This window comes from Diospyros lotus, chromosome 1 (genome assembly GCF_014633365.1).
Source record: "Diospyros lotus cultivar Yz01 chromosome 1, ASM1463336v1, whole genome shotgun sequence".
In the NCBI taxonomy this organism is placed as follows: Eukaryota; Viridiplantae; Streptophyta; class Magnoliopsida; order Ericales; family Ebenaceae; genus Diospyros; species Diospyros lotus.
In genome coordinates this window covers 54,317,386-54,445,294 of record NC_068338.1, presented here as the reverse complement: position 1 = coordinate 54,445,294, position 127,909 = coordinate 54,317,386, and the positions used below count along the sequence as shown (strand labels likewise).

Sequence of the window (127,909 nt, the reverse complement as noted above, 5' to 3'; positions counted from 1 at the left end):
TCGGGCTTTGTGGGCCACGAAACCCGGCCATCGGGTTTTGTGGGCCACAAAATCCGGCCATCGGGCTTTGTAGCCCACGAAACCCGGGCATCGAGCTTTGTGGCCCACCAAGCTCGAAAATAAAATTTTTTAATTTTTCTTGATTTTTTTCGAATTAGTATGTTCCATTAGCACTAAAATGATGTCTTTTAATGTTGTTTGGGTAAGCCCGAATGTATATATCACAACAACGTCATTATTTTTCACTTTGTGTGAGGAACAACTTCAAAATTTCTTTTATCATTTTCAAGTTTTTTTTTTTTTTCCTCTCAATCTATGGTTTCCACTAACACTAAAATGATATCTTGTTACGTTGTTTGGGTTAGTTGAAGATAGAATGCACAACAAATACACGATGAATTGTTCTAAGTACTAACATTTGACCAATATGATGTAATGATCTTCAAATTACCCCACAAGTGTGATTTAAAAATTTCGACAGAGTCTCCCCTGTTTCTTGGTCATCCTACCTGCATTAGAGACTCAATCTCTATGTCCAACAACGGAATAACATGATAACATCACAACATTAGAGACTCGGTCTCTCTTCCCAACAACATACTGCCACCACAACCACTTATCCCTTACCCTCAACAACACCACAAACCACATTTCATCAAGTGAACAATACATAATTTACTATTTGCTATACCTATACAAAAATATATACAACATTTAAACTAGATGAAAATAAAAACACACAAAATGAAGAATCTTCTAATCTATTAATCTACAAGTATACTACCGTACTATCGTACTATATCTATACAAAAATATTCCAATCTGTCTCCGGAGGGTACGGACATCCACAGTCGGGTGCATCTGCCAGTGATTCTCATTATGCCTCAATATGTCCTCGACGTATTTGATAACATAGCACCCGCAGCTGACCCTGTATTAGACATAACACACATTGGTAGCATAACCATATTTTCATGAAAATTGACTATGTAATATAATTTAAATTAATTTACCCATCCGGTTGTTGAGGCAACTTCTGAGGATCAGTATTCTCCACTTCCCAATCTCTGTCTAGCGTCGCAGTTGTGGTTACATGTTCATAATATGCAGCTTTCTTTAGTAGAATGGGTAAGAGGCTCACAAGTTGTTGTATAGCTTCGACCCTGCTCCTACGACTGTCTTCATTCATGGCATTGGAGTCATATATGACAATTCTCCTATCTTTCAAGTAAATCTTTAAGAGAAACCAGTGAGAATTCGCTACATTACAAGGGAGCAACACCTGTATTTTATTTTAATACGTCAGTAGTACGGAAATAAATAAATAAATCATTATATGGAATGAATTAAGATTTACATAATCGACCGTCCACCAAGGGAGACTCCTGTCAGTGCGCCCGTCGACGAAACCGGTCCACTCTTCCGGGACAGATGCGATAAAAGGCGCAAAAAACCTCTTGTTGCCCCCGTACTCCTGTTCACAAAATCTTACTATGGATGCCTGAAAAATAAAATAAAAATATTGGTCATAGACTAAATTAAATGCAAAATAAATAAATAAATAAATAAGTAGTGCAAACTCACAAAAAGCGAGGTTGACATGATAGCGTAGTTTGTGTCATATTGAAGCCGAGACTGTATACGTCTCAAGCAACACATATAACTATCAATATGGTAACCCTCCAACTAGTTGGCCTCATTCTCTATGTTTCGGAGGTCATCCGGTGTTAGGTTGAGAATGAAACCAGTGTGAAGACTACAACAACCAAGAAAAATAAAAGTAAGAATATATTGTTGATGCAAATAGAAAAAATATAAATATTGTTACTTATCTAATATTTTCATTGGAACCTATGAACTCAATATAGCCCTCAGGGGGCACTGTCTCTATGTCCGGCGGGATTAGGTCTAGTACCTGTGGCGTCGAGTCCACGTCCGACCCCTCCAAAGCGGCATCCTTCTTTCTCCTTTTATATTTTGTTGGATCAGTGAAGGGTGGCCGACGAAATTGCGATGGCAATCTATCTCGCATAGGTCGTCTGTCGACCCTAACCACTTCCTCCTCCTGTAGCTGAACAAAACCTAACTGTTACAAAATAGTATTTTAGAATGAAGTAAAACATATAAAAGTAAATTTGGAACTTACTCTAGATGTAGATGCCTGCTCCTCATCGTGATGATCAAGATCTACCTGATCACCACCCTGGGACTGCTCATGAGCATGATCGCTGCGATCTAGGGAAATATGTGGGATGCGTAGATGAGCACATAGTGCTGCCTGCCCCCTTTCTAGTGATTCCTGCGCCCTCTCTAGTCTCAACAATTGTGTCCTCACCTGACCCATTTCCCCATCTATTCTCCGCAACATATCTAGAGTCTGTTTCAGCATCTCGGTGATCTACAAAAGGCAAACAAAAAATATATAAACAATTACAAAAATATAAAACCATTATTATAATAAAAATCATACCCCTGCCTCGTATTGTCTGTGATGTGAACTGTCAGGGAACCTTGCCTCCTCATTATCCTTCTTCTCCTTTCCCTCCTATAAAAAATATATAAACAATTACAAAAAATATAAATTAAAACCATTATTATAATAAAAATCATACACCTGTCTCGTATTGTCCGTGGTGCAAACTATCAGGGAATCATGTCTCCTCGTTATCCTTCTCCTCCCCATTCTTTTCCTTTCCCTCCTCATCTAAATGTATCATACCCGCCTCGTCCTCATCCCCGTCCTCGTCCTCGTCCTCATCCCTGTCATTCTCTTCCTCCTTTTCACCCCCTCCGCCCCCAAATTTATAGACGTCGACCTCAACCGAGTGTTGAGGGTTAAAAGATCTCCAAAAATTCGTTTCCCTCTCATCATCAGTGGGTTCAAGAGTCAGACTCGATCCTCGTGCTTGCAAAATTGTATTATATAGATAGATATGATTTAAAAATAAACTAAATTTAGAGGTAAGTTGCACACTTACTTCTTTCCTAAGACAGTCGTCGTAATTTTTTATCTGTGGCCTTTTTTTGGATAGCCATTTTCTGCATCTTGGAATGTCTGCGTCGGACAGTCTGACGGCCCATTTATTCTGAATCCATGGGAATGTTTCGATCAACCACCACTGTAGAAAGCAAAAAAAAAAAAAAAAGAAATAAAAATAAAAATTAAAAAACAAAACAAACATTTAGTTACTATAGACAAATCATATACAATAAGGAGTGAGTACGACAAATCATCTACAATAAGGAGAGAGTACCTGAAACGCCCATACAAAACTATAAAGGTTGATTTTCTTCCCACCTTCACCAGTTAATTTTCTTTCTTTCGTGGCCAACCGGATGTAATGTTGACTCTTACTGTAGACATATGTCCCCTAAGGGAACATCTCAAATGCTTGTAAATCCTCGGCCATAGTCCACAAGAAATCATCCACATGCCTATGCTCATCCTGGCCCAACAAAAATATGTCGACCACAGCAATGTAAATCAGTTTCAGGGCATCCTCTGAAACCATGTCCTTTTTGGTACTAATAAGTAATTCAAGGTCATCTCCAGTCACCCCCTTCTTATGTTGTGGAAATAGTCGACCACGTAAACTCTCCGGCTCAATAGGTTTCGATTCAAGGCTTTCCCTATCAATAGCCCCAAATCGGAGTCCACTAATAAGTATGAACTCCCGCCTCCCGTACCTGTATGGTGTGCCGCCAATCTTGAACCACATCTCATTGTGGCGGGCACTCGAAAATGTCACCTCCCTAAGTAGAACATGATATATCAACTGTGGTGCAGTCAAATGGAGGGACAAAGGCATCTTCAAGAAATGTCCTAATGGACCCTGTAGGAATCTATCCAATAACTTGTATCGGTCTAGAGCACGACGCATCGCCTCAAGGTGTTTGATCCCACAATGAGTAGTAACTCGCATTACGGGGGGTAATATTCGGTGAGCATGAACATAAATAAATTTTGTAGTTTGTTGTTCAGCCATCTGTAAGAAAAAAAATACAAAAACAACAATTGTCTTAGCACATGTAAAAGCACAATTAAAAGAAGAAGAAACCCAATTGTCCCAACCCTATCATCGCAACCCAAACTTGATTGGGCTTTGTTGGGCAGCGATAATCGGGCTGTGTCATAGCCCAACAGTCGGGGGAGCCCAATTGGGTGTGGGGCTTAGTCACGCCCGATCGGGCTTCGATTGAAGACCCAAGGAAGCTCGATCGGAAGGGAGGGGGCTTCGTTGCAGACGAAGCTCGATCGGGCTTCGTCTGCAACGAAGCCATTGACGAAGCCCGTCGGGCTTCTACCCAGCGGGTTTCGTAGCGAACGAAGCCCGACCATGGGGCTTCGTTTGTGACGAAGCCCGGTCGATCTCCATGGTCGCCGACGACGAAGCTTCGTCGGCGACCATTTCCAGCATCTAACTATTAAAATGAACATTTTCTTACCTTTTTAGCCAAGATGAGATCGATATCGGTGGGTCAAGTGGCTGTTACAGCGGCGGCGGCGAGTGGCATCACGGCGGCGGCGGCGGCAAGTGGCTGTCACTGCGGCGGCAGGCGGTTGCTTTGTGAGGGAGATGAAGTGGGTGGGTGAAACGGGTAACAAGGGGGGTTGAGGGGTATTTTAGTATTTTACTTTTATTGTGTTTTTTTTTTTAAATAAATAATGGTCAACTCTGACAAAATGGCTATTTCATGTAATTAGTTTGTTTGAAAGTACATAAACGTTTTTTTTTTTTAAAAAGGGGATAAAAACGAATTTTACATTTAAATAGTGGTTATTTTTTGCCATTTCCACTAAAATAAAACTGCTTCCATACAGAGAGAGAGAGAGAGGATACTGCTTATCGGGACAGTCGAGACTCGAGACAACGGTTTGAAAATTTTTTGATATTTAATTTAACATTTATATCGATTACGTAAACAATATAATTTATTTATATAAGAGTGTTATATTAAATATTTTTTTTAGTGTTTACGTAATTTTACTTTATTTTAAAGTTTTTAATTTTATAATAATAATTAAAATATAATAAATGTATTTTAATAAAGTGCACTTATTATATTTTATTTTCAACTCAAAAATATTTTTATTGATTAATAATAAATTTATAATATTATAATATTTTACTAATTAATAAAATTATTTCAAAATTGAAAAACATATATCAAATACATTTTATTTAAAAATATATTATTATTATTATTAAAATTTATAAAATTAACTCAAATAACTTTTATTATTTTTTCTTGTTATTTTCTATCTTCTCTCTTGTCTAATCCATATTCTACAAACCCTAGACTCATGAAAGCAACTCTAATAGATTCATTATAATTTTCTCTCTTATTTCATCTTTAACAATCTATTTTCTCTCCAATTCATCATAGGTATTGTGTTTGTCTTTGCCGTAATAGTTTAATCACATTTGAAACAAACAATTTACGTATCACCTGAGATGAATATTAAAAAAAAATTGACTTCTATTTGCAAATTCCTTCATTTTTAACTTTCCCGTGGTATCATTAATGCGGTTAAATCTCTATATGATATAGTCGCAAATCTAAATTTTTCAAATTCAAAACCCTAGATTTTCCATTCCCAGGAGTCGTTGATATATTTTTTGTATTTCCTTATTTTATGGCCTACTGTTATCTTCACAGTAGGGTACACGAAAAGCAAGATCAAAATCCAACATAGTTTATTATTGTTTGTGTTTTTCTTCTTGATTTGAAGTGGTTTTTGACTGTTGCTTTTCTGTTATAAGCAGGTTGTTGATTTTTGAACCTTGTACTTTCTAGAGGGAATAGAAACCCGATTCATTTAGTATTTTAAAGAAGAAGTCCCGCTATTCGTACAGAAGAAGAGTTACAGATTGTTTTACAGGGATAAGATATCGCGATATATCGGGTGTAAAGCAAATCAATTTATCGCGATATCTTGTCATCTAAATGAAAGAGAGAGGGAGAGAGACGGGATAAAACCCTTTCCCAAAACCCTTTCTCTCAATCGACGAAGACCATCGGTGACCAATCGACCACCAGCGAAGCCACCATTCTCCACCAGCGATTGAGAAAGCGGGAAAAGAAACAACACATCGACTTATTGAGTTATTCGGTCCCTCCAAACGAAGAAGAGATTTGGAGAGAAAGAAACAGTGAGAGAAGATGAATCTGCTAAGGCTTGTGTCACCCATGGATTTGGTAGCATGGAGGGGACTCGTCTTCACAGCGTTCATCCTCAACTTTGTCTTTGCCTGCTAGTTCCCCCTCCTCCAACCACTCATCTCTGCCCTAAGTAACACTTCGACGTTTTGTTTTTCTTCAACATCCAATCTATTCTTCTTGAATTTCACATTGATTTCGCGCCTCTACATGTGTTCATAATGTGGGTGCATGTTGTGTGTTGAAAGAATAAAAATTCTTTCATGTTCAAGAGAGTTCTGTAAATGTCGCACCAAACTTAGTTTAATAATTTAATGTTCTGGAAAAATCTATGAATAAAAATTGGAGTATTCCAAATGCAATTGTGTATATGTATATGCGTGTGTTGAAAGAATAAAAATTCTTTCATGTTCAGGAGAGTTTTGTAAATGCCGCACCAAACTTATTTTAATTTAATGTTTTGGGAAAATCTATGAATGGGCAGTTTACTATGTTAAAATTCTTTCATGTTCAGGGTGAATTGGTGCTTTCTATGTTAAAAGAATGGGCAGTTTACAGATGGGAAGTCTATGGGTCATTTGCTTTTGTATTGTAATGTAACTTGTGACATTTGGATCCTTATTTACTCTCCTTTGAATGTGTGATGGTGTATAGTGGGTGATGTTACAAATTTGCAAGTTTAATTGATAATATCATGAAGTGAACTTTCTAGATCTGTGTGTACTTGTTTCTTCTTTAGCCACTATATGTGTAATTGGTTTACAGGTGTGCATTGAAACTTGATTTTGGTTTTGCACTTGATTTTGTATTTCGCTAATTTCGGAATAGACCCATCACTCGCAACTAGAGCGACCAACAACATCCGGCATTTAAGATGGTCGACAAAGGTTAGAAATGTCATCTTAATGAACATGTAATTATCTTGTATGTGTAATTGATGTTATTTCTTTCAAAATTGATTTGTTTATGAAGGAAATGAAAATGTTGAAATTGAGGATGATGAACTTTTGGGAGAAGCTGATAATGTGATAATAAGAGAGGATGTGAACACATTGGATGATGAATTGTTAGGAGAAGATGGTCCGTTTGTGCCTAAGGTTGGGATGAAGTTCAATAATGAAAATGCAATATTCGATTTTTACAAATCATATGCTTATGAGATAGGCTTCCCAGTTAGGAAAAGGAACTCGAAGAAGGGTGACGATGGGGTTGTAAAGTATGTGACATTCATGTGTAGTCGAGAAGGTTGAAGAAGTAGCACTGCAAGCACTTCTTTGAAGCCTCAACCAACAACTCAAATAAGGTGTAAAGCTAGGGTGTCAGCATGTTTAATGACTTGCGGGGTGTGGCGAATTAACTCTGTCATTCTTGAACATAATCATCTAATAAGTCCTTCAAAGTCTAGGTTGTATCGATGCAATCGAGAACTTAGTGCACATGTGAGACGTAGGCTTGAAGTAAATGATGTTGCTGGGATTCCATTGTACAAAAGTTTTAAGTCAACAGTTGTTGAGGCAGGGGGATATGACCAAATGACTTGTGTCAAAAAAGATTGTAGAAATTACATTCAAAAAGTCAGGCGGTTAAGACTCGGGGAAGGAGATGCTATTGCAATACAAGCACACTTCTCGAGAATGCAAATTCAATGCCCTGGTTTTTATTTCAGTATTGATTTAGATGACGAGGGTTGATTAAAGAACGTGTTCTGGGCAGATAATAGGTGTAGGGAAGCCTATAAGGAGTTCGGCGATGTAGTCACCTTTGATACCACATATTTTACAAATAAGTATGACATGTCGTTCGCCCCTTTTGTTGGTGTGAATCATCATGGCCAATCGACACTGCTTGGATGTGGTTTAGTGTCAAACGAGGACACTGAGACTTTTGTTTGGCTTTTTAGGACATGGCTCCAGTGCATGTATGGTCAAGCTCCCACTGGCATAATAACGGACCAAGATAGGGCAATGCAAAATGCAATTCAGATAGTTTTTCCAAACACTAAGCATAGATGGTGTTTGTGGAATATTCTTAAAAAGTTACCAAAAAAATTTGGGAACCATGTTCATAAGAGTTCTATACATTCAACAATCTATGATGTAGTATATGAATCCCAAACTCCTGAAGAATTTGAACAGGGCTGAACTTTAATGATTAATATGTACACATTGCATGAGAACGAATGGTTGGCAGGACTTTATACAAAAAGAAATCACTGGGTGCCATGTTTTTTGAAGACAAGTCTCTGGGCAGGGATGTCGACAACTCAAAGGAGCGAGAGTATGAATGCGTTCTTCAACGGGTATGTTAACTCAAGGACTTCGTTGAAACAATTTGTTGAACAGTATGAACGGGCATTGAAGAACCAAGTGAAAAAGGAGTTTCAAGCAGATTTTAGGTCATTTTCTCAAATGGTCCCATGTGCATCTAGGTACTAAATGGAGAAACAACTTCAGTCAGTCTACACAATATCAAAATTCAGGGAATGTCAAGAAGGGTTCATCGAAATGATGTATTGTCAGGTTATATCCACTGATAAGGATTTTATGATGACGAGATATGACGTCCAAGAGGTTGTCATGTTTGACGGATGGAGGAGGAAGAAAGTATTTACAGTTTCATTTCAGAGAGAGGACTGTCATATTGTTTGCAGTTGTCATTTGTTTGAGTTCAGGGGAATACTATGCAGACATGCTATCTCAATTTTGGTACGCAATGATGTCACTACGCTTCCTAAGATGTACATATTAAGGAGATGGCGAAAAGATGTGAGAAGAGCCCATTCAAAGGTCGCAGTCAACTACGATGGTTGGGTTAGTACTCCCGAATAAAGAAGATATGATGAAATGCGTAAAACATTTGACAAGGTCGCAGACTTGGCAGCAAATAGTGAATCACGAACTCGGATGGTTATGGAGTGGATTGAATTTCAAATAAATGACTTATTAAAAATAGGAACAAGTTGTGGGAGTAATGTCCCGTCCCAACAAAGTGTTCAAGTTGCATCTGGAAGTGGGGAACAAGAAAATACTAGCAGTGAGAACATTCAAGATCCAAACTGTGCGCGTCGCAATAGAGCACTGAGGAAAAATCGCATAAAAGGCGCATTAGAATGAACTTCTAAGAAATCTAAGGTCTGTTTCGAAAATTTTTGTTTAAAATGTGGACTCATTTAACTTTTATAAATTGTTTAAAAGAATGGCCATTTTTACAATTGGATGTGTTTTTTTTAACTATTTTGATATTCATCTAACTCATTATTTGTTATTTTGTACAGGTAGGTTCAAAACCAACGAAATGCAAAAACTTGAGCCAAACTGCATCACAGGAGGGACCGGTCATCATTTAGCCATCACAACAGTCACATTACTTGAGCCAAACTGCATCCATGCTTACTCCGCTCTTTTTTTCACAACAGCTAAAGCTAATGGTAAAACTATACGGAACTTTTTCTCATACTCGGTTAAAATCACATTTGAAACCAATCACAATATGCCACATGTTGCACACAGTCAAAAAAATGGGTTCCATGAGTATTGGCACATACAACACATAAATATTTCATTAGAGTCAAACATAGCATTCTCTCATAATCGATTATGTCTTTCATCACACAAAAGATACAAATATTAGCATATACAACACATAAATATAAATTTTGTGGTTTATGTTACTTATTTATGTGCAGGGTGTTCAATCAACAAATGTGTAGGGTGTTCAATCAACAAATTGGAGTCATGCTTACGAAATGAGTTTGACACCTACATCAAGGATTAGTCAATCTTTGGTTCCAAATTTTTTGCTACTTTAACGTCCCATGACGAGAGAAGCTGGCGGATTAGTAGACGAGTCTAATAGTAACGAAGTGTTACATAGGAGCTAATGACTATGTATATAGCATATTCTTATGTATGAACCTATTGATTTATCTTTGGTGTGAGGGTATCCAAAATTAACATTCCACAGGACAAGTGTTTCTCTATTATTTGTAGTTCTTTTGGACCCAAGAAACTCAGTTCAAGCATATGGTGATGTATTTCCCATATAAATTGTTTTGAACCTGGCTGTGCATTATTAGGTTATACCAGCCCGATAATATATATATATATACATATATATATATATATGTTGATGTGCTACTCTTGTTTCACATTTCTTAACATTATCTATTTGTTATTGTTGCAATATTTTGACAAGCATGATTTCTTGGAGCTATTGTGAACCTGATTTCTTACCTCTTGCCATGACTTCTTGTTGGAAGTTTGGGACTCACATCTTTAACCTTGTTGTACTGTTATTACATTTGCAGAGACATGGCCAGGTAAGGCTATAATGGTAAGGCTATATTACAAATTCTGGGGGTGTCTCCCCAGGTCTATAAAAGGTTGTGGTCCTACCTGCATGATGACTGAACCTCATGAGGTTTAACTGTAGTTAATCCAATTTAAAAAAGTAATAATTTTGATGTTGTTCTAAAAAGATATGCTATTAGGTTGAATATACTTTATATGCAATATTACCTAGGAAAGGTTGTTTGTTCCAGTTTCATCATCAATAAATAGTTATCAGATTCCATCAAGCTAATCCCTTTGAAGCAGGTATGTTACATCTTGATATTTGAAATATCTCTATTTCTTGTTTCTTAGCATTGCAATAGATGTGCCCATGTAGATTTCTTAACTTTATTTTCATCACAGATTTTTGCTAGAACTATGATATTATCCTAATCCATGTCGATTGTCTACTAGCAGCCACACCTAGTAGGATTAATTCTACGACCATATATATAGGTTATGTTGTTAGATGCAAGAACTAAACTCTAACCCTAATTCCCATGGATGCACAGATTGTCAGAGAAAGCATTACCATGGACATACGGATCGTCGGAGAAAGCAAGGAGCCAGAGCTACTTAGAAAGCATCCGAAATGGTTCTCGAACACTAAACAGGTGAAAGATTTGCTCACTCCCCATAATCCTTTACCCCTACTGGTTCCGGTGCAGCCTCTCAATATTATTTGGCATCCCAAGCAATATGAAGCACAATTCTGGTCTACTTGTGTAATGTATCCAGAGAATTTGATTTGTTGTTAAGGCAAAAGCTTGTACATAAGAGAAACCAACTACATTGCTACCAGTAGAATGCAGAGTATACAAGTGTGATCTAGATGAATAATTAAACTGCAAGCAAGCTCTTCTATTACATTGTCATTTATATAGCTTCTTTGATATCCAGCATCAAAACGTCTTATTCTTTCTACTTTTAAGCCCGAAGTGTACATGTTTCACGGGAATTCTCCACACAATTTTGTAATATTCTCATGGGATGGTTTAAGTGAAGCCCGCTTAAGTTTCCTTCTTGTTCTTGTACCTAACATAATAATGCTAATAGGCCATCTCAAAGTTCGAACAGACAACTGAAATAACGCAGAAGCAAGTTCCATTTGCCCATTAGATATATTCCAACCCAGAAAAATTTTCAACCGCACTGAATTGAGGAGACTGATAAGACAAACATGGCTTAGGGACTGATTCCAACCGCATTGATTCCAACTGCACTAATTCCAAGATACTAATCAACTTTCCAAATAAAACCATATTTTGTAAAAGTGCTTAACACCTAGTTAATAGTGACATTTAACATATTGCTTTTGACTTGCCTAAGAATGTAAGCCAACATTAAGTGATGGCTTTAAGAAGATTGAATGCAGAGGCGTTCTCTGGATTGTTCAAGTTGAACAAAATTAAACAATACATAGTTCAAGCTAAACAAAATTATACAATACATAGTTCAAGCTGAAAAACAGTAAAAGAAACTATTCACTTGAAAATGTTCACAAAATATAGATTTGCTCAAGCTTAAAAAATAGCTAAAAGAAACTGTTCTCAAATACAACTAAAAGAAGTTACTACTACATACGCATATATAAATACAATTCTCAAATGTCAACCACAATATTCATGCCGACCCCTTTCCTTTACCATGTTCATTTGCACTTCCTTTTCCCTTGCGCACTGTTACATTCACTGGAATCTCCACGTCATTTGCTTCATATATTTGAGCTAGTGTCTGGAACATGCGAGAGAACTCTTCCACGGGAAAATTGATCGTAGCCTTTCCCGAAGCACTGCCACTCGATTCACCTTCTTCGACCAACTTCCAAAATCCACATTTAATACTATAAATATTAAACAACCTTCCTTTATTTATGGACTTTTTTTCCACCTCAAAACATTTTACAATGCCTTGTCTACACGATGGGCATAGCCGCTTTGTTGGACATGCCATAAAGTATTGCCCCCATCGTCTACAATTATGACATACTCTTGCATTTCGTCTCGTCATTGTAACACTGTGAATTAAAAATTGCACTTCAATTAATAACAACAAAAGGAAAAGAAGATTCATAATAACAAGACTTCTATAGAGAGAGTGTTACACATTTCCTCTCGATCGCAAATATAAGCTATTACTATATCAAACATGTATTCACAAAATATACCAACAGTTGAAGACTTGAACTAATCATGTTTGTGTTCATGTCATCTCCAATTGTCCATATCATGTCCTTGTCCCAAATCCATTTCCATACTTCTTCGCCTCATCTAATTAGGATATTCGAATTTGGTTCTCTATAAGAATCTTTGCTCTATCCACTTTTTAGGGCATTCAAAAATATAGGATTCACTACCAACAGAGAAGTACCAAAAGAAATCAATCAATAAATAAACAATAACTCGGTTCATGTTAAACCACAGATGAGCAAAAAATATGTTAAACCCTCTTCATAACATGCAAGTAGAAACTTCAATATTAGTTGGGTGGGACATGCACATATATACACACACATATATTAAGCATCAAACTGTTCCAAATATCACCAACCATACGAAATGAGGGTATGCCAGTATGGAACCCTAACCATACCAAATGATGGCAGTCTATCCATACTAAGATGAACAACGACCTTGATGATCACAGTCGCTGGATGATCACGAGAGAATAGGAAGACCATGCTAATATAAAATTTCTAATTTTCAATTAACAAGTGACAAAACACCATGCGTTGAACATTCGCCTTTCAAGAATGCGCCTACAACATACCGGGAGCGTTGGTCGGAGGATGGGCAGGACTTGGGCGCGACTGTCGGCGGTAGGGGTTGTGGGTTTCGTTTTGGAGATTTGTGGGTTTCTAGGCGGCGGGTGGGGGACGAGCGGCCAGACCCCTTCCCCAACGGTTGTCAAAACGATCGAGAGAGAAAGAGCGAGACGATTGTGAAGCCGACAGTGTCGGGAGACGGAGAGGTGTCATGAAATGGAAAGGCGAATGGGGCTAACAGTGTTTGCGAAAGGGAGAGAGAGAGAGAGAGAGTCGCGCGTCCGAGGGTTGGTTGGACGGTGGGGCGACAGTCGTGAGCGCGCAAGCCAAAAGGTTGGGGTCGTTGGGTGTCTGCGAGAGGGAGAGCCAGAGAGAGACAAAGGGAGGGAGAGAGAGGGGCTCGGTCTTTTGGGATTGGGGCATTTGGGTAATTTTTTAGAAAGACTAAATGGTCATTTTAACGCCCCTGTAAAACAATATGGAAGAGCCTTCTGTACAAAGTAGGCTGTCAACTTTTCATTCTCGTGTAATTTTTTTTGCTCCTTGGCGTGATAAAAATGCTGGGTACGCTACCGATATTACCTCTTCCAGTACCACCCTCTGATGGGGATCTTGACCCTCTTCCTTAATCTCAAGTTCCAGAGCAATCTGATGATAAGAAGAAATTAGAGGCCGAGGATCAGAACAAAGACAACAAAGCCAATTCTGTTCCTACATCAATTGCAACCCATACGAGAACCATTGGAATTATACATCCGCCTCCAGATATAAGGAATATTATGGATAAAACAACACAGTTTGTGGCAAATAATGGACCTGAGTTTGAGAAAAGAATTATTGCAAATAATGCTGGCAATGTTAAGTTCAATTTCTTGAATGCGTCTGATTCATACCATGCTTACTACCAGCACCGACTCTCTGAGTTTCGTGCTCAAAATCAAGCTTCGACACAGCAGCAGCCGTCTTCTGAACCAGTGGATTCATCTGCTCCAGACACGCCCCCTTCGGTTCCAGTTTCTGATGAGAATGAGGTAGTTGCAAAACCTGATCCCTCAGCTCTGTTTAAGCCTATCCGCAAAGTTCTTGAGCCCCCTGAGTCTGAGCAGTATACTGTTAGGCTTCCAGAGGGGATTACAGGAGAAGAATTAGATATTATTAAACTCGCAGCCCAGTTTGTTGCTAGAAACGAGAAGTCTTTCTTGATAGGACTTACCAGCAGAGAGATTAACAATCCCCAATTCTATTTTTTGAAGCCAACCCACAGTATGTTTATGTTTTTTACATCACTTGCTGATGCGTATTCAAAAGTTTTGATGTCTAGCTCCAAAGGGATTGACAGACAAGTTGAAGAAGAGTGTTACTGATATGACTACCGTGCTTGAACGGTGCTTGCATCGGTTGGAGTGGGAGCGCTCGCTCACAAGAGCAGGCAAGACAGAAAGCTGAAGATGAGATTGAGCAGGAACGCTTGCAAATGGCTATGATAGATTGGCATGACTTTGTTGTGGTTGAGACTATAGACTTTGCAGATGATGAGGACGAGGATTTACCTGCTCCAATGACCCTTGAGGAGAATAAGATATTGTTGAGCCTGGAAAGGAGGTGGAAATGGAGATGGATGACGAAGAGGTGCAACTTTTTGAAGAAGGTATGAGAGTGGCCAATCTTGAAGAGAATGGAGAAGTGAGGAAGAATGAGATGAGAGCGACTCCAGAGGAACAGGAACCACCAATGAGAATTGTGAAGAACTGGAAGAGGCCTGAGGAAAGGATCCCTGCAGAAATAGACCCTACAAAATATGCTGTTTCACCAATCACCGGTGAGCTAATCCCCATTAATGAGATGTCTGAACATATGAGGATTTCTCTCATTGATCCAAAGTACAAGGAGCAGAAAGAGAGAATGTTTTCAAAGATTTGAGAGACTACTCTTGCTCAGGATGAAGAAATTTCCAGAAACATAGTGGCCGGGACTAGCACGAACCCGACCTGATATTTTTTGGTACCACTGAGGAGGAAGTTTCTAATGCAGTCAAGGCTGAGATCGAGAAGAAAAAGGATGAGCAACCAAAGCAGGTTATATGGGATGGTCACACTGGGAGCATTGGTCGGACTGCAACACAGGCCATGTCCATGAATACCAGCGGAGAGGACCAAAATGATGTTGCAAGCAATGATTCAAGGAATCTTCCTGGTCCTGCAGCTCCTCCCCCGCCTAAATCTGGTGTCCCATCAATTCGACCACTTCCTCGGCCCCCAGGACTAGCTCTAAATCTTCCATGTGTACCTCCAAATGCAGTCCAGTATTCAGCTCCAACAAGTAGTGGGATGCTTGTTCCACCTCCACCCAGGCCACCAGTTGTTAACATGATTCCATCTATTCGGCCACCGCCTCCCCTAATCTCCTTAATCCCTGGACATCAACATATTTCGGTAAATCATCCGCCCCCAATGCCTCCAAATTCTGTGAATCCACCTAATATTCCTATACCACCTCCACCTGGATCTCAATTTACACCTTTGTCAACACCTCCGCCTTTTGTTCCTCTTCCCGTACCGCCTGGCGTGCATATGGTTCCACCACCACCTTTACCTCAAGGAATGCCTCCGCTCTACCACCACCACCTGAGGAAGCTCCTACACCGCTTCCAAATGAATCTGAACCGAAGAGACAGAGGCTCGATAATTCGACACTTATTCCCGAAGATCAATTCCTGGCACAGCATCTTGTATGAAGCATCCCTGCTTTTTATCTTTGTTCATCATTTGAGTTATTATTGCCTCTGGAGTGATTTTCACTTCCTGCTTGAGGTAATAATTCATTTCTACTTTTGCTGCAGGGACCTGTTCGCATTGGTGTGTTTAGTGGGGAGTACTTATTACTTATGAAATCCGTTTGATGCTTTGTGTATTTGGTTCTATGCATTGGTTATTTGTCTGATGCAGCAATTTCCTCACAACAAAATTCCTTGTTTGGGCTTTGTGGAAAGATCCTATGCTGTTTCTAGACTGCAGTGGCAGGTAGTATTCTTCTTCGTTCTTTCTGCTGTCTGCCTGATCGTTCATCATGATAACTTATGGGGATCTATGAGTTGGCATTCTTTCTGCAGTATGGCTTGGATGGTTGCACCTTTTGGATGGTGGATGTGACATAATTTACCATTATCTCCTTTTTGTTCTTTAGCGTTTTAATCATAGATGGTCTGCCAGCATTCTTAAGCAGCATGATATCGCGATGTTTCCAATTCTTCTTTCCTTTCATATTTCTTCTTGTTCGTTTGATTACCTGTTAACCACTAGATTGACAATCTATGATTGTTATTTCAATTTATATGTACTTAGATCGTAGAAGTGCAGTAAGATGAAATATGTGACTTGGGTGGCTGGTAGTTGTGGTGCCATGTCTTGAAAATTAGGAGGATGGTTGTTGTGGTGGTGCTGTTGAATGGTGGTGATGAAATGTGTCTGCTTGGCAGTCTATGATTGGTTGGAATGGGGAGGCTGGTAGGTTGTAAAAAAAAAGTCGGTGCAATACGAATGGGTCTAACAATGGTATTTAAAAAAATCTTTTTTTTTTGCAGATGAGTGTTCTATTGAGGCTAAAATATTGATTGTGGGGATGATGGTGTAAGCTCTAATTGTTATTTGGTAATAGGTATTGCATGAATGACCGAGGAATCCATCTGGTGCCTATGAAAGTTAAGAGATTATGCTTCTACTCACGGTAATTGTTCAGTACTTGCTCTGGGTTTCTCATTCTACTCATGGTAAGGTGACTAAGGTCACTAAACACAAATAAGTAACTTCTTCCCCAATGCGTTGACAATGATACGAACCAAGGAACTTCAAAGGATGGCGTAACATCTGAAGCAGGAAAGAAAAAAGATAAAACTTTGGTTCCTAGCATTTCATAGTAACTTAAAAAAAATGAAGAAAGAAAGATAAGAAGAAATAAATAAGTTATTTTCCTTGACAACTTATATAAGGTAACGGAGAAGTCAGTCACCAGAAAATTTAAAATAGGAAAATCTGAATGAACAAGGACTTTGTACTGTCATGGCTGCCTCTTGGGTGAACTGGTACACCACATGCTTTGAACTTCGCGGATGTACTTACTCGAAGGAAAAAGGACAAGGATGCTATAGTTTCAGTGCCTCTCTAAACCCAATGCTGAAACTGTTCTCTAGGCCCTTCTTTCCAACCCCAACCACATTTCCTTTTTGCATCATGGCTACAAATTCGTTGTAATCTATGAGCCCGTCCTGAGAAAGAAGAAAAAAATTTAGAATACGAACAAGCCGAGTGTACAAGATCCAGCCATGACAGTATCACAAATACACAATCACTGACTATTGGAGTAAAGATTGATTTACAGTATCAACGGTCTTCAGGACAGCATTCAATGCTCTAGTTTCACTTCCGTGATTGGATTCGTATCTCACAAGTTCCAAATATAGTCTCGGAACCCAAACTCTAGATTGAGCTAAAATGTCTAATTGAGAACCTGGCTATGGATGTTTGCATAAACGTTATAAAAAAGGGAGTGGCATACTTCCACTCAAACTTCGTTGAAAAACAAGACCAGCCATATTCGAATGGATCTTTTTTTTTTTTTTCTTTTTGGCTGAGGCATATTAGACTGGATCTTGAGTTATTTTCTGAATAACCCGGTAACTTGGCCAAGTTGCTCAAATAATTTTTCACCATATGAGCTCAGACCTTGACAAAATTCAAAAGCTTGGCCATGTTTTCAGGTAACTTGGTGTTGGCCAGAATGTTGGTTCCAAGCGCCCTACATTTTATGCAAGTCCAAGAACAGGAAGGACAAAAATGACTTCTACTTGACCTCATTATTAGTTGTTGATATGGTCACAAGGGTATATCATAATAGAAACAGACAACTTACATTGTCCTGGTCAACTTCTCTTATCATTTCTTCCAAGCGGACATCCCCTATGCCAAACTCCTCACAGGCTTGCTGGAGCTCCTCTGGGGTGATATAACCACTTCCATCCTTATCAAAGTAGGAAAATGCTGCAAACAGATGATCTTCCCTCTGAACTTTGTTCAGATGCAATGTAGCAGCAATGAACTCTCCGTAATCAATTGTACCACTGTTATCCACATCTGCCTTCAATTTTCAAAAAAAAAAAAAAATCATTGCAAATTAAGTCAATATCATTACCTTTTAATTCGGCATGATAAAAGTGTGCATACAGTAGCACTAATTGCTTGGAAAAGAGGATCTCCAAACTTTCAGCATAAAGGATACAATTTAAGGATATAACAATTGTTTAAGAAATGTTGGTAATTATATAAATCATAAAATCCCTTTAAAGCTAAATGTCAAGTTTTATTGGACAGCTATAAGACCATATTTTTTTGAATATTTCGATAATTATATAAATTATATAATCCATTCAAAGCTAAAAGAGAAGTTTTATTGGATGTCTATAAGAAATGAGTGTTATTGAGATGAGAATGTTCACATTATATACAACCATACAAGAAAAGACAATTAGAAATGTGATTATATGCAATATAGTTGGAGTCATGTCTATTGAAATATAAAATGTGTGTGCGATGCAGTTAAGATGGTTTGGATATGTGATAAGAAGACTAATAGATGCTCTAATGAAGTGATTGAATGGAATGAAAGAAGTTTGTAACAAAAAAGGTAGAGAACAACTAAAGAAAATTTCATGGCAAGCCCGACATACCATGGGTTATAATGGCCTTAAAAAAGATATGACCAAGGATAGAGATTGTCGGGGAACTAGAATCTATGTAGCGGGTCCCACTTAGTGGGATTAATGCTTGTTATTGTATATAAATATTGAAATCATCACCACAGAAAGTGCTTTTTCTTTCTCACCTCAATGAAGATAAAGAGATCATTTTATTACAGGGAATAATGTTTTCAAAAGAACTATCTCCTTTTCACCCTAGTCTCCTACTTCTATTCCAAGAGAAGATATGCTAGTCATCTAATATACCCTATTATTTAACATGTACTAACAAACACGGGCGGAGGGTGACATGTATTGTGGCAGCAGCCAAAGAGTTGATATATAAATATAATTATATGCATTCATATATGTATTGGCATAGGTTCAATCAAAATATATGCTTAAAAAATAGGAAGTATATGTACCTCTTTATTATTACAAAACTATTACACTTATTTTTTTTGGTGGTATAAGAAAACTATAAATAAATTCTAAATGTCACATGAAAAACCATAGTGTATATAAAAAAAATCTTGAAAGGTATAAGAGGGTAAATGAAAAAATCTTGAAAGATATAGCAGAAAAATGAAAAAATTCTTGAAAGTTAAGGGGGCAAATGAAAATAACTGAAAGTGAGGGGGGGCCATGCCACCCCCCCCCCCCCCCCCAACACGAGGCTTTGCCTCTGCTAACAAAGCTTGTTTTTTTTTTGTTTAGTTTTTTAAAGGGAACAAAAGTTCAAACAGAACATGATCTTCAGTTTTTCTTAAAAGAAATCTATAAATTAACCAAATGAAGGAAAAAGCGACCAGAATGGAGCTGATCATTTTTTTACGACACAGTTCAATATTGAAAATAAAATTTTTGTAGTATGATATTATGATATCTGCGGGAAAAGACACAAGGCAACACATCCAAATTGCAAAACCATAAGCTCTCATGTCACAACAATTGAAATAAGAAACCAAAGAAAACAAGGCAAAAGTGTGTTAGAAAGAGCCAATTGTTTAGATTATCTTCTACTTTTCCTTTCTGAAATCCAAACAACACAAAGAAACCGTAGAAAATCAACAATTTTGGCTTCTTCTCCCCCCCCCCCCCCCCCCCCCCCCCCCCCCTCTTTCCTGGCGTTCTGAAAAGGAGAACTGGTCAGCTAGGCATATGATTTGATATCAATATAGTTCTACTATTTAAGAAAGTCAGATCTACTTAAATTTTTCTTGTAACTGAGACATTGAGCATCTATCTTCCTTGATGTTTCACCTCTAAATTTCTGAAATAAGTATCTGATTGAATTGTTATGGTAAAAATATCAGATTGGATTGTTATATGACACATGATACATCTGCTAAGACACCAGATATATAGGATTAAATCACCTCAACCCAACCCCAGTTAACTTGTGCTTGCTGCTATCCAAGAGAACTGCACCAGGTATCAAAGCATGGGTTATTTCTTTATCCAATGAACAAAGGTGTATCGTTCATTTTGTACCAAAAGCTAGGGGCCCATTCAGTTGTGGAAAACATTTTCTAATTTAAAACTCCAATTTTATAACTAAAAATGCTCTAATACTTTATTTTTAAAAGTGCAATAGCATTCATTTTTAGAAAATTTCAAAAGTATCTTCTTTTATGTTTTCAATTCATGGCATAAAGTTGAAAAATTAGAAAATTGAGTTTCCTACTTGTTGGAGATTCAACCATTCAACAGAAAGTTGGAGTTCAAAAATTAGAAAATGTTTTCAGAAACTGAACAGGCCCTAGAATTTGCAATACTCATAGGGCTAAACCATTGAAATGCCATCCAATAAACCAGAAGAATTATTAAGTCTGGCTTTTATGTAAGCTTTAACAAAAATTAGCAAGTTGTTTAATCTAATCTTAGAAATATCCTAGAAAACCCTTGCTGTGCAAATAGGAAACACACAGCTCCTAGGTCTAGTGGATATGTACAACAACAGTCACCAGCCTTAATCCCACTATTCAGTGGATATATACTTGGACAATATAGTTAGATAAAAATTTCTATCTGGAACAATTAATAAAGAGTACAAGACATTAAGGATTACTCTTAAGCCCTGTTACTCAAACACTAGTTCTGCATGAAAATTTGCTTTAAGACACACAAAACTTAGTTCTACTATCTGCAATATTCATTTCAATTAGTTAAAAGTAAAATCTATTTCATTACTTCTTAGTCACCAGAATATGGAAATGTCTAAAAGAGAAATAATACAATTTGATGACTCTTGACTTGACTGTAACACTTCATTCAACAAAATTATGCAACACAAGTAACTTCTTAGTGAAGAAACTTTCAAGTGTAAAGGAATGAAAAAAAGAAAAGGATAGAATAGAAACATTGAGTTCTTGTTGAAATAGACTTCTCTCTTGGTTTGTATTATATTTAATCCGTGCACTTCAGATAGCTAGTTGCTTATTCTGTGACCTTGAAAGGCGGGAATAAGGTACTGAATCCCACACTCATCAAGGCGGAATTAGTAACTTATTTTTAAACCATATCAAAACCTTGGTATATCTATGGGGCAATTGGTACAACCTCAGCAACCACCCCTAGTGTCAAAGCCTATTTGAATTTGCTGAATTTATGGCCATGAAAATTGGTCACCTCATTTAGTACTTGTCAGAACTCCGCTCGGGGATGTTATCCACTGTCGATCCCAGGCCCGGATAAAGGAAAAGGGTTGTGTTAGGTAGCCGACAACCAACGTAAAACCTAGTCGAATCCAAAACATGAACTCTAGACAAACTATGAAAAACCATTGGAACGTAACCCTTCATAGCGACGCGCTACACTGCCCGCGTGTAGTGTCAAGTGAACTAGGGCCGTTGCATCGGCGCCCGGATGTAGTGACAAATGAGCAAAGATTCCTACATTTGCTTGGACAGATGTAGGTAAAGAAGCTAGTCCAAAATCAAATTCAAAGTCAAGGGCAAAACCAAAATCATAGATTAAGGATTGGGTCATGGAACATAGGAACATTAATAGGCAAAGCTATGGAAGTGGTAGATATGATGATTAGGAGAAAGATTAATATTATGTGCCTTCAAGAGACGAGATGGGTAGGGAAAAAAGTAAAAATTTTATCAGAAACTGAATATAAAATATGGTACACAGGAAATGATCGAGTGAAAAAAGGAGTGGAGATTATTATAGATAAAAACTTAGTAGATGAGGTAGTGGATGTAAAGAGAATAGGGGATAAGATTATTATGGTGAATGTTGGTTTAAGAAGAATGACTATGAATATCTTTAGTACATATGCACCACAAGCGGGGTTAAGTGAGCAAATAAAAGCAAAATTCTAAGAGAACCTAGAGGGACTCGTACAAATGATACCAAGAGGAGAGAAAGTGATTATGCGATGTGACTTAAATGGTTGCGTGGCTAGAGACGAAAATGGCTATAGAGAGGTATATGGAGGATATGGATTTGGGGAAATTAATAATAAGGGAAAATCTATTCTAGATTTTGCTATGGCATATGGGCTCATCATAACCAATACTAGATTAAAAAAATGGGACGAACACTTAATCACATATAAAAATGTCACATCAAGTACCCAAATAGATTACTTCCTCATGAGACAAGAGGATTGGTTATGTTGTAGGGATTGTAAGGTGATACCGGGGGAATGTTTGACTAATCAACATAGACTTTTGGTACTTGACGTCCAAGTAAGAAATTGGAATAGAAAAAATCACATAAAACAAAATTCAAGAATTAGGTAGCGGGATTTAAAAGGGGAGAAACAACTAATCTTCAAAGAAAAATTAAGGGGTAAAAGGGAATGGAATGGAGAAGGACAGGCAAACCAAATTTAGAGGAAAATGGCTACTGTCCTAAGAAGCACGGCAAAGGTAGTCCTTGGAGAGACAAATGGTAGAGCCCCAACCCTTAAGGAGTCTTGGTGGTGGAATAAAGAGGTACAATTGAAAATTAGAAATAAGAAAACTTACTATAAGGCTATATATCAGTGCAACAATAAAGAAAACCTATAAAATTATAAAGAAGCAAAAAAAACAGCAAAAATAGCTATTAGTGATGCAAGGTCAAAAGCATATGAGAATCTATATAAACGACTTGATGCAAAAGATAGAGAAAGGGATATATATAAATTAGCTAAAGTAAGAGAAAGAAAAACAAGGGATCTAAACCAAGTGAAATGCATAAAAGATGAAAACCAAAATGTATTAGTGAATGAGGGAGCGATTAAGGAGAGATGGAAGGAATATTTCACAAAATTATTCAATGATGGTGGGGACATAAGAGTTAGGTTGGGACATCTTAGTAACTCCGAAGGGAACGTGAGCTATACAATTTATCGACGCATAAGTTCAAATGAAATAAGACAAGTATTAAAAAATATGAAAAATCATAAGACAGTGGGACCGGATAATATACCAATAGAAGCATGGAAATGCATAGGAGAATAGAGCATCTCCTGATTAATGAAATTATTTAGAGCGATCCTTAAATAAAAAAAGATGCCAGATGAGTGGAGGAAGAGTACTTTGGTTCCTATATACAAGAATAAAGGAGATGTTCAAAACTGTGAAAATTACAAAGGAATTAAGTTAATGAACCATACCATGAAATTCTAGGAGTGAGTAATAAAATAGAGGCTTAGAAAAGAAACAGATGTCTCAGAAAATCAGTTTGGTTTCATGCTTAGGAGGTTAACAATGGAAGCTATATACCTATTAAGGCGCCTAATGGGAAGGTATCGGGATTATCAGAAAGACCTGCATATGGTGTTTATAGATCTAGAAAAGGCCTATGATAGGGTCCCTAGATAAGTATTATGGAGGGTTTTAGAGAAGAAAATAGTCTGAATAGCCTGTATATAAGCCCTTAAGGACATGTATCACGGTGCAAGACAAAGGTCAGAACATGCGGAGGGGATACTGAACCGTTTAAAATTACAATGGGACTGCATCAAGGACCTATACTAAGTCCATACTTATTTACTTTAGTAATGGATGAACTCACTAAACACAGTCAGACAGAGGTGCCATGGTGTATGCTATTTGCAGATGACATAGTGTTGATGGATGAAACAAAAAGAGGAGTGAACACTAAGCTTGAGTTGTGGAGAAACAATTTAGAATCTAAGGAATTTAAATTAAATAGAAGGAAAACAAAATATATAGAATGTAAATTTAGTAAGAATGCAAAAGTGGAGGATGTTATAATAAAATTGAAAGACCAAATCTTACAAAGAAAATACCATTTTCGATATTTGGGATCAGTGATTCAAAAAGATGGAGAAATTCACGAGAATGTCACGCATAGAATTAAGGCAGGTTGGCTAAAATGGAGAAATGCATCGGAGGTGTTATGTGATGGTAAAATGCCATTAAAACTGAAAGGAAAATTCTATAAGACCAGTCTTGTTGTATGGCTCAGAATGTTGGGCAGTCAAATACCAGCATGAGCAAAAGACGAGCGTAGCGGAGATAAGGATGCTAAGATGGATGTGCGGCCATACAAGAAAAGATAAAATTAGAAATGAGGTTATTCGTTAAAATTGCGAGTCAACTCATACTTTACGAGTTTACGAATTAAGATGCATAAAACGAGTCAAGTCGCTTGTAAGATCGGGTTTTATAGAATCGGACTCGAGTCTATGAGTTTATCGATCCGAGTTTACGAGTTTACTGGGTTCGAGTTTACCAAGTTTAGTCTTGCCCACAATTTTGAGGTTAAACAAAAATATTTTCGTCCCGAACCAACATATATATATATATATATACAATCATTGTCAATTTCATATTTGATTCTTCTACAAACCCTAAACGATGTTGTGTCTGTGTGTTTGTTGTATTCGATTGTTGTGTCTTTCTGCAAACCCTAATCGTTGTCGATCTTGTTTTGGCCTTTCTTCTTCGTTCGTTCACATTGAAAGTTCGAAGAATCAAACCCAACCCAGGTATGTGAGTGAGTTGTGAGTGAGAGTGACTATGTTTTGCTAAGTCTGGTAATCAAATGTGGTGTGTGCGCTATGCTAAGCTCTGTGTTGCGTCCAATTGATGTGCTGAGTGAGTGTACTGTGCAGCTATGCTTGTGTGTGTACATTCTCATTTGTGATGTTGTTATCTACACTATAAGTAAGTGCAGATTCAAAGAATTAATCTTAAATATGTCACAATCAGATCATGGGTGGATCTAATTTTATATTAAGATTGATGATTAGCAAGAAACAAATATACTTCTTTAGTATTGGTAACTTAATTAGTGTAATGACATAATGTAGAAGTTTAATAATATTTGTTGTTTTTATGACTTAGTATTTTTAGTTATTTTTAATAATGTTTGTTGATGATGTTGGTAATGTTTGTTGTTTAAAATTTTGATTATGGATGGATGAATGATGAATTTAATATTTAGAAATTTTATATTATTTAATATTTTTGAAATTGATCGATGAAGTAATTTTGAAATAGGTACATCTATTTCATTTATAATAAGAAATATGTCATTATAAACATATATTTACATAAATTAAATGATATTTTTTATTTTTCGTAAAATCTTGCGATTTTACGATCCGATTTTATGAACCATCTTATAATCCCACTTAAAATCTCGATTTTAACAACCTTGGTTATTCGTAATAAGGTAGGAGTAGTGCCAATCAAGGAGAAGATGAGAGAGACTAGATTAAGATGGTTTGGTCATGTGAGAAGGAGACTAAAAGACGCTCATGTGAGGAGAGTTGATGAAATGGAACAATTAGTCAAAAAAAAAAGATAGAGGTAGACCCAAAAAAACTTAGGGAGATACATTAAAGTTTGATATGAAATGTATGGGTCTAAATGAAGATATGACAAAAGACAGAAATACACGGAAGTCTAGAATTCATGTAGCCGACCCCACATAGTGGAATAAAAGCTAGATATGTTGTATTTAGTACTTGTCAGGTGATCCAAAATCAAGCAATAAAGAGTATTAACAAAAAAATGAAATTGTCAAACGCATGCTAAGAAACTAAGAATAGCAAAACTAGCTATTGGCGTGCTTATGGAAGAAACAGTTACAAATGTTGTCATATTTCTTTATAGCGACTTAAAGCAATATCCATATTATACATATTCATATTGTGTGCTTTGAAAATTTTATTACATCTGTACACATAATGCATCACTTCTTTTTCCTGTCCTGTATTGTACTATGATTTAGACTAATTTCAAAACACCACTGTTTTTTAACACTGTTCTTTTGCTTTTCAACTTTTGAATACTCACCTCAAACAAATAGTGTTTTGTCTTACATACCAACTTTTAAAAACCAAGGAAAGGTTATTTGATGCTTACTGCTTGCATTAGATCATAAATTTCAGAGTCCTTAAGAGTAGCACCAACTCTTTTCAGGCCAGCCTTGAGTTCATCGAAAGTGATTTGACCACTGTTGTCTGAGTCTATCATCTTGAACATTTCTTTCAGGCCAGCAATTTCTTCTTCAGATAAGTTTTCTGCAATAACCTGTGAGAGAAAATGTATTCCTTTATCAAATCTGAAACGACAAACCCAAATAATAAATTTTCAACCCAAATTCTCAGTGAATCCCTAAAAATATTTTAGTAAAATCAATCACAAAAAGGTTTTCCAGAGACACGTCTTGCCTATGTGGAGACTTACCCTGAGAGCCATTCTCTTGAGCTTGTTCATGGCAGAAAACTGTTTCATGCGACTTAGAACTGCAGAATCAAGAGGCTTGTCAGGAGCCACACCATCAACTTGAACCCAAGGGTGGCCTGCAAGGAAATAAAAGTCACATATCAGCAAAAGGGTTGTCCAAGTAAAGAGTTAGAAAGCTGAAAGAAGCTTCAGATTGAATAAAGAAATCAAAAGCAGAACACTAAAAGCCTATGCCAGGATACAAAAAGAGAGAGTGGATAATTTATAACATCCACACATTTGGACAGAAAATACTATCAGTAAGACAAAGGAAAAACAATCAAGAGTATGCACTGGAAATGGATGGTTCAGTAAAAAATAAACAGAATAAAGTCCTGGAGTTAAGCAATCTAGATGTCAAACAGAAGTCATAAAAGTGACGTGAATTGCATTCAAAGAAGGAAAGAAATTAAATGTTAATGTCATTTGTGGCAAAAAAAGGTAAGTAAGAAGAGGATAAGTAAAGGATAAAAAACTTGGAACTACCACAGGACATTTATTTCATTACAAATAGCTGTCAGATGTTTTCTTTATTCTTTCTTTCTTTCTTTCTTTTGTTTTTTGTAGATTTGCTCCTAATCATGGGCAAAAACTAGCATGAACACAAAGTAAGAAAATCATTATGTTCTGCAAACAAGCAAATATTCTATACTTCATTTCTGTTTAAGCTAAACTAACTATGATATTTCCAATTAGAATGATCTCCCAAATGAAAATTCTTACTAATATTAATAAGAGTTGTGTTGCCAGCCATAATTAGTCATGAAAAGAACTGTATTACCTGAAACTCTTAGGACCTAGGTAAACTATTAATCTACAATTTTGTGAAACTTATAGCTGAGAAAAATGTAAAAGAAAGCTTATAATGAATAATTCAAGAAAGATAAATTTTCAATGAACAGTGTGGATAACTCAAAAAATAATTGGATTTGCCAACTTCAATTACATTCAGTCTGAGATTCTGGATTGGTCAATATTCAAAGTCCAATTGATCAAGAGTTGTTACAACAACAATCACAAGACTTAATCCCACTGGGTGGGGCAGCTAAATTGATCAAGAGTTGTCAAAAGGAAAAAAAAAAAAGATACTAAACATGTGCAGACAGACAGTGATCCAGTTGGGTCGAATGTAATAGTTTTTATTACCAGGAAGATGAACATGAAAAATCAAAAATGTATGTCCAGTTTAAGATGCCATGTGCCATTGTGATTGCTATAGTCAACACTTACTTTTCTTTTTTTGGTTAGGCACCCGAATCTTAATGTTAGAGGAAGACCGCCACTACTTAAAACAACTTCCATTTACTATAACACTAACACTACAGGTCCTCACCCAAAAATGCTGGCTGAAGGTAACTCTTGAGTTCATGGGACAAAGTAATATACCTCAGACCTCCCTAGTATACTACAGATGTTGGAATTGGGTCATACAATTTATTTGTCAGTTTTTTCTCTTCTTTTATGAATAGAAAATGAAAGCATTCCACTTGTGAATGAAGCGATCCTAATATCATAATTGTGAACCAGTTAAAAGCAAACAAGCAAAAAGACTTGCGTAAAACTTCGTGCGCAGTCAACCGCCTTCTCGGGTCTCGAATAAGCATTCTCCTCACTAAATCTTTTGCACCTTCGGAAATACTGGGCCAAGGATCAGTTGTGAAGTCAAGATCACCATGCAGGACCTGTTCAAATATTCCTTGCTCGGTCTCTGTAGTCATGACAGAAAAAATAGAAAAAAAGGTAAACTGGGTCTAGTCAGCATCATCTAGGGATCAGATAAAAACACAGGCATACAAAAAATGTAATTTTCAGCATGCCATAAACTTTAAGGTTCTCACCAGCCCAGAAAGGAGGAACTCCACTAAGGAGAATGTATACAATTACCCCAGCACTCCAGACATCTGCTTCAGGACCATACCGCTTTCGCAATACTTCTGGAGCCACATAGTATGGGCTACCAACCACATCATTAAATTTTTCACCTGAAACAGATTGACCAATGCAGGATTAGATACCAAAAAGTGGAAGCACCTTATTGAGTAGTTGAAGCTGAATGACAAAAGGGAAAATGCAGAAACCACAGAAGAGGCAATGAACTGCAGACAAAGAAAGCTATGATATAATGATAAAAGATCATCACACAAGCCAGTGAACTAAAATTATATTGTCAGATCAGATATAGCATAACATTTAAAACTGGAGACTTGAGATTTTTTATCCAAAGCTTGAGTAGAATCAATTGTGGGATGATAAATGGTATGGTAGCACACTAGTTTTGGAACCAAACATACTTGCACAGTTTTGGTTTTACCCTCACAAGAATTCCATAAAAGAAGATTTCAGCAAATTGACTGACTGTATTAGAATTCTATATAAGAAGGTTTCAATCTTTCAAGAAGTGCAATGCCACGTTCGTGGATGTCTATGACGATGACTGCTATTTCAGTCTAAATTGAGAAGTAACTGTATCTATCTTGAATTTCAAGCAGAGAGCCTTCAGATTCTTTAACTCTCAGCTGAAATGCCAAAAATGTAATACCCATAGCTTTACCACACTGTTTCAATTTAATGGTTATTCTGAAGTGAGCAACAATCTACTGATGACCTGAAACATAAAAATTCTAACGCCAACACTTAAGGAAAAATTTTACAGCTAAGTTGTTCTTCATGAACACCTTACTTTTTGATACCTATTTGAATATATCAATTATTAGCAAAAAAGTAAAATGACAAAAAAGGCAATGTATCTGGACATAATATTGCTATGAGGATTTCTATTGTGACAAACTCAACTTCAGTCATAAAATTAATCTGGCTACCTAAAAATATGAGAGAAATTTCGTTGTAAGTAGAGCGTACACCATAAGGCTGATTTCTCACAGAAGAAAAGCAAGTTTTGAGAATGCTATTGTACTGCCAGAACAAGTGGTTAGTTTCAATACTAAATGAATTATTACAGATTCAACAACCTGTGCATGATGCACTATATTGAACATTGGGAGTAGTAATGTCATTTTCCATATGGCCAATAAACTCTCAGATCTCAGGTGGATATCTTAGGAACTGACAACAGCTTAAGAAAAGTTGAAGGCAGCTTATTTATTTATTTATTTGGTTTGGGGGGGGGGGGGAGGAAGATGATTAAAGATTTAAGGAAGCAGGGAAACAGTTTCAGCAACAGTTAGAGGAATATATACCTGGCTTGAAAAATATTGATAATCCAAAGTCAATCGTTTTGAGAAGTGAATCCTCTTTCTGATCAACAAAGAGGAAATTCTCTGGCTTTAGGTCACGATGCATAACCCCTAGAGAATGACAGGCTTCCACTACCCCAACTATTGTCCTAGTAAGCTCAGCTGCCTTTCTTTCTGTATAGTGCCCACGCTGAATAATCCTGTCAAAAAGCTCACCCCCTTCACATAACTCCATAACAACATGAACCGCCATGGCATCCTCATAAGCACCGTAGATTGATATGACATTTTGATGCCCTGCCAAATGATGCATTATCTGAATTTCCCTTCTCACATCCTCCACATCCTCTTCGGTCAACAACTTCCTCTTAGCCATGGATTTGCAGGCATACTCTTTTCCGGTGGCTTTCTCCACACAGAGGAAAGTTGTCCCAAATTGACCCTGCCCTAGTTTCTTCCCCAACGTATAGAACTCCTTCAAATTGCCAGTTTTTGTGTGCAAAACTGAATCCGTGCGAAGCCCTGCACTGGACACCCTCTTCATGTGAGGGGTCTTCTTGGGTTTTGCCGGGGACTCCTGATTCGGTTCCTCTTTCGGCATTGTCATTTGTTCAGGTGGCTTACTCTGCACCGGAAAGGTCAATTCTGGCTCTTTGGCTGCAGATGGTGTCTCGTGGACACTTTCTCCATTAGTGGTAGAAGCATTGTCACCGGACAATCGAGACCGCCACACTGCAGCAGAAACAGATTGAAAGAAACTATTTTTTGAAATGCTTGGCCCAACGCAAGTATTGCCCATCAGGATTCAGTATTTCTACCAGTGTTATACTCTTCAGTATCTACTTGACACACCCTCTAACTCCAGCATCAAGATCTAATTTTCTTGGTTATCCCGAAAAAAAAAAAGGAGATCTGAGGTTTTGATCAAGAACCCGATGCCATGCTCCAGTTAAATCGACTATATAACCAACATAAGCTTGCCCCCAAGACTGCATAAAAAGCCTGAATTAGCTCAGACAAATAAAATCAATTGTAACTCCAAATTCAGTAGCAGTCACAATGACCGATGATCTGATCCCTTGATCAAAAAATCGAATAATATATTCTGTCAATACCGAATATAACTAACATAACCCAGGTTCCCAAAATGAACGAACTGCAAAGAAACCAAAATCCAATAGCAGCTATAAGAGAAAAAATAAATAAATAACCCAAAGATCTTGGCCTACAAACATTGAAACAAGAAACACAAGAGAAGTTCAGAGTCAAACATCCAATCTAATGATCAAAGAAAGAAAGAAACAAAGAAAGATCAAATCAAACCCGCAAAAAAGAAGCACGGAGACAGTCTCTGGGCTGCTTTTTGAACAATTCAACATGGAAAGTCAAACTAGTTTCTTTCAAGTGGAGCGAAGGAGGGAGGAAGCTGGCTGCTCGAGATATTGTTGGCGGATAACAGAGGAAAGTACACACAGAGGTTAGGCAGGGAAGGAGTTTGAGATTGGGAGGTGAGAAATAGTCGACCTCTTTCTCTCTCTGTTCTGTTCTGGGCGGACTAAGTCACTAGCGTTGTTGTGTAGGTGAGAAATGTGTTTTATAATAATAACAAGAGAATGCGAACCAGTCTCTTGTTTTGTAAAAGTTTATTATATATATATATATATAGTTTTTAATATTTAAATAATTTTATCAAATAATTTAAAAATTAATAATAATAATAATAATCAGTAACCTACCAATATACATATATAATAATAATCAGTAGTCTACCAATATACATATATATCTATATGTACATCCTAAAAAGCTATTTTTAACTAAGTGGTGACATTTTTTTATGATGATATTTGTGTATTGATGTTATATATAAAATATATTAGATTATTACGAATATACAATACATCAATTCATATCAAATAACATTTATATATCAAAAATACTATTTGAACACTCTAATTTTATATTTTTCCTAATATTTTTGTATAAATGGCTTATACATTTATATCAATAAAAATGTAAATATTTTCAAATAAAATCAAATTGAGAGTCAGGCAGGCAGATGAGTTTGGTCTGTCCCAAGGAAAACGCGTTTTGGTCGGATATTCCAACGCCTTTCCGTGTCCGAAATTCCGAAGAGATCAATGATTGATTGATTAATTAATGAATAAAAATATACGATATAATTTATTATAATAATTATATATTGAGTAAAATAATATAATAAGTTAATATTATTATTAGTTTTGACTTCTTGTTGTGCATGTGCATGGTAATTAAGCAACATCAAATAATAAAATCATCTTAGCCAACCCAAAATAAAGAGTAAATTGCACTTAAATTATCTATAATTTAGGTTATTTACTCCTGTACGTAATATGGTATAATAAAAATGATTTTAAAAATTTTTATATTTTTTTTTTTTTACTGATCACACCATCTACCATTCTCTTTTCTGTATCATATAGAAAAACAATGAATTACTAAAAATGAACTGAATATTTATCAATAACGAATCACTAAATTAAAAAATTAAGGAAATAACTAAGACAGCAAAGCGACGAAGAAGAAGAAGAAGAAGTTCGAACTCGACCAATTTTGATTTAGATAGATATCTCACAAAAAAATCACACTATTCGTACTTTTATCAGTATTAATAAAAAAGATGTCGTCGCCCTGTCGTCAGGATATAAATTAAATTATAATAAATTAATATTTATATTAATAAATTATAAATTTAATTTCTTATCATGTATAATGAGACAAAATCTTTATTTATAATTTATCAAAATTTAAAACACGAATGCTTAGGGATGACCCAAAAATGATAACTCCCAAATTGCCGTTATGGATGGAAGATTTGTCACTTGAGGAAGGAGTTGAAATTAGCCGCCCGCCCACCAGACCACTGTAATCCACGAAAGCCAGAAAAGAAAGCCCTCTGCCAATAATGCGCTCTTCTTCAATTTGACCCCACCCAGCCACCCTCCCCAACTCTTGAATATATATATATATATATTCTTCTGCTTGTGGTGCATGGTTCGTTACTTTCTTTTATACGTATATTTTATAATTAAAATTTGTACATAAATATATGTTTATATACTGCAAAGAAAATGATATTTACACAGAAAAAACCATATAAAACAACATGCATATATAATAGTTATGTTACCCTAAATATAAGGATGGCAATTGTAATCAAATTCGTGGGGAAGCGAAGCGAAACCGAACCAATCAACGCGGTTAAAAACCGTTTGATTGGGTAATGGTTTGATTCGGAGAAAAATCGAACACTGTTTCAATCGGTATAGTTTGGTTATGATTTTCATTAAAATCAAACCAAAACCCAAACTGAAACCGAATCAAATGGTAGGTAACCGAACCGAACCGAATATATATATATAATATATATTATATACAACCCCGCCCATCCCAGCCTAGCCCACCCCAACCCAATCACATTGCTTGCAAACTCTTCTCCCTTTCTCTTCTCTTTCCTTTCTCGACCTCGCTCTCACTCTCTCTCACCTTCATTGCCTCTCGCTTGTCCGCGCGCTCTCGCCCTTGCTTTCTACATCTCTCTTGCTCCCGCTCGCCCTCACTGGATCTCCCTTGCTCTCGTTAGGGCTTGGCCCTTACTCTCGCTTGCTCTCGATCTTTCTCACCCTTTTTGCTTATGGTTTTAAATTTTTAAAATCAAATGGATAATGATTTGGTTTTGATTTTAGTAAATTAAGTTTGATTTGATTATAATTTTGACAAAAATAAAAATCAAATCGAACCATTGCTAACCTTACCTAAATATGACAAATCAACTAACCAAACTCAAGTGTACTCTCTCTCTCTCTCTCTCTCTCACACACACACACATATCTAGGAGTGATTGCTTAAATATTAATTAATTAATGAACGTGCTTGTAAGTGGCCGGCCGGGCTGAAGAGCTGCTGCGCAAATTTTTTATTTTTCTATTAACAATAATTATAATTAATACATATATACGTACATTCATACATACTAACATTTAGTTGTCAGACCAATAGAGACACAGAAACATTATTGGTCACATTTATCGATCGACCATTCTATAATTTTCATCAACATGTTTGCTTTGATGGATTTGATAAAAATTTAGATGAATGTATATATCACGGGTGACTCAGAAAGACAAAGAAATTAAGATATTGCCTACCGTCCCAATTCAAAAGGTTTTTCAAGTGTTCTTCTTTTGGATTTTTCTTCTTGATTTGAGGTACCAAATCTGAAATTCTCAATCGCAGCTTGGCGAACGCAACAAAATTTTTCAGCTCCAACAATTAAAATTTAAAATTTATGAAGTAAGAATGTTTTGATCGTGGCAAACAACTGTCATGTCTACCTATGAAAACTAGATGAAGGTATCTCTCCGTTATTCAAGAGAAACAGACATGGAAGAACTCCGGGTGATACTACTGAGAACTCTAGGTGGTCTTAAGGATTGTCTATCTAATCTCCTGGTGAAACTGAATATTGAAGAATTACCCAAGTATTAAGGAGAAGTTGGATGATGACTTAAACATTGGAGAAGCAAGATACAAATGGCTGACCAAATGGACTCCAAAAAAAATTGGGCAACTGTTGGAGGGTGTCGAGTGAAGTCGAATGACTACAAACACTGGGAAAAGCAAGATAATTGCATGAACTCTAGGAAAACTGTCTCATCTCAACAGTTTGGTTCCAAGGGTCCCTAAGACTCAAAATTCATTGAGATGATTAAACTAGAAAGAGCTGCGCCTAACTTTCTCGCGGTGGTCTAGTTAGAGACTAAGGGATAGTATAGGAATCATCGACAACAATCCCTAGTTGATCATCACTTTCTCTATATTTCAACTGATTAATGGTCTCCAATTTAAGATATACATTATCCAGTTTCTCTCAGAGTCCACCTAACTAGCTATTTGCATCTTACTTCTTCCGATGTTCAGGCCATCATCCAGCTTCTCCTTGAATCTAGCTGTCTGGGTAATCCTTCAGTATTCGATAATTCATCCGAATTACAGCTCAATATTTTTTTTTTACTATAATAGCAATTTTCTACAACAAGAAATCCCATTTTTTCTTGTACTACAAACTTTATTTTTTTTTATTGCTATCAGATACCCCAATTTCTAGTATTGTGCCCTTATTTATTTTATTTTTTTTGAACCGCAACATCAATATTTTAAAACTGTGAAAACTATCAATTTCTAGTATCACATACTTTTTTTTTTTTTTTTTAATACTGCAAGAATACCTCTAGTTTTAATATCATACATTTTGTGTTTATTTTGTAACATGAACAATCTAAAACTGCAGACCTTAATTTCTAGTACTATATATTCTAATAAGTTAACACCAATATTCTAGACCTCAACTTTTAGCATTGCAAACCCCACTTTTTAGTATTGCAGGGGCAAATTCAAATTTCTAATATTACACCCATTTTAGAACAACAATATCGATATTCTAGAATCACAAAAATCTCATTTTCTAGTACAACATAACTTACTTTTTGATACTAAATGGACATCCTTCAAATGTAGTACCGCACTCATTTTTTCTAGTATCGCAACACCAATATTCTAAAATCACAATAAATATATTGTGAAATTGTTTGAAGACTTATTATAAAATTCTAAAAATCTATATAAAATCATAAAAATATTATCAGATCTTGCAAATTATACTAGTTTATTAATGATAATATTTATTTGTTTAATGTTTTTGTTATTTTTATAATGTAATTATAATATTGAGATATAATTGTAATATTATGAACCATATATAATAATAGTGTTACAACATATATATTATTATATAATACTTTAGTATTAGCAGATTATGATGTTATAAATATATATAATAATGTTTTGAAATTTTGGGGGTGGTAGTGTATTAAATGTAAAACAAATTAAAATATAGTTATTATAAAACTTTTTAGATTTTTGTGCATTTTAATGAAACTAGAAAGAGATCCCAAAATAAAAAAAATAAAAAAATAAAAAAGCGGATTTTGCAACTCCATTTGGATGACACCAAAAGCTATATATTATACGGTATCTTGTTGGGCATTCACGACTTGATTGGAATCATCCTTTCCCCCACACCGCCCGCCCAACCCAACCCAACCCAACCGGCCAACCCATTGCTTCGGAATCCTTCACTTCCCAATATCCCAGCCCACAGTCATGTCATCGTGCATAATTAATATTGCATTGCATGCAACTGTTTCAGAATTGAATTGCCTTTCTGTTATTTATTTCCCTTTTCTTTTTCAAGCATCTATGAATTAATTGTCTCGATTATTAATTTATTGTTGATTCAAATAATTAATTAGAGTGCTTTTTACTTGCATGCATGCATGAATGCTTGTTCTTCGATCGGATCAGTATGTATGAGCAGAAATTGTGAGAATCTGTAAAAAAATAAATAAATTTTCACATATATAGTGAATTTTTTGTTATCTTCATTTCTTTGTCTAAATTTAGACACATTGGATTTGTATGTCTCCAATTTTAATCCTAATTGTGACTTTCTTTTTATTTGAATTTGGAGTTAGTTAAAAAGGGCTAAATAAATCATTTTCAGAGACTACTAAGTATATAACTGTTTACTTTAGGATCTAATTAACCCATATATGTTCCTAATTAATTAATGTTTTAATCAAGGAAGAGTAGTATGCGGATGTACGTACCAAAGAGACTTGCACACAACTAAACGGCACAGTGACTATATATTGAGACAAGCACTGTGCCTTTTAATGGATGATGATATATATTTGCAGTTAACCTAATTAGAGTAATTAATTGCTGTTACATAATATCTATATATATGTGTGTGTGTGTGTGTGTCGATGCATATGTTTGATCGATCTCTACCTAGCTAATTAACTAGGTTTAGATTAATTAATGACCACCTATTCTTTTCTAAAGCCCGGCCCAGTGAAGCTGGATATATATATATATATAGTCACTAGTACTACATACTGATGTCAACTACTTGGTAGGCAGGATGCGGGGGAGCTGATGAATGAAGTGCAGGCCCAGACCTACAGTGTGGCCCAAGAGTCGGTTGAATCAGGGCTCAAAAATTCTATCAATTTAGGTGCGCATAAATTTTAGGGAAAGAAAATTTTGAGTAGAAAGAAAATGAATTTTAGGGAATTAAATTATAGAAAAAATGAATTTTTAAAAATTAGAAGTTTAACCTGTTTAATTGGTATAATTTTCTATCTGAAAAATTATGTTATTTTTCATTTTTTTATGTTTGATTGGTAATATTTTTCATAGAATTTGATCATTTTTCATGGAATTCAATAGTGAAAATGTATTGAAAAATATTAAATTTTGTACAGAAAAATTAAAATAATAATGTATTTTAAATTAATTAAATTATTTTCTCAAAGAAATAAAACTACAAAATTATTTTTTTTGTTTTCCAAAGAAATAATTTATATAGAATATTTTTTATTTTTATATATTTATATTTATTAATTATTAAAAATATAAATATAAATAATTTACAAATCCTCCCCACCGACATGCCCTTCTCCCTCATCCACCCACCCTATGCTTTCAATTGTCTAGAAAATTTCATCTCCTTCCCAAAAGGAATTTGATTTTCATGATTTGAAGGAAAATGGCCTCATGTGACCATTGCAAGGAAAATGATTTTCCTAGAAAAAAATGGCTATCAAACAATGCACAAGTTATAAATTGGGTGAAAATTTTATCTTTTTCATGAAAAAAATTGGCTATCAAACACGCTCTTAGAATAAATTAATCATTTTACCCCTAATTTAAAGTGACAATAAGTCTCTCTTCTCTTAAAATTTGCATAACGTTTAACATTTCTCTCTCTCTCTTACTCTAAAAAACACCTATGCAACCCCTCGGGGTCAAGCCACATGGCTCAATGGTGGAACTTAAGTGCTTATTGGCTACTCCCAATCAGTTGTGCACATGTTTAATTCCTTGAGTGCACAACCTTTTGCAATTTACTTCCTCTGTCGGAATTAAGGGGCTGAGCAGCGGGAGCTCCTGCGATGGAGCATCATAAAAAAAAAAAAAAAACACGTAAATCACTACTTTTCCTTATTATAGTTAAGACTCAGTAATTGTTATTTGTTTTAACACTTTTCTAATGCCACAAGCCAATTGGGTTTGATTTTTGCTAAATCCTAAACTCATTTTATATATATATATATATTTGTTGCTGATTTAGTGTTGTCTACAAATTAGAATTAATTATAATATATAAATAGACTAAAATATTGTATTAGTTGATCAAACAGTAGAATAAGACACACACACGCAATAGCCAATCATTTGGAATATACTATGTGATAAGATAGATTGAATGGATAGACTATGTTGTCTATTAAAAAAATGTTTGAATAATTTGATTATGTTAATTTAATTGATATTTTTGCCTTCAAAATTGTAAGAAAAGTAGTTTTTAATTGATCATTTTGATTTTTTTATTTTATTATTTAATATGGTATGAATATTTATTTATTTAATATTTTATTATAACAAAATAAAATTTAAATATATACTTACGATTTAAGGACTTATTTTTACATTTTTAATCCAGAGTCTCAAGGACGACCCTGATGAAGTGGATATTAATTTTCTCATGAATTAATGTATGTTTTTTTCACTTTCTATTAATATTGCTAGCTAGCCTGCCTTTCGTTTCTGCCCCATTTTTTAACTTTATAAGCTTGGAATGGCAGGGACCTCTCAGTCAGACTCATGCCACATGCGCACACATGCAGCGTGTGCATGAATTGTGGCTGTGCACTAGCTAAACACATGCATGAATCGACCAGTTATATATATATATATCATATATTATACAGTGAGTGAGTGACCCCATTACCTAGCTAGACTTATTTGCATTACTTTGTTTAAGACTTAAGTATATATGACCTTCCCCTTGGATCGTGATGCTTGCCAGTCATTAGAATGAAAAATCTATATATAGTAGTAGACTTTTTATCTGATTCTCATATACATATATATATACATTATTATTGTTATATGTTGAACGGACAATTAAAATGAGTAATTGGTTCGTTCATTCCAAGGAAAAATGCTATAAAAGAAAGATTGATAAATTGTTCATAAAAAGTTATAATGATGCAGAGCCGATCATCTTCTTCTATCTCGGATCAAGTACCTGCAAAAAAAGGTGGGGACTTGCTCCTCGTGATCCTTTCGACGCTCAAGTCAATTCATAGATTTTCGAGAAATATAATAGTAATGAAAAATAATAATAGAAGAATAATTTAGGAATCAGATCCTCCTACCTGTAAAGGCTGTCATCTATTTATAGATGTCCCTTGGTCTTTTCTTTAAGAGATAAGATATCTTTAAAAAATAGAGGCCAATCCCCTTTTCATAGGGAGAAAAGATAACATTCCCCAATAAAGATAATTTTTGAAATATTAGAAATATTCTTGATTGACTAAATCTTATTCTCTATTGGGGAAGTTCAAAATCATAATAGAGATTATAAAGACATGTAAAGTTCATAGAACTTGATATGTGGCGATCGCATATTAACCGTTACTGATACACATGACTTTAAATTAATGATAATCTCTCAAGAGTAGTTTAATAAAATTGTCTTACGTAAATATTCCCGCAACATGTTGTGAATGAAAAATTCATTCATTCATCAAATTATACCATCAAGCACACACTAAGAAACTGAAACGCATAGAAATCGCATTTCTCTCTATCAAGTAGATCGTTTTGTTTTGTGGACGGGAGATTTAATTAATTAAATGGAAATGTATGTATGTATTAATTTGTTGACAGAACTTCGGGCATTAATACAGATTAGAGTATTTGGACAATTCCTTGACCCTACTGGGTAAACAATTTTATTTTATTTTTCTTATAAAAATCATTTTACTGTTTGAAATGAATTATATTATTATTATGTTATATTGTCGATTAATTATTATACGAACAAGAGAGGAAGAAGACCAGTATTACAGTTTTTAAATATGGTTAGTGGAAAGGGCGCGTGGGCACAAGAAGCGAGACGAAACCCTGTTGCATGTGAGGACGTCATCACCTATGCAGTGCAAGTGACCAGTGTGTATATATATACATATATAAGGATTGGGGTTGGGGTTGGGGTTGGACCCAATGGTCTCTCTCTCTCTCTCTCTCTCTATCTGTATGTACGTGTATCATCATGCATCCTCATCCATCATCACGTGACCTGCTTTTACACTACACTCAATGAGATGAGATGAGAGAGAAATTAAGCAGGAGGCGATGCAGAGTCGTCAGTCGGAGTTTTGGTCCTTTGCTTGGATGGACGCTCAAGTTTAAGAGTGAGAAAATGACCCACCCCCCAACCCCATGCCATAAAGCCAAAAGCCCCCTCCCTCAGAGCGCTTCCCAACCACCAAACCATCTCTCTTTCAATTGCGTACCCAGAGATTCTTTTCTTCGCTTTCTTTATTTTTCTTTCTTTCACATAATAATAATAATAATAATAATAATAATAAACAGATTGAGATAGTGGTAGTGGTACTATATCTGTCTGCTGCTCTGCTACCGTTGCTTTGCTGTCTCAAACAGTAAAACCCAGTAGTGTTGCTGCTAAAGGCTAAACCTTGCGTTGCGGTGGGGTGGGGGGAAAGAAAAGGAAGAGTGAGCAGGGTAGCTCTCTAATCCGGCACTTGCTGTGGCTTTTCTCTCTCTCTGATGAGAAAAACATATTGAAGGGATAAAATAAATTGAAGGGATAAAAGTGGGTGACTGAGAAACAACAAGGGAAGGGTGTGTGCGTGTGTGTGTGAGAGAGAGAGAGAGAGAGAGAGAGAGAGAGAGGTGGGGTGTGATTGTGGGGGTGGGATATATAGGATTTAAAAAGAAAGTAAGAGGAGGGAAAGGAATGCAGCAGCAGCAGCACCTGATGCAGATGCAGCCCATGATGGCAGCCTACTACCCCAACAACGTCACTACTGATCATATTCAACAGGTTTCTTCAATCTTCATCTCCCATCTCTCTGCCTTTGCTTTGCGTTCTGCCATGGCCCCCTTTTCTTATTCTCTGCGCTTGCACACCCGCACTGAATATTGCTTCTTTTCTGTTCTTTGTTCTCTTTTCGCTTGCCATCTGAGGGTTTGTAATGTCTTAACGTGAAGTCTCTACTTTTTGTTGATTTGTTTGACTACAATCAAAGGGATTGAACGGGTGGTCAATAAAGTTGGGTGCTCTGAGAGGGGTACGTGTTGGTTAAGGGGGTATTTATTGTCTTGCTTGCGTGTCTTAATCATCCTCACGGGCTATTTTCATCCGCCTGTTTTTCCTTTACTTCCTAATCTGATTTGAATTCTTTGTTAAACTTCTCCCGGAGTGGAAGATGGTCTACCCCTTGTGGGTTGCGTATTTTCCTCAATTTTCTAATATATATTCGATGTTGATTTCTCTATTGTTTGCTGCTTCTGGAGGTGGAGGGAGGGCTTGTTGGTACTTTACATTTTGTGTTGGTTTTATCTCTTTTCTTGGTTATTCTTTAATGCGTATTGGATGTGCAGCTTGTCATTGACGATCGGCTTTACTTTTTCCTCCCTCCCTTATCTTCTTATCGAATGGTTGCCTAGGAACTAGGAAGCACCAGTGAACACACTAAATGCCTGGGCCTAAATCTTTATTATTAGTTTTGTCCCTGGACATAGGTTGGACATGCATGAAGACACTACGCAGGATTTTTCGTAGAGTTTTATAACCTTTTTTTGGATTAGTGGCATTTCTAAAGCTAGGTTGCTTGTGAAATAGTCGATTACCCCTCTTTAGGCCTCCATTATAAAATAAATAACGTTTTCATACTGGATTGGTGGTATGGTATCTGCTATCTACTTATAAAGAATTAGATTACTAGTAATTTTCAATATTTTTAGTGCTTCTTTAGTTCTTATTATCATTAACACAACTAATAAAAATTATAAAAAGGCATAGCATGGTTAGGGAACTAGGAGATGATGCAAGCACAGTTCATTTGGTCTGCATCAGATGGAAATAAGGGGAAGCTATGAACTACAGGTACAGATACAGAAACGAGATCAGGAAATTTAGAAAGAATTGAGGCGTGGATTGGTGTCAATACAACGAACAAACTGGATTTATTTTATATTTCTTTCTTTGAGTGATATCTACAGCATTTATTCACAAATCAGCCACAAAGTATTACCAAGATCAGAATAAATAAGTACAAGTAAAACAATAACACAATTAACTATTACAATTTTAAAACACAATGAATCTCAAATATGCATAGAACTTGCTGAAAAGTAGATGTTCTCAAGTTCTAATGTTAAAATGGTGCTAACTTTAAGCTAGGACATATGACATGGTATTTTTTATGTGTCCCATGAGCCATGTTCGCATTTTCTTTCCCGCAAGTGTACGAAATCGTAACAAGTAATATAATGATGAATAGAGTATCATTCCCACGAGGATTAGCTTTTGATCCCTACTTTAATCACTCTTAACTTTAATAAGCCACATACAATTAAAAGAATACTCACTGTAAGTTTTATATTAATGAAAACTAACTCACTAAATGGAAAATAAAAAAAATAATTCTTTAAGTTTTTGAATGTATAAATCTAATGCACTAGAGTTCATGAATCCACCATAGTTCTTTAATTTGTTTAATCTTTCAGTGATCGGGTTTTATAATTCTTATTTTGAGCTAAAAATCGATGATCCTAAGTTAATCAAAAGCCTCTCTCGATGGTCAATTGAATCTATGCTTACATATGAGATTAATTATCCCTAATTAATCTACAAATATACAAACATGCATTCATCCACAATAATCATCTAACTAAGATTTCACAAGGCATAATGGTATCTCTACCTATTATCGAACCTTATGTCGTTTATTACCAAGTGCTAATCTATATTGAATCTCTCGAAAGCAATATAAATCACAAACACGTTCTAATGGCGGCCAAGCATTAAAACGGAATTAGTGCATAACAAACAATCAACCCGAAAGACAAGAATATAATAAAACCCAAATACTTTTAATTAAACCATCTTTGAACTAGGTTTCATCAATCACCCTAGCCACAAAGTACTTAGTCTAACATAGTTTTAACCAATGAAATAATAATAAAAACGTAGTTCATGATGTTGGAGAGAAGAAAGAACAGAAAAATACAACCAAAGCCAACGTTCTTCAAGAAAATCTCCTTCTTCTTCCTCGACTTGCCGCCTCCTTTTTTTTTTTTTTTCCCCAAAAGAACCCCTAAAACCCTCAAGAATAAGTCTTTATATAGTGGATTTAGGTTATTAAAGTTGTGCATAGTGAAAACTCTCGTGTTCCATTGATTTGGACGGAGACAGGCTAAAATTGAGCTTTGAATTGAAGTTTAGAACGCTACCGCTGTCCTACCGCGGTATGCTTGTTGCTGCAGACCCGTGAGCTCCAAATAGCAATTTCTAAAGCAGTCCTACAGTGGTATGCATTCCGCTGTAGGACTGTGAGCTCCAAAAACTAATTCTTATAGCGGTCCTACAACGGTATGCATTCCGCTGTAGGCCGCTAGCCTTCTTCTTTTGCTTCTTTCTTTATCATCTTCCACTTTTTGCTCTCAATACTCTTTTGCTTTCTTTTGAATCAATACCCGACCATGCCTCCAAGCTTTATTTCAACTCCCATCATGCACCAAAATCACTCTTTTTGCTCCATGTCCGCTTTGCATGTAATGCGTACCTATATTGACAATATTAAGCCCAAAATGAGTAGCAATCATGTTCATTGAATAATTAAATGCTAAGCTTAAACCACTAAATAATAGTGCAAAATATGCTGATCAAGCCACCACCAATAGACCCGTGTTTTTATATGAACCTAAGAATATTCATTTTTCTTTGTTTTTCCTGTCCTTTCACAAATCCTAGTTCCAAGCATAGTACAAGTGTATTTCCTGGTGATACATTCATCCACGTTTCTGTTGCTTTCTGTGTGGATATTTCGTCTTTTTTCTCTATACTGGTTTTTATTAACTGATAATTCTATTTCCTGTTGTTTGGGTGATTACCATGAGGTTGGGATAAGAGAAAATTTGCTGTGCCACTATCTTTAACCAGCCTGCATTTTGTGCTTGCTATCATTTTATATTCAGTTGCTCTCCTCCAATTTGTGCAGTATCTGGATGAGAACAAGTCATTGATTCTTAAGATTGTTGAGAGCCAGAATTCAGGGAAGCTAAGTGAGTGTGCAGAGTAAGAATGACCTATTTCCTCTTTCTACATCTACAGCTGGATTCTAGGATTTGCAGTTAGTATACAATGATTTTGCACTGTCAAGCAGTTCATTTTATTGTGACTTTGCAGTAGTGTCAACTGTCATGTAAGTTATTTTCCATTAACTAGGGCATTTACTATTACTCTTACAGGTTTAACATCTATCCTTTGCAGTAGGGAGATGCATGATCATTGTTGGCCAAGTTTATATATATATATATATATCTATATATATATTTCATTTTGTTCAGTCAGGTGTTAGTGATGGATTTCATTTACTAAAGTTTGGATGAAAAGGAGGAAAATGGGTGCACCTATTTAGTTTGAAATAAGCCGTGAAGAATATGGTCTATGAAGAAATAGAAGCACAAATCATTGAAAGGAGCATTGTGGAGTGGTGATGACAGGATTCTCCTGTAAACTACTTCTTTTGCAAATTGATGCTGGCCAATATAGATACAAGAAGTCTGAATTACAGCTGTAACTTTCTAGTCATTGCCCTTTATCATTCTTTTTGCCAGACAGAGGGGAGCTTAACAATAGGGACACGAAAAGGGTGATAGAAACATAAAAGTAGAGGATTCGGTTGAGGGTATAAATATTATTTAAACAATAAAACGAGGTATAAAGAAGGTGAAAGATCTTGTGTTCCAAAGTCACTCACTGTAAGTATGATATTTCAGTAGTTGCATGTATTTGGTTCAATTATAAGAAAAGTATAGCTACAGATGAGAATGCATACCAGGAGTATAAATTTTAGTACAAGAGATACAGCTATCCCTCTCACTGGTAGCTCAAACTTTTAGATGACTTGGCAGTCATCAATTTAATAGATTACACAGGTGGCAGAACTGGACAGGAGACTGTTTCAATGATTATGGGTTCAACCAGAGAGAGACAGATGATGCAAGAAAACTGGAGGTTTAGGAGCAACACTGGCATCTCGATTTGAGATTTTTTAATGTTCAGGGGTACTGGAAATGTACTCTTTAAATATCCAGCTACTGTTAACCTATTTAATAGATAAATAAACAAATCCCAAAGTTCGAATTTAGCTTTAAATAGATGGGGTCTTGCTGAGAAGAGTAGAAATTGACTGCCCTTCCTCAAGGTAGCTTACAGGATGATGGCGTTGAACTCAAAGGTGGTGGATTTTTGTCATCATTGAAGTAGAGGGGCCTTTAAGGATTTGATCTAAAGCATGCAAGGTGTGCAACCAGATGGGTAGCAGATTATGTTTGAACATTGAAATGAAGCCAATGGATGTGTGGTTGTGATTTTTACACTGGCTTTATTGTCCCATTTGAATTGTACAACTCACCCATGTGATGAAGCTGATTTAAATACACCTTTTCTGACCCTTCATCTAATTGTTTTTCACTTGCCCCTCAAGAACAGGGGAAAAATGCATCTTTTGTGGCAAGAATGAGAATAAGACAACATCATGATCTAAAGTTCTAAGTTAGGTGTAGCTTGTTAAAACTGCTTAGGGCTCGTTTGAGTGTGAGGTGAGGTGAGTTTGATTATAGAAAGGTGTTTGATAAATTAGCCAAATTGAGGTGAGTTTCAAAAGTTAGTGTTAGGTAAATATTTGACTTGAGATGAGTTAAGTTAGCAAAATGACTAAAAAGGACATAAAGTTAATTGTGAATATTATATATATATAAGTTATAATGATTTATAACTTTGAATATAAAATCAAAATTCAATTAAAATTATGTTTTTTATTTCCTTAAATCAACTGTACATAAAATTTAATTAATTTTTTTACTTCCCACTATCAGCTGTTCATAACTCAATATTTGTGGTTAAAGAATATACAATTAATAAATATATTTTATAAAATATTTAAAAATAATATGAAAAATAAATATATTTGTTAAACTATATTTTCTATATTTGTAAATATAAAGTAAGGAAGAGTATACTTTTATTGGGACATAGGAGGAACTAAAATTTGTTTTAGTTATTATAGAAAGACAGAATTGGAATATACAAAAAATAGCGTATTGTTTCTCTCAAACTCAACCTCACCAAAATTGTGTGGTTGAGTTTTGTCCTTGAAACTCACCTCACCTTGGGTTGAGTTGGAAGAGTGAAGAGTTTACCAAACATAAAATTTTAGTGTTTTGCCCCAACTCAACTCAACTTGGGTGGAAACTCAAGGCCAAACACCCCCTTAGTCCTTCCTAATTGAACTGCTCTGCTTTATCATTCTTAAAACTGCCTGATTTTCTCTTTGAATGTGGATCAGAAGCATTTTCTGGTAAAATATTAAACCAGACTGGAACAGGATGGCTTCCCAATTGAAGACTTTTAATTTTTGGTCTGTTTTTTATAATATTGGTCAATCCATAAAGGTGCCAATGTGGGCACAAAATATGGCACATGGAGGGTGGTAACACTGGACAAAATTTCATGGTCAAGTTTTCTTCTTTTCTAAGATGTCCTGTTCCTGTGCTATAACAGCCAAGGAAAAGAGAACTAAAGAAGGTTGATTGTCATAGAATTATTCCAACTCCTTTATCATATATATCTATGGGCTTCCTTTTCTTGTATCTCATAAGCTTGACGAGAATTTCCTTTTCATGTATCTCCTAAGCTTGGTTGTGATTCACACTGAAATCCTTCTCCTTGATTTAGAGGATGGGAACCCTGCATTGTTATTTTCCACAGGGACTAATTTAATCATATTTCTCACTTATATTACTATAGATATGAGGATGTTCCATACTCATAGTAAATCGCCATTCTTGAAACCTCAGATTAAATAACAAAATAAGTAACTTAGACTTGTAATTTGTAATTTATAAAATATTTAAATTTCTCAAACACTGTGTGAAAGAATAATGTAGGGGAATTTCAGTCTTTCACCCCTTGAAAATTCTATTAGTTTAGGATAGGTATATATACAAAACATTCCTAAAAAATCTCCTACTTTATAGAAATGGATAAACTTATCTAGTTTGCAACTCTATATCAACATAATCTTGGATTTCCTTAGTTTAATCTGAAAATATCTCGGGCTTCTTCCTTTTCCATCTAGAAGTCTACCTCGCTAATTAGCCTTACACGTACACAACTTCTTTATCTTCCAACACTCCCCCTCAAGCTGGTGAATAGATGTTTATCATTCTCAACTTGCCTGGTATCACTTCAAAACCTTGTTTTTGCATTGTCTTGGTCAAGATATCTGCTTTTTGATCTTTGGTAGGAACATAAGTTAAACTTATGTCTTCTGTTTCTATTTCTTCTTTGACAGAATGCTTGTCAATTTGAACATGTTTCATCCAATCATGTTGAACTGGATTATTTACTATATTTATAGCTGATTTGCTATCACTATAAAGTATTTTAGATGATGTTACAAGCATAGCCAAATCCTTCATTAATTTTTTCTAACCAAATTATCTCACAAATGCACTGTGCAATGGCTCGATACTCAGCCTCAGCACTGCTACGTGAGACAACCTGTTGTTTCTTACTCCTCCATGTGACTAGATTCCCCCATAGCTTTGTGCAATACCTTGATGTGGATTTGTTGTCCTCAATGAATCCAGCCCAATCTGCATCTGCATAGCTTTTTATTTCTCTTTCATTGCTCTTCTTGAATAATAATCCTTTCTCAGGTGTGCCTTTAAGATACCTCAAGATATGATAGGCAGCTTCAAGGTGTCTTTTAGTTGGGGAGTGCATGAATTGGTTGATTATACGTACTTCATAAACAATATCTGGCTGTGTATGTGATAGGTAGATTAGTTTTCCCACTAGGCATTGGAATCTTCCCCTATCTACTTGATGGTCATCACTGCCTTCCTCTCTATTCTTCCAATTAGGCTCTAAAGGAGTGCTGACAGGCTTGTAACCAAGTTTGCCTCTTTCTTTTAATAAATCCAGAGTGTATTTAACTTCCAAGCCCAAAAAATATCTCAAATCTCCCAAATCCTTAACCTCAAATGCTTCCCTCAGCTGATGCTTCCATCTTTCAATCTCTTGCGTGATATCTCCGGTGATGATTATATCATTTACATAGACTATAAGAATAGTCTTTTCCATCAAAATCTGTCTCGGTAAAGAGGGTGTGATCAGCTTGCCCTTGCTTATATCCAAGCTGGTGTAATATATCACTAAACCTCTTAAATCATCCCCAGTTTACAAATTTTCCCTCTTGTGTCTTCTCTTTCAAAACTGGGGGGGTATCCTCATGTAAATTTCTTCTTCTAACTCACCATTCAATAAAGCATTCTTTATGTCTAATTGATGAAGTTTCCAATCCAAATTGACTGCTAATTACAATATCACCCAAATAGAGTTAAGTTCAGCCACTGGTGCAAATGTTTCCTCATAGTCAAGACCTTGAGTTTGAGTAAAATCTTGAGTTACAAGTCTTGTCTTGTATCTATCAATCTTCCCATCTGATTTATACTTAACTATGAACACCCACTTGCTGCTAATTGTGTTTTTTCCATTGGGCAGCCTCACTATCTCCCATGTTTCATTTTTTCCCAAGGCTTGCATCTCCTCCATGACAGCTATTCTCCATTTCTTCTCCTATAATGCATGATATATATCCTTAGGAATAATCCCATTATCAATACTGACTGTGAAGGCTCTGAATTGAGGGGATAGTTTGGAGTATCCCAGAAAATTGGAAATAGGGTGCTCAGTGCAAGATCTGACCCTTTTCTTAGAGCAATAGGAATATCTGGATCATACTTTTGCTTCCTCCCCCTGTCATCTTCCCTGTTAACATCCTCAGCTTCTTTTCCAGTAGTTCTTTCTGGACTTATCATTGGTTCAGATAGAATGGCTGGCTAAGGGTCACGGGTTCTTCTTGAGTAAACCATCAATGGTGGTTTGCTTTGAATCTGATTATCCTCCTGATTTTGGTGTTCCTTATTCTCTCCCCCTTGTTGGGTTTGAGCTGGAGAAATAGGAGCTTGACAAGGTTTAGATGACTCACTATCAAGAATAGGTATAGGTAAGGAAGTAGAGCAGTCTGGAATAGGCATCAATGGCTCCCAATGGGTTGTTTCAATGAGGTTTTCCTGTTGAGAATGGTCACGAAAAAATGGTTGATTCTCAATGAATGAGTCACAGGAAACAATAAACTTTCGAGTACTACGATTGTAACATTTATACCTTTGTTGGTTAGGAGAGTACCCCACGAATATGCACTTGAGAGGACAGTGTTGGTTGATTGTTATGAACAAAAACAATGCATCCAAACACTCGAGGAGTAAGAGAGTTTTAAGACTCAAGGATGATGAGGGAAGGCTTCAAGAAGAACATCTAGAGGAGTCCTAAACTTTAGGATTTTTGAGGGAAGCCCATTAATGAGATATGCAGCTGTCGAAACAGCTTCTCTCCAATAAGAATTTGGAATTGAATGAGTGAACATTAGGGCTCTTGCTGTCTCAAGAAGGTAGCGATTCTTTCTTTCAGTTATCCCATTTTGTTGTGGGCTATAAGGACATGAGCTTTGGTGGATGATGTCACGCTCAATTAGGTATTTGTTGAATTCATTAAAGAAGTATTCTCAGCCATTATTAATTCTCAATACATGAATTGAGGTTTGAAAGACATTTTTAACCATTTGATGGAACTTTTTGAATACAAGGTAAGTTTTAGATTTGTCTTTCATTAGGAATACCCAACATATCCTTGTATGGTCATTGATAAAAGTGATAAACCATCCGGTGTTAGTGAGGTTTGGGGTTCTAGATGGCCCCCAAATATCACTATGAACTAGATGGAAAGGTTTTGAGGGAGTATAGACATGGTTAGGATGAGGGCTCCTGGTCTGTTTTGCAAGAATGCAATGCTCACAAATGAAATCTCTAATTGCTAAAAAAAGAAGGATACAAAAGTCTAAGATAATCAAAACTTGGATGTCCTAAACGTTGATGACATAACAATAAATTTGAATATGAAACAGTAGATAAGGAAGATTGAATGAGTGACCTAAAAGCAGAAGAATATTCATGTCTTGGTGTCTGATAGAGTCCCCCTTTCATCTCAACACTGCCAATCTTTTTCCCCAAGGATAGGTCCTAAAAAACATAATAGGATTGGAAAAATGTTACCATGCAGTCTTTGTCATTAGTTAGCTTACTAACTGAAAGCAAATTGCATTTTAAATCTGGTACATAGAGAACATATTTAAGAGATAAACCTCCAACACTACTTGTTCCTGTTCCTTTTGCTAAGGATATGGTTCCATCAGCCATAACAACATTAATATTCTGATCACAAGGTTCATAATCAGATAACATGTTCAGAGAACCTGTCATATGATTTGAGGCCCCCGTATCTATGATCCAGCAACTTGTAGGAAACTTTTGAGAGATTGGAGAGTGTGTATTATTACCTTTCCTTGCCACAGACACTTTTGGATTAGGCCTCTAGCTGATTTGTTGTTAAGCTGAAATTTGTGGAACCCCCTTTTCTGTTTCAATCATGTAAGTTGATTGTCCTCCCCCCTTTTGATTCCTTGGCTTCCAATTGGCTAGCCTTCCATGAATTTTCCAGCATGTTTCTCTAGTATGATAAGGCCGATTGCAGTGGTCACACCACTGTTTTTCTTTTGGAGTCTCTCCTTTAGCTGAAATAGACGGTTTTCCTCGGAAGCTATTCAGGGTTGAGGCTGGGGAATATGCCTCATTGCTGGAGTGCCCTAAACCCGAGAACATCACTTTCTTCCGGCTTTCTTCTCTTCTAGACTTCTGCAAACACCTCTCTTATGGATGAAAAGGGTTTTGTCCCTAATAACCTGTCTCTTACCTCATCTAGGTCTGAGTTTAGGCCATGGAAGAAGTAAAAAACTCTCTCCTTTTCCACCATCTTATTATATTTTCTACCATCACCAAAACACTCCCATACAATCTCATAAAATAAGTCTTATCTCTTGCCACAATTCAGTTAAGGTATTAAAGTATTCAGTGACTGAATTTGTACCTTGTCTAGTGGTTCAAATAAGAGATCTAATATGAAAACATTGAGTTGTATTTTCTAGATCAACATAAATTTCTTGGACTGCCTTCCAAATCTCACAAGCTATCTTGTAGAAGAGGTAGGTTCGTCCAATCTTTGGCTCCATTGAATTCACCAACCAAGCCATAACAATGGCATTCTCAGCCTCCCATACGCCATAACTTGCTGACTCTGCACTTGGCTTAGAAACAGTACCAGTTAAGTAGCCTTCCTTCCCTTTCCCTCTAACAACTAACAAGACTGATTGGGACCATTCTTTGAAATTGGTACCATTCAACTTGTGTTGTGTAATCTGGAGGGAATGGCTGTTGGAACGATTGGAACATGGGAATCCTTCATGGCTGGAGAATTCGCGGTAGAAATCTCACTGGATGAGATTTTTTCTGCCATTCCTTCAACTCAAGACTCCTTCAGGTAGTTGGAGATTAAGAAATTGGTGCCACAGGAACGTGGCTATGATACCATGAAAGAATAATGTAGGAGAATTTCAGTCTTTCACCCCTTGAAAATTCTATTAGTTCAGGATGGGTATATATACAAAACATTAGTAAAAAATCTCCTACTTTACAGCAATGGATAAACTTGCCTAGTTTACAACTCTATATCAACATAATCTTGGTTTTCCTTAGTTTAATCTGAGAATATCTCGGGCTTCTTCCTTTTCCATCTAGAAGTCTACCTCACTGATTAGCCTTACACAGCTTCTTCTTTGTCTTCCAACACTGTGAAAGTTTTTTTTTTTTTGTTCTTTTTTGGTGTTGAAATGCATAAGCATGTGTCAGCATATGGCAGACAAAAAAAAAAAACTTTTGCCAAACAGCTTCATATAGCATTTAGCCATCCGTGGTTTAAAATTTTCATCATGAAACTGCTTTGTTCTTTAGTAATTCTTTTTCATTATTGCAGGAATCAAGCAAGGCTTCAGCGAAACCTGATGTATCTGGCTGCCATTGCTGATTCTCAGCCTCAACCGCCAACCTTGCATTCTCAGGCAAGCACCTGAATAAGATTTTGAACTTTCATATTTATGGCTGGCTTTTTGGAGTGGCACGTAATTGATGTGAAAATGGATTGATCAGCAGTTACTGAACCCACCTTGATGGTTTCCCCAATTAATAATTCAAATCCTAACAGATTATTTGCAACCATTACTTTCTTAATGTATGCATTCCCTTTTCACTCTGTTTCACATTATGGATTTCATGCTCAAATCACTTCTGTCCTGCTCTCTTCTACTAGTCTACACTACGCATCATTTGAGTAGCTTAGATGCACACAAAATGCTGCTGATGCCACTATGTTCTAGATTTGCTACTGCAGTTGTGAAATTACTTATCCATGTTTTTCGTAAATATCTGGCAGTTCCCTGCCAGTGGGATTATGCAGCCAGGAGCACACTACTTACAGCACCAACAAGCTCAACAGATGAGCTCACAATCTCTTATGGCTGCACGTTCCTCTCTGCTATATAGCCAACAGCAATTCTCAGCCCTGCAACAACAGCAAGCCTTGCACAGCCAACTTGGAATGAGTTCTGGAGGAAGCGGTGGGCTTCACATGCTGCAGAGTGAGGCCAACAGTACTGGAGGCACAGGAGCTCTTGGAGCTGCAGGATTTCCTGATTTTGGTCGTGGCATCACTGGGCAAGGCTTGCAGACTGCTGGAAGGGGAATGGCAGGAGGGAGTAAGCAAGATATTGGATCTGCTGAAGGGCGAGGGGGGAGTTCAGGAGGCCATGGTGGTGAGGGGGGTGAGACTCTTTACTTGAAGGCTAATGAAGAAGCTAATTGAGAGGTAAGTGAATGTTGTTCCAGTTTTAATCAACTGACCTCTAGATGAGAGGTGTAGGTAGTGACAAGTATTTAGATAAATGCGTTGAAAGGCTAGCCAGTAGTAAAGAATTGTTATCTGATGCAAACTGCGATTCAACCATGGATATATTGCTTTTGCAGTTAAGACAATGCACCTATGGTAGTGTATTATGTAAATTTGTAGGACGCATTTTGATCTTTGGTTGGGGGCATGCTTTCTTGTTCAAGTTCATTTCTTTGTTAGCCGATGTTTTTGAGCTCTAGCTACCTTGCAGGATGCATGGTTTTATGTCATTTCCTTAATTTGCTGTGGCATTTGTAAGTTTTTTTTTGAGTTGTTTTTTTAACTTTTTGGTCTGGCTTTATTGATACTTCATACTTGGATGACTTGGACCACATAACTTTTGTTCATAACTTTTGCATGGTATTATGAGCATTATTGAAAGAATCCAACTCCATGCTAGCTAGAAACACCACAACCAATTCCTTCGCCCAGTTCAGCCACCCACTTTCCAATAATCTCTTTCATTGGCTTGTTCAGATGCGAGTAAACTTCTGACGTATGGCATTTGCAATGGCTGATGAAGTCACAAGCTCTTTATTCCTGCTTGCCCACTGGTGAACAACCAGATCAACCTTAAATTAAATATATATGTCTGTTACCGGGAAGGCATTTTTTGGCTTGTCAGAGTGCATGGGCCAGGCGGTCCAAAGTACTCTTTCACTCTCTCTAATTCGTACCCTTGTGGCAGACTGGCAGTTGATAGTTCCCCCGACGTTCGATCCATATGTCTCCTTTGTCTGCATCTGCATCTCTCAACATGCACCCAGATGAACATGTGTTTGCTTTGTTCTAACCCCACGGCGAAGCTCAATGATTTGTGCAACCGTTATTGAAGTTGTGGTTCCACACGGCATATACATCATGTACGTCACGGACTTAGCAGCATGTCCACGTTGAGTGGCCGGTCCTCTCCCGCCTATGGACCATTAATGTTTTTGCCAGTAAATCAATAATTAATTAATGTATCTATATATCTACTTCAATTGCTCGCGGGTGGCTGGAGTTATAGATGGTTCCGGCACTATATATGTTTATAATAACCAACTTGACGAGCTCTCGCAGATGCTTGGTTCTTTACCCCTCTGATTTTTGTAGCTGAAGTCTGAAGAGGGTTGCCCTCCATAAGCATTTCTTTGAATGCAGAAACGGCACTGAAGCCATAGGATTCAGCATTTTCTATGCTGGAAATTAATTATTAATTAATGTCCTGAACCCGCCCACATATATAGCTAGGACATTAGAATGTCGTGTATAACAGCAAGAAGAAGTCTGGCTGCAGTGGGGGAGATGAAGGATGGCTGCCGCCTGCAGGAATGGAGTTTGGCCTGGTGGACGTGGGTGGAGGAGGAGGAGAGCTGAAGAAGCTGGTAATTAAGATCGATGGCTGGCTCTGTCTGTAATGGGAAAGGCACCATTATTAATTACCACCTCCTCCTCCACCTCCTCAGCAGGTTGAATATATCCCGGGAGGAATCCAACAGGGCCTTTGGTTACCCAGAAGAGATGCCAGCCAGCCCATTAGTTTCTACTTTCTAGTTTTCAACACAGAATTGATCGAGGTCATGGTTTTCCCAAAATGCCCCTCGATCTTATTATGCCTACTGCCTAGACTCTAGAGGTAAACATTAACCATTTTAAATAAAGCAAAATATGTGGAGCAATTTATTTCTGGAAAAGAGAATCTCAGTATTAAATTAAAATATAAAAAATACCAAAAACTACTACAAAAAGATACACTAATCCCATTGATACAGGAGCGAATTCAAAGACGGATTTGGGAGCTATAGGTCATTTCAGACCCCTCTCTTCCAAATGGTCTAGATCCACAGGGTAAATCTAGAGGAGTGCTGAGGCCGTGCCTCCCCCGAGCCCGAGATCCACCCATGCATTGATATGTATACATAGAAGTGTTTCTATTAAATAAAATAAATTAAGTTGAGGCTATATAGATTGAAAGGCTATTTTTAGTTTCTTACATGGACATTAAAAAATAGATATATGCTCACATTTTGAGTTAGGCGGGGATACAGAAAGTTACAAAAATTAAGATTATTCTCAAATTTTGAGTCAGAGATGGAGTTGAATTGCTACTATTTGTCATAATATGTATATATATATATATATATCGCGCTTTTCTTCTAAAGGAGGTCATCTTTAAATTAACCATATTTATTATTTAATAAAAACTTACGTAGCAAAGGGGAGCTAGCTAGCTAGAAGTAAACTTTAGAAACTTAATTTGATATAATTAATTAAGCAACAAGTTAACAAAGTAAACAAGCAGCCATATGTAATATGTAGTAAGCAAGATTGAGAATAAAAAGCGCTCTCGATCAATTGGTTCATTAAAGATAAGAATTTTAATTACAAAAGAGCGTTTGGGAATTGAAATCCAGACAAGGTCTCAGAAACTAATTCCCTCCAGAAGGGAGCAGCTTCATTGAGGTGGTCATGATGATGAGTACAGCTGGGCAGAATTCTGTCTGTCCCGTCGTGGACGTAGTCGTACTCATGATCCATCAAGTTTAAAACTGCAGCGTCGTTTGTAGTATTAGCACCAGCAGTTGAAGTAATTCCCTGACATTGATGGAGGCCGGCCCACCCAGCAGCTGCTCCGACGACGCCGTCGTCGTCGGCGCTACTATTAATAATGGCCATGCCCATGCCTGTGGCTTCCTCAAGCTTTGATCTGACGACGTCAGAGTTTTGGCCGGTCAGCTCTTGAACGATTGCCCGGAACTCCGAAGCATTGCTAGCCCGCACCATCATTGGACTCGATATATACTTCACCTTCATGGGTTTTGATGATGATGATGATCTCATCTTTCCTTTGCTGCTGCTGCTGCCGCCTCCGCTGCCACCACCCTTTAGGCTCTTGAGTTGCTGGTACTGATAATTATTATTAGGGTTTTCCATTGCTGTTTATTTGAGAGAGAGAGAGAGAGAGAGAGAGAGAGAGAGAGAGAGATGCGTGCCCAGGTGCTGATGGGCTTATATATATATATATATAATCAATTAATAATGGACGGAGGGTTCTTCCAGGAAGGTAGGAGTGAAGCCACGACAAAATTGGAAAAATTGTTGCAAGATGAGAGGAGAAGTACTAAGCTTGATGTCAATTTAAGTTCTTATCTGGTGCCACCACCCCCAACCCCAGTTTTCTAAAATGTCTGCTCTGCATCTTCTATCTATCTATCTATCTATATATGCTGTGAGAACTGTTGTTATCTTTAACCAATCAAGAATACGGAATACGCTTTATATATATATAGAAAAAAATGCGAGAAATTCTATTTGCAACAATAATTTTTATTCTTCCTAATCAATGCAAAGTAAAATTTTAATTTTTACTATTTACAATCAGAGTGATTTCTTTTTGTAACCATCCATATTTCAAATATGCCCTCCAAACACCCATCCTTCAAAAGATATCTCAACGCGCAACAAACTCACTCTATTATTTAAATAGCAGCAGTTATAGCTAAATAGATATAAGATATTAGAAAATTATTAATATTTTTAAAAATTAAAATAATTTTTTAATATTATCAAATAACATATATCTATATAATTTATATTTAAAAATAATATAATTTATAATATCAATTACTAGTTTAATAACATAATTTACATTCTACGAATGAATTAAATCAATCAATTCAAAAGAAACATAATATATATATGTAATATATATGTATGGCTATTAATATGAAATCATTCTTACAGTATTTGTAATATTATAATTATATATATATATTATAACTCTATTTTATGAAAAAACTAAAATTTTATTATATATACATACATATTATAATTATATATATGTATATAATATATATAGTTATAATTATACATAATTATATTACATAAACTATTATATATATTATAATATATAAAATATATATATATATATATATATTCTCCTGAACCTGAGGTTCAGGAGAATTCATATTCTCCGAATTTATAAATTTGGAGTTGTATGAACCTATCGAATTTTGAGGTTCGGGAGTTGAGGGATGTCCCGAACAACGGGATTCGGGGGCTAGGAGATACCTTGAATCTCGAGGTTTGGAGAACCCCAAATTGCCTGAATTCCAAGGTTCGAGGCATCCCTTAGCCCCCGAACTTTGGGGTTCGGGGCTTCGGACAATTTTGGAGTTCAGAGGTTGAGGGATGCCCCGAACCCCGGGGTTCAAGGGCTGGAGGATGTCCCTAACTCAGAGATTCGGGGAACTCCAAATTGCCAGAACCCTAAGGTTCGGGGCATTTCCCAGGTCCCGAACCTTAGGATTCGGGACTTGAAAGCATCCCCGAAAGATATTTTTTATTTTTTAATTAATCTTATTTTTTTAATTCTTTTGTCGTGCATGTAAATTATGTGATTTAATTCATCCGTAGTGTAGATAAATTATGTGATTTAACTAGTGATTGATGTTATAAATTATGTTATTTTTAAAAATAAATTATCTAGATGCATGTTATTTGATAATATTGAGAAATTATTTTAATTTTTAAAAATATTAATAATTTTCTACTGTCTTATATCGATCTACTATAATTATTGCTATTTGAATAATAGAATAAAATGGCTGTGGCGATGGTGGGTGAGGAAATGGGTGCACGCGCTTGAGGAGTAATGGTGAATGATTGATCGTAAACAATTTAAATGAAGGGTAAATATGAGTTTTCATCTGAGGATATTTTAGAGATATTAAAAGTGGGTTACGGAGAGCAAAAATGATGATTACAAATAGAATTTTCCAAAAAATGCACCACCAATACTGCAATATTCCAATAATGTCCTTGTGACAATATTATAACTCATTTGCCTAATTATTTTTCTTCCTTACTAATAACCATATATATTACATCATCCTTGTGTAAAATAATTTTACATGATTATTTAAGCAAATAAGTATATGCTAAATTTATCCTAATGAGTGGAGTCTTTTTCTTCCCAATCCCACCCTTTGCAATTGCAGCGTCTCTAGTGGCTAGATAGATAGATGGCCTGGACTGGATGTGTAACCGCGCATATTCATATATATCGGGCATTTGTGTGTGTGTGTGTGTGTCCCGCTGGAGCAGGAAGTTACCAGAGCAACGCATGCGCATGCGTAGACGTCTTTCACTTAACAGAGCAGAGCAGACAAACAAAGAGAAAATGTTTTCAATAGTCTCACACGTGACGTGGGTCGAGAGTACTAGAAGAGAAGATGACGCCAATTGTGCAGAGGGTTGCATCAGCCAGCGTAGCAATTATGGAAACTTCCTAGCGGTTGCCTCTGTTCTTTGATTACGACTACGACTTGTGCTTGCTAGCTAGCTGAAGTTGTGAAATTAATTCATCACGTGTCAAATTAACTTCCCTGCAGCCTCAAGTTAATTAGCTTAGCATATTATACTTGTTATATAGATGGAGATACTATTCTCAAATATGCATCATGCACCTAATAACCCTTCCTTAATGAATGGGACGGTCTGACTTGGAATTTACAATTCGCATCAACACCGTACGTGAAGCAAGCATGTGATGTAGAATGATAAATTCATAATTATAGAACAAAAATTAGATAAATGACGTCATTCTCAAGTTCATTTTTATAAATTTTAACTCTCAATTCTGTATATTCATCTAAACACTCTTACATGACTAATATACATACTCATCTATATAAATCAATTATCATCTTATGATTATACATTGTTAATTGTACTGACCTAAATTTCGTACATGTGAATATGTTATATAAACTACTTTAAGATCTAAAGCCAACAAAAAGTGATTGGATAATAAGGATTAGAATATAAAAAATGTGGGAATCAATCAATCTCAAAAATAACAATGATTTACTCAGCGTGCACATGATTTTCATCGATAAAAAGGCAAGCTAGCAATTACCAATTATATAATTTTGGGTCTGTTGTAAGAATTGTAAAATATTTATAAAAAAAATTAAAGTGTTTTATTTTTTGAAATTGTAGGAGAATAAAATGCATGCAACAATCTGTAAAAATCAAATCAATAAATACATGCATCTACTGATTAAAGTCTCTATATTTGTAATAAAAAACTTGAAAGTTGTTGCAACAAGAGAACATGATCAACCACTTCCTAATGAATACAAGATTTATTTCATGGTTATAACATCTGTGAGAAAATTATGTAATGAAGTTATTCAAATCCAAGACATGTATTACAATTCATGACTGAAAAAACATGTATGCAAGGGTTAAGAACGCAACACCAATAGATATGAGAAATTAATAAAAAAATTAAAAATATTTTATAATTACTGATATTTTAAAAACAACTACCAATTCATAATTTCATATACAAATTATAGATATCATTGCCTACTTAGTGGGAGTCAGTAACATTGACCACATTAGCATTACAAAAAATATTGCAAAAAAGGAACTCCACGTACAGATGAGTAAGTTTTTATTTTTCAAACCTTTCAAAAATCAAGTTTTAGAATATTCCAAATAGGTTGCTATACTATCTTTATTTTCCTATAAAGATATTTACTTATAACTAATTTTGTATCATGCAATTTTTTTGGCATCAAGGTAACTGCAATGAAAGTGACAATGTGGAGAAAATTAACAGAAATCTTTGATTTCAGTTTCTGCAATGATAAAGAGGGTCTTTTCATTATTATTGTTACTTCTATAACAATTAAAAAATTCGAAGATAGATAATATTATAAGTAAGAAAAATATTATACCTTACTATTAAATTTTTTAAAAATTGATGACATACATTTAAATAATTTTAAAATTTACTATATAAAAAACATTATTAATTTTTTGCTATCAACAGGAGATCTCATATTTTCCTTGACAGGGGCAACAAAAATTTATATTAATCTAGAAGTGCCAAGATTCATTTTATATCTTTTACCTATGATCATTTTATTATAGGTTAACCTTTTACCACATCATAATTTCATTTTTTTTATGGACTTACTTAAATAGTTCAAGAAGTTGCATCACATTTAAATCACAAATTTTCTACAACTAGAGCTGAAATTTAAGTTATTGAAAATAAGAAATGTAAGGTCCCATATTTGTAATGAATAAAACGTATCATGTTTCATTATTCTGTGATGTTAGAATAGTCATATTCAATGATCTAAAACACAGATTATCAATCTTGGTCAGCCGACTCGATGAAGGGAAATACTCGGGATGTAAGTATCCAAAAATAAAGGTATATCTATGCCAAGTGTTTCAAAGCTAGGAGACAATTTTCGATACAGTTATGACGTAGGCTGAAAAATCAAATTATTGTAGGGGACTTCCAAGAATTCAACAAAACCCAAAGGAAGTTTATATTTAGTATGTAGAAAAACTCTTCAGTGGTTTTGAGTTGAAACGAAAAGGTCTAAGGTCAAAACGTAGATTTGGGCCTAAGTGTAATTTTTTAATTTTGCCCGAGAGAGGTCGAAAGGACGTTATTTCCGAATCTTCAAGGATGAAGTAAAATATTTAGAGCTTGAGGGTCGCAATGCATGGAACTATTGGGTTTTGGATATTTCATAAAATGTTTTGTTATCATAAAAAATGGGGAGATTGATGTTTTGCTTTTGATATAGTTTTGATAATGAAAAACCATTATATTTTGATGATGTTTATTATCTTTAACGCTCCAAATTAAATAATGCCCTAAGTAATCTCAAATGTATGTGATCAAAGTATTTTTCAATATATATATATATGTTGTTTATGAGTTAGGATATTAGAAAATGAAGTTAAAAGTTTTTTTGTAGCATCTGTTGACTAAGTGTTAAGTTTTTCTAAGAATATAGTCGATTATGTGCCTTACATCTGTCAACTATGCTTTGAATAGTCGACTATATTTTTTGATCTGTTGACTATCCTCATGATTCTGTTGACTACATAATTTGATCTATCGACTATCAGTATATATTTTAGAAGAAGTTTTCTTCATATTTTTACTCTGTCGATTATCCCATCTCTTTTGTCGAGTATGCCTTGTTTTGTTTATGAACTTGTCGACTATCAATTATTTTTTGTCGACTAACTTTTTTCGCAGAAAGTCAAAACGATTAGTTATGGATAAGGCTCTTGGGATGCTTATAAATACAAATCAAGGATATCAAGAAGAGGCTAATGGATGGAAAGGAAATTATTTGAGCTTACATCTTATACAAATTTGTATTTATATTGATCGTGTTTTATTTTTCTTTCTTCAAGGCTTTGATCTTAATTTGTATGCATTCATTTAAGCCTTGTATCATTTTGAGAGACATTGTAACTAAGAGATTCATCTCTTAGATTCTCTCATATTCTACATTTTTTGTATTTCCTAGTTTGTATAACTAGAGGGCCTACTTGTATAAGTAGGATGTTGTAATTTCTAGTTTTGAACTAGATGACCTACTTGGTTTAAGTAGGAGGTTTTTGAATGGATTGTTTGGAAAATCCTTAGTGAGGAGCTAAGGTAGTGGATTAGGTTTGGATTAAGCCGAACCACTATAAATCCTTGTGTTTATCTCTTGCTTGTACTTTTTGTTTAATTTATTATTTCAAGCATTTCAATAATCTTCACTTGCATCGAATTTTCCATCAAAAGGATTTCAAGTTCTATCAACTTTTTAAAATACCCAATTCACCACTTCTCTTGATGTGTGCCATATCACCTCCTAATCCAACATTGGGAAGCTCAGGGGTTTCAAGGAAAGAATCAAAGAGAAAATGGAAATTTGTAGGAGGGTCAAAGTGATTTTTTTACAAATTTGGGTATGAGGAGACTGCCATGGCCTACTAGCCATTTTGCTGGTTGCTGATAGCCGCTTTCAGGCCACGAGAGGCTCGAGGAATGTGATAAAGGATGCTCAGGGTTGGGCCTAGGCCGACATTAGCCACAAAGGTGGCCAATTTTTTTTATGTTTTTCGATGGTTTTTTGCCGGATTTTGGTGAATAATTTGAGAGTTGAATGATGATGTTTTGGCTTGATCTGGGGAAGGTAGAAGCCTTAGAAGCGTTGGGTTTAGGGATGACAATTGCAACCGAAATCGAATCGATCAATGTGGGTAACCGAATCAAACCGAACTAAATATACATATATATAATATATATATTTATTTAATATATTATATATACATATAATATATATATTGACTAATGCATTTTTTTACAAGTATTTTAACTAATGCATTACAAATATATAAAATATTTAACATTTATAAAGTAATTAACAAATAAAAATAAAATATAATCTTAAATTATTTTATTTTTATCAATCAAATAATTATATCCAAGAAGTTTGAAGTTAATTTATAACTTTATGCAAGAAAAAGGTAACTTTATTAGAGTTTGCCTTTATTTGTTGTGGAGTTATCAAAATTTTTTTATGAATGTTATTTGCAAAAGTTTATCTTTGTTTGTTGGTATGGATTAAACTAAAAAAATCATAGTTAAAACCGAAACCGAATGGTTTGGTTATGGTTTTTAATTTTTAAAACCAATAGATAATGGTTTGGTTTTGTTTTTAATAGTTTAAGTTTGATTTGATTATGATTTTGGTAAAAATTAAAATCAAACCGAACCATTGCAACCCTAGTTGGGTTGAGTATCCATGAGCATTTGAGAGCTCAAGATTGCCTATAAGTAGAGGTTATGGGATGATCGATATTCTTCAAAAATTTATCTCTTAAATTTGAGAGTTTGAGGAAAAATTGAGGGAGAAAGATAAAGGGTTTTTGTTCTTTATATTTTTAGGATCATTTCTGGAAAGTTTGGTAATATTTCGTATTCATTTGAGTGGATTTTAAGAGTTCGTTGAAAAATTAGGCGAGTCTTGAATCTGCATGTTTGAGGAAAAATTGAGAGAGAAGGATAAGGGGCTTTTGTTTCTCATATTTTTAGGATTATTTTTGAAAATTTTGGTGAGATTTTGTGTTCATTTGAACTTATTTTAATAGTTCGCCGGAAAAGCAGGTGTTGCTAGAACCGGACTATAATTGGCTAATTTAAAGCACTTCTAGTTGTTTTTTCGAACATCAAAGGGCACCATTATGATCGAATTGAGGAGATATTATAGGAGGTGAAGTCGAATCTAGCATCGGAGCAAGTTGCAAGTCGCTGTCGCCGGAGAAGATGGCTGGAGAAGGTAAAAAAAATAGGAAAAAAGGAAGAAAAAAAGAAAAAAATAGGGTAAATTTTTTAAAAATTCTCATAAAATTCCAAAAAACCCAGAAAACTATTTTGGGTATTATAGTTGAGAAAATTTTGGGAAATGATTTGAGAAATATTTATTTTTGCAATTTTTGAGAAAAAAATAGATTATGGAAATTAGAGAAAAATAGGAGAAAAGCTAGAAAAAAATCTGGAAAAAATCTAGATTATCTATAATAGTATTTTATGAATTTTGGTATGAAAATATTTGGATAAATATTCAAGTAGGTATTTATTTTAGATTTTCAAAGAGAAAAATAGAAAGAAAATAGAAAAATACAAATAAATTATGAAAAAAATGGGCCTTGATGTTCATTTAAATAAATATAATTAATATGGTACTTTGAGGCTTGAGGTGAAGTGATTTGTGCAAAAATTGAGGTTGTGCAAGATAATCGAAGTCGGGCACGCAAATCAAGACAGTGCGAGGTGTTCTTAACGTGGTACAAAAAGGTAAGTGGTTCAATCTAAAACCAGTTTTATGCAAATGATTATATCATATTGACATGCTATGTTATGTTACGCATCATGTAGAGTGCGTTTACATATATTGATGATGAATTATGCATAAGTTTACAATGATATTATTAATCATGTCACGCATAAGTGTTTGGGATTAGGGATTGGCCCCTCTACTCTGCCAAATGTGCACCTATACACTTTGATTTGGTAAGGAGACTGTTAAAATGGAGAGTAGTAGTTGGGTGCGGTCGACTTAAACGAAATGAATGATGTTATGTTGCATTGCATACACGCATGAGATGTGAATGATGTACCTTTATTTAGATGATTCATTATGTAACGTGGGTTATGCCCTTGGAACATTCAAACGTTTCAGATGGGGTTTGTAGCGAAGGCACGAAAATGGACGAGATGTAACGATTCAAGCTGTCATGATTTTGATAAGATGTTTCTCTGTATTTTTCTTTTTCGTGAAGAACTGAATATGTCATGGTTATGTTATGTTTCAAGTCATGTTGAAAAACTTATGTTCTGTTGATGAATAGTCTTATATTATGGATTATGTTTGAAACGATCATATAATTTTAATATGATTCGATGTATGCTTAGGTTCGATTCATGCTTCCACTATTAGTAAATACCTAGCCTAGCATTTATGTTGTATGATGATTCTCATGCTAGGTAGGTAAATGAGAAAGTTTGGGAATTAGTATGGTGTTGAGATTGTTTTTAAGGAAAAGAAATATATCCCAAATTTCTTAAATTATAACATATCCGAGAAAGTGTGGTGTTACAAGAAGAACCTCCAAGTTCCATTAGAGGAGCAAATGCTCACTAACAAAAAGACAATTTTAGAAGTTTTGATGATAGAATAGACTAGTGAAGAACATGTAAAAAAATTATTGAATATAATGTTTTAAATTGGTAAATGAAATAGACTACTTAATTGCTAGGATTCAAAATACCATTTAAAATAATTCTAATTTTATTATTATTTTTATTATCAAGAACATACCTTCAACCTTCATAGTCCAAGCAAAAGTAACGGATGTTGAAACACTTTTTTACTGGTGTTATATTTCATACAATATTTGTAGTAAGAAGTTGATGCTCAATACTTGTAACAAACCCGTCCTCCCAAGGCGTGTCACTATTTTGGGGTTTTTTTAATATATATATTTTTTGCAACACCATCTCGAAATTCTCAAAAATACAATATTTAAAAATTCCTAAACATATATATTTAGCATTCCAAATAATAAGTTAAGGAATGGTAAATTAAATATTTGTGAAAATAGAATCAAAACCTAATGGGACATTGTAATTGTAAAAGAAATCAAATCGCACAATATTGTTTGCAATAACCATAAAAATCCAATAGACAAATTAACATATAAATAGTTGGAACATGCCACTTATTATTAAGATTCTCACAACTTGTTCTAACACTAGTGTAACACTATTAATTATATAACTACCGGTACAATCACATTTCAACAATTTTCTTTCCTTTCTTATTGCTCATTTCACCTGGAATGTTGAATATTCCAAGAGCAAAGTCCAAATTAAAATATTAATCTTCTAAATGAGGGTTTAAAATAATTTTCATGAATGTATAATGCATGGACATGAATCAACCGACATTCTAGAGTAGATTTTTGTTAGCATTTTAGCCTCTGCACGGAATCCTCAACAGTCATCCCGGCAATTAGAGGTGTCAAAAGGGTCGGGCGGCCCGCGGGCCGCCCGACCCGTTATTGTTCAAAATGGGCCGGGCCGGGCCAAAGAAATTGGGCCCACGACCCGGCCCAGCCCGACCCGTGGCCCGTTGGGCCCTTTTGGGCCGAGCCCATGAGGCCCTTATGGGCCAATCATTTAGGCCCTTACTCATTTTTTTTTATTTTGTTATTCTTTAATAATTATTGATATTGGATACTAAAAAATTTAATTTCACAATATATATAAATAATAACCATCAATTTATTATTTTTCATATCAATTCACAAAAAAATTTATAAGGCATATAGAATTTTGAAATATAAAATGATGAAATAATATTTAAAACTTAAGAATTAAGATGAAAAATATTTTTAAAAGAAAAAAATGATTTTTATATATGTATTATTTTGATATTTATATATGTATATATTATATGTATTATTTTTAAAAAAATTATTTAAAAAATAGAAAAAAAAAAAAGGGTCGGGCCCACTGGGCCCGGCCCGGCCCTTTAGCCCACGGGCTGGCCCGGCCCGGCCCCTTTGTAGGGGGGCCGTGGGCCGGGCCGGGCCCTATCAATGGCAAAAGGGCTCGGGCTCGGCCCGGCCCTTTTAGTAAAAGGGCCGGCCCGGCCCTTTTAACATCTCTACCGGCAATCACACACGGCACATGATACTTCTATGGTCATTCCGGCAAAACTCACTTAGGAAAATTTAGGTCATTCTCCTAGAGCAATATCCCATCCCACCATGGTCAACATGGATGATACAATTATCAATATGTCAATAATTTCATGCCAAATGTAATATCACAATTACCGATATAATATAACATGCACAGATATGACAAGATATACATAAATTGCATTTATTTTGGCAACTCTCGTGAAATTCATGCTTAATTTAGGTAAATCATTTCACGTATAAATTTTCAAGGTAAATCACTCACTTCGATCTAACTGTTTAAACTTTCTTGAAATTCATGCCTTGCCTCGAGATTAGTGCCCTGATATTTTTCTAACAAAATTTTAAGAAAAATTAATAAAAGTAATTTTTCATAATTTTTCTCTATTTTTTTTCCTTTTTTTCCTATTTTTTTCTATTTTATCTTACCTTCATGCGCTTGCACCCATGCATTTGAGCTCCGGTCATTTTCTCCGGCCTACTCCTCGCCAACCGACGATTGGTTCACATTGTTTTCCTTGTTTTTCTTCTTCTTTCTTCTTTATTCTTCCTCTTGAACACAATGGGATCACTTGTGGGTCGAAAATCTAGCCAAAATACCTTCGATTTGGCCAATTAATTCTTGACTCCAACAATACCTATTTTTTTGATTAAACTTCGTAACACTTTCAAAACAACATCAAAATCTCTCAAACTCTCCAGAAATGGTCTCCTCAACTTAGAGAACAAAAGCCCTCTATCCGTTTCTCCCAATTTTTCTCGAAAACTCAAATTTATTGGTTGAAAACTTAGTGAAACTCCCAGCCAAGAACCCCCTATTTATAGCCAATTTCGACCATTTTTTTGGCCAATCTAGTTGCCCTCTTGCGCCGAATGACCTTACCTTAGGCCATGATGGCCTCGCTTCCTTCCTAGACGTCAATTTGACATTCTTTACCAGCCGCCACAATGCTGTTGTTTGCAAGTTGTAGGTTTCACATTGAAATTTTCACTTTAGCCCTTCAACTCTTTCCCTCTTTCACTCTGGTTCCTTGCCCTCAAGCCCTTTGGTTTCAAAAAATTATATTTTGGCCCCATAACTTGGAAAAATTACATTTTTACCAATAACTTTGAAAAATTACACTTTTGTCACAACAAAAATTACACTTAAATACACCAAAATTTGTTGGGTATTACAATAATAGTGCATACATATGTATTGGGTGCAATAAAAAATGCAAATATCCATTGATCAAGTAAAAAGAAAAAAGAAATTAAGCTAATTTTTTATTAAACTATTTTTTGAAATAAAATTAATAATAAAATAAACTAGTCATGACATTTCAAATACAAAATACATTTTAGAGTGACTGACAACACTAGAGATACAACATTTGTGCTCTTTAATAAAGTAGTATAAAGATTACTAGACATATCTACTAATAAACTTCTAAACAGATTAGGTTCACAGAGTTAACTTTGTTAGTACAAATTCAAAACTTATCAGAAAATTTTTTTTTGTTCAAAATAAAAGTCAATCATTATAATTTAAAGGAAGGATTGAGAAACTACACGTCTTTAAAATTTAAGAACCATATGAAAAACTAAAATCAAACTTCAACTTCCAAGTAAAAAATATATCAATATGCTTTCTTTAAGATTTTACAAAAAACTTATGATATGAATCATTTATTTTAAAATGTAAATTACTAACCATCGGTTGCAAGTCAAAGAAAGCAAAAGATCTAATTTTCAAGAACTTAAAAAGTTTGAGATAATTATTTTCTTTATTTATTAAACTCATTTTTCTTAATAAAAATGGTTACTTACAAAATTAATTTTCAATTAAAAAAATTATAGAATTTCTAGCATCACTTGAAAATTTCAAATATCAACAGAACAAAAACAAAAAGAGAAAACTAATCTACTTTGATTAGATATCATATAAGATAAAGTATTATAACTTTTATGAGAAATATTTTGTAATTTAATGACATGTGACTACAAATTCAGTTTAATTGCAAGTTTTATTAAGTATTTTTAATAAATACACTGAACTGGATACTCTTCCATTACAAATCATTATTTAAATTTTTTTGTTAGTCGTCTATTATTTCTTAAAACTTTTAAACTTTTATGACGAAAAACCTATGTGTAGTTAGAATGTTAGATATATTGGCAATAGTGATACCTTAGCAGTGACGATTTACAAAATAAGTCAGACATTATAACAGTTGTATTATTTGTACGGGTCTAAATATATAAACATGTGATAGTTTTTTGGGTTATTTTTTTTTAAAAAATATGAAATTATGGTTATAATCAACCTGAGTCAAGTCAACACAATGCAAGACTAAAGCTCAACACAATTACCAAGTTCAAAACTACACTCGAGTTTTATTTCTAGATCTCGAGCTCGACTCAATAAAATACTCCAAAAGTTAGAAGTCAATTTGGCTCAACTCAATAACTCAAAGAAAACTTTTTTAATAATTTTAAAATTGAATTTGAACTGAGTTAATCTCGAGTCTTTTTCAAGTTAATATCTACTAGCTCATGAATTTGCAAATATCATTTACACCATTGGATGAACTTTTGCTAATTAAAATGCAGTAAAGTCAAATATCATATATTATGAAGCCAAAGTACTTGCACATAGGTTACATATTAATACAATCCGTATCTCTTTTAGAATTCTTACCTAAAATTAAATTTTCAATTCAATTAGTAGATTACTTACGGTGTTAGGGTTCGTATCTTATTTTTATCTTTTGTAATTGTTCAAATGTTCATAGTGAGTAACAAAAATATATGGTATTTTTTATTACTGATGATATTTAAACTTTAACATTTATCAACAAAAAGGTATGTCAATAGTCATACCTTAATTATACATATACACTTACTATTGAATAGGGCATAACTAAAATAACAAATGGTACTATACTAAAAATTAATTGTAAAAAAACACACACACACATAACTATAACAGTCCTAGGTTCATTTTATGTCTATTAAAATCTTTTTTCAAATTGAAAGTATACTATTTATTTTTACAAACCCAATTCAAATCTTACAAAAAAAAAAAAAATAACCAAATAAATCATCCAACTACAATACTGAAATTTTAAAAAGTATATATTGTACAAAAAAATATCAAACAACAAGAATAAAACAACAAAAATATTTCACACTAATTTACAAAGCTAACAAAATCTATAATATATTCTAAGAAAAAATTTATTCTAAAAAAATTAAAAATTAATACTAACAATATTTATAAAAAAAATATAATTCAAATATCACTATTATCTATTTAGAACAAAATTTGTGCCTATTTATATATTATTGAGACCCAAGAAAGAAGCCCAGGCAGGCATGGCGAGGGTGGTAGCCATGCATGTCCAAACAATATGGTGGGCGTTTTGGGGAGAGAGAGAAGAGAGAGAGAGAGAGGGAGGGAGTAATGGACATCATCAGATCGGAGATGCAAATACTGCTCCATCTACATGTATGTATGTATGTTATGTACAGAGGGGGAGAGAGAGAGAGAGACCGAAATCGACGGAGCCGAAGTTTGAGGGCCTCCTGCGCAATGTCAGTCCCACAAACACCCCAAACGACACCATGCCAAGAGCCCGAGACAATTCAGGGCAAGCCAAAGTCTTGCAGATCTTCTTTTCCTTTCTTTCCAACTCCAATTTTTCAATTTTCTCGATTTTTCCATCGAAAAATGCCCTTTTCTTGCAAGAAACTCTCTCTGGACTTCTGGTCATTCTTTGGTGGTACGGTCAGAAACGTCTAATTTCTGGGGCGCTCTACCTGTTGCATGGTATGGATCGGCTCTATGCTAGGCAGCTGAATGCTGGCATATAGAATTAGGGTTTCTCTATACTTGGCCGAAGCTTGGGTTGGAAGCTGCAAATGGTATGTATTGTGAACAATGTATTAAATACCATGTGCGCGTGTATATATATAGTATATATGTATACATATCTATATATCTATTTCAATACAAATTCTGTTTCTTTCATTTATTTTTGTTGCTTAATACCAGTGCTCTCTTTTTTCTTATAACATCGTCTTCGCCTCAGAATCGTCTTAACTTGTGAAACAATGTTCTGTATCTCTCAAGTTTTTGCACATGGTAGCACTTGTCTTAGTTGCTTTCTTTTATGTTTCAACATATGCTTATACTATCTTTGGCACCATACCTTTATATAATCGATCAGTGATTATTAATAAATGTTGCGTTAATGAAAATCTTCTAAAAGAGGCTGGTTAAATTTAGTAGCTGTCCTTCTCATAAGTAGCAAAAACATTAGCATCCTTCAATTTCAGCAGAACACTAATATATACTCAAATGCAATCTCAAATGTAAGAATTTGCTTCTACTTTAAATGAAGCAACAAGCTGGTCATCTGAAATTTTTTCTAGCTAATAATGCCAAATTATAATTACTGGCCGAAGTCCTTAGTAGGAATGCAAGATTTAAACTGGTTCATATATAAACAGGCTAAGAAGGTTATAGCATCGATAAACTCACTGTAGTTAGTATGACAACAGAAGCTAAGTCTGCACTGACAGGCAATTGGTTTCATGAAAGCTTACCTTGAATCTCAATAAGGTACCCCCTTTAATCACTTCTTTTTCGTTATCTATTTATTTCCAGTTTCTCCTTCTTTTAATTGTTCCTTCTTTTTGGGGGGCATGAGGGAACAAGTTGCCAGAACCAGTGTTATGCTATTAGAAGACTTAATCTGTATGTCAGAAATTTGGAGATGCTGCCAGGAACCCACAACATCAGCTAGAATCTCTTCATTTCCCAATGCCCATGGCAATAGCAAAACTTTAAGGCATCTTTAGTGTTGTCTTTGTTGAACATGTTTGATAAATGTGAAGGTTATACTGTTACCCCTTGAGTTCATAATGAAAAAGAAGCTATCAAGTGGACATCATAATTCATATCAGTACTTTTGTGAAACTTGTGCGTAAAACTTTTCATATTTTATTTATGAAAGTAGGAGTATTGAACAGCTCAAATATCTTGATGGTTCTGTCAACATTATTTTTCTATGCTGATTATGAAGGTTGAATAAATTTCAAGAAATGGAATGCAGCTGTAAATGGAAACTGTGTAGAAAATATGACAAGTGGCCCTGAAACACATTGGAAAATATCAGGTTCAAGAAGTTGATGTTGGGAAATTCAGTTGAAATGGAGAGGATTTCTTTTTATGAGATCATCAGATGATCCTGGAGTCATGTAATATGTGTCGTCTTCCCCTCTGCTAAAATAGCTTCTTTTTTTTTTTTTTTTTGAACTTGAATTGTTAATATATAAGGTGGAATATCTCTAAATAACTTGATTTTGTGGTAAAATAGAGAAGAAAGTGTTGCCTGAGCTCCTTATAATTGTTGGAAAATAATGAAATTAACTCTTGAGGTTTAAAGGCATGCAAATGCTTTTTGAAGATAGTTGAAGCCTCTCCCGCAGGAAAATGGAAAAAGCAATGGCACCCTCTCAAGGATTCATCTAAGCCCAGTAGCCCATAAGGAGTGTGTATGTTAAAGAGAGTTACTCTTCTCTACTTGAACCTATCTAATCACCTCCAATTGATTTGTCTCGACAATTGTGACATGATTATATAAATAAAAAAAATTGCTATTTCAGCTGTGAAATTTCACTTGTTCATATATTTTATGTCTGGGTTTGCATCTTTAAAGTATTTTCTTGTGCAAGAATTTCATGGTTTAACATTCCATCAACCCTTAACTGCTGCAGGGCACTCCAGTAAATATTAGTGCTGGTTCTCATGTCTGGGTTGCAGATCCAGCATTAGCTTGGATTGATGGACAGGTAGTAAAAATCAATGGGACAGAAGCTGAGATTGAAACTAGCAATGGGAAGAAGGTAAGTGGATTACCCATGGTGGAAAGTCAGTTTTTACATTTTTAATATCTCAAGCGACATTTTTCTTTAAAACTTGCGCACCCTATTGATTTTGCTACTTTTTTACATAAATCAAAAGGCTTCGGTTCGGCTTAATTGTTCTATGGATTTTGTTGTCAAACACACAACGATTCTCGTTTTATTTGTCCTGTTGTTTAATATAATTGCTTACATTTTATTTTGTAATTTCTCAAAGCATTAAATGTTAAGAGTTACATCCTCTATAATTTGTTGAGCCTTTTCAATTCTCATTTAACTATATTTGTTAGTACTTCTATTTCCACTTCATACTCAGTTGCAGCACTATTCAATTTTGTGTTCTTGATCATTGGGTCTCGTTTTAGTTAAAAGTTTCTCCTATATTCTCATTAGTCCCTCCAGATTTTTTCCGTTCTCTATGTTGCTGATAAAGGTTTTCTTCTAATCATGTGCCTAAATTTTCTGAAAGCGCTTTCCAACTAAAGAAGCTTCACTTAAAGTTGCACACACCCGCACACCCAGACACCACAATGAAAACATAATACTTCATCTCTCTCTCTCTCTCTCTCTAAGCTGCAAGAGCAACCTCTGACGTATTCTGAATAAACTTCGGAACAAGGTTAACAAATATGGCAGGTTTTCCCAAGTCCGAACTAAGTAATTATATCCTTTTTGTTTTCTATAATGTAATCCGTTCTGCGTTTCGCTCCCTAAACTATTTTTCGGCAGTCCTTGTTTTTCTCTGGATGTGTTTCAGAAATTCATAACATCATACATTTCCAGAGGTATAGGAGAACCACTTTGACAAATGGTGGATCTTAAGTCACTCTCTTCTTCTCCTTAATTCTTTGTCTATATTAATAGAAATTTCTGAAACTCGTATCTCTGGCTTATTGATCAGATTGTTGCAAAGTTGTCAAGAATATATCCGAAGGATATGGAAGCTCCTCCTGGTGGAGTTGATGACATGACAAAGTTATCTTATTTGCATGAGCCTGGAGTCCTGCAGAATTTGAAAGTCAGATATGAACTCAATGAAATATATGTATGCTCTCGATATCACAAACCAAAAGTATACTTTGGTCACTTTTTTTTAGTTTCCACTTCTATATGCATATGTTAATGATAGTTATAATGACAGACATACACAGGAAATATTCTTATTGCTATCAATCCATTCCAAAAATTGCCTCATCTTTATCATGCTCACATGATGGAACAATACAAGGGAGCACCTCTTGGAGAATTAAGTCCTCATGTCTTTGCAGTTGCTGATGTTGCTTACAGGTGATCCCTCGTTCTATTTTGTGCTTAGCTATTACTGTCTTACTCTTTTCTAAGTGCCTTTTATATAGTAATTTGATGTACGTGCCGGAACAGGGCAATGATTAATGAAGGCAAAAGCAATTCCATTCTTGTCAGTGGTGAAAGTGGAGCAGGCAAAACTGAGACCACAAAGATGCTTATGCAATACCTTGCCTTTTTGGGTGGCCGAAAAGCTACAGAAGGACGCACAGTTGAACAACAAGTTCTTGAAGTATGAATGATGATGTTTCTTAGTTTATTTAAATATGTTTTGAGTACTCTATCATCTCCTACTGCATCTGTCTTGTTAAATGAGATCTCATAGAGTTTTTTGCATTGACTTATTTGATGGCAGTCCAATCCAGTTCTTGAAGCCTTTGGCAATGCTAAGACTGTTAGAAATAACAATTCCAGGTGAGCCTCTCGTGTGGTATGCATTTCAAATGTTTTCTGTACCTTTTATATCCAAATAACTTACTTTTGGTCTAAAATGCTTTGACTCATTTCCACTTTTTTGCCCACTGCAATTTGTTATTGAGTCCATGTAAAGACAACACAGTATATATGGTGAATATCTTTTGCAGTGGAAGGGAAAAAAGTTTTCTGTCGAATTATGACCCGCAAATAATTATTACACATTACAATTTAATTGCCAAATTATTGTGACATTGATGTTCTTCCAAATTTTGATAGTGCAGCCGTTTCGGTAAATTTGTTGAGATCCAGTTTGATAAGCAAGGAAGAATATCAGGAGCAGCCATTAGGACTTATCTTCTAGAGAGATCTCGTGTTTGCCAGATTTCTCATCCTGAACGGAACTACCACTGCTTCTACCTTCTTTGTGCAGCACCACAGGAGGTCTTTCATCTGCAATTGCAGCTGTAACTGAGTTATCTGCAATTTCTTTTGGTTCGTAATTTGAATAAGTTTTTTCCTAACATGTTCTAAATAATTTGTGCTGCCAGGTAATTGAGAAGTATAAGTTGGGAAACCCCAAAAGTTTTCATTATCTTAACCAATCAAATTGCTATGAGCTGGTTGATGTGAGTGACGCTCATGAATATCTTGCCACTAGGAGAGCTATGGATATTGTTGGAATAAGTGAAAAGGAACAGGTACATCGGTTGCCTAATTGTACTAATTTCATCTTGTCAACTAAATAATAGCATAATTAGGAAGGTCTCTCTCTCTCTCTCTCTCTCAGGAAGCAATTTTCAGAGTTATTGCTGCAATTCTTCACCTTGGGAACATTGATTTTTCTAAGGGAAAGGAAATTGATTCATCAGTTCCAAAAGATGACAAGTCCAAATTCCATCTTAAAACAGCAGCAGAACTTCTCATGTATGAAACAGTTTCCAGATATAATCCTCAGAGTTCATTGGTAATAAATTTCCTCCCAAATGGTGGTAAACTGGTGGTTTATCTTTAACTTAGGTGCGATCCTCTGGGCTTGGAAGATGCATTGTGTAAACGTGTGATGATCACCCCTGAAGAAGTTATAAAGCGAAGTCTTGATCCTCTTAGTGCAGCAGTTAGCAGGGATGGTTTGGCTAAGACAATATATTCACGACTATTTGATTGGTAAGGAGCTGGATTTTGGCTGTAATTTTGTTAGACTTCGTCATTTTATTGAGTGGAAAATCCATTTGCTAACAGAAAAACTAAATCTTAGGGCGTTTTATCCTATGCAGGTTGGTTGACAAAATCAACATATCAATTGGCCAAGATCCAAATTCAAAATCTATAATTGGTGTCCTTGACATCTATGGTTTTGAAAGCTTTAAGCATAACAGGTAGCATTTAGTTGATGAACCTATAAAAGATTAATTATCTATCTAGTAGTAATTTGGAAGACAGGTCAGGTGAGTTGTAATTCTCAAGTCTTGATTTCAGCTTATTATGTCATACAGTTTTGAGCAGTTCTGCATTAATTTCACAAATGAAAAGCTGCAGCAACATTTTAATCAGGTAGTTTTTGGGTCACAGCAACCATTTTAAATCTTAGTTATATCTCTGGCTTGCAACTAAGTGTCCAGTTGATGACTTCCAGCATGTATTCAAGATGGAGCAAGAAGAATACACAAAAGAGGCAATTAATTGGAGCTACATTGAATTTATTGATAACCAAGATGTCTTAGATCTTATTGAAAAGGTCACTCCAATGCCCTTTCCATTAATAACTCCTGCTTTGGTGTATCATGGCTATTTAATGCACACCAAAACACTTGCAGAAATTATGGGGTCACTTATATACTTTGGTCGTGACTGTTTTAGGTTGATATTGGATTTATTTGTGAGAACGTTCATGGTTAGGTGATTCTTTTCATTCATGCTTTTGAAATTTATAGGGTAGGTGTTAACATGGATAATACTGGTTCGTACCTTCTTGTCATTTGGGTTAACAGCTCTTGTTGCCAATCCTTTTAGTTATACTATTATGGGCAGTTTAAGAGCTTCAATGTATTGGCATGTATCTGTTGAACCTTGTATCTATCATGGCTTTGTAATCTTTGCCTTTTTAAGAACCAAAAGGCATGACCAGGGTACTTGCTCACCAGCTGACCTGCTAACATGTACTTGTAATGTGACTAGAATTTTGTGCAAGCATTACATCCACTGGGTTCAAAAACTTTGTTACTTGTTTTGAAAGTGTTAGTTCATATGTTGCGGTCAATAATGTATATGAAGTTTTTAACGTTCTCCTGCACATGGTTGTATGTGGATGGACTAAACTTAACTTGTATTAACACGCACAGAATAAGAGTACATAACGAACAACAAATTTAGGAACAAATACATATAACAAGACTTGAACCCATGATTCTTGGTTCCAAAATTCTGACACCATGTAAAGTCACTATTTGTCCTAAAAGCTTGATACCATTTTAAGTTACTGTTTGTTCTGGAAGCTTAAGTTGTTGTGAAAGGGCCAACGGTGCTTATCAAGCATCCTGAGATTCTACTTCTTCTACCTTTTCTTTGTTCAGATACTCTTCTAATTTATTTCACTTTGTTTACATTTCATTGTCTATGAATTGTGCTATCAGCCCAACACTTGAAGGCTTTTAGCAGTCGAAGGTTCAAAGCATGCAACTTCTAAGATTATATCTTATATTAGATAGATGTACATGTGTTTGCCTAGAAATTTTTTATCCTTTTAATGATCCAATCAAAAGAGAATGGATGGTATAGGTCATTGTGAGTTATCCTAAAATGTAACTTAATAAATTACATATAGAGCAGTTTGTATTCCCTGAATTCTCTTTATGGTAGATTCACAGGAAAATGGACTTCATAATTAGTGTTCCATCATGATCATACAGCTTCTGATTCCTTTTTGCAGAAACCAGGTGGAATAGTTGCTCTTCTTGATGAAGCCTGGTATAACATTCTTCACTTTATTTTCCTTATATTTTGTTGTTTCATTATCAAATATATTTTCATGGTCCTTTAGAAATGCTTAGAATATTTTTCTATTTTTTACTTCATCTTCCTTTATCATGGAAGAAGTGACCGGTGTATTTGTTTGCAGACGATATAGGCTTGATGGATGAGACAAAAGAATGCATGAATAATGAACTTAATTATACAGAAACACCTTAGAATTCAAAGGTTTTATTATGTATGTCAAAAACTGAGTATGTGGAATGTAAGTTCAGTAAAAAGAGAAGTGTAGATGATGTTGTGATGGAGATCTGAAAATGAAGTTATCCTGCATTCGACCAAAAAAAAAAAAAAAAAGAAAGAAAAAAGACTAATTATTCAAAAAGAAAGGGAGATTTTTACTCGTAGAATCAAGGCAAGATGGTTAAAATGGAGAAGTTTGTCCAACATTTTATGCAATTGTTAAATCCCTTTAAAGCTAAAAGGAAAGTTTTATCAAATGGCTAAGACTGTTGATAGCCATAAATCTGGAGTTATTGATAGCTACAATCTTGTGGAAATTGATAGCTGCAATTTTGTTATGTAATTGTTTGCTATGTAATCTTTCCTAATTTAAATTATATTATAAATATGGGGTGTAGAGTTGGAGGAAAAACCAACAGCTCTTCTTCATTCTCTCTCTCTGCAAACATTGTGTAAAACTTCCATTAATCTTATTTTTCAACTGAGATAATCTTTTTTGTATGTCTTAGAATGTTGGGCAAAGCATCAAAAAATGCAAAATATGAGCATAGATGAGATGAGAATGTTAGGGTAGATTTATGGCGCACAAGAAAAATTAAAACAAGAAATGAGATCATATATAATAAGGCTAGAATGACATCTATTGAAGATAAGACGTGAAATTCATGATTAAGATGGACTGGACATGTAAGAAAAAGACTAATAGAACCACCTATGAGGTAGGTGGTCCAAACAGAGGAAATTTTTAGCAAAAAAATGGGGAGGAAGTCTAAAACCTGTTTGGAAATTCTTAGATATGACATAGGATATAATGGCATTATAGATGATATGGCCATGGATAGAGATAGTTGAAGGCCTAGAATTCATGTAGCCGACCCCACCTAGTGGGATTAAGACATGTGATATCCTTTTGGTCACATTTTTAGGAAATTTGTAATTTTGAACTCTTTAGAAATCTCATACTAAAAGTTTCTATTTAATTCCCATTTAAAGTACTGATTATTCTTACTCAATGGTCCTATATGCCTATTGTATTTTCAGTATGTTTCCGAAGTCAACACATGAAACGTTTTCAAACAAGCTATACCAGACATTTAAAGGTCACAAGCGCTTTGTCAAGCCAAAACTATCTCGTACAGATTTTGTAATTTCACATTATGCTGGAGAGGTATGTTTGGTTACCAATGCAGCACTCCTGTGTACCATGGGTCTTTTTCAACAGTTGGATGTTTCTGTTATCCCATAATTCCCAGGTTCAATACCAATCAGACCAATTTTTAGACAAAAACAAAGACTACGTGGTTCCCGAACATCAAGACTTGTTGGGTGCTTCAAGATGCACCTTTGTGGCAGGCCTTTTTCCTCCAATACCTGAAGAAACTACCAAATCTTCAAAATTTTCTTCAATTGGTTCTCGTTTCAAGGTATTCATTTTCTATTCAGCAACATATTGTGTTTGGATCAGGGAAAATAGAAGTAGCTAACATGATACTTATTTTTTTTTTATTCTTTTTGTTGAATTTGATGCATCATGTATTGCTTCATGTCAATCTCAAGATGCAGTTGGCTGCCTTTTTTCACTCCTGAGAAATTGATAATGTGTATAATCCATCATGAGCAGAAAGTTCACAGTTAATGCTTCTTGATTGAATGATGCAGCTACAACTACAGCAATTAATGGAGACACTAAATGCTACACAGCCTCACTACATTAGATGTATAAAGCCAAATAATCTTCTGAAACCTACTGTATTTGAGAATGCCAATGTCATGCAACAATTACGATGTGGTGTAAGTGTACTTGATATATCATATATGAGTTTTTGCTAGCCGTTACAATTTTGCTAAGTTATTTACTATAAATATTCTTTAATAGGGTGTCCTGGAAGCAATCAGAATTAGTTGTGCTGGCTACCCTACTCGTCGACCTTTCTTTGAATTCATAAACAGATTTGGACTTCTTGCACCAGAGTTTTTGGAAAGGAAGTAAGTGCCCTCTTTACTCTTGTACTGCATCATAGGTGAAGGCATCAAGTTGTTAGCCTTCTTCTGCTGAATCAATTTATTTCCCTTTTTTCTTTCTTTCTGAACCCAATGTATTTCTGATCAGCGTTGATGAAAAAGTTGTGTGCCAAAAGATTCTTGAGAAGAAAGGGCTTAAAGGGTTCCAGGTACTATTAGGAGTTCCATTGTTGATTTCTATAACTGCTTCTAATCATTAATATACCTAGTGTTGTCTCATCCAGCTATTTCAAAAGCTCATGGATGCTGATACAATTGTTTACTAATAGCAGCCAATTTACACAAACTACACTTCAAATATTTCAAACATGTAGCTCACCATGCTCTTAAGATAAAGTAAAGCATGAAGAAATTTATCTTTTAGCTTACAGAGTCATCTGACAAGTTGACCATTATTTTTTGGAAATACCTGATGATTGTGCAGATAGGTAAAACAAAGGTTTTCCTAAGAGCTGGCCAGATGGCTGAATTAGATGCAAGGAGAGCAGAGGTACTTAGTAATGCAGCAAAAACAATTCAACGGCGTATAAGGACTCACAATGCTAGAGAACAGTTCATAACATTGAGGAAAGCAGCTATTTACATTCAGTCTCTGTTGAGAGGTGAGCCATCCAAAAATCCTGAAGTTTTTGGTTGCCTTTGTTACTGCTTGTACTGCCATTTTCTGGCAGTATAGGAGTCATCAGATCTTAGTGTCAAACTACATCTCATATTAATTGAAATAAAGGTTATGTTATCTTCTCCTTTATATATTTTGGTTGCTGAACACAAAATCCACCTGTTGATTACTTGAGCATTCAACCTGCTGATTTCTGTTTCATTTGTTCTTGGGATGGCCATTAGGAAGACTTGCTTGCAAGCTTCGTGAGAGTTTGAGAAGAGAAGCAGCTGCTTTGAGAATTGAGAAGAGCATACGTAGGTATGTGGCCAGAAAGGCCTATAAAAGGCTGCAAATCTCAGTAGTTGTGCTGCAAACAGGTTTACGTGCCTCAGATGCTCGTAAAAAATTGAGATTTAGAAAGCAAACAAAAGCAGCAATTATTATACAGGTTACAACCATGATGTCTTGCAATTCAAAAGATCCATTTTTAAATAAGTAGCTCTCAAATATATGTTTCCATTGTTAGGCCCGGTGGCGTTGTCATAGAATTTCTTCCCACTATATAAAGCTCAGAAAAGGAGCAATGGTTACACAATGCAGGTGGAGGGGAATAATTGCCAGGAGAGAGTTAAGGAAGCTCAAAATGGTCAGTCTTGATGTTGATTTTCTTGCATTGAAATTGAAAACAATTTGTGCATCATAAGCTGTTACTCCATCTTATAGGATTATTCTTTGTATTAATTTTAGCCTCCATTATACAAGAATGCAGTTTGACTGTTCAGATGAAATTGAAGGGGCATGCAAGATTACAAAATTTCCTTAAAACCTTTCTTTTCCTGATAGGCATTGTATCATATCTAAATTGAATTGTGCGCTGGTATTTTTTTCATTATATATGAATCTTCACCAACTTTTTTGGATAATAATTGAACTGTTTGCTAATCTCTCTGCAGGCTGCAAGGGAAACAGGTGCACTTAAAGAAGCAAAGGATAAGCTTGAAAAACATGTGGAAGAACTCACATGGCGTCTACAATTAGAAAAACGTTTAAGGGTAATATCATGCTGTAAATGTAGACATCATTTGTGTAGAAATTAGTGGTTATCATATTTGAGTGTACTATCTTATTATCCATTCAGGTAGAATGTTTATCAGTTGTCATCATGTTGATCTACAAGAATTTTTCTACTTAACATCATTGAATGACTTTCTTGATCCTTTAACATCTGGAAATCCTAGTTTATCTTCTTTGTCATATGCATCTTCATGCTGCAGTTTGCAATTTTTGCTTGCAGACTGACTTGGAAGAAGCAAAGGCACAAGAGATAATAAAACTGCAGAATTCTTTGCAAGCTATGAAAAGCAAAATTGATGAAACAAATGCATTGCTCATCAAGGAACGAGAAGCTGCAAGAAAGGCTATTGAAGAAGCACCTCCAATCATTAAGGAAACCCAAGTTTTTGTAGAAGATACCAAAAAAATTGAATCACTTACAGAAGAGATCAACAGTCTAAAGGTAACATGTTCTGACCTGCTACCACTGACTTGGCTTCCTTTTCTATTTTTGGGTATATATTTCATCATAAAAGTAGAATTTTACCTGCTGTCAGACTCTCAACACTTGAAGAATCTGATTTTGGAAAGGATTAATTAGTTTAATGAAGATACCTAGGGACCTTCATGCAGCTTGTGAAAAGTACATAATTTGTCTAATTACAACCTCTGTTTCTTTACCCTCAGGCCTTGTTGCAGTTGGAAAAAGAAAAATCAGGTGAGTTGGGAAGGAAATATTCTGAATCTGAAGAAATCAGTGAGGAGAGACGAGGAAAGTTGGAAGAAACAGAAAAAAGAGCTCAACTTCTCCAGGAATCTTTGAGCAGGTAGTATAATTACTAAAAATGTATCTACTAGTGATTATCTTGTCAACAAATATCCATTGTCTGACACATTTTCTAATTATTTCTTTAGTATATGATAGGTCCCCGATTTACTTGACTTATCAAAGAAGGTCCAAAGGACAGGGGGCAGGGGTAAGGGTGTAAATTGGATGGTTGGCATAACAGTCAACCAAGTGCGTAATAGATTTCTGTTGAGAAGGAGGGGGAGGGGGGGGGGGAAGAATATGTAGAGGGGGAAGAAGTTGGGGAAGGTAGACATGATTCTTGTATTGAGTCTAAGGGAGAGTTAAGGGCCTCTCGGACGCCCAGTTTTCTTCTTATAATCGAGTTGAGTTGGTGAATTGAATAGAGCTACTGGAATTTTCTTTTTTGGCTCTCATCAATTTGGTATCAGAGTATCACCGATCCTGATGGTTAACTTGATGGACCGAGTAGGAGAATTAGAAGGGAGAATGTGTAATACCCGGGAAATTCTCGAGGTTATAAACAGTATTCTATGAAAGGTATAAACAGAATTTTCGAAAGAAGGAGACTACAAGGTACACTATTGCAGTTTTAAGCGACTGAATCGACCGAAGGGAGTACCCCGGACCTTAGATAAGAAAAATGGAATAGTACTGACGAGTGATTCGAGGCATAATTTTAGGTGTCATAAGAAGTTGGATTGGGAACAGTTTTTTGGTACAGCTGTGGAATAGTTTGAGAAAACTGAATCGACGTAGGGAACATCCGGAAGGTCAAGGGAGAGTCTTGAGGACCTAGATTTTATATATGAAACAACCTTGAGAGATTTCGGGTTGAAACGAAGGGAATTAGGGTCAAAACGATCAACCGGGCCAAAGTATAATTTTTTAATTTTGCCCAAGGGAGGTCAAAAGGATAATTTTTTAGAAATTTCGAGGATGAAATGAAGAGTACAAAACTTGTGGACCTTAGTGGTATTGTTAGAAAGATCAGGGGCCTCAAGGAAAGGGGTAAACTGAGATTGGAAGAAACTAGGGGGTTGAAGTGCAATTAAGCAAAACCTAGGTGTGAAACCTGCAAAAAACGGTCGTCGCACTGCCGCCACACATGGAGCTATTTTTCGGCAATGGGATGGCCTAGGTAGGGCTCGGGGGAGATCATATACGGTGTGGGGTTTCTTGTAGGCCAAGCCTTGGTCGGTGATTGGCCAAAGGATGGCCGGATTTTGCTATAAAATGGGCCGAGGGTTTCGACATTTTTGGCAGCAAATTGGCCGTGTTTTGGTGTGTTTTTAAGGGATTGGTTAAGGGGCTTTTGATCCTTGCATCAAGAGGAAGGATTTTGGTGCATTTGGAAGCATTTGGCGTCGGTTTGGAAGCTATTCGAAGCTTGGCCGGAGACGCGAGGCGGACGCCAAGGCCGGACCTGCAATCGGCCATTTGGGGCTCTTTCCGGTGACATTTCGAGCATCCAAATGTAATACCCCGGAATTTCTTGAAGTTATAAATGGTATTTAATGAAGGGCATAAATGGAATTTTCGAAAAAATGAGGCTATAGGGTACACTAACACAACTTTAGATGACCGAATTAGATGAAGAGAGTACCCCGGACCCTAGATGATTAAGGAAAATGGTATATTAAGGACGAGTAATACAAGTTATGATTTTAGGAATCAAAAGAAGTAAGATTGGGAACAGTTTTTGGTATAGTTGTCGACCGAGTTGAGAAAATCGAATCAATGTAGGAGATATCTGAAAAGTCAACGAAGTGTGTCAAGGACCAATATTTTATGTGTAGAACAACCCTTAAGAGATTTCGGGTTGAAACGAATGGATTTAAGGTCAAATTGACTAGCCGGGCCTAAGTGTAATTTTTTAAATTTACCCGAGAGAGGTTCAAACGAGAATTTTTTGGGAGTTTCGAGGATCAAATGAAGAGTGCTAATCTTGTGGGCCTTAGTGATATAGTTAGATAGGTCGGGGGTATCATGAAAAGGGCAGAAAAGTCATTGAAGAAATCAGGGGGGCCAAAGTGCAATTAAGCAAAACCTCAAAGTGTGAACGCGTAATGGAATTTCGGCCGCCGCACTGCCGCCGCACGTGGAGGCTATTTTTGACAATGAGACGGCCGAGGCTAGCTTGGGGAAGGTCGTATACGGCCTAAGGTTTCTTGTAAGCCAATCCATGGCCGCTGATTGGCCGAATTTTCGCTATAAATAGCAAGGGTTTCGGCCGAAACTTAGCAAAAGAAATTGGCCGCGTTTTGGTGCGATTTTGGGAGCTTTGATAAAGGGCTATTGGTCTCGAGGCATCAAGGAAGGTTTCTCGAGCATTTGGAGTATTTTGGTGTTCGTTTGAAGGCCATTTGAAGCTCAGCCGAAGATTCAAAGCGGTCCGCCTCGCCAGACCTGCAACTGGCCTTTTGGAGGGCTTTTCGGTGTTGTTTCAGCCTAAAAATTGCACCATCGTGATCGACTGGACGTGGGCTTCAAGGGGGTATCACTTTCGTGGCCATCGGAGCAACCATCAGACGGTGGCGCATGGCTTCACGCGCCAGCCTTCACTCTCACACACACGCTGAGCGCATGAGCAAGGGCTTTTTGGTAATTTTATTTCCATAATTTTTATTGATTTATTTTAGAATTTATCATGTTGAAATATTTGTGAAAATGGTTGAGGAAATAATTATTTTGGAATTATCAAGGTGAAAATTGGGAGAAAATAGAGAAAATTATGGAAAAATTGAGGAAAATGGATTTTGATGCTCCCTTAATTAAATATGGTGTTTAGGGAATATCTTGGCTTGAGGTTGAGAATAAATTCAAGTGTTTGTGATTTGGCACGCAAAACGAGGCTATGCATGAGGATCGAGGCAATTTGAATACGTCGAGGTGAGTGGTTCTATCCCAAAAGTTGGTTTTGACTTGTGAGTGTTCGCCCCAAAACTTGATTTACTGCGGGTGTTTCTACCCTAAAAACTTGGTGTTTGTTCTATCTAAATGTGTTGTAACTTCATGCAAAATGGTTTTGTTGCATGCAAATGATAACCGGTGACGGTTGGTTTTAAGAGGGAGGTTCGTCCCTAAACGTTTTAAACTTGTGCATTGCATATTATAAATTGTTGTTTATATGATGCTTGGAATTGTGACATGCGGCATTGTCTTAAGTTTTGTGTGTACGTATGGAATGTCAACCTAAAATGTTGTTTGGATAGTGTAGCCATAATTCTCCAAGGGCGTGACGGAATAATAGGAGTATCTGATGTTGGTGTGCATGTCAGGATAGCTGCCTTGGTTTTTGTGCCAGACCATTTGGTCAGGGAAGTTGCACTAGAACGACTAGGTGGTCCATACTGTGTTATTCATGTGGGATGTCAGCCTAGGATGTTGTCTGGATAGTATAGCCGTAATTCTCCAAGGGCGAGACGGAATAATAAGAGTATCTGATGCTGGTGTGCATGTCAGGATAGCTGCCTTGGTTTCCGTGCCAGGCCGTTTGGCCAGGGAAGTGGCACTAGGATGACTAGGTGGTCCATGTGAAATTTTGGAGTTGGGATTGTATGGTGGTTCCTGGATGCTTAGAGTGGAAGCGTAATCTGAAGAGATGCGTTGGCTTGCCCCTCTTAAGCTAGAAACGCATCGTGTCGTCGAGTCGGTATGGTGGCATAGCTTTTAGAGAGATTACTCTTTTCCCGTGGTAGGGTTAAGCGCGTGGGATTCTCTTGGGCTAGGGCTTACCGGGTGTATTGGTTTATTTCATGTCTTGCATTCATTCATGAAAAATGTGTTTTGAACTCTCACTTAGATGATTCATCATCTAATTTGGACTATGTTCTTGGAATATTCAAACGTTCCAGGTGAAAGCAGCGGTGCAAAGGGAAAGGGAATTGCCGATGAGTGACGGCGGTTTGAGGATATTTTATATTATGTCCTTTTAGTTATGTTGTTTATTTTGAGGACGTCATGTAAACGTTGGTGCAACTTTATATTATAAATAAAGTGGATTCGATTATGACCTATTAAGGTTTCGATCTAGCTTCCGCATTTGAGTTGGTGAACCTGTCTTAGTTTATTGATGGTTCATAATTGATATACTGAGAAGGTGTAACGGGATTTTCGGGGAACGATTTTTTTGTGATGGGTTTTATTTGGAAAAAATTTTATCCCCGGAATCTTACGTTACGTATCGCCCCGGGAAGGCGGGGTGTTACACCAAAGGTGCCACTGAGATTGACTAAGCAAGGGCTTTAAGGGGGTGGAATCAGATCTGGCATCAGAGGAGTCGGCGGCGGCCGGATTTGCGGAAGACGATCGACGCGTGGCTTGCACGCGCCATCTTCCACGTGCAGACACGCGCTTGGCACGTGAGGGCGCGTGACATAGGGGTAAATCTGAAATTTTGCTTCAGTATTTTTCTAAAATTATTTTAGGAATTATCATGTGGAAAATTTTGGAAAAATGTTTGAGGAGATAATTATTTTGGAATTATCGATGTGAAAATTAGGAGAAAAATAAAGAAAATTAAGGAAAATGGATTTTGATACTCCATTAAATAAATATGGTGTTTAGGGAGTGTTGTGGTTCGAGGTTGAGTATAAGTACGGGTGTTTGAGGTGTGACATGCAAAACGAGATAGTGCACAAGGATCGAGGCATTCCAAATACGTTTGAGGTGAGTGTTCGCCCCCAAAACTTGTCTTATTGTGGGTACTTCTACCCTAAAAACTTAGTACTTGTTCTATCTAAATGTGTTGTGATTTCATGCAAAATGGTTTTGTTGCATGCGAATGGTAACCGGAGATGGTTGGTATCATGAGGGAGGTTCGTCCCTAAAATGTCTTATACTTGTGCATTGTATTTTATAAAATGTTGTTTATATGATGCATTGAGTTGTGATATGTGGCATTGTCATGCGTTTTGTGTTGTTCATATGGAATGTCAGCCTAAAATGTTGTCTGGATATGTCACGACAATGCTATGACAATCCGCAGCTTCCTTGGTTCAGTGTGAACCTAGGTAGCGAACTAAACAGAGAAGAGGAATGGGGAGGGAATAATAGAAGAGACGTTAGGGAGAAAGAGAGAAATAAGATAGGGGATAACAGATTCTTTGATTGAATTTTTGAATAGCTTTTACAGAAGAAAGTATAGGCTTATATAGCTTAGCCGAGAATGTTGCCACAGAGGATCACTCCACCCCTAACAAACTATTTTGTCCTATTCTAACATTTAGACACTTGGCAGATTCTGCCATAACAACCTTCCTAGCTGGAAAGTAAACCCTAACCAACTATCTAGCTGGAAAGTAAACATATGCAAGGAAATAAAATATTGGGAAATACATATAGGAAATAACTGATCTTTAGCTCGAAATTTTAACCGCCACCATAACCTTTTCCGGTCTCGTGACATTACCCCTTCCATCAAAATTTCTTGTCCTCAAGAAATACTTAAAGGCCAGTTGTCCTTGGGAATTGTTGCATCAACGTAGGTAGGTACTCCCAGGTGTCCTCCTAGGGTGGTTTTCCCTGCCACCTGACCCTGACTTAAATGAGGGGAGCCCCTTGATGGTGGATTACCCCTATTTCCATTATGGCCCCTGGTTCCCTCGAGCCCTCCTTCTCCTCCAGTAGAGTTGGTAGCTCTTGGCTGGCTCTCTAATTTCCAGTGGACTTTTTTAGCAAGGAGACGTGAAAGACTGGATGGATCTTGGTTCCCTTTGGCAACTGCAACCGGTAGGCTACCTTGCCCATTCGGGCTATGATAAGGAATGGGCCAAAGTACTTAGGGCTAAGTTTAGATACCTGCCCTTGAGTGATGGCCTTCAGATGTGGGTATCTTAGCCTCAAGTAGACTCTTTCCCCTACTTTAAATTCCTGGTCACTTCTCCGTTTATCCGCATTTTGCTTCATCCTATTTTGGGCTACTGCCAGTTCTTGTTTCAGTTGTCCCAGGACCTCCCTTCTCTGTTGTAAGTATTCTTCTACGGCAGTGGCTGTCGTTTGCCTTCCGGTGGCTGGTAGGGGAGGTGGTTTATACCCATAGACAGCCTCAAACAGAGTCATCTTAGTAAAGCATGGTGGCAGGAGTTGTACCACCACTGCATCATGGCCAGCCACCTATGCAAACTCATGGGCTGTCTCATACACATGCACCTTAGATAGGTTTCTAAGCTTTAGTTAACCCTTTTGGTCTGGCCGTCAATTTGTGGGTGGTATGTTGTTGATAGGCTGAGTTCGGTACTTACATTTTTCATCAATTCCTTCCAAAAATGGCTTGTAAACACCTTATCCTTATCTGAAATGATGGTCTTGGGGACCCTGTGTAAAGCCACCACCTGATCCATAAACACCCTGGCCACCTCTTGGCCGTGTAAGGATGAGATAAGCCTGCAAAGTGTGCGAATTTAGTTAGTCGATCCACTACCACCAGCACACAATCCTTCCCTTCTAATCTTGGTAGGCCCTCTATGAAATCCATGGACAAACTCAACCATGGTTGCTCTGGAATCTGCAAGGGCTGCAATAACCCTGGGTAGGCTACATTTTCATGCTTGCACTTCCGACATATGTCACAACCCAACACATGTTCCTTCACAGTTCCCTTAAGTTGAGGCCAATAAAATAATTGCTTAACCCTCAAATAAGTATTTTGGATACCCGAATGTCCCCCCATGGGAGATTCGTGTAACGACTGCAAGATGCTCCTCTTAAACTCAGCCTTATCGCCCACGACTAACCGGCACTTATATCTCAACAATCCATCCTTGAGAACATATCCTTCCACTTCACTACCCCTCACAGCTACCTTAGAATTTCCCTGATGTGTTCATCCCCATCATAGCTGCTCACCACTTCACTGCACCACTCGGGTATAACCATAGTGATGGCAGCGACTTCCCCTTCTTCGTGACACCTTGATAGAGCATCTGCAGCCTGATTTTCCTTACCCTTCTTTTATTGTATAGAGTAGTCAAGTCCCATTAACTTGGCCATTCCCTTCTTTTGTAACTGAGTTTGCAGCTTCTGTTGCAACAAAAATTTGAGAGACTCATGATCAGTCTTAATTACAAACCTTCCCATATCTAAATAATGCCTCCACTTCTCCACTGCCATGACAACAACTAAAAACTCCTTCTCGTAAATGCTTAGGTTCAGGTGTCTTAGGCTTAGAGCTTGGCTGAGGAACGCGAGGGGCCAGCCATCCTGCATAAGTACTGCCCCAATACCTACCCCGCTAGCATCCGTTTTTAAAACAAACGGCTTGCTGAAGTCTGGCAATCCCAAGGTTGGGACCCTAGTCGTTGCGACCTTCAACTTATCAAAGGTTGCATCAGCCTCAGGACCCCAGTGGAAGTTTCCCTTCTTCAATAACTCGGTGAGGGGCTTACTTATGACTACATAACCCTTCACAAACCTACGATAATATCTTGTCAAGCCTAGCAATCCTCGGAGCGCTCTTAAGGTATTGGTTTTGAGCCAATTCAGCATGGCCTTCACTTTCTTTTGGTCGATACTAACCCCTTTTTTTGAAATCTAGTGTCCCAAGTACTCTACTTGAGGCTGGGCGAATGCACACTTAGACCTTTTGACGAATAATTGATGGCACCTCAGGACCTCGAAGGTGGTTTTTAGGTGGGCTATGTGTTGGTCTAAGGTAAGACTATAAACTAGGATGTCATCGAAGAAAACAAGTATGAATTTTCGTAGGTAGGGATCAAATATTTGGTTCATTAAGGATTGGAAAGTTACTGGGGCATTGGTGAGCCCAAATGGCATCCCCAAGAACTCAAAATGGCCATGATGGGTTTGGAAGGTAGTCTTATGTATATCCTCGGGATTCATCCGGATTTGATGGTAGCCCAACCTTAGATCCAGTTTTGAAAAGAATTCAGCTTGGTGTAATTCGTCCATTAGGTCTTCTACAAGGGGTATGGGAAATTTATCCTTGATGGCCAGGGCGTTGAGTTGACGGTAGTCCACACAAAAACGCCACGAACCATCTTTTTTCTTTACCAAGAGGATCGGTGAGGCAAATGGGCTCTGGCTGGGTCGGATGAAGGACTGGTTCAACATTTCCCTCACCATTTTTTCAATTTCAGTCTTTTAGGTAGGCGCATAACAGTAGGCTCTCATATTGATAGGTTCGGCATTGGCCTTGAGGTTAATTGCGTGGTCTAGGGTGCGATTAAGAGGTAGGATGTTTGGTTCTTCGAGTAGGTCCTTAAATTCCATCAATAATTCATCAATAAAGGGCAGTGTGCTTACCTGATAGGTGACTGACCGAAAGTTGCAACTCTCCATAACCTTCCCCTCTTCGTCGTTCTTCCACTTCTATGATCGAGAATAGCTACGAAAACTAACTCCATTTGCTGTGCAGGACCCTCTCAAGCCTCTTTCCGATGATCATTTTGCATGCAGCAACCTCCTTCCCACTGGTGAGAGTCATCCTTCTACCCTCCTTTTCAAATGACACTTCCATCCTGTTGAAATCAAAGCATATGGGGCTCACCCCTTTCATCCAATCCACACCCAAGACTACATCACACCCTCTTAGTTGCAGCAGCCTGAGGTCTGCCTCGAATTTCTCTTCTTGCATTTCCCAAATGAACCCCAAGCAGGCTGAGTTACTCACCACTTGATTCCCATTAGCAACTATCACGCTCAACGGTAGTGTACCTGTGAGTTAACACTTGAGCTTTTTGGTAGTGTTATCATCGAGGAAGTTGTGTGTGCTTCCGCTGTCAATTAGGATGGACAAGCTACCTTCCTTAACCTTCCCTTCAACCTTAATTATCTTGTTATTAGTGACTCCCTTGAGTGCATGGAGGGATATCTCTCTGTTGTCCCCTATTCCCTCTTCATCGGTTCCGTCCACCTGATCTCCTTCTTCCTCGTCTGCTTCTCCTCCTTCTAATAATAGGAGCCGGCGCTTGCATTGGTGGCCAGGAAAATACCTATCTCCACATCTATAATAGGCTCCAGGTTGCCTTTTTGGATCATTGGGTCTCCCACCAAAATTGGAATTGACAAAATTCCTGCCCCCTACATTACCTCTTACCATCTCCCTGTTGACCCCCTTGCTGTTACCTCGTTGTTACCAGTTTCCTGAGTGTCCCGTCCTTTGTTGCTGCCCCCTATTCCCTCGTCCATGTTCGAGTCCAACCTTGAAACCATGCGTCCACCCCATCATCAAAGTAAGCTGTCACTAGAGTAACACTTCTTTCCATCAGGACATTGTACCACTCGAACAACCTCTCACACTTTCTAATCCACCACCTAGGATTAATCCCTTCAAACACTGGTATCTCCATCCGAGGCATGGGAAATGCTAGTGGTGGGGGGATATTCCGGTCCACCCATCCCCCTCCTAACAAGGTCTCCATGTCATCACCTTGCTCCATAACAATCTCATGGGCTACATTTTCTTGATTCACCCTCTCATTCTATAAAATGGGGTCATTCCTATCCCTTTGAGGAAAATCAGGAGACAACCTTACCTAATTTTGATGAGTAAACATCAACATGAACTGTTGAAGTTGATTACCCATCTCCTCCCACATTTGATTGATATCTTCCCTCATCTGGTTAAGTCCTCTTTCCATTTTTCGATCAACTGTCATGATCGCCTCATGGTTTTGTTGATTGTTGATTTCCAGTCGGTCCATCCGATCCTGAAATTCTCCCACTGTTGAGCTGAGTTGCTGAAGCTGCAACTCCATGTTCTTCATGCGTGTTCCTTCGGCCATCTCTCACGCTCGTCGGGTCTCTTTGCCGGAATCATGCTCTGATACCAAATGTCACGGCAATGCTGTGACAATCCGCAGCTTCCTTGGTTCAATGTGAACCTAGGTAGCGAACTAAACAGAGAAGAGGAATGGGGAGGGAATTATAGAAGAGACGTGAGGGAGAAAGAGAGAAATAAGATAGGGGATAATAAGATAGGGGATAACAGATTCTTTGATTGAATTTCTGAATAGCTTTTACAGAAGAGAGTATAGGCTTATATAGCTTAGCCGAGAGTGCTGCCACAGAGGATCACTCCACCCCTAACAAACTATTTTGTCCTATTCTAACATTTAGACACTTGGCAGATTCTGCCATAACAACCTTCCTAGCTGGAAAGTAAACCCTAACCAACTATCTAGCTGGAAAGCAAACATATGCAAGGAAATAAAATACTGGGAAATACATATAGGAAATAACCGATCTTTAGCTCGAAATTTTAACTGCCACCATAGCCTTTTCCGGTCTCGTGACAGGATAGTGTAGCCATAATTCCCCAAGGGTGTTGCCAGAATAATATATAGGGGTATCTTGTGCTGGTGTGCATGCCGAGATAGCCGCCTAGGTTTTTGTGTAGGGCCGTATGGTCAGGGAAATTGCACTAGGATGACTAGGTGGTCCATATGGGATTTGAGTTGGGATTGGGTAGTGGTTCCTGGATGCTTCTGAGTGGGAACGTAATCCCTGACGTAATTATGGTTAGCCGGGTTCCTACGTTGATGTAACCCTCTGTCACGGCAATGCTGTGACAACCCGTAGCTTCCTTGGTTCAGTGTGAACCTAGGTAGCAAACTAAATAGAGAGGCGGAATGGGGAGGGAATTATAGAAGAGACGTGATGGAGAAAGAGAGAAATAAGAGAGAGGATACAAATTCTTTGTTTGAATTTATGAATAGCTTTTACATAAGAGAGTATAGGCTTATATAGCTTAACCGAGAGTGCTACCACAAAGGATCACTCCACCTCTAACAAACTATTTTGTTATATTCTATCATTTAGACACCTGACAGATTCTGCCATAACAATCCTCCTAGTTGGAAAGTAAACCCTAACCAACTATCTAGCTGGAAAGTAAACATATGCAAGGAAATAAAATACTAGGAAATAACCGATCTTTAGCTCGAAATTTTAACCGCAACCATAACCTTTTCTAGTCTCGTGACATTACCCCTTCCATCAAAATTTTTTGTCCTCAAGAAATACTCAAGAGGCCAATCATCCTTGGAAATTGCTACATCAACGTAGGTAGGTACTCCCAGGTGTCCTCCTCGAGTGGTTTTCCCTGCCACCTAACCCTGACTTGAATGAAGGGAGCCCCTTGATGGTGGATTACCCTTCTTTCTATTATGGCCTCTGGTTCCCTCGAGCCCTTCTTCTCCTCCGGTAGAGTTGGTAGCTCTTGGCTGGCTCTCTCATTTCCAGTGGACTTTTTTAGCAAGGAGACGTGAAAGACTGGATGGATCTTGGTTCCCTCTGGAAGCTACAACTGTTAGGCTACCTTGCCTATTCGGGTTGTGATAAGGAATAGGCCAAAGTACTTAGGGCTAAGTTTAGATACCTGCCCTTAAGTGATGGCCTTCAGATGTGGGTATCTTAGCCTCAAGTAGACTTTTTCCCCTACTTTAAATTCTCGGTCACTTCTCCGTTTATCCGCATTTTGCTTCGTCCTGTTTTGGGCTACTGCCAGCTCTTGTTTCAGTTTTCCCAACACCTCCCTTCTCTATTGTAGGTATTTTTCTACGACGATGGCTATTGTTTGCCCTCTGGTGGCTGGTAGGGGAGATGGTTTATACCCATAGACAGCCTCAAACAGAGTCATTTTAGTAGAAGCATGATGGCAAGAGTTGTACCACCACTGCGCTATGGCCAGCCACCTATGCCAACTCGTGGGTTGTCTCATACACATGCACTTTATATAGGTTTCTAAGCATTGGTTAACCCTTTTGGTCTGGCCATCAGTTTGTGGGTGGTATGTTGTTGATAGGCCGAGTTCGGTACCCACCTTTTTTGTAATACTCGGGAATGATTTGAGGATATGAACGGTATTTAATGAAGGGATAAATGGAATTTTCGAAAAAATAAGTCTATAGGGTACACTAACGCAGCTTTAGGCGACCGAATTAGACGAAGGGAGTACCCCGAACCCTAGATAGCCAAGGAAAATGGTATAGTATCGACGAGTAATACAAGTTATGATTTTAGGAATCAAAAGAAATGGGATCGGGAACAGTTTTCGGTACAGCTATCAACCGGGCTGAGAAAATCGAATCGACGTAGGGATCATCCGGAAGGTCAATGGAGCATGTTGAGGACCAATATTTTATGTATAGAACAACCCTTAAGTGATTTCAGGTTAAAACGAATGGATTTAAGGTCAAAACGGTCAACTGGGCCTAAGTGCAATTTTCTAAATTTGTCCGAGGGAGGTCAAAACGGTAATTTTTTGGGAGTTTCGAGGGTGAAATGAGAAGTACTAATCTTGTGTGCTTTAGAGGTATAGTTGAATTTATCAGGGGTGTTGTGGAGAGGGCGGAAATGGCATTTGAAGATACTAGGGGGCTGAAGTGCAATTTATGAAAATCTGGCAGTGTGAATGCAACAGCCAAAAACGGCCGCAGCAAATCCACCACACGTGGAGGCTGAATCCGGCGATGGGACGACCGAGGGAGGTTCGAGGGAGGCTATATACGGCGTGAGGATGCTTAAGAACCAAGGTTTGGCCATTAATTGGCCAAGAGTTGGCCTGTTTTTGGGTATAAGTAGAGGCCGAGGGTTTCGAGTTTTGAAGCACAAATTGACTGCGTTTTTGGATGTTTTTGAGAGAGTGATTAAGGGGCTTTTGATCCTTGCATCAAGGAGAAGATTTTGGGAGCATTTTGAAACATTTTGGAGTGAGTTTGGTGGTTGTTCGACGGCTGGCCGAAGAAGTTGAGGTGGACCTCCTACCGCGACCTGCAACACTCTTTTCGAGGCACTTTCTGGTGGCCTTTGGGTCTGAAACCGGTCCCAATAGGATCGAGTTTAGGTGGGCTACAAGGGGGTATCATTTTCGTGGCCATCGGAGTAACCGTCGGCGGCCGGATCAACGAGGAAGACGGTGGTGCGTGACTGCACGCACCAGCTCTCACTCGCACCCACACGCTGAGCGCGTGAAGGCGCGTGACAGGTGCATTTTCGGTATTTCCTTTTCTAGTATTTTCCTTTAATTATTTTAGGATTTATTGTGTTGAAATATTTGGGAAAATGGTTGAGAAAATAATTATTTTGGAATTATCGAGGTGAAAAATGGGAGAAAATAGAGGAAATTATGAAAAAATTGAGGGAAATGGATTAAGATGCTTTCTTAATTAAATATGGTGTTTTGGGAATATCTTGGCTTGAGGTTGAGAATAAATTCAAGTGTTTGTGATTTGGCACACAAATCGAGACTGTGCACGAGGATCAAGGCGATCTGAATATGTCGAGGTGAGTGGTTCTATCCCAAAAGTTGGTTTTGACTTGTGAGTGTTCGCCCCCAAAACTTGATTTATTGTGCTTGTTCTACCTGATCATGTGGAGTTTTCATGCAAAATGGTTTTATGCATGCAAACGGTTTATCTTGTGACGGTTGTTTTATGAAGGAGGTTCGTCCCTAAACGTAGAGATGTCAAAAGGGCCAGCCCAGCCCGAGTCGGCCCACGGGCTTTTTAAAAGGGCCGGCCCGGCCCTTTTGCCATGGATAGGGCCCGGCCCCCCTACAAGGGGGCCGGGCCCTTAGCCCACAGGACCTAGCGGGCCGTGCCGGGCCCGGTGGGCCCGACCCTTTTTTTCTTTTTTTTTAAATATTTTTTTAAAAATAAAACATATAATATATACATATATAATATAATAATACAAATATAAAAATCAATTTTTTTCTTTTTAAAATATTTTTCATCTTAATTCTTAAGTTTTAAATATTATTTCATCATTTTATATTTCAAAATTCTATATGCCTTATAAATTTTCTTGTGAATTGATATGAAAAATAATGTACATATAAAAAGGAAAATGTTTATTTATAATTTAAATATATAAAAAATTTAACTTAAAAATTTTAAATAAATTGATGGTTATTATTTATATATATTGCGAAATTAAATTTTTTAGTATCCAATATCAATAATTATTAAAGAATAACAAAATTAAAAAAAAATGAGTAAGGGCCAAACTGACTGGCCCATAAAGGCCTCATGGTCCCTGCCCAAAAGGGCCCAACGGGCCACGGGCCGGGCCGGACCGGGCCGTGGGCCCAATTTCTTTGGCCTGGCCCGGCTCGGCCCCTTTTGAACAGTAACGGGCCGGGCTTTGGCCCGACCCGGCCCTTTTGACACCTCTACCTAAATGTTTTGAACTTGTGCATTGCATTTTATAAAATGTTGTTTATATGATGCTTTGAATTGTGAAATGTGGCATTGTCTTGAGTTTTGTGTGTACGTATGGAATGTCAACCTAAGATGTCTAAATAGTGTAGCCGTAATTCTCCAAGGGCGTGACGGAATAATAGGGGTATCTGATGTTGGTGTGCATGTCATGATAGCATCCTTGGTTTTCGTGCCAGGCCGTTTGGTCAGGGAAGTTGCACTAGGACAACTAGGTGGTCCATACTGTGTTGTTCATATGGGATGTCAGCCTAGGATGTTGTCTGGATAGTGTAGCCATAATTCTCCAAAGGCGTGACGGAATAATAGGGGTATCTAATGCTAGTGTGCATGTCAGGATAGCCGCCTTGGTTTCCGTGCCAGAACATCTGGCCAGGGAAGTTGCACTAGGATGATTAGGTGGTCCATGTGAAATTTTGGAGTTGGGATTGTATGGTGGTTCCCAGATGCTTAGAGTGGAAGCGCAATCTGGAGAGATGCGTTGGCTTGCCCCTCTTAAGCTAGAATCACGTCGTGTCGTCAAGTTGGAATGGTGGCATGGCTTTTAGAGAGATTACTCTTTTCCCGTGGTAGGGTTAAGCGCGTGGGATTCTCTTGGCCTAGGGCTTACCGGGTGTATTGGTTTATTTCATGTCTTGCATTCATTCATGAAAAATGTGTTTTGAACTCTCACTTAGATGATTCATCATCTAATTTGGACTGTCCCTGGAATATTCAAACGTTTCAGGTGAAGGCAGCGGTGCGAAGGGAAAGGGAATTGCTGAGGAGTGACGGTGATTAGAGGATGTTTTATATTATGTCCTTTCAGTTATGTTGTTTATTTTGAGAACGTCATGTAAACGTTGGTTGACTTTATAATATAAATAAAGTGGTTCCAATTATGACCTGTTAAGGTTTCGATCTAGCTTCCGCATTGAGTTGATGAACCTGTCTTAGTTTATTAATGATTCATAGTTGATATACTGAGAAGGTGTAACGGGATCTTCGGGGAACGGTTTGTGATGGGTTTTTATTTGGAAAAAAAATTTATATCTCTGGAATCTTACGTTACGTAACGCCCTAGGAGAGCGGGGTGTTACATTTTTCATCAATTCCTTCCAAAAATGGCTTGTAAACACCTTATCCTTATCTGAAATGATGGTCTTGGGGACCCCGTGTAAAGCCACCACCTGATCCATAAACACCTTGGACACCTCTTGGGCCGTGTAAGGATGAGATAATCCTGCAAAGTGTGCAAATTTAGTTAGTCGATCCACTACCACTAGCACACAATCCTTCCCTTCTGATCTTGGTAGGCCCTCTATGAAATCCATGGACAAACTCAGCCACGGTTGCTCTGGAATCTGCAAGGGCTGCAATAACCCCGGGTAGGCTACATTTTCATGCTTGCACTTCCGACATATGTCACAACCCAGCACATGTTCCTTCACAGTTCCCTTAAGTTGAGGCTAATAAAATAATTGCTTAACCCTCAAATAAGTATTTTGGATACCCGAATGTCCCCCCATGGGAGATTCGTGTGACAACTGCAAGATGCTCCTCTTAAGCTCAACCTTATTTCCCACGACTATCTAGCCCTTGTATCTCAACAATCCATCCTTGAGAACATATCCTTCCACTTCAATACCCCCCACTGCTACCTTCTCTAGAATTTCCCTGATGTGTTCATCCGCATCATAGCTGCTCACCACTTCACTGCACCACTCAGGTATAACCATAGTGATGGTAGTGGCTTCCCCTTCTTCGTGACACCTTGATAGAGCATCTGCCGCCTGATTTTCCTTACCCTTCTTGTATTGTATAGAGTAGTCAAATCCCATTAGCTTGGCCATTCCCTTCTTTTGTAACTGAGTTTGCAGCTTTTGTTGCAACAAAAATTTGAGACTCATGATCAGTCTTAATTATAAACCTTCCCATCTCCAAATAATGCCTCCACTTCTCCACTGCCATGACAACAACTAAATACTCCTTCTCGTAAATGCTTAGGTTCAGGTGTCTTGGGCTTAGAGCTTGGCTGAGGAACGCGAGGGGCCGGCCATCCTGCATAAGTACTGCCCCAATACCTACCCCGTTAGCATCCTTTTCTAGCACAAACGGCTTGTTGAAGTCTAGCAGTCCCAAGGTTGGGACCCTACTCATTGCGACCTTCAACTTACCGAAGGCTACATCAGCCTCAGGACCCCAGTGGAAGTTTCCCTTCTTCAATAACTCAGTGAGGGGCTTACTTATGACTACATAACCCTTTACAAACCTACAATAATATCCTGTCAAGCCTAGCAATCCTCGAAGCGCTCTTAAGGTATTGGGTTTGGGCCAATTCAGCATGGCCTCCACTTTTTTTAGGTCGGTACTAACCCCCTTTCCTGAAATCAAGTGTCCCAAGTATTCCACTTGAGGCTGGGCGAATGCACACTTAGACCTTTTGACAAATAATTGATGGCACCTCAAGACCTCGAAGGTGGATTTTAGGTGGGCTATGTGTTGGTCTAAGGTAGGACTATAAACTAGGATGTCATCGAAGAAAACAAGTATGAATTTTCGTAGGTAGGGCTCAAATATTTGGTTCATTAAGGATTGGAAAGTTGTTGGGGCATTGGTGAGCCCAAATGGCATCACCAAGAACTCGAAATGGCCATGATGGGTTCAGAAGGCAGTCTTATGTATATCCTCGGGCTTCATCCAGATTTGATGGTAGCCCAACCTTAGATTCAATTTTGAAAAGAATTCAGCTTGGTGTAATTCGTCCATTAGGTCTTCTACAAGGGGTATGGGAAATTTATCCTTGATGGTCAAGGTGTTGAGTTGATGGTAGTCTGCACAAAAATGCCAAGAACCATCTTTTTTCTTTACCAAGAGGACCGGTAAGGCAAATGGGCTCTAACTGGGTCTGATGAAGGACTGGTTCAACATTTCCCTCATCATTTTTTTCAATTTCAGTCTTTTAGGTAGGCGCATAACGGTAGGCTCTCATGTTGATAGGTTTGGTATTGGCCTTGAGGTTAATTGCGTGGTCTAGGGTGAGGTTTGGAGGTAGCTATGTTGCACGGAAACGGGAAATGCGGAAACGGAAACGCGGAAACGATATTTTTCAAAAAAGTTAGGAAACAGAAACGCGGGGTAAACTGTAATTTTAAAAAATATAGGGGTGTATGTGAAATTAATATATAATTTATATACTATAAATAATATTAAGTTATAATTTTGCAAACCCTAGATATACTATTACAGTATTACCCTAGACTATTTACCCGCAAGCTCTCAGAGACCCACGCCACTTGTTGTCAATGGCCAATGGCCGACTGCGCTGCTTCCTTCGTCTGCCACCGTCGCCGACTCGCCGCCTCTCTTGCCGTCGACGCGTCAGTTGCCCTCGCCCTCGCCGTCGATCTCGCCTCTCTCACAGTCGATCTCTGCCATCGTTGCTGCCTCTCTTGGTCGCCATTGACGAGTCTCTTGCCCTCAGCCTCGCCTTCATCTCGCCTCTCTCACAATCGAAGCATCTCTGCCACCGTCGTTCGCCTCTCTCGCCATCAATGAGTCTCTTACCCTCACCATCGCGTTCAATCTCGCCTCTCTCACAGTCGAAGTGTTTTTGCCACTGTCGCTCATCTCTCACTCTCGTCGCCGCCCACCGCCGTACACCATATCTCGCCTCAACCGTCGCTACATACTCCATATCTTGCCTTGCCGTCGACCGCCGCCGCCTCGCCTCGCCTCTGGGTGACCATTGTCTTCCTCGCTACAGGTGAGTGACCGTGGTCGTTGGAAATGCGTTTCAAGTGTGAAACACGTTTCCCACATTTTTTGTAAATTGCGAAACGGCCCCCAGAACGTTTCGCAATTTACAGAAACATTTCGAAGGCCGTTTCGGGCCGTCTTCACGTTTTCGAAACGGGAAACGGTTCGGAAACGCCGAAACGGCGCCTCCGAGCCGTTTCCGTGCTTCATAGGGAGGTAGGGTGTTTGGTTCTTCGAATAAGTCCTTAAATTCCATCAATAATTCATCAATAAGGGGCAGTGTGCTTACCTAATTGGAATTACCTGATGGGTGACTGACCGAAAGTTGCAACTCTCCATAACCTTCCCCTCTTCGTCGTTCTTCCACTTCTATGATCGAGAACAGCTGCGAAAGCTGACTCCATTTGCTCTGCAGGACCCTCTTAAGCCTCTTTCTGGTAAATTAGGAAAGAGAGAGTTAGAAATGAACAAATTCTTGAGTTGATAGAGGTACCATCTGTCAATTGGAATGGCTTAGGCAAATACAATGAGAACCAGTAGATTTTTGGATATTGGAAAGTGACACTCTATATATATGCAGATTGAATATAAGACTAGGTGACAGGAGAACTAACTCGGATTGCAGTCATATAGACATAATCCACTATGGATGGATTAACCAAAATTATAGCTGTTGATCAAGCAAAGTGGAGAAAGAGGGTTTAGCTGAGTTGATTATTTAACCTTTCTATACTTCACCTGTACTTGTCATTTTAAGACCTAGTGGGATTAAAGCTTGTGATTGTTTTCATTGTAGGTACTTGTCATTTTTTTCCCTGACTTGTTAATAATACATGTTAAAACCACAATCCTGGAACTTTGCATAACATGTGGCAGTAGAAAGGATGAATTCCCTTGTGTTATAGTTTAGATAATTTTTTATATAAGTAGGGCAATTGGTGTCATCTCTCGAAATGATTCCTTTGGCATATCTACATTTTCAACATAAAAGTTATTAGGGGAAATGGTTTTCAGATATACTCTCTCAAATTCTACATGGTTACTGGAAATTCATTACTTATCCAAAAACACAGCAGCTTTTCTAATTTCTCAGTATTATTCTGACTCCTTAATTTCTATAGAGCCGTAATCATAACCATTTGATTATTTGCTTAAACTTTTCTTCTTATTACAAGTGATCCTTTTTCTACAGGAATGACAATGGTTATCTATGCTTATTTCTGACTTCTGCTGTGAAAAAAGCCTTCTTAAATCTGTTACAAATGCAGTATTAACATGGACCTGTGAAGCTAACAATTTTATCAGTACTAGCACACTAGTCAATGGGGATGAACTACCTCTATTCAATTCTAATTGAATACATTCATATCTACATATTGGTCTTCTTTTACTATATATAACATTTGTTGGTTGTATTCTACATGCCATTAGCTACATCTTTGTGTTGTCAAACTGTTCACATTTCTGTTTCGTTGTAACTTTGTTTGGTTATTTAACCACTGAAATTACAATCAGGCTAGAAGAGAAGCATGTCAATACGGAATCAGAGAATAAGGTCCTTCGTCAACAGGCTGTGTCCATGGCACCTAACAAGTTGCTTGCAGGACGCTCAAGATCAATTCTTCAGGTGCTCCAAGAATAATAATCTTCTTGTCATCATAGACCAGTATTATGGATGTTTTATTGATATTCGCACTTTTTATCTATTGCAGAGGGGTTCTGATAGTGGTCACTTTTTTGTGGATACAAAGGCAGCTTTGGTGAGCCAATGTTTTGAACTTGCATGTGTTATAAGTGCATTCTTTTTTATTCTGGTGCATTATGTTGATTGCTGTCAAAAATGCTTTAGGATCTGCATAGCCCTTCACTAACTCAAAGGGATATTTTGGAAGTAGAGGAGAAACCACAAAAATCACTTAATGAGAAACAGCAAGAAAATCAGGAGTTGCTCATTCATTGTGCCGCAAAACACCTAGGCTTTGCAGGGAGCAGACCAGTTGCCGCCTGTATCATCTACAAATGCCTCCTACAATGGAGATCTTTTGAAGTTGAACGGACTAGTGTGTTTGACCGAATCATTCAGACCATTGGTCATGCCATTGAGGTCTGAACCATCAATCCTTTGTGCTCCTGACATGTCTTGTTTTCACTTGATAGTAGAAGCCTTCAATAACTCAAGCGTTGCTATTGGATTGAAGACCCAGGATAACAATGACATCTTGTCCTATTGGTTGTCCAATGCCTCAACACTTTTGCTGCTACTCCAACGTACATTGAAAGCAAGTGGTGCAGCTGGAATTACTCATCGTCCCAGACCATCCTCAGCAGCTCTGTTTGGACGGACGACTACAGTAATTTGAAGTTCTTATTTGACTAAAAAGATTTTATGAATAATCAAAATTTTATTTATTACTTCATGTGTCTGCTATTACTTTGATGTAGAGTTTCCGAGGAACTCCACAAGGAATCAATCTTTCTTTTGTAAATGGTGGCATTACTGGTGGAGCAGAAACTTTGCACCAAGTTGAAGCCAAATACCCAGCTTTGCTTTTCAAGCAGCAACTTACAGCATATGTAGAAAAGATTTATGGAACAATTCGGGAGAATCTGAAGAATGAGATTTCTCCGTTACTCGGGCTGTGTATTCAGGTAACTGAATATATTTGATATTACTAATTTAACAAAACTTGTAATGTGAAACATAAATTTGTTTATTACATATGTTTTATTTGTTTCAGTCCTCACTAAATTATTTCTTAATTTATCCTTTACATCAAAAATAGGCACCAAGAACTTCCAGGGCAAGCTTGGTTAAGGGATCAAGGTCAGTCGCAAACACAGCAGCACAGCAAGCTTTGATTGCTCACTGGCAAGGGATTGTGAAGAGCCTTCATAGTTTCTTGAGCACTCTAAAAGGAAATCATGTAAATGAGTTTCTGTGCTTTTGTTATTTCATCCTTCCTGTCCAGATAACTGATAATGATAAAAATCCTATCCGAGTCTTGCTTCTAGATATTATTTTTTCACTTGGGCCCTTCAACCAAGTCTGGCCCTACAAGCATGGATAAAATTCTGATATTCACATAGTTGGTAGCCTAGATCTTCTTGGAGTTTTTCTTGGTCTTTTTTCCATGTTCACAGAGATCTGTTTGCTTGTCCTTTTGTTTTAATTACTTTTCAGGTACCCCCATTCTTAGTGCAAAAGGTGTTCACACAAATGTTTTCATTTATCAATGTTCAATTGTTCAACAGGTAATTTGCTTGTATTGTCTAGTCTAGATATTTTTGAGTTATACTACAGATAAACTGGTTCTCTTATGGTAATATGAATGCAATTTGTGAATGCAGCCTTCTATTAAGGCGAGAATGCTGTTCATTCAGTAATGGTGAATATGTTAAAGCAGGGCTAGCTGAACTGGAACGCTGGTGTCATAACGCAACAGATGAGGTAGCCTTTATTTACTGTGACTGCATTCTGTTGTTCAGTTTCAATATATTAATAGAAAAACATATTACAGTATGCAGGCTCAGCTTGGCATGAGCTCAAGCATATCAAACAAGCTATTGGATTTTTGGTAAACCTTTTTTTCATTTGTTCATGTTGGACTCTTACACTGTCACTTGTTCTAACAAAGGAGTAAAGTGAGATGTGGTCTTGTCATCCTTAATTATTGGGATTTCTGTTTCAGGTTATACATCAAAAGCATAAGAAGACACTGGATGAGATATGCCACAACCTGTGCCCGGTAAGTGGTACACTTGTTTTAGAACAGTGATACATTTGCTCCTCGCTTCACAACATTTTAGATCGCAACCAGCCTCATATCTCCTCCTGCAGGTGCTTAGCATACAGCAGCTGTACCGGATTAGTACAATGTACTGGGATGACAAGTATGGCACGCATAGTGTGTCCTTAAATGTAAGTTTCTCTTGATCTTTTAACTCATGCTAGGTTCTACTGATCTTCCCAGAAGAATAATCAATTGACTACACAACTGCTAGGTAAAAAGGTTCACATGTGAGTATCCCCATGTAGGTTATTTCCAGCATGAGGGTGTCAATGACTGAAGATGCAAACAAGGGACTTAGCAATTCGTTTCTGTTGGATGATGATTCAAGGTCAGCAATATACTCCCACTGGTTAAACTTTGTGTTCCCTTCTGTTCTTGTATCTCTCTCTGCATCTCCTTGGATAGGAAGGGCATTTAATTTTAGTAGCCTATATAATGCTCTCATGCACTAGAACTGTATCTCCTTTGAATAACTTTTAACTTAAACCATTGTGTTTTTGGTATTAGGGCTCGTATGGTCCTAGAAATGAGATACGTTGACACTTTTGATTCACTGAAGTGATGATTTTCATAGTCCCAGTATTCAACCTCATTATGGGTCTCTTAGTAAGCATTTTATGATAAGATTGATTTTTAAGAAACAAACAAGGAATAAGAAGGGATTAAATGGAGGGAGGGAAAGTCTGGGATGAAGGTAATCCAAGATGCAGTTTGATATATATATATATATATATATATAGAGAGAGAGAGAGAGAGAGAGAGATGTCCCATAAAACCTGCATTCTCTTCTATGGTATTTTCTCAAAACAATGTTTTTAGGTGATTACTGATGTCTCAAGAGTGATTTATGGTGCAGCATTCCATTTTCAGTTGACGACATATCGAAGTCAATGGAAGAAATAGACATCTCTGACATTGAACCACCGCCCCAAATTCGTGAGAAGTCAGGCTTTAGCTTTTTGTTGCCGGGTTCAGACTAATAATTATTCCCATGGTGTTCATATTGGAACTGGATGGCCTCAACCCTTTATACAGTCTCATATATATTATATATAGATTCGTATCACAGGTAGCCTAGGTAGTAAGTTAATTGTGGATGCCGCAAGGCTACTGCATTTTTCATGAACGTCCTTTGGAATTTCGAACAGGCATGTAATGCATGAGTAGGAATAGGATGATGCCTTTGACCCGGCTACATATAATCAGAGAGAGAGAGAGAGAGATGTTTCCTTTGTTTTCGGGGTTCACTTCAGTTCAGTTGTATTGTACCACCAGTTGCTTCCGACTCCTGAGGAAAAGCTGAACGCATTTTTTAAGTTGTACAATAATTATTGTTGCCTTCCAGCTTCCTTTGTTTTCCGGATTCACTTCAGTTTAGTTGTACGGTTGTACCAATAGCTGCTTCTCCAAGGAAAAGCTGAACGCATTTTTTGAGTTGCACAACAATTATCGCCGCCTTCGGGCTTTTGAGCTATATTATATGTAAAAATGAAAAGTTTGCAGCATTTTTTAGCCATCACATACAGCAGTTGTTCTCTTAAAGATCCCCTTCCATTCCAATCAGCAATGCTACCAACTAGCAGCACAGAATTGATCCCATGCTTTTTGAGCTTTTGGGGAATCTCCTGTCCATGACAATCATGTGAGCGCTTAAAAAGTTCCCAAGTTATTGAGCAGCAATACAACTTGAACGGGTGGGTTTATGCATAAAAATCTCATACACAGCCAAATACCCCACAACAGGCCTTGCTTGAAATTATTAGAAATTTTGGCCATGTGATGTGACTTTTCTAAACACGGCGAACCACATCGATCAAACCCATTGTGAATTTCTAACCATGATATTCTGGATTGGTTTTCTTTCTTTTTTTTTCTTTTTCTTTTTTTTTTTCTTCTTTTTGAATCGAAAGGTTACATATACACCTGTTCGTGAAAAATTACATAAGCCCCTCTCTCTCAGTTGCTAAGCAAGCAATTCAGTAGATCAGCGGATTAGAAAATTGGAGGATGAATCCAACAGCTGTCAGTACCAGTCACCGCCTCTTTCGCTAGTAGCTAGCTAAGATGCAATCCAACAGCTGACATCAGCTTCTATTTTGTATTAAAATATCTAAAATATTTCTCGCCGACACCTGTTCGTGGATACATGTTGTGAAGGCAACGATACACAATTCAATCAGAATTCTGGGGTAAATTGTCTAGACCCAACCAAATCATCCCAGATATTATAAAGAACGAATTCGGGCCTGAGCGCGCATTACCCAGTCATAGTATCTGTTTTCACAAACTCCCAGACACATCAACAACAAAATGCTACCATTTTCCATTACATTAGTATCTGTTCTCATTTCAGTGCCTCTTTTTTCCCCCTGGGAAATGAACACACACAAATTCCACATGCAGGGTCACAAGTCAATGTAACACCATAGCTCATCAGCAAAAAATAAGGTGCGAAAATATTACCTTGGTTGTTCTACCAATTATAATACGAGGTTAACAGCCATATGTACAAAGTATAGAATTAGAAACAGCTTTGGACCTTGTGAGATCATTAAATGAATACAAAATTTCAGAACATAGTGCCATGACAGTCTTTTCTACAAGGATTATGGTGACTTCACAAGTCAACAAAATTGTGGACTTTGTGGCCAACAACATATGGTGAAAGGATTACGGTGACTGTTGTGGCCAACAAAATTGTAGATTTTATTGCAAAAACCAACCTCACGCTGTACAGTATCTAACCCCTCAAACCACCCAGAGGTTGGAGGAACTTCTAAAAAATTGTTTGAGCGTAGAACCTGACCTCTGCTCCCCCCCATCCCGTATAGTGCTGGTGCTTCTCAGCAAAAACCAAGAAAGCTTGTAACGGTTAAATTGACCAGCAACGATCATTTTGATGTGGTGCACGGCTCATGGTGTACGCACATGGATATCCAAGTAGAAGTGAATAATGAAGAATACCAAAGTTGTGTCCAGTATAAATGCAAGTAATCTCGTCCAGTCGCCAGAAAAATAAAATCCTTCCCCAAAGATTAGAAAGATGCTACCTAAATCGAACATAGAAATTTTTAGATCCACGTTAAACAAACCAAAGTATTAGTGCATGTGGGACAAGCTATCCTTGGAAAATTGTGACAGAAAGAATGCTTGCAGTTTTATAATTACTGGTGAGAAGGGCATGCTGATGGCAGAAAACTAACTCTGACAATAACATCCAATTTCAAGATTAATTAATCTATTAATCAATCTAGAGAAAAAGCTGCCATGAACATGAAATGACAGGTCAAATCAATCTAGAGAAAAAGCTTCCGTGAAACAAAAGAAGGTTTAGAATGCATCAGGTTAAAATCTCAATAGGTACAACTGGTATCTTTAAAACTTGCAAGTGGTTCCATTTACCTTTTCAGCACGAGCCTTTCAAATGGAAAACAACCAAAGTATCCAATTGTGTCAACCAAAGTGCAATTGCAGATAAAGTTCGAGGCATAGTTGTAAAACTTGCAATGATTTCTTCCAGAACAGAATTAGAGCCCATATCAAAGTTGCATTGAGGAAAACACTCCTTGTTCATGGCATCAACCAAATCAGCAAGAACCTGAAATATGTTCGCAAATAGCTTGACCAGTAGAGTCTAGAAAAAACTAGTAAAGGTAATTTGTGGGGACAAAACTAAATTCAAATCCTATAGGAAAAATATTAATGAGAAAACCATGATGAGTACCTGTAATAACTCTGCCAGATTAGATGTCCGTCTTAGTCGTTTGACCCATAGTTTATGAGTAGATTTAGTCCAAGCACCCACTAATGCACCTTCAGGCATAACTGCCTGCATATGAAATAGAGAGAATAAAACATCATTTCAAAACCCTGAAAAAGCCAATAAGGGACTGAACAAGAACCTTGACTCTAAGAAACAAAAACTAATCACAACAGAAAGGCATCATATGATGATAGTCTTAGACTCTTAATAGACACTAATTCACAACCTCATAAGATAATTTTGCATGTTTAACTTGTCTCAGAGAGCCTCATAGTGTTAGGACCTGCTGCACTGTTGTGTTTAGCATATCCTTCATAGACAACATATCCTCGGATAATGTTTAGTCCTCCAATTTCAATAACTTTATAAATAGTCCCGGTGCCCCGCCCCTTCAACCAAAGCATTCCTTTTACATTTTTCCAATGTAAACACAAAATCCCATGCTTCACCAATAATCTCTAGTCACCTCTGTCGTCATACATACTCCACCGATCTTGTCTAGAAAAAGTTTAAAAGATTTTCTTAGTGGTACTTAAGCAACGTTCAAGATGCCAATCATTTGAATGCAGGTTGAACTGGGACCATTTCTTGAAAACTCTGCAGAAAGTGGGTCAATTCCCAGTGCGGCCCAGGAGCCCTCATAGGCAGGCTCAACAAATAAAAACATCTGACAAATAATCTAAAATTCTCTATGCTTAAAATAAAGGAAATCTGCCCATTGCTCTAATTAAATATTTAGCAAAAGATAAGTCTCATCAGGAGACTAATTATCAATTCAAATCCAATAAATAAATAAATGCATTATATTCTGGCACACTGCACAAACGGCATTGAACATGCAAGATTTCCCACAATCAAAATAAGCAGAAAAATAAATATAGTTTCTAGCTTTAGGCATATCATGAAGAAGTTAGAAGTTGATGTTGCAAGTGTAAAAATCTGATTTCTTAGATCCAAAATTGATTAGTACAGTACTCTACTAAGGTTGATTCTTGACCAAAGAGAACATTTTAAGGGTTATACAATATTTTCAAATACTACGGAACCAATGCAATATGCTATGCATAGAACTGCATGCCTACATGATGCATATGTGGCTATGTGGAATAGCAGCAAGCTAAAAGCTTTAGTTAAATGACAAACCAACCTCTATTGCATGCACTGCAGCTTTGAGCACTTGCAACTGTGATGATAGAACTTTATGCTTTGGGAATATATCAGTCTTTATGTTATCTCTACATGTGGCGACATGTATGGTGTATCTTTCCTCCAAGTCAAAATCAAGCTCGAATGTGGCATGACAAGTCTTACAGTGCTTCTCATCTCGCCAGTAAAGATCATGACAAGATTCACATCTAGTAAGTGAATCAAGATAAGATCTTTTGCTATATTTAACAGCATTAAGATCAGAATAAAATGAATTCCATAACCATGCATCAAATGCTTGCAGACGACTCCATGATTGTCTTTGCAGCTCTTCCTTGCTCCCCTTCTCAAGAACTACAACAGTAGACAAAGCCAGGAAATCTTTGTTTACCTCAGTCAGGCAAAGATTGTTATCTACATCAGACACAGCTGAAGAACTGTCTTCCCTGGAAATATTCGGTCCCGATTGACCAGAGCAGCTAAGTTGCCCAATTTCAGTATCAACTAGAATATTGGACATTCTCTGGCACAGAGATGCTTCTCGTTTCTTCAAAGATACAAGAAGCTGTGCCTCCCGCATACCCCTACTATCCAAAGCCAACAATAAGGTGCAGAGAGCCTGAAATGAAAGGTAAGCACACGCAGGAAAAGTCTTAGAATTCAAACTGACAGCAAAAAGGGAGAATTGCATTGCGTACACAGACATGAAGAGGAAAATTTACCTCTTCAGTATCAATCACCTCCCAGTGACCATCTTCTGAAGATTCAAAGTAAATCCTCTTGTGTCCTGGATCATATTCATCGCAAGGGCCCAGGAAAAGCCAGTACCTATTGTACCTACGATCAGAACCCAAAAAGATGGACTGCATAGGATGTAAATCGTTTTTAACTTCCATGTCTTTCCCATCTTTCCTTTGACTACAGGATTTAGCCTTTGCACAAAACTTAGAGATACATGTTGAAGAATCAACAGGATTAAACCCAGATGTTTTGTCTGTGTCTTTTATAGTAAGCATTTGTCCAGAGTGTCCAAATGGAGTTGGCAACTTTTGTTGTTTCAGAGATGACCGCTTTATTTTTGCTCCACAAGCATAATGATTGATGCAAGGCACACACTCTGCAATGGGTACCATGGGATCCTGCAGCAATTTGTGATAATAGTCAGTCAGTGAAAGTTGAAAGAGCAGCAATGGTGCATTTCACATCCCAACAATTTTCCTGTGATTATCTGTTTATTTGTTCTCCAAGACCATTAGAATGAAAACAGACAATATGCAAACCTCAACCGCATCAAACCTGAATCTATGGGTATATAAAGAATAATATTGATACTAACATAGATTACAAAAATGATAGGTGATACCTCAGTAGCCTACTATGGAATTTGGAAAATACGTGCCACAAAATAATTAACAGATGGTTCCTTTTGCAGGTATCTTAGGAAAAGTGCCACACCTATATCTTCTGGAACTAAATTATATTTTATCGCGAATTGACATGCATATAAGTTATCACTTAAAACATATATTTTCATGCAATGATCATTCTTAAGGAATCATCACCACCTGCAGGTTCCAGGGCTCCAGGCATCATCATTGACCATTTTCCAGAACTTCAAGCTTTTTGTTTTCAAATGGGAGCTCATATTCAAAACATCCCCTTCACCCCTCAATTGGGGATTATGGATGTGGGTTGAAAGGATAATACACAAGAACTTCTAGCTCATACTGTAAGCAATTTGATGGAATTACTACAAACCATAATATAAAGTAAATCAATATAACTTGCAATGTTTCCAGCATCCAATATTTAAACTATCACTAACTTTGAGTTTAGTCACTTAAGATTCTTTATTCAAACTTTTGTACAAAGAAATGATGGCGTTTAGGTAAACACATTAGGATTCAATTATACGTGCTAAAAAGAATAGAAACATGAAATGCCATTACCACTATGACTTGTGAAAAAACTCAGGACAGTACCAACGCAGGCCAAAATGACAAGGCAGTCATACAAAATCAATACCAAATTCTAAGAAATTTCTATCGCATTTGCAAACAAGGAACCTGATTAGACCAAGTTTTTGAAAAAGAATAGTGGAAGAGCTTTCACATGGAATGTATCAATTAAAAACTAAACAGATTACCTCCATTCTGACACTGGATCCAGCACTAAGGAGATCAACCAAAGCCACCAACATATTCAGCTTTTCCTCAATGCTTAAATCTGAATATTCACCTTCCATGAGTCCCAACAACCATGCTTCCCCTGGATGGCTCTCATCAATTTCAGTGTGTACACTCAAAATGTTAGTCTCATTCCTAGAATGACCATCGCGCTTGAATTTACTCAGAGCTGATGTCCCTGAATCATGCTCAGAGTCATCACCACTGTTGTATCTGTCATTCTCCTCAGAATCATCATCAACGCTTCCAGAGTCCCCAGGATCCAATTCAAAAAATTCAGCTTCCTTCGTGATGGAATGGAAGCGTAGACGGTATGCAGAACATGAGATCTTTTCAAACAAGGTAATATCACTAGAAAGTGTAGAGCATATTTGGCGTTCAAGTTCATTCGCAGTGGCAGCAAGATTCAATTCCACAATCTTCAAAACAGAGCAAACATTTGTCAGTAAAAGAATTGCAAGCCCCAATAAAATGATGAACATTCTGCTAGTGGTGATCGTAAGAACCTAATCACCACCCATTTCCTCCCGGAAACAAACTCCATCAAACAATAAATTACCTTTGAACACTTGGCCAAATCAGAAATCTTCATTCCATTATTTCCTTTCTCGGACAATATATTGAACAGTTCACCCTTCAATGTACCAGGACTTAAGCTATACTTTACCATCCAATTAACTTCCTACAAACACCCATGAGGAAACATTTGTATTAGAAAAGAACAAGCCATTTAAAATTAGGAGATAACAGCAAAATCATCCAGCAACAAATACTCCTTTTTTTTTTTGGGGGGGGGGGGGGGGGGGGGGGGGCAGAGTTGCCCTTTCCGCACATAAGTAGAAAAATAAAACATGGTGAAAAAAAATTTAAACAATTCAGTTACAAGTAAATTAATAACACAATAATAACATATCAACCTCAATCCCACTAGGTGGGGTTGCCTACATGAATTATAACTCGCCAATCACTTCTATCTATGGCCATATCATCTATGCGGCCCTTATAATTCATATTAGACCTAAGATTCTTCCACTAAGTTTTTCTTGGTCTTCCTCTACTTCTTTTACTAAGACTTATTTCACTCCATCTGTCAACAATCCGTGATATCAATTAATCAATCAATCCGTGCAAGATTGGGATTGACTGTCAATGTCAATCCCAAGTTTCCTATTCTATTGATTGATTCCTTTCTCTAGATTAGGAATGTATCTTATAAATATTGTTGTATCTATCCATCTTTTGATTTGTATCCTAAATTGTATAGTTTTCAAACTTAGATTTAGAAACTTTCTTGTTTAGTTTTTAGGAACTTCCTAACTGAACAAGAAGATCTATTATTTAACAACATATATCCCATTGATTTGAATAAGATCGAAGGATTATTTTTCACCTTTTCTGGCATGGTATCAAAACCTGGACAATAGTCACCGTTTCTTTGGAACTATTGTGGTCGTCTTCTGCCTTTAATCTGTTTTTTTTTTTTATCAATCTTCAATCTTTCGAACATCATGTCCACTTCACAAAATACCCAAGTTGATGGGGCTGATTTTAGCAGCACCAACACAACAGAAATTCCGTTTGCTGGAAACAACACTGGAGGCTTCAGAGGAAACTTACCAAGTCTTCAAGTGGCTTACTGGATAAATAGTAAGAACTACTTGAAGTGGTCCCAATTAATTCGAACGTTTCTCAAGGGAAAAAGGAAATTAAGTCATCTGGAAGGGATCGGACCTAAAGAAGGAGATCTGATGTTTGCAACATGGAATGAAGAGGATTCCCTAGTGATGTCATAGTTCTGGAATTCCATAATCCCTGAAATTAGTGACACGGTAATGTTTCTAACAACGGTGTTGATGTTTTGCATTGAGAAAACAGTCCAGAAGGTTAAGAAGAATAGGAGATGTCTCAAGTATTTGAAGCGGCTGGTTTTATTCTAAGTTAGAAGAGTCTAGCTTGGGTGTTTTATTATAAGGGGTATTTCGATCTTTGTGTAAGCTAAATAAAAACCTTGTAATTACCGCCCATAATGTCTATAAATAGGAGACATAGGGCAGGGCAATCACAGATCATCATTCATTCTCTATGATCGAGTGCAGTGTGTGTGAGAGGAAAGGCTTGTGTCCAAGAAAGTCTTTGTAATCTCCAAGAAGATTATACTCGGGTGGAATAGAGATGAAAGAGTGAGATATTGATCATTCTAAAAGTCTCTGAATACGAGTGAGACTGTTGTAAAGAAGAGAGGAAATACTTTGTATAAAGAAGAGTGTTTGTAATCTCTCAAGTGCAGTGAATTCGTGAGTCAGAGAGGAAGAAGAGAAGGACTTCTTGTAACTGTTCTACACTTGATTTCTAATGGAATTGCTCCCGTTCTTGGTGGCTGGATGTAGGGCCATTTCCGTGGCCTGAACCAGGATAACTCTTGCATCTCTTGTGATTGTGGTTTGATTGTTTTATTTCTATTTTCATTCCTTTAATTATGTCTTTCATTACAGTTGCATATTTTTCTGTTGTTTGAGATTGATTTTGGGTGAGGAGTGTGAGTGAATTGGCAACAAGAATCATTGATTGAGTTATCTAAGAGCTCCTAAACTTAACAAACGGCCAAAGAAATTTGAGAGGCAATCAAACTCACATACTCCAAGGTTTGAGATGCGGCTCAAATCTATAAAATTTGAGCAAAGGTGGCAACCATAAAACAGAGGACCAAATCTGTCACTGAGTATGCAAATTTATTGCAAATTTTGTGGCAAGAGCTAGATCATTACTAGTGTCTTAAAATTGTCACGACCCTAAGGTTTAGCTAGGGTCAAGGAAGGAATTGGGAAAAATTTGGGAGAGAAACATATAAGAATTGGAGGGAGATATATAGCAGAAATTAAGAGAAACGGAGGGAAAACAAGGAAGAACTAGAGAGAGAAAGTAAAGAGGGAAATATGAATTCACTAAATCATTCCAACATACATTTCTCTACATGCTATGGCCTATTTATAGGTTGTTCAACTAATAGAATATTGTAGAACAGCACTCATGTGCACTTTAACAGAATGAATAGCATCTCCTAACCAACAATTGTAACTAATGGCAGCATTGCTCCTCTGATTCCTTTTAGGTCATGACAAAAATGAAGTGTGGTAAAGATGCAGCCTTACACAAGAAGTTTGTGGAGAAAACATATGATCTCCTAGCTAGCTTGAACATGGAGTTTGATATGGTAAGGGTGCAAATCCTTGGTAAGGAGGATGTGTCATCTTTAAATGAGGTTATTTCTATTGTTCATGCAGAAGAAGGAAAAAGGGGTGTCATGTTGGAAACTGCTCTAGTGGAGGCGTCAGCCTTGGTATCTTTGAATACTCATGGTCAAGGTAAAGGATGAGAGGAAAAGAAGGCTATGGATCGGGGTACTCTATGGTATACCTTTTGTAAAAAACCTAGGCACACCATAGAGAGGTGTTGGAAGCTCCATGGAAAGCCTCCCACTCCATGGAAAGCCTCCCAAGAGTGGGTCACTAAAAAATCAAGGCCAAGTGTACATGGCCAATGGTCACCAGCAATCAGACCAAAAGGGATCTAAACAAGGAGACACCCTGGAGTTTAATTGGGCAAAGATTGAAAAATTGAAGAATTTCTTAGAATCTCTCGAAAAAAGGATTGCAAAAGGGGGTGCTTGCTCTCTGGCTCTCAGAGGTATCTCTTCTAATTCTCTTGCTCTATATGCTTCAAAAAAAAATCCCACCACCTCTGGATTTTAGACTCGGGGGCTACAAATCATATGACACCTTTTTCTCATTACTTTACTACCTATAGCCCTTGTTCTAGTTCCCGAAAAATCACTCTAGCCAATGGTTCTTTACTGTTGTTGGCTAAAGAGATGTTATTCTTAATAAACATTTCACCCTCAAAAATGTGCTCCATGTTCCCAAACTATTTACTAACCTGATCTCCATCCAAAAGCTTCTTTTAAACACTAATTGCAATGTTATGTTTTATCCAACCCATTGTGAGATACAAGAATAGGGCACGAGGAAGAGGATTGGGCCTGCTAAAGCTAGGGTTGGGTTGTTCTACCTTGAGGGATCGGATGGACAGGACACACAAGGGCAGATTCCTCTTGTGTCATGGTTAGTTCAGTCCAACAAGGATCTAATATGGTTACATCATTACAGATTTGGTCATCCTTCCTTTTTTACTCTTAAAATGATGTTTTCAGAATTGTCTAGGGGTTTAAGTGTCAACAGTTTCCATTGTGTTGTGTGTGAGTTTGCAAAACATAAAAGAGTTTCTTTTGCTTCATCTAATAAAAGGACTAGTTCTCCATTTACCTTAATCCACAGTGATATTTGGGGGCCCTCATCAGTTCTTAATATTTCTAGAGCAAGGTGGTTTGTTGTCTTTGTTGATGATTGTACTAGAGTAATATGGCTATATCTTTTGAAAACTAAGGCTGAAGTTAGTAATATTTTCCCTACATTCTACAATATGATTAAAAACCAGTTTGAAATAGGTTTCAAAAGGGTTAGATCAGACAATACCAAGGATTTTTTCAATCAATCCCCCTTTATTTTTTTCCAACAGAAGGGTATCATCCATAAATCATCTTGCCCTAACACTCCTCAATAGAATGGAGGGGCCGAGAGGAAAATTGGGCATGTTCTTAATGTTATTTGAGCGTTTCTATTCCACTATAATGTTCCCAAACATTATTGGCGAGAAGCAGCCCTAACAACCACATTTCTTATCAAAAGGCTGCCCTCTCAAATCCTTAGACCTTGCAGCCCAATTCAACTGTTAACCAAATTCTTTCCTGACTGTCATGTGTCTAGTCAAAGGGTTGAAACCTAAAGTATTCAGGTGCGTCTTAATAGGGGTAAGTTAAATCCTCGAGCTTTAAAATGCATGTTTCTTGGGTATTCATCTACTCAAAAGAGCTATCGATGTTATCATCCGCTTACAAAGAAATACTATGTGCCAGTCGATGTCACCTTTATAGAAGGCGAATCCTTTTTTAGTAAGTCCCAATCCTCATGTCAAAGTCCACTTTTTATTCCTAATGATCATGATCTGTCATTATTTCCTCTACCAACCACTAGTCCAAAGGACTCACTAAGCATGACATTAAAAGAGCCTGTCCCAAGTACTCCTCGGCCATTACTGATATACTCAAGGAAAAAATGGCTGGCTACTATTCCTATGAAGGTCACAAAATCTGATTCAAACCATACTCCTGAATCTGACAGCACCAACAACACCATCAGCTCACCTTACACATCATCAAGTAACCCCATTGTTGAGCCTCTCATTCCTGATGATGCGAACTCTATATCCCATGTTAACCCTACACCCGAACTAGCATCCTCCAACAGTGATCTTGATTGGCCTATTGCCCTTAGGAAGGGTATTAGGGCTTGCAATAAACACCCCTTACATTTGTTCCTCTCTTATTCCATATTGTCATCCCCTCACAAAGCCTTTCTTACCAACCTTCATACCATTCCTATTCCACAAAGTTTTTCTGAAGCTATAGAGAATAAGCATTGGAGAGATGCTATGAAAGTTGAGATGGCAACCCTAGAGAAGAATCGGACATGGGACCTTGTTTCATCGCCCCAAAGGAAAACATCCAGTAGGCTACCGTTGGGGGTATACAGTCAAATATAAATCTGATGGATCTTTGGATCGTTATAAAGCCCGATTAATAGGTAAAAGGTATACTTAAGTATATGGAGTCGATTATTTGGACACGTTTGCCCCTGTTGCTAAGTGGAACTGAGTTTGTGTCCTTCTATCCTTAGCTGCTAACCTAGGCTGGCAATTGCATCAATATGATGTCAAAAATGCATTTTTGCACAGGGATCTTAAAGAAGAGGTTTACATGGATCTACCAACCGGTTATGACTCCCAAAATTAGGAAAAAGTGGTGTGTAAGCTTAATAAAGCCCTATATGGCTTAAAACAGTACCCGCAGGCATGGTTTGGTAGGTTCACAAGAGTAATGCTTGAACAAGGATATCGACAAGGCCAAAGAGATCATACTCTCTTTGTTAAACATTCGGTCACAAGGAGAGTAACCATACATATTGTCTATGTTGATGATATTGTAGTTACATGCAATGATGAGGAGAGCATGCATAGACTAAAGGATTGCTTAATCGGTGAGTTTGAAATAAAAAAATTTGGAGCGTTTGAAGTATTTCTTTGGCATAGAAGTGGCACACTCAACAGAAGGTATTTTTATTTCCCAACAAAAATATATCATTGACCTTCTAACTAAGAAAGGAATGCTAGGGTGTAAGGCAGTAGACACCCCCATTAACCCAAATCATAAGTTGGGAGATGTTCTAAGAGATGATATGATTGACAAGGGATCCTATCAAATGCTGGTTGGGAAGCTTATCTATCTAGCTCATACTCGGCCAGACGTAGCTTATGAAATGAGAGTAGTCAGTTAGTTCATGCACAACACTAGAGAAACTCACTTAAAGGCAACCTATCGAATACTTCACTACTTAAAGGGGACACCTGGGAAGGGACTTTTGTTTAAGAGAGGAGGAACTATAACCCTTGAAGCCTACATTGATGTTGATTATGCAAGTTTTGTTGTGGATAGGAGGTTTACCTCAAGTTATTGCACTTTTCTAGGGGGCAATCTTGTCGCATGGAAGAGCAAAAAACAAAATGTGGTGGCTAGGTCAAGTGTAGAAGCTGAATTCCGATCTATGGCCTTAGGAGTGTGTGAATTATTGTAGTTAAAAATCTTGTTGGATGATCTAAAGGTTCAATGGTAAGGTCCTATGAGGCTTTATTGTGATAATAAATCAGCAATAAGTATTGCTCACAATCCAGTTCAACATAACAGAACCAAGCATGTTGAAGTGGACAGACATTTCATTAAGGAAAAATTGGATAAATGGCTTATTTGTACTCCATATGTCTCCTCAAATGATCAACTAGCAGATATGCTAACTACGGGATTACCTTCAGTAGTGTTTCAAAGGTTTGTATGCAAGATTGGAATGGAAGATATCCACTCCCAATCTTGAGGGGGGGTGTCAACAATCCGTGATATCAATCAATCTGTGCAAGAATGGGATTGACTGTCAACGTCAATCCCAAGTTTCCTATCCTATTGATTAATCCAGTTTCCTATTCTATTGATTGATTCCTTTCTCTAGATTAGGAATGTATCTTATGAATATTGTTGTATCTTTCCATCTTTTGATTTGTATCCTAAATTGTATAGTTTCCACACTTAGATTTAGAAACTTTCGGGTTCAATTTTTAAGGACTTCCTAACTGAACAAGAAGATCTATCATTTAACAGCATGTATCACATTGATTTGAATAAGATTGAATTATTATTTTTCACCTTTTATCAGTGTTCAAAAATGTGCTAGGCGCTAGTCGGGCGGCAGGCTAGTGCCTAGGGCGCCTAGGCGGCGACTAGATCAACAGCAAGCTTACTGCTGCAACAAGGAGCAACCAGCAAGTTGATGCAGCGAGCAGCAAGCAGCTACAGCATGCAGCAAGGAGCAGCAAGCAGTAACGCAACAGACGAGATCGATGAGATCGGAGGAAGATGGAAACATACCGGAGGAAGATGAGATCGGCGACGAGAGATGACAGCCAACAGATGAGATCGGCAGTGGCGAGAGAGAACAGCCAACAGACGAGATCGACGGCAGCGGCGAACGACCAAGAGACGAGATCGACAGCGAGAGAGAGAGAGAAACGACCCGCAATGAACGACCAGAGACAGAAAGGGAAGGGGGTAATAGGTTTGCCCAGGACGCGCACGACCTAGGCAACCCTAGCCGCACACGACCCAAGCGGTTTGGCATCACCTGGGCGGACTAGGCGCCGCCGTGGCCCGATTAATCGGGCCTGGCGACTAGGGGTGCCCAGCAGCCCTTAATCGCCGCGGCCAGTGGCCGCCTAACGCCTAGACAGCCGCCTAGGCCGAATTTTCGAACACTGCCTTTTATGGCACCATCCAGTCTCCTAAAAGGAGCCTCATCTAATCTTTTTCTCACATGACCAAATTATCTTAATCGTGTCTCAATGTCTCATCTTTGGTGAGAGTCACTCCAACTTTATTGTGAATAACTTAATTTTTTATTTTATCTTTTTCTTGTATGATCACACATCCATCATAGCATTCTCAAAGTAAATTAACAATGGTTGAAAATTATAAATATTTATAACAATTTGGGGTTAAAAATGTTTAACTGATTATCCAAAAGAAAATAGTCAACTAACTTAAAATATAATAGACTATCTTGACCTTCTCACTCATCATATGATTAGATAGGTCATTTCACTGGGATGTCTCTACTCTTTTTATTGTCTACTCTAACTTCATGGGAGAGACTTCAGCAGTGAAATCATGGTATGGTTTTCTATGTTACTAAGTTTGTTCCATGGAAACCATAATTAGGATCTGATGTTCTTACTCTTCTTATCTCTATATCATAGATATACCCATGCCTACAAAGCAAATATGACACATAAAACACCAAATTACGAATAGCTACAATTGACATGACAAAGACATGCTGAGATGGTAATTTTGTTTAAAAAACATAACATATCACAACGGGATGCAACAAAATATATACACATAAATATATATATATATGCTTTTATATGTTTGTATGAAACTATAACAACAATTCCTACATTCTTAAATTACAAGTGCATTTATATTATATAAATAATAGTAAAGAAGAAGGTAATTTTCTGCATTTCAGAAAGTAGAAAGAAAGTCCAAAAATAGTAAACATGATATCTAAAATTAACAGATACTGTGCCTTCACATGGAAAAGAAATTTGAGCAAAAGAAAGCCTCAATTGAAAAAATGTGTTTGCAAGCACACATGCACACGCATGCATTGCAGGACAAGAAAGAGATGAGGACGCATACAGATGAGGCATGAGAACGATGACCAATCATTCTGGGCAATTTTCCAAATTATTAAATGTTAAAACTTGGTACCTTGTTATGAGTTTCCTTCAGCAACATAGCATGTTTTGAACCAAAACCAGCCGATACAAATACTTGACGCAATATTTCAGCCCATGTCAAAGAGTTTACAGATTTCTTCCAGAACTCCAGAATGGAATTTTGATGTTCAACCTACCACCATAAATAAGAAAGTGGGGAAATTGATAACCACCATAAATATGAAAGTGGGGTAATTGATAATCATTGCATTTAAGATGGGATCCTTACCACAAATAATACATGGTTAACTAACAACTCAAACAATTTAGAATAGAAGCATGGAAGTGAAAACTAAAATCTTTCCATCAAACTTTGTCCCTAGCATTTCACCATAGAATATATATTCTTGTCTTGTCCAAGATCTTTTTGAAATCAACATCTCCACAAGCCTATGTCATGCCATATCATACTGTGTGTTCATGTCCATGCTTCGTAGGTTAGAGCCAGTAAAATCATATTTCATTATACAACTTTAAGTGCACCAATGGCATCAGTAAAAAATTCATCTACATCCCTTCTCAATCAACCCTGGCCAAAAACATCTCCTACTTAATTTTTCAAACTTTACTTTTATTTCTCAACACCGTTAAAAGAAGGCCAGTCCAAGACAAGGTAAAGCACACTCGCATTCATATAATCCAAATGGGGCCCCACATACTTGCTTTGAACTATATAACCTTTCAACCTATGTATGTCCCTACTTCAACACTTTTCACACAACCTTTTTCAAAAGCATTCCTAGCTTTCTTTTAGTGCCTCAAATAAGCATCCTTAGAGAAGTTCAACTTCAACACCCAAATGTTGTCAACCAAAAGAAAAAAAGAACAACAAAAAAAGACAAATGCATAATTTTCAAGCAACAACCATCTAATTGAGGAGTGAATTCTACAGCCCTCATTGTTATTGATCCCATCCCAAACCAGTTTCAATCCCATGTAGCCCAATGAGGAATGAAGCACTCAACAGACTCACAAACATCGCTTCTAGATACATCATTAGCACTAACAAAGCAATTCATTATCACTGTTAGCTTCAATGTTTTAAATAACAACAAAGTGAAATGGTAGCAGATTCTTAAAGTGGTAGACAAGAAAATGTATTCCTTAAAGAGAACAAGCAGCGATATGGGGAAAAAATTATGTAAGTAAACAAAGAAAGAAAAAGAATAAAGTACAAACTCCTCAAAACATAAATGCAATGCAATCAAATTAACATTGGTATGACTCCCTGATACTCACTGAGTGAAGTAACTCGAGGAACTTGCCATTTTTGCTCACATGAGGAAAAGTTCCCCGACTAAGCTCCATTTCAACATCAGATAGAAGAAGTTTGAGAAGGGCCAGATGAACTTTCCCAAGTAACATTGATTCCTAATCCATATAGAAGCAAAGATATAATTAGCATGGAACAACCTGAAAACCACTTAATGGACAGAAAGCTCTAACAAATTGAAAGAGCAATATAAAAATCCAATTAATCAATCACACCTTGTCACAAAATGCTTGAGCAAATTCATCCAGGGTGAAGGAAGATATATTGAGCATAGCAGCATAAGTATAAAGGAAGTGGAAGACCTGAAATAGACAAGACAGCCACTAATCAGCAAGATATTAACAGCACAAGATAAAAATTTCAATGCATCAATAACAGATCATGCTCAAGGATTACAAGTCAATTCATAGTGGCATTACTTCTTTTATTGTTTTTTTGATGAACAATCCACTGTGTGGCTACTACCAAATCATCCACAAAGTTAGTGAATTCCTCACAATACATTAAATTTGAAATATTATCAATCACATATAGCACAACAGATGAAGAAGTAACAACAACCTAACTGTATTGAATATACATTCAAGAATGAATAGGTTTTGTGTTGATTGAGACCCATGAATGTTGGTTTGGAAGTGCATCATCCCTGACAACCCTCCATTTCCCATAGGCAGAAGTTATCTCTTCATCATATGGAAATATATTAACAAATCTCCAATCGAGATGTATAGTTAATCATCAGCTGCATGAAATTTGGTTCAGCAGCAAGAACGCTAATAATTTTCACCAAAACCAAAAAAAAAAAAATGTTTGTTTTATCTCCGTGCCTAACAAGAGAACAATCACTTCTACTAATTCCATATGAAGACCTTAGTTGTGAACGGTGAGCCTCAAACGCAAGGCGCAAGGGAATAAAACAACCCTAAATAACCGATGAAGACAGACCCATACCCCTAAAAGCCTCTCTTCCTTCTTGAGATACCAGTGAGCAATTTACACTTCTTCTTCTGACAAGATTGGTCGGTCAAAGCCCTTTCCAAAGTTCTATTTAGGTTTCAGGGGCCCGCCCCCAAGCCCCCACACCATCCAAACTCAGCGTAGCACATCACTAATCAAGTCAAGCAACAACAATATTTTTTTCTCAGTGTGCCTTGCCTTTGCCAGGCGCGCTCCTCAAGCCCCCTTTGCACCTTATTGCGCCTTGAACCTTTAATAACTATGATAAAGACATCAAACACTACCGACATGGTCTTTCCTCATTCAAAATTTTTCTGGCTACCAACAAGATGGAAACTAACACTCTTTATTGCGCCTTGAGCCTTTAATAACTATGATAAAGACATCAAACACTACCGGCATGGCCTTTCCTCATTTGAAATTTTTATGGCTACCAACGAGATGGAAACTAACACTCTTTATCATGTCTAAGGCATATGGTAGGAAAAAAAACACTTCAGCTAAAAACAAGTAAAAAAAAAAACAGTGGAAAGTTATCCTTCAACAATTCCTAGGTCAATAAGTGAATTAGTTCACTTCTCTAAACAAATCTGCTCACATTTTTTTGGAACTTTCTCATAGGTTTCGGTACTTCACAAGAAAACTGTACAAAGGGAAGAATGTGAAAAAGCAGAGAAAAATGAAACCTGGAGAAATAAGACTCTCAAAAATAAGTGAACTAGATCATTTAGAGAAATTGGTCGACTTATTTATAAGTGCAGGAAATGTCAACGAACAAATTCATCTCATGTACCAAATTGCTATATTGCAAAAAGCATCAAACAATAAATAGGTTGATATTACTCAGATGGAACAAGCATTATAACAGGTCAAAAATATACTAATAATAACAACGATAAATTAAATATTTCCCATATTCACCTTAAACAATTTCTTTAAAATCTCTGTTGAAGAACCCCATGGCTGCATATGGAGCGGTGGCCTCATCAAGACAGAATTTGGTGGAAACTTAGCCAGCAAATCTGAACAAATAAAAAACAACAAAACAAGAGGACTAAGATAAAACGATCTCTGCTATGAATACAAACATAAAAGGTCCCTGTATCAATTGACAGCCAATTAGTTTCATATGAAAATTTCCAATAAACATTCTCACCCCATTAAGTTGTTAGTTTGCTCCTTACAATGGAAAAGGAAATAACAATAGCTCAAAAGTTCCTAGACTTTGAGAAGTTTTTTTTATGCAAGCCCATTAGCACCTTTTGTCCCATAATTCCAAAAATGAATGTTCACATACAACAATAAGAATCACAAGCCTTAATCCCAACAACATAAATTATCGATTTCCAACCATCTCTATCCATCGCCACATCATCTAAAGGCCATCATGTCCTACGCCATGTTTATATGTTTCCCACCAAGTTTTCTTTGCTCTTCCTCTACCAACTTTCTCTATTTCATCCACTCCCGCACAAGTGTGTCAACCAGTCTTCTAGATGCTGACATAATGTATACAAAATATTCACACCCATAAAATGTGATGTTGAAGAATATAAATGAAGTGCACACAGAAATGAACTATGGAGTACATAAAGATTAATGACATGTATCAAAAAAGTACAAAAATGTACACAGCCTATACATTGAACTTTCATATTTACAAATGCCCTGCCTACATCTCTCCCTTTCTCAATGCCGCACCACCACCAAAAAGAACAAAAAATCGAAAAAGAATGATAATAAGATTCAAATTTGAGTTTGAACTGGTGTTTTCACCCCTACTTCCAACTTCTTGCATGCTTGTGGAAGTGGACTTCATATCCATTATCAAAGGCTTCAATAAATAATGGAAAACCAGGAGCAGGAGCAAAATTTTCTTCATGTAAAAAGCCATTAAACCATTACATTTTATGGTAAACAAAATGGAGCAACGCACAAAATTATAAATCTACACAGCCTAACAGTCCCTTGGGCAACAATCACGTGGTGTAAACAGTATTACTCCAATGGAGAAACTCATAACAAGTTTCTTTTCTTTTTCAATAAATAAGAAAAACTAATGCAGGTAAAAATAATAAAAATGGCATCTAGATCAACCTTTGCAAAGGGAACAACTATGCAACCCATTGGTAGCAAAATGAGCCGAGCATGTTAGTGGATTCGGTCCTGCTTGTAGTTCTCTTAACTCCAACTCTTCATCATCAACTAGCATGGCAAAATTTTCAAGATCTGCTTGGCATCTCACTCCTTCTAAAGCAAGTTCACATTTTTCTTTGGGTGGCTGCTTTTGCTTCTCACCATTATTGCCTTCCACCTTCAACCATAACAAGGCCAAGCCCATGTTACCATAGCTGGTGGTACATAAAAAGCCAGGAATGCAACTGCACATATTTACCTTTCTTCTATTTATGAGGGGTTTCTTCTTCTCTTGTAGTTTAGTTACTTTTCCAAATCTTCTCTGCACATAACAAGCAATTCGACATTAGCAAGCAACAATAATCCAAGCCTTAATCCCACTATGTGAGTTCAACCACATGAATTCTAGTTTTCCAACCACCTCCATCCATAACCAAATCTAATTCAATGTTAGTAAAGTTTCTTGCACAAATCAAAAATCTAGTCATGGTATAATTGATACATTCACCAGGAGCAAAACAACTTGTACAATTTAGCAAAAACAAATCAGACAATTTACCACCACAGGTTGTCGTTTTTGTGATTTTCTCTCTTGAACAACTGGTTTTTTGGAAGCAGAATCAGAAATCTGGAAAGGGGCAGGCTCTCCATTAAAATTAACACCAGTAGGAAAATCTCCACCATCAGGATTGATTGCTCGCCAAACAGTCATCAAACCTTTCCCGATACCATGTTTCTTCACAGCAGCACTCTTTTTGTTGCAGACTTGATAGTCAAAGAGCGTAGGTTCGGGAACCTAAAAAGAAATATATAACCTAATTTAGAGGTAAAGAGGACAATATCATTTCAAAATCCCAACTATATATGCATTCCATTACCTTTCTCCTTTTGACTGCTCTTTGCTTTTCATCACAGGAATGATCACAATTTCTGGATGTCTTGTTCCCCCTTAGTGCTCTTTGGTTTTCTTGGCAAGAGCGATGAGAATTCTTGGACCCTGGTTGTCCATAAACACAAAATACAATTAAGCAACCAGAGGAGGACAGATCAAGAGCAAGTCACCAAAAAACTGAACAAAGTGCAGGAAACAATTGGCAATCTCACTCAGACAGCAAGGTGTGATTTTAAAAAGCACAGACAGTTCTATAAAAGATTTTTATCGTGTCAAGCAATAGTACTCTCAAACACTTTCAAATGTAAGTAAGACACACATGAACTAGTGACTCTCCCCACTTTGCAATTGGAGTCATTTTTGTATAGCATTGCCCTAACTTTTTTGCAAATAGGTTACTTCCACAACTTGAACTCGTGACTTTCCAATCGTAAAGGAGCCTTAATGTTGCTACTAAAGATCGCCCTTATTAAACAAATTAGCTCATCAAACAATCTTGCATGTCCTTTAGTTAAACAAATTAGAACCCTGTCAGAAGTTTAAAAGGTAAAATCAACTAGAGAATAAAAAGAATGTAGAAGTATATTAATTGGTTCTCACCTAAACTTTTTAATTTTTAGAATCTTAAATTCCAAAACATAAAAGCTTGCAAGAATATATAAAAAGACTTTCTAATTACACTTTTCCTATTATGTAGAATGTGAGTTATTTTATGCATACACAAATAGAATGGAATTTTTGCTACTTTTTCAATATACTTGGTGGTCTGTGAACATTAATTATCCAGATTTGGCTGATAAAGTATAAAATAACATAAATTCTTCCATATCCATGCTGTGGCCATTATCCTCGTTCCCTCCAGATCAGTATCTCACATCCTCATCCATATTGTGCCATATCAGGACTGGACCCTTACTACTTAGAAAATCAATTCCTTCCAACAACAAATGAAAAGGGTAAGATAAACCACTGAATACCTACTTTTGTGTTTCAAATATACATTTCATAGATTCACCTCGAGCAAGGGTCTTCAATTTCCTCCACTAAACTAGATGATAGTATAGTTAAAGAAAAAATGTCGGTCTCACCCATACTTTCTGCATTTATAGAGGCGCCACCAAGCAGGCTGAGGAATCAGACAAAGACAGCAAACATCCAAAAGTTGTGCAGTAAATGGTGAATAATGGTGAATAAGTTGTGTCTATTAACAGGACCCGAAATATGGTACTATCTTCATCTTGAACTATTGAGCCCTTGTACCAGCAGAGCAGTTCTAACAACAGAAAACAATTATAACTGCAATGCACCAATGCAACACTATACTCTATATTTTCTAGTTCTATCATTGCTCCACTTTGACCAAGTTCAAGAGAAGAACAAAAGCCACCGTAGCTTCTAGAATTGGACAACATATATCTTTCGAGAAGTGACCAACATCTACATAAAACGAACAAGACACCACACTTCTTTTTATGAGTACCTCTTCCTAATAAGTGTCATTAAGAGTGTATGGAAGAACTATCTGTATTAGAAAGAAAAGGTAAAAGCGACCCACAAATGGTAAACAAGACCCAGAAAGCGCACTTTAGTCACTTGCTATTCGCTAAACCCCACCCGAGAGAGAGAGAGCCCAAAACAAAGAAGGTGCAGAGTTCAAATCCTGGCATGGATATCAGTTGTTTCTTCATCTCGATTATCAAATAATTTAGCAGAATCGTTTCCGTGTGCTATTCCAAGCATGACCAAAATAGCGAGCTCTGAAACAGCAATAGTTGCACGTAAAAACTATAAATACTCGCTGAATTATTAGCATCAGATTCCGATTGAACGACAATTTAGGAGAATTCAGCCATACCAACAAAATTCTTCCCCTCGTACTATCCCAAACCATACCTTTCTTACAACGGCGAAACGCTTGTGAAGGAAGGGAATCGAACGCCACACCAAGCGGAGGGCCATCCTTGCGGAACACCTTCTTCAGGATGAAGTCCGCACTCAAGAGGGCGCTCTGCACGCGGAGATTATGAGCCTTCGGCTCTTCCTTCTTTCCCTTGCTCTTACTAATAAACCCTCTGTTGTGCGCAGAAGCCGAGCCATTGCACTTCTGACGCCCCGCCATCGTCGAACCACCAGTGAGCATCAGTTCGCCATCAATGATAACTTCCGGGGTGGATTGACAGATGTATTGATGAGAGATGCAGATGAGAGTTCAGTCTCTTTTGAGAGATAGATGGAGATGCAGGGAGTGGAACGAAAGAGATTGTCTTATTAGAGTAGGAGTAGGGTTTTGGGTTTTTGGAAGATTTTTCATTCGTTTCATTTCGCCCCCTTTTTTTTTTAATTTCTTTCTTCGAAATATCTGGCTCTGGCCCGACTGTGCGAGTGTCAGTGAGATTGGCCGAAAACCGGCTCAAGAAACCAATCCGTCCGGTTCACCTTGCCCAAGCATGAAGTAAGTGTCCGCCCGGGAGATTTTTTATTTAATATTTTTTGACTTAATTTTCTTACACAGACACCCTGCAAAGCCAGATATGCTCACGAGAGAGTCTTATAAAAAATGATAAAAAAATAAAATTATTCCCTCAAACTTTACAAAGCATTACCCTTGTCTCTACTCTCTCCTTGCTCCCTTTCTATGGCCACGTCTCCGCTATTTTTACCTCTCCACGGTGTTTCGTCGCCTCATCTCCGTCACCGCCTCATCGACCGTCGATGGAAGATGCAGCAACGGTCGACGAGGTGAGGAGAGGCGACGATAGCAACGATGCGACGATGACATAACAGCGAGGCATCAAGAATAAATGAAGACAACGGAGGCATAGCCATGGGAGGGGAATGAGGAGAGAGCAGAAGCAATGCTTTGCAAATTTGCAAAGTTTGAGGGAGAAATTTTGTCTTTTTACCCCTTTTCTGTAAGGCCTTCGATAATCTTCTCGGGCTCCCAAGACTTTTCCCCCTTTCGTGTTGCTTAAACTCTTATCCAACTAAATTAAGTTAAGTAAATGTTCTAATTGAACAAAAATACTTAAAAGATTTAAAGTTTAAGGCTTAAATGAAAAATTAAGGCTGCGTTCTCTTTGCTTTTCAAATTTCAGTTTTGAGTTTTAAATTCATTTTCAGTTTTTTGTTTTGGTAATCTGTTTTAGAAAATTGAAAACGTGTTATCTTTGTCATTTTGAAAAACTATTTCTTAAAACAGAAAATTGAAAACGTGTTCTCTTTGTCATTTTGAAAAATTATTTCTCAAAATAAAAAATTAAAAAATGCGTTATCTTTAAATTTTTAAATTAAATTATTAATACTATTTTATTCAATAAATTTGATTATTCAGTAAATTATAAATATTTTATATTATTACAAAAATATACATTTTAAAGTTAATGAATTTTGTAATATTT

At 37.1% G+C, this 127,909-nt stretch overlaps 4 protein-coding genes and 1 pseudogene across 10 annotated transcripts; 3 read left to right on the top strand and 2 right to left on the bottom strand.

Moving 5' to 3' along the window:
• Positions 1-13,814: 13,814 nt before the first annotated feature.
• Positions 13,815-17,038, top strand: LOC127801035 (probable splicing factor 3A subunit 1; annotated as a pseudogene).
• Positions 17,039-17,130: 92 nt separating this feature from the next.
• Positions 17,131-31,452, bottom strand: LOC127801040 (calcium-dependent protein kinase 1-like). 3 transcript variants are annotated; one of them, XM_052335862.1, is made up of 9 exons: positions 31,206-31,452; positions 30,998-31,038; positions 29,886-30,871; positions 28,527-28,670; positions 28,244-28,396; positions 26,650-26,765; positions 26,326-26,493; positions 18,163-18,387; positions 17,131-17,518 (listed from the first exon to the last, which is right to left on the bottom strand). In XM_052335862.1, exons 3-9 carry the CDS (start codon positions 30,679-30,681, stop codon positions 17,396-17,398), a joined length of 1,725 nt encoding a protein of 574 aa, XP_052191822.1. In that variant the 5' UTR covers positions 30,682-30,871; positions 30,998-31,038; positions 31,206-31,452; the 3' UTR covers positions 17,131-17,395. The 3 variants fall into 3 exon arrangements, with proteins under 3 accessions (XP_052191822.1, XP_052191813.1, XP_052191804.1); XM_052335853.1 differs by having other exon boundaries at positions 29,886-31,107; XM_052335844.1 differs by lacking the exon at positions 30,998-31,038.
• An 8,994-nt stretch (positions 31,453-40,446) lies between these two features.
• LOC127792059 (GRF1-interacting factor 1-like) lies at positions 40,447-53,682 on the top strand. 4 transcript variants are annotated; one of them, XM_052322388.1, is made up of 5 exons: positions 40,447-40,905; positions 44,087-44,163; positions 52,084-52,168; positions 52,540-52,971; positions 53,530-53,682. In XM_052322388.1, the coding sequence occupies exons 1-4, from the start codon at positions 40,819-40,821 to the stop codon at positions 52,966-52,968; spliced, it is 678 nt and encodes a 225-aa protein (XP_052178348.1). In that variant the 5' UTR covers positions 40,447-40,818; the 3' UTR covers positions 52,969-52,971; positions 53,530-53,682. The 4 variants fall into 4 exon arrangements, with proteins under 4 accessions (XP_052178348.1, XP_052178341.1, XP_052178366.1 ...); XM_052322381.1 differs by lacking the exon at positions 53,530-53,682 and having other exon boundaries at positions 40,449-40,905; positions 52,540-53,189; XM_052322406.1 differs by lacking the exons at positions 40,447-40,905; positions 53,530-53,682 and adding an exon at positions 40,936-41,152 and having other exon boundaries at positions 52,540-53,189.
• Positions 53,683-69,497: 15,815 nt separating this feature from the next.
• LOC127801777 (myosin-11-like) lies at positions 69,498-104,675 on the top strand. The gene is made up of 38 exons (XM_052337180.1): positions 69,498-70,029; positions 71,887-72,015; positions 72,935-73,078; positions 73,175-73,320; positions 73,414-73,570; positions 73,694-73,752; positions 74,037-74,196; positions 74,304-74,453; positions 74,543-74,679; positions 74,773-74,919; positions 75,030-75,131; positions 75,249-75,306; positions 75,389-75,490; positions 76,682-76,719; positions 78,007-78,133; positions 78,219-78,389; positions 78,625-78,756; positions 78,842-78,951; positions 79,076-79,136; positions 79,412-79,589; positions 79,831-80,036; positions 80,115-80,234; positions 80,542-80,640; positions 80,883-81,104; positions 81,329-81,468; positions 100,886-100,997; positions 101,083-101,130; positions 101,220-101,474; positions 101,569-101,721; positions 101,813-102,019; positions 102,154-102,294; positions 102,552-102,622; positions 102,719-102,818; positions 102,889-102,945; positions 103,060-103,116; positions 103,209-103,289; positions 103,407-103,489; positions 104,018-104,675. The coding sequence occupies exons 1-38, from the start codon at positions 70,027-70,029 to the stop codon at positions 104,139-104,141; spliced, it is 4,587 nt and encodes a 1,528-aa protein (XP_052193140.1). The 5' UTR covers positions 69,498-70,026; the 3' UTR covers positions 104,142-104,675.
• A 252-nt stretch (positions 104,676-104,927) lies between these two features.
• On the bottom strand, positions 104,928-126,811 carry LOC127801786 (homeobox-DDT domain protein RLT3). 2 transcript variants are annotated; one of them, XM_052337199.1, is made up of 17 exons: positions 126,405-126,810; positions 126,096-126,268; positions 124,498-124,616; positions 124,179-124,415; positions 123,879-123,941; positions 123,581-123,797; positions 122,405-122,505; positions 120,742-120,828; positions 120,493-120,624; positions 119,246-119,386; positions 110,816-110,938; positions 110,217-110,675; positions 108,793-109,209; positions 108,072-108,689; positions 106,886-106,990; positions 106,564-106,759; positions 104,928-106,211 (listed from the first exon to the last, which is right to left on the bottom strand). In XM_052337199.1, the coding sequence occupies exons 4-16, from the start codon at positions 124,329-124,331 to the stop codon at positions 106,568-106,570; spliced, it is 2,808 nt and encodes a 935-aa protein (XP_052193159.1). In that variant the 5' UTR covers positions 124,332-124,415; positions 124,498-124,616; positions 126,096-126,268; positions 126,405-126,810; the 3' UTR covers positions 104,928-106,211; positions 106,564-106,567. The 2 variants fall into 2 exon arrangements, with proteins under 2 accessions (XP_052193159.1, XP_052193151.1); XM_052337191.1 differs by lacking the exon at positions 126,096-126,268 and having other exon boundaries at positions 126,405-126,811.
• Between the last annotated feature and the right edge of the window lie 1,098 nt (positions 126,812-127,909).

What these genes read in the sequence shown, in the direction of transcription:
- LOC127801040 (XM_052335853.1), bottom strand. Translation starts at nt 30,681, where the DNA reads ATGGGCAATACTTGCGTTGGGCCAAGCATTTCAAAAAATAGTTTCTTT. An exon ending in GACTGCGCACGAAGTTTTAC is followed by an intron (nt 26,766 to 28,243) that starts GCAAGTCTTTTT and finishes ATTTCCTTGCAG; the next exon opens with GCCACCCTTGGGTTCAAGTT. An exon ending in TTTATGATCTAATGCAAGCA is followed by an intron (nt 18,388 to 26,325) that starts GTAAGCATCAAA and finishes TGAAAATTGAAG; the next exon opens with GCAGATGTGGATAACAGTGG.
- LOC127792059 (XM_052322388.1), top strand. Translation starts at nt 40,819, where the DNA reads ATGCAGCAGCAGCAGCACCTGATGCAGATGCAGCCCATGATGGCAGCC. An exon ending in CTACTGATCATATTCAACAG is followed by an intron (nt 40,906 to 44,086) that starts GTTTCTTCAATC and finishes CAATTTGTGCAG; the next exon opens with TATCTGGATGAGAACAAGTC. An exon ending in CGCCAACCTTGCATTCTCAG is followed by an intron (nt 52,169 to 52,539) that starts GCAAGCACCTGA and finishes AATATCTGGCAG; the next exon opens with TTCCCTGCCAGTGGGATTAT.
- LOC127801777 (XM_052337180.1), top strand. An exon ending in TTGAACAACAAGTTCTTGAA is followed by an intron (nt 73,571 to 73,693) that starts GTATGAATGATG and finishes ATTTGATGGCAG; the next exon opens with TCCAATCCAGTTCTTGAAGC. An exon ending in TCTTAGATCTTATTGAAAAG is followed by an intron (nt 75,491 to 76,681) that starts GTCACTCCAATG and finishes TCCTTTTTGCAG; the next exon opens with AAACCAGGTGGAATAGTTGC.
- LOC127801786 (XM_052337191.1), bottom strand. Translation starts at nt 126,651, where the DNA reads ATGCTCACTGGTGGTTCGACGATGGCGGGGCGTCAGAAGTGCAATGGC. An exon ending in GAGCAGTCAAAAGGAGAAAG is followed by an intron (nt 124,416 to 124,497) that starts GTAATGGAATGC and finishes ATTTCTTTTTAG; the next exon opens with GTTCCCGAACCTACGCTCTT. An exon ending in ATTTGGCCAAGTGTTCAAAG is followed by an intron (nt 110,676 to 110,815) that starts GTAATTTATTGT and finishes TCTGTTTTGAAG; the next exon opens with ATTGTGGAATTGAATCTTGC.